Source organism: Musca domestica, unplaced genomic scaffold, assembly GCF_030504385.1.
Source record: "Musca domestica strain aabys unplaced genomic scaffold, Musca_domestica.polishedcontigs.V.1.1 3, whole genome shotgun sequence".
Taxonomy (NCBI): Eukaryota; Metazoa; Arthropoda; class Insecta; order Diptera; family Muscidae; genus Musca; species Musca domestica.
In genome coordinates, this window is record NW_026712299.1 from 29,118,029 (window position 1) to 29,233,005 (window position 114,977).

A 114,977-nucleotide genomic window follows, 5' to 3' on the forward strand; every position below is an offset into this window, starting at 1 on the left:
AGGGATGAGTATGTTTTTAAAACGAGCCATATTTTTCGACCAGTTCAAGCTGATGGATCAATTTCCCAAAATAAGACAGACTGAAATGATTGATAGAATTAATAATATTTTTTACTTAATTCTAATATATTCTTTAAATATTTATTTCTTATTTTTCTTTCATTTTACAGACCGCCATGGCCTGCGAGAACCAAAAAAAGTGGAACAGCTACAAATGAAAATCATTGGCAGTCTGCGCGATCATGTCACCTACAATGCTGAGGCTCAAAAGAAACCCCACTATTTCAGTCGGCTGTTGGGCAAGCTACCCGAACTGCGGTCGCTTAGCGTGCAAGGTCTGCAGAGAATATTCTATTTGAAGTTGGAAGATTTAGTGCCAGCACCGGCTCTCATTGAGAATATGTTTGTGGCCAGTTTACCGTTTTAAACGTACAACCAAAATCCCGCTTATTTTAATTATCTTTCTCTCGCTCCACTCCCTACCTTTCTTTCTTCCTCTTTCCTTTCTTATAAGATTATTTAATAATGATAATGATAAAATGTAAATTATTATTATATTCTTTTGATTTAGAAAAAAAAAAAAACAATTCTAATTAAACAATTTAAATATTGTATTTTTAACATAAAAAACAAACAATTATTTATAACTTCTTAAAACAAACATCATCAACAACAAACAAAAAACATAGTGTAATTATTTTCTCTTAGATGTAAGACCCTTTCTTAATATTAAGCATTAAATAAATAAGAAATGTTAATTATTTTATTTTTGTTTCTCTTGATTAATGTGTATTTTCTCTCAATTTTGTTTTGTAATTATGATTATTTTCGTTTGTTTTTTCATTTTGTTCTGTTATTTTATTATTATCTATGGAATAAATTTCCCTAGACTTTTGAAAGTTGCTCATGTTGTTTTCTTTTTTGTTTTATTTTATTTGGTTATATTCTCTTCTATGGCATACCTTCGTTCATATTTTCAGCTATTCTCTCTGTGTTCTCTTTCATTGTCTCTTAACTTTTCCAACTTACGAATTTACGAACGTTAGCAGCAATTCATTCAACTACTAAACCTGGGCCGGGCAGAGAGTTGTCCAATTATGTTCTCCCATTTTTGTTACTCTCTGATTACATTGTTTTTAAATGGCCCTGATTGTGAGTGTGAATAGAATTACGCTCAGTGAAGTCACGAGTGCCTACTGTTGTCTTGCCTATATATTGAATTGAGAGCAAAAGCCTGTTGTAATCACAGATGTGACAGTTTTGAAATTTTTAAGGGATTCAGAGTTGAGTATCAGAGTTGTACTGACAAATCTCTAAATTAAACTCAGCCTACCAATCGGAATACATAATAAGAATAATTCTGAGTAAAACAAGAGAACCAAATTTTGGAAAATAAATATTGTACATGTCGTGTCGTACATCTATCTATATGGTACTTGTATTAATGTCATTGTATTAAAATGAGGCTATACTTTGAGAATTGGTTGAATGTAAACCTTTATAGATTGGAAATCGCCATATCTGCAATTGCTTGTTTCTGCGTCCTGATACTGATAACATTTAACTAAGATGGAAATCTTAACATATGAGAAGAAAATAATTGTAGATCAGCCGAAGGGTGTTTTAAGTGAAAGAGTGTCCTTTACAAACAAGTGGAAGGGAATCCATACAGACCATCTGGAAAGAAAATCTTAATACCCTAGGATAATATAGAGGCGAGTATCTGAAGCTGTCACAGGAGTCATGGAGGACTACAAAGTTAATATTGAACTCAGAGACCACCCACTCCCATCGAAGTTGAGGAGCGAGAGCTGCTCCCACAATGCTGAGTTGTTTTGGCACAAATAAGATAAGGATGGTGCAGCCGCATCAATTCGTAGCCCGACTTGACAACAGTGTGTAGAATACCAGCACAGCATGCCCACATGATACACTGCACCTCTTTGACCACCCAGCCAAACCTATTCACCCAACTCCGGTATTGTCATAGACAGAAACTATACAGGTTGCTTCCTTCTTCAAATTTGGAATTAGAAGTAGCACCAGGTTCAAAAGAATCAGCACGAACACAGAAGTAGGAACTGCTACAACAACAACATTATCAGACGATTTATGGTACAGATTAGCGACAATGCTCTTCGAAAAATAGAACATGCTCTACTTTTCTACGCCCTGGAATGCAAAATCGCTCGAATTGAAATGGAGAGTAAAATTCGCTAATCGGGCGTATGCTTTATAGGTAAGCTGGAGAGAGTCTTAAAAGAGTCTTTATATGTGAGATGAAGGGAGGAGTTTTTTATAGACGAGCTGAAGGCAGGGGGTCTTTAGAGACGAGCGGAAGCCAGCGAGTCTTTAGAGACCAACGGAAGCCAGAGAGTCTTTAGAGACGAGCGGAAGCCAGCGAGTCTTTAGAGGCCAACGGAAGCCAGCGAGTCTTTAGAGACGAACTGAAGCCCGAGAGTATTTAGAGACGAACTGAAGCCGAAGAGTCTTTAGAGACGAACTGAAGCCAGAGAGTCTTTAGAGACGAATTGAAGCGGAGAGTCTTTAGAGACGAATTGAAGCCAGAGAGTCTTTAGATACGAACTGAAGCCAAAGAGTCTTTAGAGATAAACTAAAGCCAGAGAGTCTTTAGAGACGAACCGAAACCAGAGAGTCTTTAGAGACGAACTGAAGCCAAAGAGTCTTTAGAGATAAACTGAAGCCAGAGAGTCTTTAGAGACGAACTGAAGGGAGCTTTATAGATATAGCTGAAAATGTGGAAACAGTTTTATAGACAAGCTTGAAAGAGTTGCTACGGATGAGCTGAGAGGAAAATTTTTTATAGACAAGGTGAAGTCAAGGTGTGTGTTTATAGACTAGCTGAAGACAGGGAGTCTTTACAGACAAATTGACAGCAGGGAGTCCCTAAAGACGACCTAAAAACAACGTGTCTTTAGACGAGCCAAAGGCTTTGAATTTTTATACCCTCCACCACAGTATGGAGGGTATATTAATTTTGTCATTCCATTTGTAACACCTCAAAGTATGCGTTTTAGACCCCACAAATATATATATTCTTGATCAGCGATGTTCGTCCGTCTGTGGAAATCACTCTGGCTTCCAAACGAAACGAAGTAGGTTGATAAAATTTTACTCAAATGTATATTATGTCTGCAGGACTTTTGGTATTGAAAATGGCCCACGTTGGTCCACGTTTTGGTATAGCCCCCATATAACGGTATCTCCCGATATTCGGTATTTTGATGATTTTAGCGAAATTATTCACCGGAATTTTTTCAAATTTGGTATTTGAAGTTCATAATGGATACTACAGATGATTTTAGCGACATTATTCACCGGAATTGTTTCAAATTTGGAATTTGAAATTCGTAATAGATACTAAAGCCTACGACAGAAAATTGTTCGTGCATGTCCATATAAAGGTTTTCATTTGAGCGGTATTTTTCGTCGGATTTTTTTACATTTTCAAGTTCCGTATGGTGGAGGGTATAATAAGTTCGGCCCGGCCGAACTTAGCTGTTTTTTTTTACTTGTTTTTAGTTTATATGTTTTAAAGTATAGGTGTATTTTTTATATCAACATTTCAAAACAACCACCAGAGTCTAATGGAGTATTACGACAGGTTATATCTCTACATGCTCCCTCTCTCTCTATTTCTATCTCTCTCTTTTTCTCTGATTGTCATTTAAATCCTTTAACTGTTTTCTACATTACCTCATTAGTTTTAAACTGTTTTCAATGTTTTTTTCTTTTTTTCATGAAAAAAAAATCAATTCAAATAAGGAATTTATTACCCAAGAATAACTAACAATAAAATATATTCTCTTAACTGTAAATAACTAATAACAATTCTCTTTTGCTATATACAACTTTTCTCTTTTCATAATTTTTCTCTTCGTTTTATTTCGTAATTTTTTTAAGAGTTGTTTTTTTTCGAAATATCTGTTATATATATTTTTCCAGCAATCAATCCCACCAAATATTAGTGTGTACTTCCGATTGGGTGAAAAATTCCTTGTTTATATAAAACGTTATGTAGTTGATAAGAATTTTTCATAATTTCCTTTTTCGTATTTGAAAAAATAACTTAATACTAATAATAACTATAATCTATAAGCTAACTTTAAGTATTTAATCTTAATAACAATTTTCATGAGAGTTAAAGTACCTTATCAAACAAATAGTAGCATCAAAGAACCTACCCCAAAAAAAAAAACAAAACCGATGTAGTATCCAAAATGAACTACTATATACATCTAGATAGCAATTGAAAAAAAGAAATAGATAAGCAAAAAAGGATAGAAAAATTTATGATTTCCAACAACAAAACAAACTCTTGACATCGGCGGAGAGGACAATTTTATAATCAGTGCCACAAATGTGGAAATGTAGAAGGGGTCTTTTTATATATAGAGAAGGTTTCGTCAAGGTTCGATATTCACAATTTATGAAATGGATAATAATACAATACAATAAAATGGAAAATAATACAGGGTGAGATAAAAAACTGCAACAAAGTCAAACGCCATAATTTTTACATTTTTTTAAATTTTATTGAATGAAACCAAAACATATCGGAAATATCATCAATTCTTAAAATAAGTTTAGATTTGTTCCAATTTTTTAGTGCCAACCTTGCTTTCCAAAATACTCCAGACACAATAGTCCAACGGATTGGTATGAAGCGATGAAATGAAGCGAGGAACCTCATCGTTTTTATCTGAAATATTGCTAGATACGCTATATACCTAAAATGTATGGATTCCAAGGAGTCTAAATCCGAATATTTCTAAAAGTGTGGAAGAGGTGGGTACTAACGCCTTCAATTTAGGTTACTTTCCGATGTTAACTTTCAAAACGCCGATACACGTGTCTTCTTTTTTAGCACTACTTTCATAATCTGCTGGAGTTTCCTGAAATTATTGAATAACTGGAATTTTGTCGCACAGTGTAATATTTTTATTTCTATCAATAAAATATTAGGTATTTGAAATTTAAAATTTTTATAAATAAAATATTTTTTTCGGGAAGAGCCCTACATTGCCTCTTCAATGTTTCTAATGCTGAGCCCAATCGGGTTTAGAATTAATACGGCAACAAGATATTTAAAACCTCTGAATAAAGTGGTGCTGGATATTTTATTGTCTGCTCCGTCGATTTTGAAACCCATTTTTTTACTTCTAATAATTTTTTGTAGCTAGGTATGCTCCCCTTATTATAACAAAAAAAAAACAAAATATTAAACTTCTCATATCTAGTATAAAGTCAAAAAAATCATCACTCCAAATGCCTTTGCTCTATCTCTACATAAAAACGAACCAAAAAAAAAAAGATCATTGAAAACAAAATCTCTATAAATTTTCACATACACACACATATATTTTTGATATGCATGTTTCTAAAATTTGTATGTTCAAAAAAAATTGTCTTTAAATTTTTTTAAATAAAATGTGTTAAAATTTTATTCATTATAAAAATTAAATAATTTCTAAAAATAAAATACATATCGTTAATGTTGGAAGATAAAATGTAAAAAAAAGAAAAGCACTTGGTGTTGTGTTGAAGATTTTTTTGTCAGAAAAAATTGATTGTCTTTTTGAGTCATTTTCTAAAAAAAATAAATTAAATATAATTTGAAATATTTTCTTTAGAAATAATTTTTCAGAAATTATTTCGCATATTTTAAGTCGTTTCGAATAGTTACAAATAAATGTTTCTTTACTTTTCCAAAAAAAGTGCACATTTTCAAATTGAGTTTGTTTCTTAAGTCTTTTGTTTAACATAAAAAAAAATGTTCGTTTCTTAAGTCTTTTGGCCGAAAATGAAGTTTTTGTCTTTAGTCTTTCAATTGAAACTTAAAGTTTTCTCCCCAACGATACTTTCTTTTGAAATACAGTTCTGCTCATTAGCCTTCCATTTCTCTTAAGTGGTCCACTCTTTAATTATTTTTCTCTCTCACAAATAGCCTTTTTATTTTTATTTTCTCCCACAAATAATATTAATATAAAATTGAAAAAGAAATCATTTTTTATTCTAAAAAAAAACTACAAATGTACCTTGAAAACAAACCGAAAACCTAAAACAGACAGTTAAACTGGAACTGAAGTGAAACAAAATGAACCTGATTTTCGTAAATGGAATATTTTTTGCTTACGAATATGAAAAGTTATTAATAATAATAATAATTATGGAATTTAGAAATAAGCTATTAAACTAGATCTTAAAAGTAATATATAGGAAAGCAATGTGAAGATGAAGGTGAAAAACACAAAAATACAAAACTCAACTACATATATATTTACACGTTTTTTCTATATAAAATATAGCTATATACACGATTTACTTATTTCATTGGTATTTGTGTTAACTTTAAACTATTACACCCATACACACACACAAAACATAACACAGAATGTCTCAAATGAAAAATAATGTTTATACATTTTATAATAACAATATTTTTACATATATATTTTAGCATATAACAAAAATAGTTTCTTAAATATTTTCATACCAAAACAAAAAACATGTTTTCATTAATTTAATAAATATGAAGAAATAAAAATTAAACAAATGATGCAGAAACTTAGATAGAACATATTGAAATTATATAAATAAAAATTTAATTACAAAAGAAAAACAAAAAAGCTTAAAAAAAAAATACAATTAAATATTCAAGACAAATATCCAATTATAAAAGAAAAAATACAAAAAAAAAAAACAAATACGCATATATTTTGTTACCCAAAAAATTCCATATGAAAAATAATCCATAAATGTAATCAGTAAATATTTAAGTAAAAAAGAAAAACCTTAAATATATCCCTAAAAACCAATATCATAAACTATTAGTTTTAATGAAAAAAAATATTAAAACTCAATGGAAAAAAAATCCACATTAAGATCGTATGACAACCATAAATTGCACATAATTAATAACACATGGCATATCTGCAAACAACTACAAATAATTGTTAAAAATACAAATTAAAAACAAATCATCAAACTCCTCCTCCTCTTCCTAACACTTTAAATTCCAAGCAATATCCGTCATCAGAAATCCGAACAAAAATACATCGTTTCTTCCGGCAAAAAGGTGTGAAAGAAACACCCTACATTTATCCAAGTGACAGGGCAATTAAATGTTTGATCAAATTTATGCTGACAGCAGTTTCGATTCTTTTTCTTTTGATAAATCAATTAATTGACATATCTAATGACGCTTCTCAGTATCTCAACTTCTGGGTTATTATTAAATATTAATTTTGATTTAGTTAATGACCCCCCAAAATTACTACAATTATGTGTGCATCCATTCATTCTCACACCAAAATACCACAATTTATTTTATGACATTGCTAAATAATTGTTTCCAAGAACTTCAAAATTATATTGTTTAAATATTTTTATAATATTATATATATTAAATATTATTTAAATATTTTTCTTAAGTCTTTCAACGACAGAAAGTTTTTGATATAGTAATTACTATCCCTAGGAATTCAATATCAAAGCCCCACATTTTATTTAATCTTTATTGTATTAAAAAGTTCGTTTCTAAGACTAATTTTGAGATTTTAATTTCAAATATTTTTATAACCTCCACCTTGAAAAGTGTGACGGCAGATATCCTTCCAGTCATTTTTGCCTAGACAAATTACAAAAATACTCATTGCAGGTGAACAGTTATCACAACAAACGATCAGTGTCCACTCATCACCACCATTGGCGATGATGAGCACATGTGATGTTGTTGTGATAACCAAATTTTTGTAAACATGTCCCCGTTACTCCACAGTGGAGTCGGATATAAAAGGGCAGTCGATGGCAGAATCGTGACAGTGAGTGCAGGACCTTGAAGCAACAACATCGACCTTGGCAAGTAAAACAACATTATATCGAAGCCTCGGATATCCTTGTGCATCCTGAAAATATCCTTGCCCATCCTGAAGACGTCCTTGAAGGATCCTGTGGAAGACCTTAGACATCCTTTGTGAGTCATATCATCCTTGCATATCCTTGTAGCGTTTGAGTACTTATTAAGGTCTCTTGCAACGGTATCCTTGAATATTCTGTAGTGCTTGAGTACTTATTAAGGTATTATACGACCGAATACTTGATCCTTGTAGTGCTTGAGTACTTATTAAGGTCTCTTGCAATGGTATCCTTAAATATCCTGTAGTGATTGAGTACTTATTAAGGTCTCTTACGGCCGAATATTTGATCCTTGTAGTGCTTGAGTACTTATTAAGGTCTCTTACAACGGTATACTTGAATATACTGTAGTGATTGAGTATTTATTAAGGTCTCTAGCGACCGAATCCTTGATATTTTTAGCGCTTGAGTACTTATTAAGGTCTCTTGCAATCGTATCCTTGAATATCCTGCAGTGCTTGAGTACTTATTAAGGTCTCCTGCGACCGAATCATTTATCCTTCTAGTGCTTGAGTACTTATTAAGGTCTCTTGCAACCGTATCCTTGAATATCCTGCAGTGCTTGAGTACTTATTAAGGTCTGTTGCGACCGAATCCTTCATTCTTGTAGCGCTTGAGTACTTATTAAGGTATCTTGCAACCGTATCCTAGGTCCTTGTAGTCTGCTTGAGTACTTGTTAAGGTCTCTCGCACTGAATCCATCCCGAATCCTGAGCATCCAAATCCTGTGTCATTGTCCCGTTTCTCGAGTACTTATCCAGGTCTCGATTTGAAGAACCACATCCAGTCCCGGACCGAAGACGATTAGGATCAATTTATCAAACTCAAACCACTGTATTTCTCTTTCTGTCCCAACAAATAAAATTTCTGTACGAACCCCTGAACCCCGGCGTGCTATCCCAGCCCAAAGGGAGAAATCCTGTCGTTAATTTGACGTAGAGCTTAAAAATATGGCAGAACCATTTGCATTGTTTCTAGGATGGTTGGTATTGAAAATGAGATATATCGGTTCACGTTTTGGAATAGCCACCATAAAACGGTACCACCCGATATTCGTTATTTTGATGATTTTCGCCACATTTTTTCACGGATTTGTCTGAAAATTGGTTTTTGTAGTTCATTATTGATTCTGACTCCGATAGCGAAACATTGTATGTATAAGTCCACGTTTTGATATAGCCCCCACACAACGGTACTCCAGATATACGCCACATTTTTCCACGAATTTGTCTAAAAATTGGTATATGTAGTTCGCAATGGGTTCTATCTTCGGTGGCGGAACATAGTACAAATAGGTCCATGTTTTGGTGTAGCCCATATGTAACGGTACCTTCCGATATTCCCTATTTTGATAATTTTTCCACGGATTTGTCCAAAAATTGGTATTTGCAGTTCGTAATGGGTTCTAGCTCCGGTGGCGGAAATTAGTATGTATAGGTCCACGTTTTCTTATAACGAAAATTGTTTCAAATTTGGTATTTAAGAAGGTTTGGTAGAAGACAATCCTTAAAGCATAAAATTGTCTACAGAGGTTGCCGTTTTGGTATGGCCCCCATACAACGGCCTCACCCCTTTAAGTTTTTTTTGAAAAGTTTACCAGCATTACCCAAACGGTCGTACTAGTATTAGCAATTTAAAGTGAAACATGTTTGAAATCACATTCTATTATAATAACATGTTTTCTTTACCCAAAGGTGGAGGGTATGAAAAGTTCGGCACGGCGGAATAATAAAATAAAAATAATTTTTTTACTTGTTTTTCTGAAGAGCTATACGTCTATTATATGTTCTAGAATGTCTTCCATAAAAAAGTGTTCAACGAATTCCTTTGGGGTACGTACAGACTTCTTTACTACGCCGATATTCCGTACTATTATGCCTCATCCAGCATATCATCATTGTTTTCAATTTTTTCTTCTGTTTCCAATATTTTTCTACCGATTTCCTTCGTATATATCGTCGTTGGCATGGAAATCTTCGTTAGTCCGAATTTATATTAAGCAAGTTTTTGGGCGACAATTATTGTTTTGTAGGAGAGAGAGATAAGGGGAATGGAAATGGAAAAATGGCAAATCCATTTGTGTTTATATTTTTATAAAAAAAATATTAAAAATGGCAATGAAGTAACATCAGTAACGAAACTAATGTATCATTCAAAAAATTCAAAGTCTAATTCTAAAAACAAAAATCGCTATTGAGGTTCCGACAAAAAACCCAATATCTTTTTATTTCAATAAAATCCTTCGTCATTTGGCGTATTTGATCAGCAATTAATTTTTTTTTCGAATTTATTGTAATTTTTCATTATTATTACATTTATCATTTACGTGACAATTATCCACAAACAAGTTGAATAATTTGTAAAATTAACAGCTAATTTGTTGCCCGATTAATTCGACGATTTATACAATTTTCATACATAATAATTCATAATAAGAACAGTGTTTAAACCGAATCGATACAAAGCGTGACAGCATGAATTCACAATAAAGAAATAAAAACAACAAAACATTTAATCGCCCAGCCCACTGCTGCTAAGTGTCTCTACTAAACTCATTGATAATGCAAATTATATACAAATGGTTAAATATTCGAAACTCATGAATACCAAAAATAAAAAAAACATAAAGCCAAAAAAAAAAACCAAGAAACAAAATCAAGAGTCGCGACTAATAATTCACAAAAGAAAATCATTAGAAATTAATAAAAAAAAAAGATTCACAACAGTTTATGATGCAAAATTTTGGAAAGCAACTTTGGGAATTTCAGAACTGGAAAGCTCGAAAAACATCAAAAACTGACAGTAATTTTGCAATATCTATGAAGGACTCCAGTTTGATATTTTATAAAGAGAACATGGAACAGGAATATAGGTAGACGCATCGACACAGCTGCTGGGACAATGAACTGTCAAACTAATTTTGGAATTGAAAATGTTGAATGAAAAGTTATTTAAATTTGTAAAAATCGTTGAAAAACGCGTATAATAATAACCTCCGAATAACGTCGTATAAGAAAACATATGAAAATCTACTTATATTTGAAAATATATTTAATTTTTTTCCTGTATTCTTCTTCCATGAAAGAGAAGATCTCTAAAGGCTTATTTAAACCGACACAAAAAAAAGTACGTTTACACTTACTAAATAGAGTGGATTTCAGCTGTCAAGGCTAAAACAAATAAAAGCTTATGCTAGGAACACAATTGGAGCGAACGACGAATTTTTTCGCGGCGTATGTTCGTCGTCAAAAATAAAACACATATGTGTATATGGAAGTGCACACAATCACGGCACCGGCGAAAATTTCGTCGGTCGCCGCGAACTCAATTAGCTTTATTTCTATTTCATACGCCGGCGACCGGCGAACAAAACAGTACAAGGTGGCCATACTTGTACGAATTTTATGTGTTTTAGTAAATAAAGTTACTTTTTACATTAAAATTTGTTATGGTCACTCTACTATCTGTTACTCGTATAAAAAAACATAATTAATTTGTTTATTTATTTGTGTATTTGCGCCTGAGTGAAGATGGATATCAGTGAATTTATAATAGAGAAGATGGACATAAGTGAAATTATAATAGAGAACGTAAAGAATTATGTGTTCTTGTATAATTCATTGTAGTCAACAAATGAGCAAAAAGTAAACAACTTCATCAGCTGTTTTATAATTTCGTCAGTATTGTGTTCCATACGACGAATTTTCGCGGCTCATTTTGTCGCCGCGTAGGGCGAAATTCGTCGTTCGCTCCAATTGTGTTCCTAGCATTAAATCGTGACTTCGGTATGGAAATACAACACTGTTGCACATGTAGCTGACAACAGTGTTGTATTTTCACATTTCGTGCAGCCAAAAATTGGCAACCGTGTTTTATTTTTTCTACGCCGAAGCAATGTATTGTCCAACCGATTTTTAAATCGGAAATTTTGAATGAAAAATTATTCAAATTAGTATAAATTATTGAAAAATTTATATCATATCATCCTCCGAATTCACGATCCATTGCGTTGACGCCAAGTAAAATTCACAGATTTTAATAGCGCGTTAAGAAAAATTTTAAAATTTTTTTTCGGGACTAACCACAAAATTTTATCCGGACTAACCCACATTATCAGGATTTATTGCTTAATCTCGATTTATTTAACCATCAGTCCGATCTGTCTTATGTCTGCCGGCAGGCCAAGTTCGAAGATGGGCTATATCGGTCCACGATATCGTATAGCCCCCATATAACATATATAACCCCCGATATTCGGTATTTTGATGATTTTAGCCACATTTTTTAATGGCATTGTCTGAAATTCTACGCAAGGATTTCTCTGTGAGTGCTTTACTCCCTGAAAGAGAATGGTCTATATAGGACCACGATATCGTATAGCCCCCCATATAAGGGTACCCCAGATATTCGGTGTTTTAGCCACATTTTTTTAATGGAATTGTCTGAAATTCTACACAATGAGTTTTCTTTACCCCCTGAAAGAGAATTGTCTATATAGATCCACCATATCGTATAGCCCCCATACAATGGTGCCCCCAATATTCGGTATTTTGACGATTTAACCACATTTTTCAATGGAATTGGTTTAAAATCCATACAAGGTGTTCCTTCTGAGTCCTTTACCACCTGAAAGAAAATTGTCTATATAGGTCCTAGATAACGTATATCTTCCATAAAACTGTACCTCACGACATTCGATATTTTGATGATTTTAGCCACATTTTTCAATGGAGTAGTCTGAAAATCCACACAAGGAGTTCCCTCTGAGTACTTTACCCCCTGGAAGAGAATTCTCTATATAGGTCTAAGTTTTAGTATTGCACCCATATAACGCTACCCCGAGATATTCGGTATTTTCAGGATTTTTGCGACATTATTCACCGGAATTGCGTCAAATTTTGTATTTGATGTTCGTAATGGGTACTACAGCCTATGACCGAAAATTGTCTATGCCGGTCTTCGTCTTAGTATCGATCTCATACAACGGTACCGCCCTTTATTCGGTATTTTGATGATATTAACGACATTATTAACAGGAATTGTTTGAAGGTCAGAAGCGTTACTACAGCCTATGACAAAAAATTGTTGATCCAGCACCATGTCTTCGTATAGTAGATTTTCATTTGAGCGATATTTTTCGACTGAATTTTTTTATTGAAATTTTTCAAGTTCCTTCCGAATGGTGGAGCGTATAAAAAGTTCGGCCCGGCTTAGCTGCTTTTTTACTTGTTCTCTTTTATGTATATTCGTAAACAATGATGTTCTGTCAACTTATACCCTGTCGGAGTGTGTCTAAACACACAAGATTAACCCTCTGGATTTAAAAAACCCAGTGGGTTAATCTGCAATGGTATAAACGTGCTATATGTGTCGATTTCAGGATTTGAGCAATGTAATTGACAGTTAAAATCCACTCGGTAGGTGTGATCATACTTTAAGGCTAAAGAGAATGCATGGTAGAAGAATACAGGTAGATGCATCGACGCTTGGGATCATTGATATATCAAAATTTTTATTTTTTTTTTTTTTCAAAAAAAAAAGTAAATTTGTATAAGTTATATACGACAGAATAAGTCATATACGACACCAATCGGAGGTTGTAATGATATGCATTTTTCAACAAGTTTGACATATTTGAATAATTTTTCGCTGAAAAGTTTCAATTTTAAAATTGGTTTGACAGTTCATTGTCCCAGCAGATGTGTTTATGCGACTACCTGTATTCTTCTATAATGAAAGAAAGTCTTTTATTTTGAGTAATCTCGTTTCAAACAGTTTTGGAATTCCCAATAATAATTAAATTATACAATACAAAACATGCCATAACCCCCCCCCCCCCCTCCCAAAAAACCTCTCTCATTCTAAACTCCTCTCTCATTCTACTCCACAAATTAATAGCCACATATATCACAAGGAAATAAATTTAACAAAACAGGCAATCGTTTACATTACAAATAAAAATAAAATATACATTATGCGAAATATTTTAACAACAAATTGTAATTATTGTTTTAAACATCAACCTAACTCTCGATAGGCTTTAATGAATAAATTTTATTTACCACAGTTTTATATATATGAACATATTAATGCATAAGTTCCATTAAAAACTACCGCATTTTTTGTAAAGAAAAAATATCAAATATGTTGCACACGCATTGCTCATAAATTGTTATATTTATTAATTTTGTTGTTGTGTCTATTTTTTCTTATTTTACTCATTACAAATGCCGTTCTGACATTAGCTGTAAATAAATCTAATTGTTATATGATTACATATTTTTTATTATTTTATTACTAATATACTGTTAATAAGAAGAATATATATATATATATATAAGTGGAAGAAAAGTTTAAAAAAATAAAGAAAAACTGATTTTCTCCTCGATGTACATTTGAGTGTGTGTTGTCTTATTATCAACGATTTTGGATAAGGTCTAAAAAGGTAAGTTATTTATTATACTATGCAAGACAAAAAAATAATGGGGGGAATGCAAAGCAAATCAAGTGTAAAATAAAATAAATAACAAGTAAAAAAGCTGTAAGTTCAGCCGAGCCGAACTTTCAATACCCTCCACCACTTGGAACGAATTTGGCAATATTCAAAAAAAATCCATTAAAAATTCTGTTTAAATCTTAAAAATACCGAATGTAGCCTTTATATTAGGGTCTATACGATGACGTGGACCTGCATAGGCGAAGTTTGTCATAAGCCAAAATTATATTTAAATGCGAAACTTAAAAAAAATCCGGTGAAAAAATGTAGCTAAAATCATAAAAATACCGCATATAGGGAGGTACCGATATATGGGGGCTATACGAAGACCTTGACCTGAATAAACAATTTTCTGTCACAGGCTGTAGTTCCCATTAGGAACCTCAAATACGAAATTTAAAACAATTCCGGTGAATTTTGTACCTAAAATCGTCAAAATACCGAATATAGGGAGATACCGATATATGGGGGTTATACCTTCATAGACAATTGTCAATGTTGTCATAGGATGTGGTACCTCTTACGAACATTAAATACAAAATTCGAAACAAAACCTGCGAATAATGTCGTGAAAATCCTGAAAATATCGAATATCTCGGTGTAGCGTTATATGGGTGCTATACCAAAACGTAGCCCTATATAGACAATTCGGTTCCAGGGGGTAACGCACTTAGAGGGAACTCCTTGTGTGGATTTTCAGACTATTCCATTGAAAAATGTGGATAAAATCATCAAAATACCGAATATCGTAGACCTATATAGAAAATTCTCTTTCAATGGGTAAAGTACTAACAGAGAACTGCTTGTGTAGAATTTCTGACAATGTCATTGAAAAATGTGACTAAAATCATGAAAATACCGAAAGTCGAGAGGTTCAGTTATATGGAGGATATACGATATCGTGGACATATGTAGATAATTCTTTTCCAAAAATGAAATCAAAAAAATACCGAATAGCGAGGGGTACCGTTATATGGGGACAATACGATATCGTAGACCTATACTGACAATTCTCTTCTAGGTGATAAAATACTCAAAAGGAACTCCTTGTGTGAATTTTCACACAATGTTAGCTTTCGGGGATCAAAGGTTATGAAATCGGGCGATCTGCCTATGGAGACGACTACCAGGAGATGGTCTACCGCAAGAGAAATGACGGGTTGCTAAGCCACGTAATTTATCAGACCAGGTGACACTATGGTTAAGTCTGGCGAACTGTGAAACTCTTCTCTTATTCGGGGGGGAGGTGGCATCCTAGTTTACGGTGCAGAATGTGGAACAGTCAATCTGCTCTACCAGCGCTGATCCCCTCTGGTCATTACTTGGGGGGAATGCCACAACTAATGGTGGGCATTAAAATCTCATAGTACCAGGCGGTTATTGCCAATCAGCAATGGGCTAATATCTGGCAAATAACGCGGTTCACAGCTATTAATCGGCAGGATATAAACATTAACCACCTCTACCTCGGAAGTTCCACACTTAACTGCTACCCCATATATTCCATGTATGGGTAACTAGAGACTAGCTCATGCGAGATAGGTCTGTACTGAACAGAATGGTGTAACAGGAACGCTAATCCCCCACCTCGACTTCTGATGCGATCCTTCCTCAGCTTGGTTTCCTGCACCGCTGCGAGCTTAATATTCTTCCGAATTCCACTATTTCATCTATTTTACCTCGGAGTCCGTTGCAATTGAAATGCAAGAACGATACACAATCCGGAGTTGGAACAGCAACATGTGGCTTAAGATGTAGTAGTCTCGCAAACGCCTTAGTCCGGAAAAGTTCTTAAAGTGCAGCCATTCTCTACATTCATTACATCGCACCGAAACAGATCTGTGGTGGATGACGTTCTGACAAACCGAGCAAAACCAAGGTTCGGTGTTTTATCCCACGGCAGCGGGTTGTACGATTTACGATTTCATTGTGTAATTTATATTTTAATGTGGAATAGGTTTTAACTGTCATCAAATATTGTTGATATTTTTAACATTTTAGAATTGAGTGACGTCTTTATTTTCACTAATGCCCCGGAAACGACATAGACAAGTTCCTATCTAACTGAAGTTTCGATACTGTAGCATTCTGTGTATCCCTTGGCTTACACTTGTTCTTGATGACAACTCGCCAAAGGATTGTAGAACTTTTCTTGTTTCTTATGTTTCCTAGACATGTTAGGTTGTTTTTAGGGGGAACCACATTTCGTCAATCGTGAATCAGAGCTTCCTTCTTAATCATCCCTTCCAAATACAACCTAGAGGGATTTAGGTATATGACACTCGATCCCTTATTAAAAATAAAGTAAAAAAAAAAACTATTTTAGTTTTCTAGATATTTTATTTTGTGTTGAATTTTTATTAAATTTATTATTTATTTTCGATTCATATACGTATATATATATATATATAATTGATGTTAAAAACGATACATTTACACTTCACTATATCGTCATTTACATCGTCAAAATCGGGTTCGAGATATAAGTATTTATATATTTTTGAAGAATTGCATATTCCTTTCGAAGAAAAAAAAAGAAATGGATGACATCTATATAACTAGAAATGAATTAAATACTTTATGTGGGAAAGAAACCAAGTATTTTTTCTATTGTTGTAAACTGTATAATAAATGGGCTAAAACTTATTGCTTCAAAAATTCATTATTTTTTTGTTGTTTTTTATATAAAGTTTTATTGCTTTATTTTTCATGTTTTCATTAAAATGTATTTATTTCGTATGGGGGATTTTATTAATTATTGTTTTTGTTATTGTATATTAAAAACGTTATAATTGTGAAATGTTATTTTTGTTGTATTTAAGAGCAGAAAAATCAAATTTTTAATAATTTTCATTTTCGGTGAAATCAAAATGAACCAAAAAAGAAAACTCACAACGAAACGTTTCATTAAAAGTAAACAAAATATAAAAGGGTGGTGACCAGTTCAAAATTTCTATAAAGGAATTAAAACAAAATTAAATCATAAAAAATGTGATGAAAACGTTTTGCATTGAGTTTTGTTTTTTCTTGTTCGTATCATATTTCGTTTTTAAGAATTGTTAAAAAAATAAGGAATCATTTAGTTTGCCCTCGTGTTTTTTGGTTTCTTGCGAGTACAAATATGTTTATATTGAAATGTGAACATTTTTTCAAAATGTTAATTGCAAAAAAAAAATAAAGAAGTTACGCATATATAAATTAAGCTTTTTACAATGGCTTACACAAGAGAAAAAAAATTAAGTAAAGTAAAGATGAGAAATTAAAAAAAAGAAATCAAGAGAATTGAGTTGAGAAACGAAAGCATTGTGAGGAGATGACTTTTGAAATCTTGTAAAGATGGTATTTCAAAAGAAATTCCCAAATGCCAGTTGTTGGATGTATTTTTGGCTGAAATTAGACAAAAAACACACACATTATTGGGAAAAGAATTTGAATTCTTACCTTGATTGTAAACGATATTTGCAGTCACCACTCCAAGGTAAACCACATAGATGATTAATTGGTCCAAGGTAAACAATGTTCCCAACATAGGACAGCAATGTCAATCCAGCTATATTTACCATTTCTCGGTCATCACTAATAATACAATTGGTTGTCGTTTAAATAAGAAGTTGTAAGGAAGAAGGAAAGATTGTTTTGTTTTGTTTATGTTATCCTAATGTTGAAGAGTAAATATAGACTAGTTGTTGATTTCTGGTTGTTCTTGTTGTTGTTGTAGCTTTTGTAAAATGAAATAAACTACTCCACTCGAGAAAAATCCAAACACTCTCTCCTCTCCTATCTGGCTTGGTTGGTTGATTGGTTTTGTTGTGTACTGTCGATTCTTAGATGGATAGCGTCATAGTACACCATTAATAGAAAATATCATTTGTGGTCTTATAGTTTCCTTTTTGGCGGCAGCTTTAATATTTTTTATTAAAGTTGCGACGATTTCTGTTGAAACCACCACCACCGCCGCCACTGTTGCGTGAACGCTGGCGATTATTGTTACCACCGCCACCATAATTTTGTACTTTGGCCGAATATTTGCCGGATGGCGGTGAGTAAATTTTCTGATCACTTGCATTTTTTGTTTTCTTTTCCTCATCTTTGCCATTTTCGGTTTTACCATCGAAAGTGATGGGTGCATGGCGCTTGGAGCCAATTTTATTCTAAAAAGAAAAAATAGGAAGTAATAATTTAAATTAATAAATGTTAGCTAGAGCTAATTTCGGTGAGCATATATGATAGATAGAAATAGTGGGAAGATAGAATAGTGGGAATAGTACTTATTGTTAAAATTTTCTAGTCATATCCAACAATACTCACATTTTTTCGCTTAACCCAGGATAGTTGAATTTCATGTTTGAAACTGGGCGGTGAATGGAAAAGATCACGTATTAAAATGCTTATATTTGATGTTGTCTTCAAAGCGGTAACCTTCAATTGATTTTCTTCAGTCTTTAGTTCTTCGGCGGTTTTTCCTTTAACAGCTTCTTCCAATTTTTTAATATATCTGCAAAGGAAAGTGGAAAAACAAAAATTTTAAATAAAATTACATAACTTAGCATGGCAAACTTACCCCTGTGTTCCACGTGCCAAATACTGAAGTCTTGAACGGAAATCTTTTAATTTTTCAGCATCGGTAACAAATGTCAAACTATCCGGGTGTTTTTTACCCAATGTATGTAGAGCATAGAGCAGACATTCAGCATGTGAGAATTGAAATGAGGGTGGTGGGCTGCTGGCATCTTCTTCCTCTGAGAGTTTTGGCAAGGGCATATATTCCTATAGAAAAAATCATATTTAAGTGATCTATTCGGGAATTTAGCGAGCATTATTAAATACATACCCTCAATACTTGATAGACATTGTCAATACGTTGTGCGGCATTTTCCAATACATCTGTGTATGTGCACATTTCAGCAAATACTTTCAATAGACGTAACTGCACCTGATCCTGGGCCACAGCTGTGGCAATCATATTCCATGTACTCAATGGTAATAGTTTATCGCAAACATAAACAACAAAATCCGTTGATTTGATGGTATTCTGTGATGAAGGAAAAAAATTAATTTAAGACTTAATATTTTATTATGGAAAGTTTTATAATGAAAAACTTGGTTTGAAATGTTTTTGTTTTATAAAACCTTATGTATCTAATATCCGAATAACTTACCGAGAAATATGGCATTGCATGTGTGGCACACTGTATAAATCGTTCAACAATTTCATCTTCAACTGTAATGGCGTCAATATCAGCATTTAGTTCAGCTTGTTCTTTTGCCAAATTAACTAATTCAGCGTGTCCGGTAATGGTTGTACCCAATTTTGTGCTACCCAAAATCGTCATGCATAATTGAAATTCATCCGCGGTTACATCCTAAAAAAATACATTTGAAAGGTAAAAAAACACAGAAATATTTATGTAAAAGTTCTAACTAAATAAAACTAGATTAAAATTGTCAAATAATGTATGTGGAGAGATCGTTATAAAACTGCCATTCAATACAAAATACCTCTACCGAAGAAAGATATGGCATGGCAAAAAAAAAGAAACAACATCGAAGACTATGTATCTCAACTGGTTCTTCACCTATTCAAGAGAAGATTCGCGGCAATGCCAAACACTTCACACAATGACAAATAGACTTTGCTTAGTCTCTTTATGTTTTTGTTTTTGTTAACCTTTTTAACCTCTCTTAATTATACTAGGTGTTCACAACTTAAGACTAGAGAGATTTTTTAAAACTAATTAGCTACAACGGATCAGCTGACTATTTAAGTAGACTGCAACGTTGAGATGTATACAAAAAAGACAAAGAACAAAAGAAAAATCCAATCGTAAAACTTATCAAGAACCTAGATTGTTGTTGTATATTATCGCTAAGGCAGACGCATAACTCATACATTTTGTTGGTCACCATATTAATCAAGAAAAAGATTTGGAGCGTCAAACAGAATGTTAGAATAATTTCAAAGGAATGAAGAAAAATAGACAGCAAGAATGGGGGCAAAATCAAAACCCCGACAGATCATAGACTAATGCGGCGACAGGGCGATGTTAGGACTGTAACACTGTTATCCCATCTTGAGGTCAGATATCTGATACTGCAGTGACCAGTCAGATTGCCTAGCGCTATACTTAGATCAGACCTACTAAGAAGTAGAAGGGGGCTTGTTCTTCTTTTCGAGATTACCGTCCACATGGCTTTAAATACCCTTCAACCGGTTTCCAAGTACCATCGTCTTCCAGCTTCTTCGATGTGAGATTTTTTGAAGCACCTAACATATGTCTGGGAACCCTCTTGCTATTTCATTCGCCACCTTAATCCCCACTATATTATATTCTAAAACCCAACAAAGTTTAATGCTTTCTTGCACTCAAGAGTGGCTATCGATTTAATGGCACTTGACTTGATAGCTTTAAGGGCCTACAATGCTATTGCATAGTTATTTTACAATTTAACCTTCGTGATTGCAATAATCTCCGCCTGAAAAACGCCGCAGACATTGGGCATTCCAACAGGACTCACCAGCACCATCGCACTTAGCACGCGCCACCCAAGAATGTTTACAAAATGAGGTTCCTCGCTTCATTTCTAGCGCACAATGGCCACCAAAATCTACGGATACCAATCCGTTGGACTGTTGTGTCTGGAGTATTTTGGGAAGCAAAGTTGGCACTAAAAAATACCAAAGTATCGATCACCTCAATCAAGGCCTTCGCCGGGAATGGGCTAAAATACCGCAGAGTAACATTCGGGCTGCGTGTGACGGTTTCATTGGCCGTTTGAAGGTCATTATTCGTGTCAAAGGTGACCAATTCGAACAAATCTAAAATTTGATGCTATTTCCGACATTTTTTGCTTTCATTCAATAAAATTTTAAAAAAAATGTAAAGTTAGTAAATGTAAGACCTTCACCTAGGATATGTCTAGGATTCGTGTATGACCAACCGATGAAGAGTGCTATTCTCCCACTTTCCGTAGTTTCAGCGCACTCATTCCTGCTTGATATTGAGCTAAAATATCCAGTGGCTGGAAACTTAGCAGTGCATTCAATTCAGATTGGAAAGTGCTCTTGAGAGTTCAAGTTGCCAGTAAGGAAGCGACTCTTTGTACTGTAGTTGATTTTGACATGAATGGCCTGGACTCAATCGCAAGTGCCCCGGATTCATTAAAAAAAAAAACTGGAGTCGAAGTATAACCTACTTTCGGAAAAAATTATGTGGTTGTAATCAGAATCTCAAGGCATTCACATTGATGCCTGTATTTTCTTGGTGGGTCATAAAATTATTACAAAGATATTTTGGAAAGATTCAAAACATCGACTTTGTAAAAAACCAGGTGCAAATATTTTTTTTTCGTAGCAAACAAATTTCCGGTTTTTCTTAATGGAATTACAGGCTATAAAATTTGTTCCGTTCTATATCCTTAGGATTTTTTCTATTAATATCGTAGAATTTTTTCCATTATTTACTTTGCTTTTCTCCCGACCAGATTCTATTTAATTTTATTCCTCTACGAAATATGTCTTTTAACATTCTGTACTTTAAATTCTCATATCGGAAGAACACTATCCGCTTTAGACTGAGTGAGATAATTTTCAGAGAATTTAATTTTGTATCTAAATTGAACCAATTGTTTCAGTACTTAAAGTTTCAAAATATGCGATATTTTTTTATAAATTTTCATTTTAGAACAACGCATATAACTTACCTGTAAAATCTTTTTGATTTCATCAATAAGAAATTCTTCAATTTCCTTTGTCACCACAGTGGGTCCCATGGCAAATAGTTTGGTGGCAATGAATTTGAAGCATCGCTCACGTGTTGCCTCATCGCCGGTTGATATTTGTGTAAATACACCCGTAAGAGAACCCTTGGCATCCATCTAAAAAATGTAGGAAAAATTACAAATTAAGTTAATTGTTAACAATATAAAAATAAACAGTTTTCCCAACCTTAATGATTGTCTGTAAAGAATTATTCACTTGCTGCAACTCTAATGGATCGTCCAAAATAAGGAGTTGGGCTAAGATATCGCCAACTTTGGAAGTAATACCAACAGTGTCTTGGCATAATTTTGGTAAATCCTTAATAGCTTGTCGTCGTATCTGAAATAGAATAACAACATTAAATGCTACCAAAAAGCCAAAAAGATTATGTTCAGAATGCTTACCTGCATATCATCATCTTCACACAAATCCAACTGAGCATCTATGGCTGCATTAGATAAATCGGGAAAGTACTTAAAAAATTTACCAATAAATTGTGAGGCTAAACGCTTCTCTTTCGACGAGCCCTTGACAGCCTTCAAAATGTCTTCGTATTCTTTGACGTGCTATTAGAAAAAAAACATTTGTTTTTTTATTTTTTACCCCATATTTCCCTCTAATACATACCTCAGATACTTTATCACCAGCTTCAGACAAAATTTCATAGCATTTATACAAATGTTCAATGTTATCCATGATTAGTTTTGCTTCGTTTTCTTTTAACCTCGCTATTCTCTATGTGACGGCAATGTAGAATAAAAATAATGTGAAGCGGGCTTGTTTTTTTTCTATACTCCGCTCGTCTAATTGTTTTTTAGCTGGTTGAGTAAAAAATGGTGGACCGGTTTAAGGTTTTCGAAGTACCTTAAATTTAGTTGTCTCTTTCACTTAAAAACAATTTCAATCGGCCTATTATTTAACTATTCTTTTCAATACTATGTACTGTTCCACACTTTTGTCAATAAATTGAATTGATATTTTCTGTCAGCATCGAAAAAATTACTAGCGTGTATCTCGTTAAGAAAAAATATATGCGCCGCGTCTCGTTAAAACTAGGGGTATGTAGGTCGACTATCGATTAATCGGCTGTTCGTGTTGAAAAGTCCCTAGTAATACACACACAGTCAGTTATGAGTGTCATTTTTGTGCAAATATCGATTGCTTGCAAGTGTGGCATCTCCTTCATCAGGAAATCACACATTTTTTGTGATTACGAAGAATATATTGATTAAAAGAGTAAAAAGAAACATGTCATGATCATTCAGAGTCTATAAATGTCTGTCAGAATTAGGAAATTTGCAAGGTCCTTTTTGTCAGGAATCAATATTAGCATTAACACATGGATTTGTGCTTTATGCTAAGTTCACATTGCACGTGATTCGTTCCATTCAAATCACTTACAGAACTAAGATGAAATATATACCAACCCGAACAAATGAGAGCATTTATCGAAAATATAAATTATGACATTTAATAATCCAAAACAGAAAAAATTTTATGAAATTTTTAAAATTTTCAGGAAGACTGAAAATTATGAATGAAAGCTATAATGTTGAACGGCGTATGTGCATTCAAACGAAATTAAATTTTTTTTTTTTTTCTCTCATCCGAAGTACCCTTTTTGTGCACGAGTTGGAATTTCGACAGAAAATTGGAAACAAAAGAGGCAATACTTTCAAAATTTTTGACAATTGACTCTCCAACCGAATTTAAAAACAGAAAAATTTTATGTAAAATGTCAACATTTATACAAAAAGTTCAAAACATGAATGACCTAAATGACGGACCTAAAAGCCCAATAAGACAAAGTCTTAAATTTATGAACGAAAATTGTTAAATGAAAGATAAAATAAATCTTTAAAGGAAAACCAATAATTTATTCTATTGTTATTAATGCTGCTTTCATGTACTTTCGTACAAATTCCTATAAAAATCAACAAACAAAAAATTTGAAAAAAGGAATTATGTTACTATGAATTACAAATCGATCCGTATGAACGGTTTAATTCGTGTACCTAACTTTGAGATTGAACAACGTGATTGAAACTGCAATGAGAACATATCATAAGTCGAACAATCGACTGCAAATAGTCGAGTACTCGGTTTTAACCCAAGTCCATAGTCTAATTTGAGTTTCAGAACTTTGAGTACTAAAAGTCGATTATTAGATTAATCGGAAGTCGACTTACCTATCCCTACTCCATCAGAGAAAAAGAGGCACATTTTTAGAAATTATTCGTCGTATTCCGGAAAAAATTGTTCTGATATTTGACGTGTGGATTTAAGAAATTTTTGTTTTTTTTATAAATAGAGTTCTTGTTAATATGCCGGACGAAGTACAGCAAACATTTGTGCGTAGCTTTATCGACTACCTAAAGAAACAAATCGATTCACAAGCATTTTCTCCAGATGCCCAAGAGAGCTGTGAAGTGGCAATTCAATGTCTGCAGGCAGCCTTTGATCTGGGCGAGGAAGAAGCGGTGGCCGAAGAGCAGTCACAGACAACAACAGCGCCGGCTGGTGAAACGGGCTCTTCCGATGCATCCAGTACATCCAAAGTAAATTCCAAAGAGGTGAATCTTTACGAATTGTTCGAAATGCATTATGTTGAAAGAAATCCAGAAATTTTGAAAATGACAGAGGCAATAAAGAACGAAGGCAATCGTCTGATGAAGGATGGTAAATACAATGAAGCTTTGCTGCAATATAATCGTGCTATCACCTATGACCCCAAGAATCCGATATTTTATTGTAACCGTGCTGCAGCGTACATAAGATTAGGTGACAATGAAAAAGCTATTACAGATTGCAAGTCTGCCCTGGTCTATAATCCAAATTACGGTAAAGCCTATGGCCGTTTAGGTATTGCATATTCCAATTTAGGCAAATATGAAGAAGCCCAGAAGGCTTATGCCAAGGCAATTGATCTGGAGCCCGAAAATCAAGATTATCGCAATAATTTGGAAGTAGCACGCAATGCCTCCATGCATGCCACTGCAAATGTGATACCCAATTTACAGGAGGGTCTTAATGCAATGATTTCCAATCCTGCCATACGTAATTTGTTCAGCAGTGCCGAAATAGACTTAGAACAACTGCAATCAATGACACAAAATCCTATGGTCATGAATACCATTGGTCAATTATTTTCTGGATTGCAAGGTGGTGCTGGCGGCGGTGCCAGCGCCGGTCTTGGCGGTTTAGCCGGTGGTGCTGGTGGCGTTGGGCCCATGCCAAATGATATGTTACAATTGTTCCAAGGATTTGCTCAACAATTAGCTGCTGCTAGTCAAGGTGGTGGAAACTCGGGCAATCAGAACTCTTCATCGAACAATGATCAACCTCCTCCTCCACCACCATCGTCGAACTACTAGGTTGGCAAGAATATATGACGAATGACGAATTTGTTGGGTATTTTTTAATAGACGTCACAATATCTTACATTTTATAATTTTTTTAGATTCTGTATTATTTTTTATTCATTTAGCATTTGCACTTATAAAAAAAGAAAGTGAAATATGTATAAAGAAAAAAAATAATAATGTTCATGTTTCTTCTTAGACTTTTCGTAAATACGATGAAATCTTCGAAACAACATTAATTTTAAATATATAACAGACAAAACAAGGCTTATGTATGCAAATATATTATATAAAAATGCTTCAAATAAGCGAATATATATAAAAAGAATTAATTCGCTCGTTTTTTTATTCTTGAAAGATTTACAAATTTTTTTTTTTGTGTTCTTTTGAACAAAATGCAGGTCGCATTGGTAAGAATGGTTCTCATTTAGAAATAGCTCCCATAAAAATTCAACCGATTGCGGGATAATTGTGCACTAAATAGCCAATATCAGTCCAAATGACCTGCATTTTGGCACATCCGGCCAGTGTTTTAGTTACTCATATTCGTAAAATGCACTCCACAAGAATGATATTTAGTACCAGATATCAGGTACAGACCAGAAATACCTCTGCCAAATGTTTAAATCGGTTCAGATATAGATTTAGCTCCCATATATATTTCATCCGATTTGGTCTTTAAGTCCCTCACATTCGTAATATGCATTCGACAACAATGATATTTGGTACCAGATATTTTATGGGGCTCGGAAATACATTTGCCAATTTTTTTCGAAATCACCTAAGGTTTGAATATAGCTCCCATATATATCCCCAATCAGATTTCAGGTTTATTGTGCAAACAATGCAAATATCAGCCAAATGGAGTAAATTTCGGAACGTATGTTTCCATTTGGCGGAACACGGCTCCGATATATATATTTTTTAATATAATCCTTATCGAAATGATATCATGCACTCTATAGCAATGTTAGCTGGTATAAAAGATAAAAATATCTCCATCAAATTTAGTGAAAATCAATTAAGAATTGGATATGCCTCCCATATTTTGGTTCCGTCTGAAACCAATTCATAACTGCTCTAAAGCCAAATGTTGATAGGTGGTATGATCTACTTCAAAAAAATTCTTTGTTACTGGAGCTCTTCTAAATATACATAGTGGTGTAGGGTATCATATAGTCGACTTTTGACTTTTCCTTACTGGTTTTTATTTTAAAATCAGCTTTTTAATCATTTCAATTTGTCTTTAGTTATATGAATACTTCCAGGGTATCGATGATATCTTGACGGCATAAAGGACAGAATTTTGTCTCTCGTTCGGCCATTATATGTTCTGCACAATTGGAGCATAGACATATGTGTTTACAAGGTAGGAGGAGGATATTTTTTGCTCGCTCCATACACACAATACAGTTTATGGCGGCATCAGAATTAGCTGCCGACACAACAGAAGTGGTGCGTTTAGTGGTTAAATTCTTTCTACGGGAGATAGATCGAACAACCTGGAAAAGCAATGAAGAAAAGTAAAAATCAGCCTTTTTAAAATCTAAAGTCATTAAAAATACCCACCCGTTTGTAAATTTTAAGTGAAGTCAAAAAAAGACCATTCAGCCATGGAAATCGCTTGGACTTTTTAATTTTCCTTTCTGATGACTTACGTCGACCACCTGTTAACTACGCATAGACAATATTATTTGATTCTAATTATGCCATGATATTATATGCATTTAATTTACCCTTTTCAAAACGTTACTAAAGCTGGATACATTGTTACGTTCATTCTGGGGACTTCTCCTCTCAACAAGCTTTGGAAGTAAATAAAGATTTTGTTTACCTTTCTTGATATACAAACATACATACATACTTTTCTTAAAATTACAAATGGTCCCACCACAACCAGGGCAAAGTAACCAAAGGCAATTTTTCGTAAATCGGGATGACATAAAATCACCATAAGACCACAACAGGTCACTAATGCCTCCCAATGGTAGGTTTTCGAATGAGAATATAAATCCATTGTGAAATTGTGTTTGGTGGCTGCATAATTTGCCCGTTAATTGGGAGTGCCAAAACGCTTATCTGCGCCACAAAAGCAATTGAACGTTGACTTCTTTGTTTACATTTTTTTCTGTTTTAACATAATACGAATAACTAAAACCACGTTTAAATTAAGTCGGTTCGATAACCGTCTGCAGCAGTTTAATCGATAACTCTTATTGGCTAAACAGAATAAGTTTAACAATAACGTATTAATAAACCGATCCCGAACGAGAAATACAAATTTCACCAAAATCACCTCTCAGTTTCTCTCATAGTAGAAGAACATAGGTAGATGCATCAACCCTTGGGAACATTGATATGTCATAAATGTTTTGTCAAAAATAGATTTTTAAATATTTTCTCGTACGATGCAAGTCGGAGGTTGTAATATGCATTTTTCAACTATTTTTACAAATTTCAATAATTTTTCATTCAACATTTTTAGTTCCAAAATCAATTTCACAGTTCATTGTCCCAGCAGCTGTGTCGATGCGACTTCCTGTATTCTTCTACCATGGTTTCTCTCTTCAAGAACCTGCAAAAATATACTAGACTCTAGTAACAAGAGTTACAATTTGTAGTTCAAAATTGTACATTCTTGCATTTCTGGAACAGACTAATTGTTGAGACCACACCCAAACCAAGCTCTTGAATTTTGGGAAAAAAAAAGTTGGATATCATCTCCAGTAGTGCTCACCATGTACAGTTACGTTACTATTCGCAGCATCATTGAAGAATTTCGGACCTATGATGCCACCAGCTTATAAGCCGAACCAAACTGTGACTTTTTCTGGAGGCATTGTTAGCGTTTGGAATGCTTCTGGCTGATCTTCACTCCAAAATTGACAAATCTGCTTATTTTCGCAGCCATTGATCCAACATTGAGCTTCGTTACAAAATGGAATAAGCGCACGCAGCACAATAATTTTATTATACCCTCCGCCCTACGTATTATATTAAGTTCGTCATTCCGTTTGTAACTCATTGAAATACTAATTTTAGACCTAACAAAGTATATATATTCTGATCAGTGTGAAATTTTTAGACGATTTAGTCATGTCCTCCCGTCCGTCTGTTTTAATCACGCTAGAGTCAAAACGAATTAAGATAGCAAGCTAAAACTTTGCACAGATCAGTCTTTTGTCAGGTCAAGTTCGAAGATGGGCTATATCGGCCCCCTGGAAGATAATTGTCTATAAAGGTCCACGATATCGTGTATCCCCCATATAACTGTACCTCCCGGTATTCGGTATTTTGGTGATTTTAGCTATATTTTTCAATGGGAATGTCTCAAAATCTACACAAGGAGTTCCTTCTGAGTACTCTACCTCCTGGAAGTGAATTGTCTATATAGGTCCACGATATCGTTTATATGAATTGTCTATATATATACGATATTGTTTATCCCCCATATAACGGTACCGCCCGATATTCGGTATTTTGATGATTAAAGCCAACATTTTTAATAGAATTGTCTGAAAATCCAACAAGGAGTTTCTTCTGAGTAGTTTGCCCATGGAAAAGAATTGTATATATAGGTCAACGATATCGTATATCCTCCATATAACGGTGATCCCGATATTCGACATTTTGATGATTTTGGCCACATTTTTCAATGGAATTTTCTAAAAATTGACGAAAGGAGTTCCTTCTGAGTACTTTATCCCCACATAACGGTATTTTGATGATATTAGCAACATTATTCAACGAAATGGTTTCTCATGACAAAAAATTACTTATGCAGGTTCACGTCTTCGTATAGTTTCCTTTTAACGTTTTTCATTTAAATGGTATTTCTCGACGATTTTTTTTTTTTGAAATTTATCAAGATCCTTCAAAATGGTAGAGGGTATGCTGTTTACTTGTTTAAGTTAATTTTAAAAATTTCGAGGTATTACTTTGATTATTAATACATTGCTAGAAGTTCAAATTTAACAAGACACTTACCCATCCTGTCAGTTTGCCTAATTGGCCAGCAACGAAAAAAAAAAACGTGTCCCAACTTGAAAATATTCGACGATTGTGTATAATCTATTAGAAAAGATAAGTACTGTCATTAGTATTTTCATTTCATATTATAAATTTCACTTCTACCCTACCCAAGATATTGCTTTAATTATCGAAACTAGTGAACTGTGTATCAGTCTGAAAACCCATGCTCTGTAATGCGGAAAATATATCAAAACGAGTAATACCATGTAAGCCGCCGAAATTTCTTCATTAGTTGCATAAGTTCTTATATAGAAATGTGAATACCGGATGTTACGCGCTACAATTAGGAGGGCAGAAAACTGTAACGCACCCTGTATTCCAAGTATCACAGCACACAAATAATCCAGATATATACGGATATGAACAAATGCACTTCAGAAGTAAAAACAACATTTTAGATCGTTTTTTGCTGACATGTATATGTACATATATATATAATCGTAGATAAAATGAGATTTTATTAAAAATATATAAACTTAGAAGTAATTTGTACAAAATAACTCTTATCTGCTAATCTTATTGCATAGGATGACAATATACATTTTTATGTTGGTCAGATTGATGCAAAAACCCACCGAACATCTCGTCCCATATGGTCAGGTATACACCGACATTGAATGCACAATATTTGCCCGACAAAGTGGACAAGTGTGACGTTGAGCCGCAAAGAGGATATAATCTGCACATTCATCGCATAAGCACAAATGCTTACAGGGTAATAGAAGTACACATTTGGGACGGTCACGACACACAACACAGCGTTGATGATTATCTAGAGATTTATCCATTGACCCGGCTGCTGGTGAAACACTTTGACGTGGTAAACGAGATCGGGTGGGTGTAGAATTTTGTACAGTATGAACGGGATTTCGTCGTTGGCGTCGTAATACATGATTGTATAAAGTACGCAGGCGACGAAAACATATAATGATTATCTGCAAGAAATATTTCGGAAAAAAAATATATGAATTTGACAATGAAATATGGAAATTGATAGTTTGCTAATGTTTTACTTACACGTTTTAAATGCCGTATAGAACGAATTATGAATAACACCAGACGTCGTCTGTTGTGCCACAGTACAATTAGCAATACAACTGCGATTGTTATACGGAATATATCCTCGATCACCACAGCGACACTGTAGACAATAGCTTTACGCACAGTTGTTATTATGGTAACAATTGCATCTCCTACCGCAATAACAATCCACAGCAATATCCTTGGCACCAGTGTTACTAACCACCAAGCACAGTCGGCTATTAGCAATAGGGCATTCCGTAACAATTGGAAGAAATCACACACAAACGTTCCCAATTTGGTGGCCAGTAGTTTTGAATGTATGCGGGTATTGGAGAAAAATTTACTCAGGTGACGGCAAAAAATCACCACAGCGTCAATAAAGCTGCTGACCCCACCATTGGCCGATGTCCGTACATAGTGGGAGACCGCACTGGCACTTGCATTTAACTCACACAGGAAATTATATAGTTCTTCTCCGATGATGATTAGAGCCGCAAAGGTGTCTTTTAGAAAATGACATATTTTCAACAATATCAAAAATATTGTCCGTCCAATGTGATAGCCAATGCCCAGGATAAATACACTGACTTTGTGTATAAAGTGCATGAACTGAATGACAGGCGTTACAATATATGTAAGCATATTGGCAGTTTGTTAGTTTGTATAATTGTCAGGCATAGCCTCTTTTTAAAATAATATATAAACTAAAGAAAATATTAAATAAACAATTTGTTTTGATAAATGCCGGCTGACAGTTGTTTGTTTTGTTTTTGAATGCGTAACAGCGTTGTATTGAGACGCTAGTTGGATTGCAACCAAAATAAAATGCGATCCCTTAATGAGGTAGGAATCGCATTGCAAGAATTGTTGAATTTCATATTACTTCCATTTATAGCCAGTTCACAGTGTATTTCATTTGGTCCCTATTCGATATCGACAATTAACTAACGATAAAAAATAACAATAATAAAAGAAAAATTAAGTACGATTTTTTAGAAAGTATAAAAATCAAGAATGGAAAAAAAAAACAAATTCTGAACAAAGCAAGAGTTACAGATAAAAAACATTGTTATTAGCTATTATTTCACCTTTTATATGAAATTTTTGCGTTTGAAAGTTATGGATAGCGGCATAAGTAACATATATTATATAATTGAGTTACAACAAGGAAAGAATGTCAAGCAATTATGTTTTTATTTTAGACAGACATACAAATACGTTTTGTGAAGTTTTGGTTGAAAACATGATTTTGTCTCTGTAATGTCCTATCCTGAAATATGCAGTCATTTCATCGAAGGTAATCACCATGGTATAATTATTACAGGTAGTAGCAAATTCAAATCAGCTGGGGGATTTGACCTATATTAAATGAATCAAAAGCTTCAATTTTTTTCTGATACAAAATTTCACTGCAGAACAATGTTTCTTGCTTACTACAATTATTTTTGCCTGAACAACTTTCATATTAGTGAATATAATACGCTTACACAAAAAAATAAACTTGATATATTAAGCCAAGGAAGTAAAAAAATTAAAATCCTATAGTATCACAGCCCTACACTGATATCATAGTACCATTGTTGCATCTATTTTTCAACAGATTTTACAGGAGTCGAGCATAAATTCAGGGCTGTATTTCAAAGAAATGATGTAGTTTGTTCTAATTTAATTCAGATGTATTTTATGTCCGCAGGACTTTTGGTATTAAAAATGGGGCATATAGGTCCACATTTTGGTATAGTACCCTACATAACAGCAACGGTAGATTTAATGTCTTTTGGTTGTTAAGTCAAAATTTTAACTCGAATTTGCTGTAAATTGGAAGTTTGTGTTCCTACTACGTAGGAAACCTCCTTGAAGCATTCAGAATTTTGATGGAACACACTTTTCACCAGAATACAGGGTTGCCCAAATTCGACGGACCTTTGGGCCCATTCCAATCGAAGAGGCTTGTCCCAGGCAACATTCTTTGCGTCAATTGAATTTTGTACGGGAACAAATGCAAATCAATGCGAATAATCCGTTGTAAAGTGGACCGAGCCATGCCCAACTGCTGAGAACGGCGTTTTTGGGATGTTCTTGGGGACCTCTCAACACTGGCTCGTACGGCAGCGATATTCTCGGTCGATCGCCTTGGTCGACTTTTATATGGCCTCTTCGGATTAGAAAGAGCCTTACCAGTCGAAAATTTTTCGTATAAACGCTTAATGGTGTTCTTAGAAGGCGCACTTCTCACATTTTTTTCACAATTGACTTCTGTTGAATGTAAATTTCAACTATTTCACGCGTGGCGTGTATTGGTTCATGGTAAAAATCTGCTTGGACTGACGCTTCAAACGCGGTATGTCATTAAGCGATGTGACATCTCTTTCAAAAATTATGGCGTTGCCAGATGGGTCCATCGAATATGGGCAACCCTGTAGTTTCAAATTTGATATTTGGATTTCGTAATAGGTTCCACCTTCTCTGACACCTTCTCAGGTTTTCGTATAGCTCCATATAACTGTAATAGTACGTTTAAATACAAATGGGTTAATCCACTGGATTTGCATTAAAATTGTCATATCCATTACTAATCACTTTCGATTTATGCATGTCAGTCCGTCCATTCGTCCGTGTGTCCATGTATTCTTGTGAACAATGCAGGTCGCATTTATTTTTCGATTGAGGTGAAACTTTCCAAACAATATTAGTTTTGGCCAAGGCGAACCCTATTGAAATTGGTGAGAAACGGATCAGATTTAGATATAGTTCCCATATAACGTCAACCGTTTTCGGATTAATTGTGCACTAAATGGCCAGCATAAGTCAAAATGACCTTAATTTTTGCTACATCTGACCGAATTCACAACAAAAGTATGTACATCAAATTTGGTGAAAATCGGTTCAGATTCCGATTTGTCCCTCTGTCACATTCGTAATATGCACTCGACAACAATGATATTTGGTACCAGATATCAGATACAGCCCAGAAATACCACTGCCAAATTGTATCAAGATCGGTTCAGGTTTGGATATAGCTCCTATATATGTCTTCAACCGATTTCGGGTTAATTGTGCACCAAATGGTTAATTGTCAGTCCAAATGTCCTGAATTTTGGCACATCCGCCCGAATTCAGTCTAGAAACAAGTACATCAAATTTGGTGAAAATGAGTTCAGATATAGCTATAACTCCCATATATATGTTTCATCCGACTTGGTATTTAAGTCCCTCACATTCGTAATATGCTTTCGACAACAATGTTATTTGATACCAGATATGTTATAGAGCTCGGAAATACCTCTGTCAAATTTTATCGAGACGGGCTAAAATTTGGATATAGCTCCCATACATATCCTTAAACCGATTTCAGGTTAATTGTGCATATAATGGCTAATATCTGCCCAAATGGAGTGAATTCTGGGACGTACATTTCCATTTGGCGGAACTCTATAGCAATGTTATTTGGAATAAAAGACAAAAGTGTCTCCATCAAATTTAGTGAAAATATATTCAGAATTGGATATGCCTCCCATATATTAGTTCCCTCTGAATCCTCAAAACGTATAACTGACAAGAAATTAACATTTATTTTCGTCGAGAGGTATTGTGAAGATCTTCAAAATATTTACACAACATTTTAAACAACGAGAAAATATCCTAAAGATGAAAGATATAAAAATCTCCATTTTTAGATGTCAAAGCCCAAGAAAATATAACTGAGACAAATAATTGTTTTTACGTGACAAGAAACGTTGAAAATAATAGATTGTTAATTATTTTTTAAAATATGCCACTCGTCATACGTAAATATTTTATATATAATAATAATTTTTAAATTCGATTCAGCCAATGAGTCTGCTTCTTTTGTTTTGCCATGTATTTTTTCCTTTCCTTAATTTGCAATTTAACACGTTTTTTTAAACAAATATATGTGGCATCACTTGTTGTGACACAGGTGTGCAAGTTTTAACGGTTTTATACGCAGAAGTTTGATATACAACACTGTTTCCTGTTTAATAACCCGCCGACTCTCTGCCTTCCTCTCTCTCTCTCTTTCTCTTGCTCTTTCGCTTTAATTCAACGGAATTTATGCTGCATGAGCTTTTTTGTTTTCAAAAGTTTTTGGCTATGTTCATTTTACTGTCAGTGTTAGTTGATGGTCTGCAAGCAAAGTTGTAGCAACTCGTTGTGTGTTCGTTGATCATCGTTGTTGTGTCCACTAGTTCCACTGGACAAATTGCCATCGTTTCCCCCTATCCCGCCCCGTTTTCATATGACGTACATACAATTTTCTTTTTTACTGTGTATGAAAATTATTTAATTTTCAATAATTTCTGGTGTTAAAAGTTTCCGAGGCGTGTGTTCTTTTGTGTGTGTGCGTGTGTTTGCATGGGGATTAGTTGCCTCGTCAGCGTGCAACTAACAAAATAAAAAATAACAATCGTTTTGAATACATAAACAAATGCTTAGAGCAAAGTGACGTATAGAGAAGACGAAGAAGCCAAACCAAGAATCCACAAAACAAGACAACAAACGAATTAATAACGACAACAAACTCTATATTTCAAAGTGGTAGGGGAAGAAAAATTATGTGGCATTAAATAAATTTGGTGGCAACAGATTGTTGCGTAAATTGTGTTGTGTTGCAAGAGAATGAGAAAAATTGTATTGCTTGTGAAAATTATTAAATTTGTTGATGTTATTTCGATGTAAACAAAAAAATTCAAGTCGAAACAATAAACGTGTTTGTGTGTGACAAATTATAACAGAGGACCCCCGAGAGAGAAAGGAGAGCGGGAGAGGATATGAGGCGGTAATTCCATTCTTCAAAATAGTGGCAAAAGTTAAAATAAAAGAAATAGAAAATCTGTGCTTGTGCGTCATCTTCCAGTTTTTTTTCCAACTTCTTCGTCCTTTACGTTTCTCCATTCGTGTGCTGTGTTGCTGCTGCCACCACAGTGCCAAGATTAGGTTGTTGGCCTGTTAACCTAAACTAAAAGAAAACCACCAATCAAACTACTTGCAAATTTGCCTTTCTTTTTCTTTCGTTCGTATCCTTTCTTATTGCCAACAACATTGTGGGTCTTTCTGCTTATAACCTCCCCAAACCGAATTATCGTCGTCACTTAAAGTAAATCGCATAAACTTATAGAGATCCAAGTGATTACTCCCACTGCTCTCCCACCACCACCACCATACACACATACACACTGATACAAATAGGATTTGTTGTTTTTTTTGTGGTGTGAGCGCGTTATTGTTTTCTTGGGAGAAAGGAAGTTTTTCAATTATTCACAGTGTGTGAGTGCATTGTAACGGTTTTAAATTGTGGCGGCGCCACATTATTTCCCCATCGGTCGCCATCATTATCAACAACATCGGTCATGGTGCGTTTAACTCGTAAAGAACGGCAGGACAAAATCAATTTGTTGGCCAGCATCAATAGGGTCAATGGAGATGAATTGGATGCCACAGATAATGGTGAGTACAAAGATATTAGACTTTCTTTTTAATCCTATATTCAAATAGGGAGAAAAAAAACTAAGGAAATACAGTTGCCAAGGGTTCATTTGATTTTGAGGTTCAAGATAGGAATTTACGAGATATCACCCGTCACAAAGGCATCGAAAATAATCATGTGTAATCAGAACCAATATGGCCTTTTTGAGAAGTTATGCATAATAATGGGATCTGTGTTTGAATGCACACTGAAATCGTCAATTACCGAGCTAAAACTATGGATGGAACTGTTCCTAGAAGAGGAAATGTATTAGCCAATAAAAAATGATGTTGAGTGAGAAAGAGACTTCAGCGGAGAAGTCTGTGGTTGTGGTGTACATACTTACCCATGGGCCTTTATATCTGAGATCTTCAGACAGAAGGGGTGAGGCTATAAGTCATATTCTGAGGTGGACGAATCGGTTAAATGGCCTCCACTGAGGAAGTTTAAGAATGGAATCAACCATGTACAGGAGTCTTACAATATTTGCGATGAAGTTGGGCACAAGATTATGGAATGCAGAAAATGTTTTTCTATAACAAGAGCTTAAATGATGATCTATACTTAACCATTTGTGAATTTGCTGTTTCTGTCTATAACAAAAACATATCTGAGATTTTAAGAGAGATTGAGAGAGGCTATAAGTCTATATCCTCAGGAGGACGAACCAGTCAAATGACACCTGCTGAAAGGAAGTTCCATGCTAAAAATATGCCGTCTTTGTCTAGAATACATGTCTGGCAAGAGATTTCTCATGGTGCCAAATGTGCAATTGAATGCATCATACGCTATTGCACTAGAACGAGGTTTAAGCGTGGAAGAACGGCAATGATTTGAGTCATGAACGGACGCCGATTGAAGATGGAAATAAGAATAGAAAGAGTTTAAATGTGGCTTTATCTAAAAAAATAGCTGTCTAATAAATATTTCCCAGCGTTTAGAGAAAGCAAAACGTGAAATGCCGGAACTACGAGTAACGAACATAAAGCTTGAATGTAGCCTGAAGGTTGCAGTAGATGTCAATGTTGACGTTTAATGTTTAGGTTATTGAACATCCAGGTTTAAAGAGACTCAAAAATGAAGGATGATATAAATGAATATAAATGCCGTTATCCTACAAAATAAAGTGCAGGAACTCAAGTCCGAATTGGTGCCTGCTGAGGAGAGAGCACATGCAGTAAGAGTTCAAACTTATCTTAATGAAAAGTCTGGGTATGGAAGTCAAAATGTTTTTGGAGAGCTTGGCAGAATGCCTTGCGCAAAGAGTTAAGAGTTGGAGAATATGAAGTTGAAGTTTTTGGGGAAGAAACAACATAAAAGTCTTGAATGCAGTGAGGCTTTAGATATTTGGGTGAAGCCTTTTTTTCCATCCTTTTTATACCCTACACTACATAGTGGTTTGTGCATTTGTTTGTAACATGGAAGCGAGATAGACCCATACTTACTTTTGAGGATTTTCATAGAATCACTTTCTCAGACGATTTATGCATGTCAGTCCGTGTGTCCGTCTGTCCATGTCCGCCTAGTGAACAAAATGCAGGTCGCATTTGTTATCCAATTGAGATTAAAGGGATTTAAGCCTGATCATTTTGCAACAACAAAATACTATGGTATCCCGTACAAACAAGCCAACACTGCTCCCATATATCTTCAACCGATTTCGGGTCAATTGTGCACCAAATGGCAAATATCAGTCCAAATGACCCGAATTTTGGTACATCCAACCGAATTCGGTATAGATGCAAGTACACCAAAGCTATAGCTCACATATATATGTTTCATCCAATTTGGGTTTTAAGTCCCTCACATGCGTAATATGCACTCCACAAGAATGATATTTGGTACCAGACATCAGATTCAGCTCATAAATACCTCTGCCAAATTTTATCAAGATCGGTTTAGATTTTGATGAAGCCCCTGTATATATCTTCAACCGATATCGGGCTAATTGTGCACCAAACGGCCAATATCAGTACAAATTACCTGAATGTTGGTACATTCGACCGAATTCAGTCTAGAAGCAGATAAAGCAAATTTGGTGAAAATCGATTCAGATATAGCTATAGCTCCTTTCATCTGATTTGTTGTTTCAGACCCCCACATTCGTAATATACACCCCACAAGAATGATGATTGGTATCAAATATCAGATACAGCCCAGAAATACCTTTGCCAAATTTTATCAAGATTGGTTCAGATTTGGATATAGGTCCCATATAGATCTTCAACCGATTTCGGGTTAATTATGCACCGAATGGCCAATATCAATCCAAATTGTCTGAATTTTGGCACATATGACCGAATTAAGTCTAGAAGCAAGTACAGCAAATTTGGTGAAAATCGGTTCAGATTCATTAGTTCCCTCTGAAACTAAACTATAACTGCTCTAAAACCAAATGTTGATGGGTGGTGTGATCTTCTTCAAATAAATTCTTTTGTTACGGGAGTCCTACTAAATATGCATAGTGGTGTAGGGTATCATATAGTCCGACACGCCCGACTTTTGACTTTTCCTGTTTTGATATTAAAATAGTGTGGTTAAGTCCCTGTCAAAAAGTACACTTCTTCTCATCCATGTAAAGATAAGTCCCTCATCGTTGGAGGACATATAAAAGGTCATATAACAATATTCAGATGAATGATCAACTTTCTCAAAAATGTAAGCAGAATTAACTTAAATGGAAACGAAAATGTATTTCCTTATTTATTGTATCTTTTACAAAGATACACTGCATCAATCAGCTCAATCTCATATAGATTTGGGCACTCGACATTCGTCTGTTCGTTTGGCGGGTGTGAATATTTTTAACTTTTGATTGCTGCCATTTGTCTATTTGACGCCTTGCTGTTATGGAATATTAAATGTCTTATTTTTAGTTAAAAACAACAAAACGAATACACGAAAAACATACACTAGACAACATAAATGATGAATATGTTAAATATCAGGTGTATACTCGTAATAAATCTTCTTCTTCTTCTTCTATATCTATAAAAGAGGAAAATGTTTGTATGTTTGTTTGTTTGTAATTTATGGACTCGACAACCGCTGAACTGATTTTCCTGAAAATTTGCATGTATACTGCAACATCGCCTGAAAGTAACATAGGCTATATATATTTTTTTGAAATCTCCACTTGGAAGTGGAGATATAGCATCAGAATCGGAGGTACCTCCTAAAAATTTAGATTTTGTATGCACATAACTATTGATCAATTACAGATATAGTCTCCAAATTTGGAATATAGTCTCCAAACGGAATTTGGAACAAAAATAAATTTGCCAAATTATATTGAAATCGGTTCAGATTGGGATATAGCTCCCATATATATTTTCGGCCGATTTCAAGCATTTGATGCACCAAACACGCTATGTATCCCAAATTTCAATGAAATTTGAAACGTGTGAGAGATTTTATCTAAAAAATTGATTTCCCAAATTATATTGAAATCGGTTCAGATTTGGATATAGCTTCCATATATATTTTCGACCGATTTCGTTCATTTGATGCCTCAAACACGATGTGAATGTTCGATTCCAATGAAATTTGGAATGTTTAACGGGATTTGATCCGAAAATAAATTTATCAAATTATATTGAAATCGGTTCAGATTTGGATATAGCTCCAATATACATTTTCGGCCGATTTCATGTATTTGGTGCACCAAACACGATATGTATGTCCAATTTTAATAAAATTTAAAATAAGTAACGAAATTGGGAGCAAAAATGAATTTGTCAAATTATATTGAAATCGGTTCAGATTTGGATATAGCTCCCATATATATCTTCAACCGATTTCGTTTATTTGATGCACCATACACGATATGTATGTTCGATTCCAAAAAATTTGGAATATGTGACGGGATTTGGATTAGAAAATAAATTAGTCAAATTATATTAAAATCGGTTCAGATTTGGATATAGCTCCCATATATATTTTCCGCCGATTTCACATATTTGATGCACAAAACACGATACGTATTTTGGTACAAAAATAAATTTGACAAATTATATTCAAATTCGCTCAGATTTCATTAAAGCTCCCATATATATTCTCGGCCGATTTCACATATTTGATGACGAGAGAGACGAAATCTGGCATCAGAAAAAAATTGCCAAATTATATTGATATCGGTTGAGGTTTGGGTATAGCTAATATATATATTTCGACCGATTTCATACATGCTATGCACCAAACACGATATATATGACCGATTCCAATGAAATTCAGAATGTGTGGCGGAATTTGGTTACAATAAATAAATGTGATAAATTAATTGGAAATTAGTTAAGATTTGGATATAGCTCCCATATATACATTCACGGACGATTTCACATATTTGATGCACCAATTTCAACGAAATATGAAAGTTGTGGCGGAATTGGGTGTAAAAGTACATTTTTTAAAAATATATTTAAATCGGATCAGATTGAGATATGATTTTAATAAGAACCATTGACCCACAACGCCTTAGGCTAACACTAAAAAACAACACAACAGTTAATTTGAAATACGCTTATTACGGGGAAGTATGTTTCTACCTCGAATTCACTAACTGCAATAGAAAAGCCACTTAACTTCAAAAAATTGCAGTTTCCTGCACGCTTGGTATTTGCTATGAAATAAATAAATCCGAAGGACAAACCCTTCGAGTATGCATGTCATGTTACTGCTTATCTAATGGTTTTGTTTATTAACACATTAAAGTAGTGCAATATTTTTTTTTAATTTATTAAATTTGTTTTTTTTTTTTTTTATCCAACATATATTCGTAAAAAAAATTTTGAATGCATATAAAATCAAAAGTGGTAGCGAAGCGCACCGGGTTCAGCTAGTGTCTTATATTTTTGAATCTCAGACAACTGGATTGAGTTTGATACGAATGCTTCAACGAGACGTAAATGGCTTTCAAACTGAGTGGAAATAAACTTACAGTCTTTACTGTAAATGCGTTGCCAAAAAAGCCGAACTAATCCAAACGCAATTGATGTGAAGAAACTGATACTGGACCAAAAATTGTCAAAAAAATAGCATTTAAATAATTAAATAATTAGGAAAGAAAGTAAATGTCCCTCGGGAGTTTCGGACGAAGTCGTTGGGATAAATAATTTTCCAAATCAACTGTTTGAAAACTTTTACTTTTAAGTGTACGCTTTATATGTATGCATGCCAGCTTGAATGTTTTTTTATTTATTTAATTTTATGCCGTAATAAAGCAAGACACACTCACAAAATGTTGATGAAGATAATTAAAATATTTTTTGTATTTTGTTTTGAATTTCTTTTGCCAGATGCTTACAAAGATGGTGGTGTCGATGGGAAAGCACCGAAATTGGAACGTTCTTCAACAAATGAAATATTTCTCAAAGGTCTGTTGCTGAGCAATCCATCAACGCCGAACAAAGAACTTTTGGTAAGTTGTAAATTTTTATTTCTTTTTTTTCGTTTGGGAAAATTCTTATAATGTTATGCGACTATTTCCGCTGTCATACTTTCACTGCGGAAGTGCTCCAACGGTAGAATGTCACTCCAGCCAAAGCATAGAATTGTTGTTCCCATCCATCCACTGGTAACGGGCATTTTAATTGACCCATATTTTTCCAGAGGTATTTTGACATTCGACATTGCGTGTCTGTCTGTCTGTCTGCCCCTGCCTGCATGCTTTAATGCCATGCTCGCTTTATGCTTTTAGCCGTTTGTTTATGTTTCTTGTTTTGAGTTGTGGGCTACCCCAATTTAGGTTTGTTTACGAATGAACTTTTGAAGCAAAAGAGGTGAAAAAATAAATGTGATTTTTTTTTGATAAAGTCATTGAAACGGCAGAGATTTCGGAAGCAATTAAAACAATTTATTGGGGTAATGGAGGGAAATTAAGGCGTGCTGGAACAAATAAAAATTTTGTTTTGGGTCCACCATAAGTGGAACGGTTTTTTTTAGGATTTTCGTAGAAGCTCTGTCGTGTTAGTCTTCTATAGATGGAAATGGTTACGTCTTCCGAAGAGAAGTTCACCGTTCGAGGAAGGTTTCTATGGAATGTATGCCAGAAGACGTCATCTATGGAGAAGTTCTTCTAGAGGTCTTCTTTTGGTAAGACCTTCTTGAGGCCTTCTTTCGGAAATACCTTGTTAAGGTCTTCTATATAGAAGACCTTTTTGAAGTCTTCTTTCGGGAAAATCAAGACGACCTTTTTGAGATCTTCTATAGAGAAGGCCTTCATCAGATTTTCTATAGAGAAAATCTTCTATAGGGAAGATCTATATAGAAAATTTTCTATAGAGATGATCTTCCACTATACAAAGAAGACCTTCTTCTTCCGACCTTCTACAGAGAGAACTGCTTCTTGAGGTCTTCCATAAAGAATTTCTTGAGGTCGTCTATCGGGGGTTTTCCATCAAGAAGGTCTTCTATTGAGAAGAATCACATTTTCTACCGAGAGGGCTAATTACTGTTCCTCTGTCGAGAGCACCACCATATGGTCTTCTGTCGAGAAACCATCCTGTCTTCTATCGGAAATACCAGCTTCTGGTCCACTATCAATAAGGTCCTCTATCGAGGACCTTCTATCAAGAAGGTCTTCTATGGAGAAGACTCACATTTTCTACCGAGAAGACTTTCTTCAGAAGACCAACTACTGGTCCTCTGTCGACAGGACTGCCATCTTGTCTTCTATCGAGAAGATCAGTTTCTGGTCCACTGTCAATAGGACCACCTACCTACTGGTCCCATCGAGAAGACCTGCTTCTTCTCCTCTATCGGGGAGACCAGGTTCTGATCGTCTATAGAAAATACCGGCTTCTGGTATTTTATAGAGAAGACCGATTTCTGGTCTTCTATAAAGAAGACCGGATTCTGGTCTTCTATAGGAAAGAACGGTCTTTGGTCTTCTATCGAGAAAAGCACAAACTGGACCTCTATCTGGTCTTCTATTGAAATACCATCTCTGATCTTCAGTAGAAAAGACCCTTTTCTGGCCATGTATCGAGGGAAATACCGTCTGTTCTTCTATCGAGAAGACTTTCTTCTGGTCTTCCACTAGGAGGCCCTTTCTGGTCCTCTATCGAAAAGACCATCTTAAGGTCTTTTAAGAAAAATATTACTGTCTGGTCTCCTTTCGAGAAAACCTTTCCTTCTGCTCCTCTACCGAAAAGACTTTGCTCTAGTCGAATCTATCTTCTTCTATAGAGAAGACCTTGTTCTTCTCGCCCTCAATCGAGAAAACATTATTCTTCTGGTCTTCTATTAAGAAACACTTTTATCGAAAAGACCCCCTTCAGATCTTCATGTCGATAACCTTATTTAGGTCCCCTATCGAGTAGACGTGATATTCTCAGGTCTTCCGTTGGAAGAAGACCTTCTCCGGTCTACTATGAGATGAAGACCTTCCTCTCTCTCCCTGAGAACAAGATCTTCTTCAGGTCTTTTCTGAAAAGAAGGCCTTCTGCCGACCTTTTTCAGGACTTCTATAGGAAGAACACTTCATCAGGACTTCTATAGCAAGAACACTTCATCAGGTCTTCTATGGAAAGAAGACCTTCTTCAGTTCTTATATGATAAAAAGACTTCTTCTTGTCTCCTGCGAATATGACATTCTTTAGACATTCTCTGAGAAGAATACCTTCTTCAGGTCGTCTATGGAGAGGACGTATTTCTTCAGAATACCTTCTTCTTCACACCTTCTTAATAGAGAAGATCACCTTCTTGTCTTCCAACGAGAAGACTTTGTTTATGCCTTCTTCGGACATGGAGAGGCATTCTTCACGATTTATTCACATATTTATGGACAGAATACAGTTTTCTGTTTCAGACAGAATAAATATTTCAGATCTTTTTCTTTCTTTCACGTTAAGATTTTTATGTATAGAATTGCCTCAATTTTCTCTCGATGCTTTCTCCTCTCTCTACCACAAAATTTCCAGAGATTTTTTTCGTTATTCCACATTCTACATAAATATATCACATTATATATCATCTGACCACCATCATCATCATTACCATTAATAACAAATTGCTGGAGATTCATGAGCTCCCTACATGGCCGTCATTACTCACCACCAACATCACCACTGAGTACATAAACAAAATTCACTTAACAATGTGGTTTTCCTCAGAAATTGCAAACCTCCAGCCATCCATCACAACAAAAAAAAAAGAAAGAACAACAATTCCAAATCACGCAAATTTCAAACATGTGATGGCGTGACCTTTGACTATTTGGAAAAACTAGTGATTTTTTCGATTAGTTATACTCTGCTCTCCTCCATTTCATTCCTCTCTTTTTTCTATTTCTTTACCATCCGTCAGCAGTGAAAGTAATTAAGAGAACACTTTACATGTTTAAGCATAAAATTAACACAAATAGATTTATCAAATGATAAGATGACGACAACACACGGAGTGGGTGGTTGGATGGATGGATTGTCTGGTGGGCAGGTGGGTGGTTAGTTGCCTGGCTGACAGATTGCCTGACATGCATTCAGTGAATAATTAGTTCAAAAATTTATCGTGCCCATGGGTCAGATGACTAATTTACATATTCATTTATATTCGGGTATGATTTTGCATGTCATATTCATGTGAAAATGGATGTGAGGTGGCGAGAGGAGATTTCGAGAATAGTGGCTAAATAATTCATAGGTTTTTGTGGACATGAAATATCTATCATCAGGGAATGTGTCATATTTTGGTGACAAGAAAATTCTGGCATTGATGGAATATTTTTATTTCTTGGACAACTTTTTTCTATAACTAAAGATATCATATTAAACTTCGACTAAATATTCCAATTGGAATATAATTTTTTTGTATTAATCCTAGAACTTGCAATAATCCAAAATTCCTCTTAGAATATGTTTCAACGGTATCATATAATTGAAAATTTATCCAAAGAAAATAAATTCCTATTAAAATTGGAATTTACATTAAAAATCTCAAAGTGGCGCCCAACATAAAATTTCAACACAAGACAGGTCATGACTTCCCTAAGTTATTGGACCTTAAATTCTGTAACACTGAAATTGGCAGACCTTATTCTGAGGCTGGACACCTTTGACGAGTCTTTTTTATATAGGTGATCTTATCTATATATCGAAAACTTGTTAAAACCTTCCCTAAATGATCTCCAATAGGCGATAAGCCTCATGTTGCATTGCATTTGGTGAATAATTTTGCTCATGCCATACAAAATTGGAAGCAGATTGTAGGTATAGTAATATGTTTACAGCAAAGAAGTAAATACGCCTTTGAACATGGCGCCCAACGTCAAATGCAAACCAATCTTAAATTGATAGATGGATACTATTTGTTTATCCAATTAACAAATTCCTAATAAAATTCAGTAAAACATAGGAAAATCTTGATTTGACGCCCAACGTAAAATTCAAGCATAACACATATCCATAAAAGAAATTTGAAAGTTAACTTCGGCCAGTGAACAATGTCGCTAAAATCATCATAATATCGAATATAGGTAGGTACCGTTATATGGGGGTAATAGCTTATCTTCGAACTTAACCCGATATAGCTCATCTTCGAACTTAACCTGCCTGCAGTCAAAACACTGATCTGTGCAAAATTTTAGCTTTCTACCTTAATTAGTTTGGACTCTAGCGTGATTACAACAGACAGGCTCACGGACAGACGGAAAGGTCTATCGGGTCTAGGTCTATCATGATTATTTTGAGAAGTTATAAACGGAATAACAATGAATGGTGGAGGGGCTCCATAGAATGGTGGAGGGAATAAAAAGAAGTTAATGGTTTTCCTAGCTAATCAAAGGGATAAGCTGGGGCCAGAGAGTCTTCATAGACGATCTGGAAGGCTAGGGAGTCTTCATAGAAGAGCTAGAGTAACAGGGAGTCTTTATGGACGAGCTGGAGTAACAGGAAGTCTATTTCCATAGACGAGCTGGAGTAACAGGGAGTCGATTTCCAGAGACGAGCTGGTCGGAAGACCAGAGGGTCTATTCTCAAAGACGAGCCGGTCGGGGTGATTCGGGTAGTGGCGATGGGCCAGTAAGTCTATTTCCATAGACGAGATGTTCACGAGGGACAGAAAATCTTTTTCTTAGACGAGCTATTCGCGAGGGCCAGGGAGTATATTTCCATAGACGAGCTGATCGCGGGGGCTAGGGAGTTTATTTCATAGATGGAAGTTTGTTTAGTCTCTAGAGACTAGTTAGAGAACGAGGTCTATGAATAGAACACCTGAAGGTTCAGGGAGTTTATAAAGCGAGTTCGAGGCAGGTGGCAGCCAGGGGTCGAGAAAAACTGAGCTGAGGGCCTTAGAATCGGAAGAGGCGTGCTGTAGGTTAGTGAGTTGGTGGACGGGTTTTGAAGGTCAGATAATCAGTCTATAGAGCGAGTTTAAGGCCCAGGTGACATCAGGGGTTGAGATATGAGCTGCAAGGTCAGGGTGTCAGAATAAATGAGCTGAGGGCATTTGATTCGGAAGAGGCGTGCTGTAGGTTAGTGAGTTGGTTGAAGAGGTTTTGAAGGTCAGGCAATCTATGGAAGCGAGTTGAAGGTCGGTAAATCTTAGCAGACGAGCCGAAGCCCATGGTGATTAAGTCTTTATAGAAAAGATCAAAGGAGTCCACATAATAGCTTTTTGTACAATTCGTACCATTTTGTTATAAAGTTCCTAAACCCTTTTTGTATACCATTTTATTTATCGCAGATAACTTTTCGTATTGAAATAGCACGAATTTCAACTTTCTTCAAATTTCAAGATACTTCCTCACATCACTTCTCTTAGCCACTTCGCATAGGCTTTGATTATTTGCCAATCAATCCTTATCAGCTTCTTTTTCATATATATACTCGCACCTTTCTTCGTTCTGCCAATATCAATTGTACAATAAATGGTACCCTTTGAACGATTTTACAAAAACTCCTCCGTCTTACATATGTTTTTGAAAAAATTAGTAAAATTCCAGTTTCTAGTTTCAGCCGTCCACCCAATATCAACGACCCAATTTTTCCTAATATATTGTGCTTTCCGTAATGTCTGCTTAAATTTTTTTGTAACCCAGCCTGGTGAAAAATTTCCTTCTTCCAGCGCTTCTCATTTCATATTGGCTTTGCTATTCAATCGGTCTACATTTCAATATGTACGAGTATATATAATAAAATATTTTATGCCTCCTCATATGCAGAAGACAGGGTTAAAGATTTATGTCTGATCCTGATGTACTATTTCTATATACTCAGTAGATCCATATTGATACACCTAATATAATTGTAAAACTTTGGAGAATCTCCAATAGTCTTTAAAACAAACGTGTATTCATGTAAGTCTGTAGAGCTTGCCACTACAAACTAAAAAAGCTCAAATCATTCAATCACTTACATAAAGTTACAACAAAAGCTTTCAACATCTCGACACACACACACACGTACACACATGCACATGAACGTGTAAACAAGTTGGTCGGTCACATCTGTAAATATTTCTCAAGCCCATAACGTTATCTTGATAAACTTTAATGGAAAAGAAAAACCCAAAAACTCTGTCATAGGTAATTTTTAGACCAGAAATTGTTCAACGAAACCGGTCTGCGGAAGACCGAAGAAAAACAAAATATTTTTGATAAACAAATATAAAAATAAAATAATAAAATCTGAACCCACTACCAAACAAAATAAAACAGAAAACCAGCTCAGACTTAAAATCTCTCGTGCATTTTGTGTGCTTGTCTCTTTTCGGCGGCACAATACTCATCGATTGGCTTGGCTTTTGTGTTTTGTTTTTATATAAATACCTGTTTATTCGGAAGAAAACGTGAAAGAGTTTAACACCTATCTGCTGCATAGTCAAGTAGTGGGCATGCCGTATAACCAGTAAGTTTTTAGATAAACGAGACATATAGGTTAAGTGAATGGGTAAACTTTGTAGCTGCATAGTACAGATATTTAAATCAATGAAAACTTGTATGCATTTCAGTTAGCATGTGAAACTTGTCGATGGGTTTGTTGTTTAGATGTTCACTCTGAGCATGTGATGTACCTTTATGAGTCAGCTGATGACTCCGGCATCCACCTCACTCGAGACATTAACAAAACGGTATTAGGGTAGTAAAATGTAGAACTTTTTCCTTCAGGAAAAAAATCAAAGTTCTCCCTTTGACAATTTCAGCCAGCTTGTCTCTTAATAATCTTCTGTAGGGATGGAAATCATGTTTTCAAAATAAAAACATTTGGCAGTTGGGTTATATTTTAAAAATCTCAATATGGCGCCCAACGAAGAATTTCAACATAACACATTTTTATAAATTAAGTTATGGCATCCCCATTCAATATAAACCTTAAAATATGAAACCCTGAAATTAAATTTGACTGACACGAGTCTCCTTATAAATAATTCCTACAGACAGTCTACTCTAGATAAACTACCTTCTGTGGAATTGATTATTACCATCTGTGGAATTGATTATTAAACTATCGTAAGACGTAATCCAATTTCAAATGATAGCAATGGCAATTATTAAAAATATTATAATTTGACGATATACGGGAAAACTTGATTTGGCGTCCAATGAAAAAAAAAAAACAGTAAAGGAAGTCTTAAAGTCGGGCATGGCCGACTTTATGATACCCTACACTACTTTGCTAATTTAGTAGAGCTCCGAATAACAATTAAACGTTTTAATGGGATAATTCAACATACACGCTATAATTATAATCATAATTATAATTATATATTATAATTATAATTATAATTATAGTTGTAATTATATAATTATAATTTAAAGTTCAAAGGACTATATATGCCGAAGCATTTGTATCTTTTAAATTCGAACTTGTATTGCCCATTTGGTGCACAATAAATTTGAAATCGGATAAAGATATATATGGGAGCTATATCCAAATTGGAACCGATTTCAATAAAATATGGCAAAGATATTTCTGAGCTGTATTTGATATATTTCCCTGTATATCGTTGTTACGGAGAGCATATTACGGCTGTGGGTAACAAATATAAAAAATCGGATGAACAGTATATATGGGAGCTATAGCTATATAGCTGCACCGATCTTCACCAAATTTGACATACTAGCCTCTAGACTCAATTCGGTCGTAAGTGCCAAATTTCATCCCATTTGGGCAAATATTAGACGTGTGGTGCACAATAAAAGGTAAATCGGACGAAGTTATATATGGGAGCTATATCCAAATCTGAACCGATCTCGATAAAATTTGGCATACTTATTTTCAGGCTTAATTTGGTTGTATGTGCAAAATTCCATACTATTCGGGCTGATATTACACGTTTGGTGCTCAATAAAAGGCAAATCGGACGAAGATATATATGGGAGCTATATCTAAATTTTGACCGATTATCTCCAATTTCAATAGGGTTTGTCCTTGGGCCAAACAAATGTTGTTTGCAAAATTTCATCTCAATCGGATTATAAATGCGACCTGCATTTTGTAAACAAGAATACATGGACAGACGGACGGACGGACAGACGCACTGACATGCATAAATCAACTCAGAAAGTGATTCTATGGAGATTCTCAACAGTAACTATGGGTCTATCTCGTTTCCTTCTCAATGTTACAAACAAATGCACAAAGACATAATATCCTTACCACTATGTGGTGTAGGGTATAACAACGTAGATAGAAGCAATCTTCTACTAACTAAATGTAGGGCCATGGGTTTTAAATTTCTGGAATATTTATACCCTACACCACATAGTGGTAAGGGTATTATGTCTTTGTGCATTTGTTTGTAACATTGGGAAGGAAACGAGATGGACCCATAGTTCCTTGGAGGATTCTCACAGAATCACTTTCTGATTCGATTTATGTATGTCAGTCCCTCTGTCCGTCCGTCTGTCCATGTATTCTTGTGAACAAAATGCAGGTCGCATTTATTATCCTATTGAGATGAAATTTTGCAAATAATATTTGTTTGGCCCAAGGACGAACTCTATTGAAATTGGTGATAATCGGATCAGATTTAGACATAGCTCCCATATATCTTCAACCGATTTCGAGTTAATTGTGTACCAAATTGCCAATATCAGTCCGAATGACCTGAATTTTGGTATATCCAACCGAATCGACTCTAGAAGCAAGTACATCAAATTTAGAGGAAATCGGTTCAGATATAGCTATAGCTCATTTATATGTTTCATCCGATTTGGTGTTTAAGTTCCTCACATCCGTAATATGCAATCGACAACAGTCATATTTGGTACCAGTTATCAGATTCAGGTCAGAAATACCTCTGCCAAATTGTATCAAGATCGGTTCAGATTTGGATATAGCTCCCATATACAAGGTGAGTTGAAAAAACTGCAACCAACTTCAGACTGCTGTCATTTCCAAGCCACTCGTCCGACAGCTGCTAGAATTATTCCAGTGACAGCTCATTATATTATTTACAAGCGTACAAAAGCATTTTCGTGAGAATTTTCCGGAAAAAAGTTATTGGTGATGGAATTCAAGCGTGATAGTGTTATTTCTTTATATTTGCCTGGAAAAGCACAAGTGGCTATCGTTAGAGCACTCCAGCATTTAAATGTGAATAAATCTCTTGTGTCTCGTACCATCGCTCGTTATCGTGATTCTGGTAGTGTAGCCCGACGTCAAGGAAGTAGACGGAAAAAAATAACAACATCAGCAGAAATGGTTCGAAAATTGAAGAAGCGACTTGATCGAAACCCGCGTTGCAGTGGCCGAAAAATGGCTCGTGAACTGAATATATCGCAATATTCCATTCGGCAAATATTGAAAAATGAGTTCGGGGTGAAGCCATTGAAATTCCGAATAGTGAAAGAAAATAGACTCAAAAGAGCTAAAGAGAAAGAAAAACATTCGATGAGAAAAACATTCGTTGTCCAGCAGTTTGTAAACAAACCTAAATTATCGTGTTTACTTGCCCAAAGAGGTCAGCTGAAAATGTGCACCTTCGGTTGGCCACCAGAACTCAAGCGCCGGCCATGGTGATGATGTGGACCGCCATAACAAACGATGGTTGCTCTCCGTTCGTATTAATCGACCGTGGCATCAGAATAAATGCCGAATATTATCGCGAAAATATTCTGGAGGGTGTATTAAAGCCTTGGGCACGCAAACATGTTGGCCGCACAGCTAGGACATTCCAACAGGATTCAGCACCATCGCACTTAGCACGCGCCACCCAAGAATGGTTACAAAATGAGGTTCCTCACTTAATTTCCAGCGCACAATGGCCTGGAAAGCACTAAAAATATCAAAGTGTCGATCACCTCAAGCAAGCGCTTCGCCGGCAATGGACCAAAATATCGCAGAACAACATTCGAGCATCGTGTGACAGTTTCAAGGACCATTAATTCGTGCCAAAGGTGACCAATTCGAACAAATCTAAACTTATTTTAAAATTTGATACTATTTCCGACATTTTTTGATTTCATTCAATAAAATTTAAAAAAAAAAAAATGTAAAAATTATTGCGTTTGGCTTTGTTTTTTTATTTTACCCTGTATGCGAAAAAATATCCTGAAATATTCACGCTTATAGATGCGATAATATTTCGAAAATATTCATTAAAATATTCATTTATTGCTGTGAGAGTCCTTCAGAAATTAAATTCAAAAAATAATTCTAAAAAAATCCACATTTATAGCTCGTCCCTTGAAAAAGTGCTCCAAAAATACACGATATTAAATCGTTTTATTCCCCTCTATTTTTCCCAGTGTATTTAAATTCCCCTTTTATTTGATTTCAAACAATTCCTCCAATTAATGCCCCAAATGAGAATATGACATATTTTATAGTCACCACACCAAGAGACAATAGTTTTCGAACTACATAACTACTCATGCCATGTTGGTGTGTTTGTTGGTTGGTTGGTTTTGAGTGCTTAGCCAGTCCCAGCACTCTTGTTGGCTGGCTATGTGCCAAGCTGCCACAACGGTTGAGCAGTTAAGCTAACATAAAATTCCCCAAGTGTATCTCATAGAGTGCCGTGGCTGCGGCTGTTTTGTGAGGTTGGGGCTTGGTCGCCACAAACTATACCCACCACAAGTTAGTAACATTTCGACTGTGTTTAGGTAAGGTTTGACGTTCGACAGAGTACGCTTGTAACAACAAACGGTTTTAGCGTGGCGGTTGAAACCCATATGTGAGAGATACTCTTGGCTTAAATTGTTTGTGGGTGTGTGTGTGCGTGCAAGTTTAAACCTCTCTTTTTTGATCTTCCTCTCCCCATTCGTGAGTGTGTGTGCGTTTGTGGCTCCGTTTGAAGTGAATCCATGCTTAATTGATATTCAACAGTTCTCTCTTTCGTTCGTTCGCTCGTTCGGAGATGAAATTCTTATGGAAATCGAATGAATTTTTAAGGTGTATCCCCATTCAAAGGCATTCAGTCATCACGCATAGCTGCTTAAACTGCAAACAATTGAAAAAATAGTGTCAAAAAAAAAATTAAATAATAAAAAATTAAATATTTCGAAAATAAATAACCCAAGTGAATTGAAAATCAACATTTCAAGGTGTGTTTGTGCCTGTACCTTACATGTTCGCTCGTTTGTCCGCCGTGCTGTTGCATCTAACCAAGAAAGCTACACCAAGTGCATTGGCATGTAAAACTCTGTGTATTCCACATAGATACCTTACTACCAAGAAAAAAAAAAGTTTATGAAACAAGCCAAAAGTTACCTTGGTGACCATAGTTCTCTATAATACCAAAGAAGCAAGAAAAAAAAGTAAAATTATTTTCTGTTAAAGCCAAGCCACCACTCAGCCATCCAACCGTCCAACAATGTGTAATAACCAAAACAACCAACCAGTTATAACCACTTTTTCTTTAATTCCCACAAAACAGCCCCCACTATGCCAGGCGTCTTCTTTGTGAAATATAACGGTGGTGTGGTGGCGGTGACGGGTCGGGCACATGATGACGATGACGTATCCATATATGAATGATACTACAATGTGAAAACGAGTAAATGTGTGAGTGTGTGTGTGAAGTTGTGTTTCGTTTTTAGCCATGACTGGCTTGTGTTTTTGTTTTAAAGCGAAATGTTCCTCTCAAGATGTTTGGAACTTCCCAGCCGATACCCTACATTTCTACGTCGAAAGAGATTTTTTTACAGTTTGTTGGTAACATTTTATAAAAACCATTTCAAAAATTCTTTTGTATTGATTTGAATATGCTAAATTTTTTAGAACCGAGGATTATCAAAATGAAAAAAAAAAACAAGTAAAAAAGCAGCTAAGTTCGGCCGGGTCGAACTTTTTATACCCACCACCATTCTGAAGGAACTTGATTTTTTTTTTTTAAATTTCGTCGAAAAACACCACAACTCGCAAGGAACTTGAAAAATTAAAAAAAAAAATTCGTTGAAAAATACCGCTCAAATGAAAACCTTTATATGGGGGCTATGCGAAAAGGTGGTGTTGGTTAAGTAATTTTTTGTCATAGGCTGTAGTAACGATTTCGAACTTCATATACGAAATTCGAAACAATTCCGGAGATTAATGTCGCTAATATTATCAAAATGCCGAATAAAGGGGGCTTTACTAAGACGTGGACCCGTATAGACATTTTTCCGTCATAGGTTGTAGTAGCCATTGTGAACTTCAAATACGAAATTTGACGCAATTCCGATGAATAAATCCTGGAAATATCGAATATCTTGGGGAAGCGTTATATGGGTGCTATACTAAAACGTAGACCTACATACATAATTCCCTTCCAGGCTGTAAAGTACTTAGAGGAAACTCCTGATGTGGAGTTTTAGACTATTCCTTTGAAACATGTGGTTAAAATCATTAAAATACCGAATATCGGGGGGCACCGTTGTATGGGGGGCATGCGATATGGTGCACCTATATAGAAAAATTCTCTTTCAAATGGTAAAGTACTCATAGAGAACTCTTTGTGTAGAATTTCAGAGAATGTCATTGAAAAATGTGGCTAAAATCATCAAAATAACGAATATCGGGAGGTATAGTTATATGGGGGGATAAACGATATCGTGGACTTTTCTTTTTCAGGGGGTAAAGTAGTCACGAAGAACTCCTTGTATAGAATTTCAGACAATTCCGTTGAAAGATGTTGTTAAAATAATCAAAATACCGAAAATCGGGGTTACCGTTATATGGGGGCTATACGATATCGTGGGCCGATATAGCCCATCTTCGAAAGTGACCTGCCTGCAGGCGAAAGATAGATGGGTGCAAAATTTTAGCTTCCTATCCTTATTTGTTTTGACTCTAGCATGATTTCAGCAGAGGGACGGACGGACATGGTTACATCGACTTAGAGTTTTACGCTGATCAACAATTGGGTCTAATTTTTAATTTATTATTTCTATAAGTTACAAACGGAATGACGAACTTAGTATACCCGCCATACTATGTATGGTGGAGGGTATACAAATTAAAAGAGCCAAATTTTCGTAATACCCTCCACCACACATAGTAAGAAGGGGAAGTTTGTAATTCCGCTTGAAACTCCTCGATATAGACATTAAAGACCCACAAAGTATATAAATTGTGGTTCGGCATAAGATTCAATATCGATTTAGCCATGTCCATCCGTCTGTATGTCCGTGGAAGCCCCTCTTGCTTCCGAACGAAATGAAGAAGGTTGATTAAATGTTGTTGAGACCCATTTTAGGTCCGCAAATTTTTTGGTATTGAAAATAGGCCAAATATAGGCCCAAAATTTAATATAACCCCCATGTAACTGTACCGCCATATAACTGGGGGTTTCAGTTATATTTTTCAACAGAATTTCCTGGAAATTTACAGTTTGTGTTTTCTATATTTAAGAAATATCATTGTAAAAAGCTGTCCATATAGATCCATGATAAAATATAGTCCCCATATAACTGTACCTCCCAATATACGGTATTTTGATGATTGGTGTCAAATTTTTGACCAAATTTGCATCAAATTTGTTATTTGTAATTCGTTACGGATGCCAATGACAGAAAATTGCTTATAAGGTCCACATCCTCGTATAGCTCCCATATAACTGCACCGCTCCATATTCAGTATTTTGATGGTTTTAGATAATTTTTTTCATCGGAATTATTTGAAATTTTGTATGCTCTACTTGCCTGTGCAGATCCATGTGTAGCCACACATGTAACAGTACCACTCTTTATTCGTTATTTTTATGATGTTAGCTACTTTTTTTCAACAGAATTATCTCAAACTTTGTATTTGGAGTCCACAATAGGCACTTTTATTTCCTCCATTACCAAATTAAGTACTATTTAGAACTTTTCGCACAATTATAGTACATATTTCTAAAACTACCTTCACATTTGAATCCCAGATACCAAAAGATATTAAATTTCGGTATACCGTCCCTTCCCATAATACTCAATTTAGTACCACTTAGTACTTTTCGAACAATTTTAGTATACATTGTAGTGACATCCATATCAAATTTCGGACTCTATTCCTTCACCCAATACAAAATTTAGTATTTTTGGTACAATTATTGTACAAATTTCCAAAACCTTCCCCATATCTCAATTCCAGATACCAAGAGACACCTCAATATCAAACTTGAGAATTCCAGTCCTATCCCTTCACCCAATACCAAATTTAGTACTTTTCGTACAATTATACGAGACATTCCCAAATCTACCTCCATATCTTAATTCCGGATATCAACAGAGACCTTAATATCAAAAATGAGGATTCCAGCCCCATCACCTCACCTTATACCAAATTTAGTACCATTTAGTACTTTTCGTACAAAACGCATATCTCAATTTCAGATACCAGAAGGGACCTGAATATCAAATTTCAGGATTTCAGCCCTATCCCTTCACTCAATACCTAATTTAGTACTATTTAGTACTTTTCGTACAAATATAGGACGCATTTCCAAAACCACCTTCATGTCTTAATTCCAGTTACCAGCAGACACTTCAATATCAAATTTGAGTATTACAGCACTATCTCCTCACCCAATACCCAATCACCCAATACTAAATTTAGTACGATTAAGTATGTTTCGTACAAATATAGGACGCATTTCCAAACCCATCTCCTAATGTCAATCTCAGGTACCATAATACCAAATTTCAGAATTCAAGCACTATCTGTCCACCCAATATAAAATTGTACCAAATATAGTACTATTTAGTATTATTCGCGTAGGGCATTTCCAAAAACCCCCTCTTTCTCACTAACCGACCACCTACATTGATTCCAAATACCACCATTTCAAAATTCCAGCTTTATCCGTTCACCATAAACCCAATTGTTCTCAATTTAGTACCATCTAGGACAGTTCGTACACTTAGTACACAAACCTCCTTCATGTATCAAACTTACTTTCCAGCCAGTTTTTAGCTCTATCACATAATACTATTTTAGAAGTTTTGTACAATTTTAGAACTTTTCGGAACCTTAAACTTTGATTTTTCAAAAACCGTTTTATACATCTATCCTGCACTTGTCAGTGATTCTCATTCCAAATTCCAGCTCATATTAGAGTTCTGGTTCGTTCCGTTTGTCCACTACACATTATTAAATTTTTAGTACATTTTAGTACTTTTCGTATCCTTTTAGTACGAATTTTAAAAAACCCAACCTTATCACAGACCTACTCACCAAGACTGACCCTCGTGCAAATTTCAAAATTTCTAGCGTCAGCCGTTTCGTCTGGGCATTGATTCTCGGTTAGTCTGTCAGTTTTTCTCACCACCCTTTTATATGTATATGGATAAAAGCCTTTCTACTCACATTCATAGGTTCAATCCAAATACGAGATTACGAATAATATGCATTTATGATTCGATATTTCTTTGTCATCCAATATTTTACTATACGCTTGTAGCGTAACAAATATTCATTCCCGCCGATTCTACACATAAGACATAAGAAAACACCCAATAATCAGTTAACTAACGTGAGTTCATGTGAATATTTGTAGATATGTATGTATGTGTGTGTGAGTGTCTCACTTAAGCCCGCTGACCATTAAATGATCAGACTATAAATGGTGGAGAATTGTCTTGAATGTTAACATGGTCTTAACAACAAGAATTGTGTAATATTTATTATTTTTCGAAGTAACTATTGCAAAAGAGAGCAGAGAAGAGAGAGAGAGAGAGATCCTCTCTTTTTCTTCTTGTGGCAACTTTTCTTTGTATTCTCTCTGTCTCTTCTCAACTACCATAAGAGTACAATTCTCTGCCAGACTCACTGAATTACTATTCAAGTCGAGCTTTATTTTTTGGGAGTGGTCCTCGTTCGTTCTCTTGCGCTCCCAAATAATGTTTGTTTTTAAAATTTACAAAAGGTTTTACTTGGCCAACAATAGGCCCAAATGTTTTGGTTTGTTGGTTTTATTGCCGCTGCTGCAGCTGCGTCGTTCAATTGTTGTCATTATTATTTGACATTAAATTTTTATAAACACCTGCACAATTGACTTTTTCAAGGTGTTGAGGAAATTCCTCAACAATGTCGGTTATTCTTTCTTTTGTTAAAAATATATTATTTTGAACAAAAAATTATAAAATAAAGTGCCATGACAATGTGGATATTGTTCAATACAATTGTTTGTTTGTAATGGATGAAATATTTAGTCAACTTCCCAAAACTATTTGTCACATTCCATACAATCCCTAATTGTTGGGCTAATTGTTGAATATTTCCTCTGCCGTGGAATTAATGTAAGGGCATTTTGCCACAACAGACAAAAATAAAAGTATATTTTTCAAAGATATTTCGAAGCTATAATTGTGGATATTAACAAATATATTTTCAACACCTATCAAAGATATAATCCTATCATGGATTAAAAAATAGCCCCTATTTTTACAGAAAGCTATCTAAAAATCGTGGAATTTTTAAAAATATTCTTGAACTTATAAAAGATTTATGAATGTGGAGTTTTAAAAATATTTTAACACAAAACAGTTATAAACGTGGACTTGTTAAAATATTTTTTTTCAACTCGTAAAAGGCCTAAAAACGTTGAGTTTTTTAAAATATTTTTAACTCAAACTGTGTAAAATCGTGGAATTTTTAAAAATATTTTTTAACCCATAAAAGAGCTATACTCATGTATATTTATACCATCAGCCATATGACTACGGGGTTATACATTATTTGATACTGCCAAAACGTGCCTAATTGAAATAACGGTTTTAGACCCTAGGTGTCTTTGGGCCAAATCCGTTTCAGGACATTTGGAGTCGATCTAGGGTTCCGACCGTCCGTCTGTCTAACTGGTGCGATAACTCTCAAAGGGAGATTTGGCGATTTGGTCCAAAGTTTTTACATCGGAATATTCATATGAAACTTAGATCGAGTCCGAAGTTGGTCCACTCTTTCAGGTACCTCCCCAACGAAAGGTGAACCTTTTCGTAGAAAATATTTTACTTCATAGAAAGAAAAAGAATCATCCGATTTTGTTCAGACATTGCAAATCAAAATATTTTCATCAGAGCTGGAAATTTGTATTCAGGTCTCTGTGGGTATCTGGGATTGAGATATGGAAGCGGTTTTTTAAATGTGTACTATAATTGTTCGAAAAGTACTAAGTGGTGCTAAATTGAACATTGAGTGAATGGAAAGAGCTGGAGTCCCGAAATTTGACATTGAGTTCTCTGTTAATATCTGTAAATTATAAAGATTTATAGATTTGTTTGGCCCAAGAACGAAGCCTTTTGAAATTGGAGACAATAGTTCAAAATGCAGATATAGCTCCCATATATACACGATCCATCCGATTTGCTTTTAATTGTGCAACAAATATGTAATATTAGTGTTTAAGTCCTTCACATTCGTAATATGCACTCCACAAGAATGATATTCGGTACCAGATATCAGATATAGCCCAGAAATACATCTGCCAAATTTTATCAAGATCGGTTCAGATTTGGATATAGCTACACATATATCTTCAACCGATTTCGGGTTAGTTGTGGACCAAATAGCCAATATCAATCCAAATGATCTGAATTTTGGCACATTCGACCGAATTCAGTCTAAAATATGTATCATCCGATTTGGTCTTTAAGTCCCTCAAATTCGTAATATGCCTTCGAAAAAAATTATATTTGGTACCAGATAACTTATAGAGCTCAGAAATACCCTTTTATCGAGATCAGCTAAGATTTGGATATAGGTCCCATATATATCCTTAATCCGATTTCAGGTTTATTGTGCAAATAATGGCTAATATCAACCCAAATGGAGTGAATTTCGGGACGTACGTTTTCTTTTTGGTGAAACTCGGCTCCGATATATATTTTTTATACCCTCCACCAAAAAAAGTATGGTGGGTATATTAAGTTCGTCATTCCATTTGTAACTCATCGAAATAATCATTTTAGACCCAACAAAGTATATATATTCTTGATCAGCGTAAAATTCTAAGACGATTTGTCCGTCCGTCTGTCCGTCTGTTTAAACGAATTAAGATAGAAAGCTAAAATTTTGCACAGATCTCTCTTTTGTCTGCAGGCAGGTCAAGTTCGAAGATGGGCTATATCGGTCCACGATATCGTATAGCCCCCATATAACGGTACCCCCGATATTCGGTATTTTGATGTTTTTAGCCACATTTACCAATCGTATTGTCTGAAAATCCACACACGGAGTTCTTTGTGAGCACTTTACCCCTGAAACGGAATTGTCTATATAGGTCCACAATATCGTATATCCCCCATATAACGGTATTCCCCTATATTCCGTATTTTGACGATTTTAGCCACTTTTTCCAATGGAATTATCTGAAAATCCACACAAGGAGTTCCTTGTGAGTACTTTACACGCAGACATAGATTTGTCTTTATAGATCCACAATATCGTATATCCCCCATATCGGCACCTTCCTATATTAGATATTTTAAAGATTTTAAAAGAATTTTTAATGGATTTTATTTTTTTTTAAATTTTCTAATTCGTTCCAAATTGTGGAGGGTATTCAATGTTCGGCCCGGCCGAACTTACTGCTTTTTTACTTGTTTTAATATAATCCTTCTCGAAGTTTTATCATGCGCTCATAGTAATGTTATTTAGTATAAAAAATAAAAATGCCTACGTCGAATTTATTGAAAATCGATTAAGAATTGGATATGCCTCACATATATTAGTTCCCTCTGAAACCAAATTAAAACTGCTCTTAAGCCAAGGGTTGGTATACTTGAAATAATTTTTTTGTTACGGGAGCTCTACTAAATATGCATAGTGGTACAGGGTATCATATAGTCGACCCCGCCCGACTTTTGACTTTTTTGTAGGAAAAGCCCTGCAAAATTACGCTTTAGGTTTTATTCAAAACTTTAATCGTGGATTAAATTTAAATTTATTTTTCAAACTATCCCTATCATGGATTTTTGGAAGGAATATAATTTAAGAATTTTTTCAAGCTACCACAGCTGTAATCGTAGGTTTTTTAAAAGTACTTCGTCAAGGACTGCATTATTTATAAACGTGAGTTTTTGACCACTTTGAAAAGATATGTATTATTACGGGAGTCATAGCTATTGAATAGCTATACATTTTATGGAATGTGGTGCCACCTCAGCTTGACACATTTTCCGATTGCTAATAACAATAACATCAATAACAACAACAACTGCTGAATCAATATGAAGCCATCCATATGCCGTGCCATATGGAATTTACTCTCCACTGAAGTGGTTCGTGACAACAACCATGCCGCCGCTTCAGTCAATAACCCAGTCAGCAACAGTCCTCAATGCAACAACGGTTTGCGGTTGACTTGGTTACAAATGTCGGCTATAATGCAAGAAAAACAATAACTTGGAATGTATCGGAATAAAAAGAAATAAGGTTAAAGCCCTTTTTGCCAATCAATGCAAAACTAAAGTCTTGGAAGTGTAAAACGATTTGTCGTTGTTGTTTTTTTATGGGGCTTCCTCTTCTTCGTCTTGGGAACTGAATTAATTCTCAATTAAAAATGAAAATTTATATGAGACTCAAACGAAGAAGTGTGGGGGTGTTAATGAGAGCTTTGTTTTTGAGGGAGAGAAAAAATGTGAGAGTAAAAAAAAAAACAATAGCACTTTCTAAAGGTAACTGAGTAATTACTTTGAATACCTGTATCTGTAGTGTAGCTGTGTATGTGTGAATTACATGTGCATATGAAAGTTTGTTAGCTTGTTTTGTTTTTTTTTTATTTGAGGTTCATTGCAATTGTTAAATCCATAGGAGTATGCGATGTCATGAACATGTCATTAGTGTACAGTGAGTTTCAAAAGGGGGTATACATTTTTTTGAAAGGGGTTTTAAGCGGAAAGACATGAAGCCTATGTAAAAAGAATTTTAAACAATTAAGCAAAGACTATAGTCGTGCGGAGCCGGCCATGTGATACCCTACAACACTACAATAGGTTAGAAGCCCCCTTATGTCCAAATCCATTTTAGAAGATTTCTTCCAAAATTATGTTACGGAGCACTGCCCAGACATTACCCTTAGCATTTTGACCAGGGACATTTGCCCTATATTTACCCACTCTGCCGTGCTGTTAGTTGTTGTGGTCCATTTTACAGCAAAATATCATTCAATGGTCATCCAAAATGCTAGAATACTTCCCTGTCCTTAACTCTCTTCTCAGGCGTGTCGATTGGCTTCAATTTTGTGATTATAATTTTTTTCTGTTTTTGGTTCATTTGAACCCCTAAATATTTTGCGGTCATCTCCAAAAGCAATAGGCTTCTATTCTGGCCCTAGCCCCACATCCATTCGTGAAGATCGGGCCATAATTGCGAAATTTGAACATGGACAGACGGAAGGACATACATTGCTAGATCGACTCAGCTCGGCGAGTTAAGAAGATCCTTTGTGGGAAACCAATATTTCGAGGTGTTGCATAATTTTTGGCCCAATCAAACTTATCATACCTCTAACACATAGTGTTGTTGGGTATAAAAATGTAAATTCTATTGAATACCTGTAAAAGGTTTTCTGTTTGCAAGTTCGGTAAAAGGTAATGTATTTAAATTAGAACACTGAAAGGTCTTATATCTTGAGAATACCACTAAAAGGTATTCTCTCCGTGGAAGATCTGTGTAGGGATTTTAAGCTATAGAATACTTCCATAAGGTTTGGAAAAATTTTACCATTTATATAGGTCCTGTAAAAGTTCGAATAGAAAACCTCTAGGAGGCCTTCTATTAATTTTCTCTCATCTCTTCCTTTCCATCTCTTCCTTCCCATCTCTTTTCACCTGTGCATTCCCTAACAAACAACGTTGGCTATGTTTGCCAATTCAAATGAATTTACACTCCTCTATGCGTTGCTATGAACAACACATTGAGTGATTCATAGAAAGTAATTGCAATGGCATTCCGCCGTTCATGAAATTGTACAATTCACACACAATTCCATTACGTGTATTTTTTAATTTATTTATTTACTTTTTTTTGCAAACCGAAAGTTGGTGAACTTTGGCTTCTTGATAATGGCGATGAAGACAAAGCCAATATATCTATGTGTGCATATCTTTTTTTTTTAATTTTCGTCACACTACAGCTTAGGAGGAGGGGATACTAACATGGCTAATCAGTTTGTAACACATGAACGGAATGTGATCTTAATAAACAACAACAAAAAATAAAACCAGTAAAGAAAGTCTTAAAGTCAGGCGGGCCGGACTTTATGGTACCCTACACCACTTTGCGTATTTAGTAGAGCTTCACATAACAATTACAATTTTTTATGGGAGAATTAAATAACAAAGCTATGATTATAATTATAATTTAAAGTTCAAAGGAGTAAATATGCCTTTGTAACTTTTCGGGCTTGTATTGCCCATCTGGTGCACAAATAACTTGAAATCGGATAAAGGTACATATGGGAGCAACATCCAAATCTTAACCGATCTCGATAAAATTTTGCAAGGATGCTGTATTTGATATATTTCCCTGAATATAGTTGTTACGGAGTGCATATTACGGCTGTTAGGAACAAATATAACAAATCGGATGAACAATATATATGGGAGCTATAGCTATACCTGAACCGATCTTCATCAAATTTGACATACTAGATTCTAGACTCGATTTAGTCGTATGTGCCAAATTCCATCACATTTGGGCTAATATTATACGTTTGGTGCACAATAAAAGGCAAATCGGACGAAGATATATATGGGACCTATATCCAAATCTGCCCCGATCTCGATAAAATTTTGTAAAGCTATTTCTGAGCTGCATTTGATATATTTCCCTAAATATTATTGTTACAGAGTGCATATTACGGCTGCGGAGGACAAAAATAACAAATCGGATGAACAATATATATGGGAGCTGTAGCTATATCTGCACTGATTTCGATCAAATTTGGCATACTTATTTTCGGGCCTAATTTGGTCGTATGTGCAAAATTCCATAGAATTTGGGCTGATGTTACACCTTTGGTGCACAATAAAAATCAAATCGGACGAAGATATATATGGGAGATATATCTAAATTTCGACCGATCATATCCAATTTCAATATGGTTCGTCCTTGAGTCTTGCAAATGATTTTCGCAAAATTTCATCTGGATCGGACAATAAATGCGACCTGTACTTTGTTTACAAAAATACATGGACAGACGGACGGACATGCATAAATCGACTCAGAATGTGGTTCTATGCAGATCATCAAAAGGATCTATAGGTCTATCTCGTGCAAAAAGAGACAATAATACCCTGACCACCTTGTGGTGTAGGGTATAAATAGTAAAGTGATTGATGACTGACTGACTTAACGATTCATAAACGCCCAGATGAAACGGCCGAAGCTAGTATCATGAAATTTTAGTTGAGGGTCACACTTGATCCGAAGTGCCAGATAAGGCTGAATTTTTGGAAATTCGTACTCGAGCGATACGAAAAGTACTCAAATGTACTAAATATGGTATCCTTTGTATTCGACGAACCAATAGAGCTAGAACTCTTAGATTTTGGAAATTCGCGATATAAATGTACGAAAAGTACTACATTTGGTACTATATCGTATCATGTGAACGTTTAAAGCTAAAACCATAAAGTTTGGAAATTCACACTTATGTGTAACAAATGATACTAAATTTGGTACTATTTAAATTTTTGGAGAACCGGTAGAGTTGGAATTCTGAAATTTGGAAAGAGGATTTCTATATGAAGGCAGATTTAGAAATCTGTACTAAATTTGGTACAAATTTAAACTGTGGTGAACGGAAAGAGCTGCAATTGCGAAATTTGGAATGAGATTCACTGATGGAGTGCATCATAGATGTACCAAAGGACACTAGAAATTAAGAATGAGAATTAGAGTTGCAAAGTAAGTTTGATATTGTGCGAACTGCACTAAATGGTACTAAATTCGGAACAGTTTGGTTAGGGTAAACGGATGAAGCTGAAATTTTTTTTGTGGTGATAGGTTTGTGTAAAGAGACTGTTTTGGAAACGTGAGATGGAAATATTGTATTAGGGTGAAATCGGAAATTTTGTATTAGGGTCGCTGTTCATGTGTAACATGGACATATGGAGGAGGTCTCAAAAATCTGTACTGTAATTGTACGAAAATTGCTGAATGATACTCAATTTGATATGGATGAAGGGATAGGATTGGAACTCTCAATTGATACTGAGGTAGTTGTTGGTATCTGGAATTGATATATGTCTGGAATGTGTAAAAGTACTAAAGAGTACATAATTTGGTATTGGGTGAAGGGATAGAGATGAACATGTGTAAAACGTGAAAACGTATATTGAGATAACTGTTGGTGTCTAGAATTGCGATATGAAACGGTTTTGCAAATGAGTGCTGAAATTATATGAAAAGTACTCAATTGGATATTGGGTGAAAGGATAGAGTTGGAATCCCCAAATTTAATATTGTATCTGGAATTGAGATTTGGAGGTGGTTTTGGAAATGTGTATTATAATTGTACGAAAAGTATTAAATAGTACAAAATTTGATATCGTGTGACTGAATAGAGCTGAAATCCTAAAATTTGATATAGATGTCGCTGTTGGTATCTGTGTTTGAGATTTGGCGTAGTATAAAATTTGGTATTAAGTTTGAGATATGGAACGATTTTGCAAGTGAGTACTCATCTAGGGAGAGGGGAAAATATTATATAGCAGAAGAGCTATAACGTTGAGTCGTAGTAGTGGTAATTTTTTACACCAAATGATGACCATCAATATATGCCCTAGAATTTGGGATTCAGAATTCAGCCCTAAAATCAAGCATTTTTAAATGTTTAATTTTAATTCACTATCGTGGTACTTTTCATACAAAAAATTGATATTGTACCGTTCGGCATTTGAACTAAAATACTTCCCTAGAATCTTTAGCCTTTTGAAGCATAATTATTCTCCTTCGTGGAACTCCTAAACTGATTTTAAACAGACCTTCGAGAATTTGTACAAAGAGAGAAATTCACTCAAATTCGAGAAAGTACGCCCCTGGAAGCAGGAATAAAACGAACAAACTCGATTTTTCGATGAAGCTCGGGTTTGAGTGAGTATATTTTCCTCGTTTTTGGGTGGGAAAAAATTCGCTCAAAATCGAAAAGATTCTAATCTTTTTATTTATGTCATTTGTCGTTGTTGTATTTCTATGTATGCGTATTTTTCTGTACAAGATCACTCCCCTCCCTCGTCACCTCCTTTTTCCCCTCTTTAGTTGCATCGTGGTTTCGTACTTTACTAGTATTTTATGCAATTTTTTCCTAGAATCAGGGGTCATTTAAACCTTAATTTTATCCCCATTATTGCGGATTATTTGAATTCAAGTCCTTTGTTGGAATTGTAGAATATGGTCCTTCAAGCCCATTTCTACACTCTTCACTAAAATCGCAGGATTTTTTATATCCTCATATAGAGGGTATATATTGGTCAAAACGTGCCTCATCGAAATAACGATTTTAGACCCTAGGTCTCTTTGGATTAAATCCGTTTCAGGACATTTGGAGTCGATCTAGCGATGTGCATCCGTCTGTCTAGCTGGATGGTGCGCACGATACTCTCGAAGGGAGTATCCGATTTGGCCCAAACGTTGTACATCGTAGTATTATTATCAAACTTAGATCGAGTTCGGAGATGGGCAATATCGGTCCACTCCTACTGGTACCTCCCCCACAAAAGTTCAAAATTTTAAAAGAAGTTAATTTACTGCACAGAAAAAGAAAGGATAATCCGATTTTGCTCAAACTTTGCAAATCCTAATATTTGCATCAGTGCTAGGTCAGTCAGGTGCGAAAATAGACAGTATCGGTTAACTCCATCAAGTACCTCCCCACCAAGGGTCAAAATGTTGAATAATTATAATTCTTATAAAATGTGATGTACAGGACCGATTGTCTTCAAATTACACACATCGCAATATTTTTATTAACCCGAGGTATGGTGTGAAGATGGAATATATCAATCTACTCCTTCTTGAACCTCCCCCACAAAGGGTAAAAATTTAGAATATCCATGAAGTTTAAAAAAACTTGAAGTTAACATCCGATAACATTCAGACTTGTCACATCTCAATGTTTCTATCAGCACAGGATCTGTTATAAAGATGGTTGAGATCGCACCATTCCTTCTGGTACCTACCCCACAAAGGGTCAAAGTTTTGAATAACCAAAACGATTATAAAATCCGAAATAAGCATCCGTTTCTCTTCATATATCACACATTCCATTATTTCTACCAACACAAGATCTGCTGTGAAGATGGAATATATCAATCCACTACTTCTTATTCCTTCCCTACACATGGTCAACATTTTGAATATCCATGAATAGGGTTGAAAAACAAAATGCTCAAAGAAAGCGAAATAAGCATCCAGGTCTCGTCAAATTCACACATACAAACATTTTTGCCAACACAAGATCGGATATGAATATGCAATGAAAATGGATAAAAATAGAATACCTCGGACGACTACAGGGTTGCCCATATTCGACGGACCTTTGGGACCATTCCAATCGACGAGGCTTGTCCGCAGGCAACATTCTTTGCGTCAATTGAATTTTGTACGGGAACAACTGCAAATCAATGCGAATAATCCCTTGTAAAGTGGACCGAGCCATGCCCAACTGCTGAGAACGGCGTTTTTGGGATGTTCTTGGGGACCTCTCAACACTGGCTCGTACGGCAGCGATATTCTCGGCCGATCGCCTTGGTCGACTTTTATATGGCCTCTTCGGATTAGAAAGAGACTTACCAGTCGAAAATTTTTCGTATAAACGCTTAATGGTGTTCTTAGAAGGCGCACTTCTCATATTTTTTAGTGTTTTAAAAGCACGTTGAGTTTTCACAATTGACTTCTTGTAAATTTCAAGTATTTCAGAGCGCTAGCGTGGCGTGTATTGGTTCATGGTAAAAATCTGCTTGGACTGACGCTTCAAACGCGGTATGTCATTAAGCGATGTGACATCTCTGTCAAAAGTTATGGCGTTGCCAGATGGGTCCGTCGAATATGGACAACCCTGTATATCTGGTACATCACACACATTTTAACATTTTCTAAAAATTATCACATATCTCATATAAAGTGAATGAAGTAGTTGATATAGGCCACGACCTTGCACGTCACAATATTTATATCATATTTTTTTATGGCCGATAAGAAATGGACAATATTGGTCCATTAATTCGAAACCAACTCCATAAAGGGTCAACAATTTGAAAATTCAAAACAGAAGTCGAAATATATTTAAATAAATGTAATGCCAAAATTTGACGTTGATTCGAGGTTCGTCTAAGTCGAATTTCATCCCCAAAATCGTGGCTATTTTATTACGAAATTCTGTCGTTGAATATTGGATGCCATTATTCCAAAGTCTGTCCCATAATCTTTTATAGCAAATACTGACCTAGACGCGTGGCTCTATTGTAGCTCTCATATAATTCGTTGCTATCCAGCTCAAACCGCAATTTTTTATGCTCATACTACCATAGAAAGTAAACAATAAATTCGAACGAAACAATGAAAGAAAAGTGAATTAAAGGGGAATTAAAAAAACACACAAATGTGGATGAATGAACGACTTAATGGTTGGAAACTGTTGGAAGCCTCGTTTGCCACATGACGACGACGAGCAAAAAAAAAAAGAAGTAAAATTAATTAATGCAATTAAAGGTATGAGTCTGTGTGTGTGTGTTTGTGTTTCTAAGCAAAATTGCTGCGTGATTGAAACAGAAGAAGAAAACGAACAACAAATGGCAATGTAGTTCAAGTTTATTCCAAATGTTGACCTTCATTACAAAATCTTTGTTAATTACGCCAAGATACGTCGATTTTATGGCATCTTTTTGGGGGTCATGTGGATGGTTGGCTTTAAGCGATTCTTCTTTGAGTCAGCGGCAAATTTCTTCATCAAGTTCTAGTGGCCTGACCTAACCTCCATTGAAATTTGTTGCAACACTTTTTTTCTGTGTGACATGCCATTTGTTGGGAGGAGGAGGAAGAATTCACAACCAAGCAAAGTTCAAAAGGTTAAATAGTTCATTAAATATGTTATTATGTATGGAAAAAATTCTCAATATTGTTTTATGACTTATTATTGTGTATTTTTCTTCACAATGTTCTCTCCCCCCTTCCCAGGCAATTAAATGATAAATGGTTTGGTTGGTCAGTTTGTTGTGTGCTGATTTCTCAGCTGTTTGGCTGAGTTGGGAATGCGTGTTTGAATGGGAAATGTTATATGTAGCGTATTGTCTGTATGTGTGTTGTTTTCCGCCCAAGTCTCTCTCTTCTTGACCTACGCAACAATAACAATTAAAGCCACTTAATTAAATTATTTTCACAGACTTACTTTGTTTGTCGTTACGAACCACCCATCCATCCATCCGTCCATTTATGTGATCGAGTGGAATTCAACACATTTTCATATTTTTATCTTTTCTTCCAATCTATTCTTACAGTTGAATCCAACAGAACCACAACCAGTTCCTGCATTTTTGCCAGCTCATTTAAATAATAAGCCCATCTGTGACGACATCATCAGGAAGTTTTCACCATCGAGACGTTTGGAGTCGCGCGAGTTAGCAAAACTTTTGGCACAACCACACTTTCGGGTAAGTACAAAACATGGGTTAAATTTTGAAAGGGGAGGTGGGTGGCTGCCCCCTAGAGTGACGGGAATATGTGTGTATGACGTATATTGTAGGTAGAAGTAATATTGTATTGAGACTGTGGGGTGATAGTTTTGTATACCAAATGCAGCCCCTTAAATTATGCCCTAGAATTTGGGGTTCGGAATTCCGGCCTAAAATCAAGGATTCATCAAAATTTATCAAAGATCAAATTTTCATACTGAAATCTGGCATTGTACCGTTCGACATTTGAACTCAAAGCGAAACTCTTCTTCTTCTAAAATCTGACGTATAAATATATGTCCCCATATTAAATTTCTACCTGGAATCGTGGGTCATTGGAACCAAAATTCTTCAATTGAATTGTGATTCTTTCATTTCTAGTTTTCCTAGAATCAAGGGTCATTCAACCCCGTATTCTTCCCCATAGCAATTTGAAACCAAATCCTTCGCTAGAATCGTGGATCGTGGGCTCATCTTCCCTTATTCTTCCTCTTCCGCATCGATAATTTGATAATCTAAGGCGAATTTCTTTCCAGAATCCTGGATCATATAAATCGAACTTCTTTCCGGGAAATCTGACTCTTTTAAAGCCTGATTCTATCCTAGAGTTGTGAGTCCTCTTAACTTATATTCTTTGCTAGAATCGCGGTCCATTTAGTGCTGAAATCAGACTTGGAATCGAACGGCCTTTAAACACAAAAAATTATCCAAAATTGTAGGGGTTTTAATCCAAACTCTTCCCTAGAATCTTAGTTAATTTAAATCTGAAATCTTCCCTAGAATCGTGGATCTTTTGAAGCAAAATTCATCTCAAGAATCCTTCAAATCGCGGTTTTTTCTTCTTCCCTAAAATTGTAGGTCAAAAAAGGCATTTTTCTAGGAATCGTGGATTAATAAGCCTAAAAGACCAAATTCTTCTCTCAAATCATTCTACCCTGAATCGTAAGTCATTTCAAGCTACTTTTTTCTGGCAGCGTGGACTAGAATCGGACATTGAATCTAGAGGTCTTTCAGCCGAAATTTTTTCGGAGAATTGTGGTTATTTAACGTCGATATCTCTGAGGATCTTTTATAGTCAAGTTCTTCCCAAGAATTGTGGATTTTTTCATGTCAAATTCTTTTCAGGAATCAAGAATCCTACAAATCCACATTTCTCTTTTGAATGATTGGTTTGCTTATTCCCTAGAATTGTTGTTCACAAATTCTTCCTTCGAATCATTCTTTGCAGAATTGTCGGTAATTTCAATCAAATTTTTACCTAGAATGTTCGGACATTTAATGCTAAAGTCTAACATAGAACCAAACCCTTTCGACGAAATTTGTCCGAGAATTGTGGGACTTTTTAACCTAAACTCTTCCATAGAATCGTAGGCCTTTTAAAGCCAAAATCTTTTTAGCAATTGAGGAATCGGATCTTTCAAACCTACATTTTTCTCCAGAATTTCGGGGTTTCTTTATCCCTAGAATGGTAGCTCACATAAACACATATTTTTTCCCTGGAATCATAGGCCTAATTAAATCAATTACCTCAATCATAACAAATTCTTCCCAAAATCGTGGGTCATTTCGAGCCATTTTTTCCTAAAATCGTGGCTCTTTAATGCTTAAACTGACATAGAGTCGAGAGTGCTTTCAACTGAAAAATGTTCCGAAAATCGGCATTTTTAACCCAAACAATTCCCTTGAACCGTAGGATATTTAAAGTGCCAAGTTCTTTGCGAGGATTGCGGATTTGTGAATCCAAATTCTTCCTAGGAATCAAGGATCCTTTAAACCCATATTCTTCTTCTTCACTAGATTTTTTCCAGAATCATGGGCCGTTCAAAACTAAATTCTCCTCTCAAATCATCGACCGTTCTTCCCTGAATCGTGGGTATTTTTGTCCTATTTTTATACACTCAGCCTCAGAGAGGGTATACATCATTTAATGCCTCATCGAAATAACGGTTTTAGACCGTAGGTCTCTTTGGACTAAATCCGTTATAGGGCATTTGGAGTCGATCTAGCGATGTCCGTCGGTCCGTCTGTCTGCGTGCTTGTGCGCACAATAACTCTCGAAGGGAGTATCCGATTTGATCCAAACTTGGTACATCGTAATATCATTGTTTAAATTATATCGAGTTCGGAGATGGGCAATATCGGTCTATTCCTTCTGGTACCTCCCACATAAAATGTCAATCTTTCAAAGAAAATAATTTACTGCACAGAAAGAGAAAGGATAATCCGATTTTGCTCCAACTTTGCGAATTCTAATATTTACATTAATGCTAGGTCAGGTTCGAGAATGGACTTAACCCACAACGGGTTAAGGGTTTTGAATAAGTATAACCCTTATAAAATGTGATGTAAGAGTCTTCACACCAAGGTCTGGTGTGAAGATGATATATATCGGTTTACTCCTTCTGGTACCTCCTCCACAAGGCTCAAAATTTTGAATATTCATGAAGCTCATAAAACACGAAATTAACATCAGATTCCATTCAGACTTGGTACATTTCAATATTTCCATAAACGCAAGATCTGTTATAAAGATAGTAGAGATCGGACCATTTCTTCTGGTACCTCCCCCACATAGCCACATAGAGTTCAAGATTTTAAAAACAAAACGCTCAAAGAAAGCGAAATAAGCATCCAGCTCTCATCAAATTTCACGCATACAAACATTTTTGCCAACACATTATCTGTTGTGAAGATGATATATATAGCTGCGAACCCCCCTTCTGAAACTTCACCCACAAAGGGTCACAATTTTCAATACTTTTATCTGTCATAACTTGCGAAACAAGTCAGCGATTCTTTACAACTTGTTACATCTTAATATTTCTCTCAACCAGAAACCTGAGATGAATACGGAATTCATGATTTCGCCCTCTGTGCCCCCACACTTCCTTCCTTCTTAATACCGACATAAAAACGTGATCCCTTTTACACCAAACTCCTCCTAATTAAATTATTTTCCAATTATATTTTCTTTTTAATAACCCTTATATTTTCCTCTCGCTTTTCCTTTGCAGGCTCTCATTCGTGCCCACGATGAAATAGGCTATCTCTACGAAGCCCGTTTAAAAGCTGCCGGTGGTTCCCTAACGAAACTCGAAGAAATCTCACAACGTAAATCTGGTGGCTATCTCTTTTCGCCCGATCTGTTTGCAACGAAAATGCCAATCGAAACAATCAAAATGGTCGGATTGCGACGCAATCCAAATCAACCGCTCGGTCTTACCGTCGAAGTGGACGAACATAAACAGTTGGTGGTGGCACGTATCTTAGCTGGTGGTGTTATCGATAAACAAGGTCTTTTACATCCTGGTGATGTTATTTTGGAAGTTAACGGTACACCCGTGCACACACCCGAAGATCTGCAGGTGGAGGTGTCGCGAGCCAAGGAAAATCTAACACTGAAAATTGGTCCAAATGTTGAGGAAGAAATCAAATCGGCACGTCTCCAACGGGGCCAGGTAAAACAAAATGGTGTTGCTAAAATTGAGCCGGGCAAAAAATTGACGGTAGGTGGTGTTAGTCGAATGTTGTTTTCTTTCTTTTCAATTTTAAATTGTTAATTGTTAATTTATTTGGATTTATGTTTGTAAAAGATATATGTAGTTTTGTGTGTTTCCATTTTACTGTTAGATAAAATACTTTAATTTGTTTTGGTATTGTAGAAATATTTTCATTATTGGCTTTTGCATGAAGAAAAATACGTATTCTTCTATTAACCTACTTCTATAGCGTAGAATTTACACCGCGAGTTTTTGGGAGAGAATCCTCCTGAGTCAGCTCTCTTATAAGCCTTAAAGTCAAATTACTTTTAAACAATTCTGGCATTCAAATTAACCCATTTGCGATTGTATTTAGTTATTTCAATCGCAGTGGCATCTGAATAAACTATTCAGACTTATGATAAAACCAGTAAGGAAAAGTCAAAAGTCGGGCTGGGCCGATTATATGATACCCTACACCACTATGCATATTTAGGAGAGCTCCCGTAACCAAAAAATTAATTTGAAGTAGATCAAATCACCTATCAACATTTGGCTTTAGAGCAGTTATAGTTTGGGTTCAGAGGGAACTAATATTTAGGTGGCATATCCAATTCTGAATCGATTTTTAATATTTTATACCAAATAATATTGCTATAGAGTGCATGATATCACTTCGAGAAGGACTATATTAAACAAGTACAAAAGCTGTAAGTTCGGCCGGGCCGAAGTTTCCTCCAATGTCCTCCACCATTTGCAACGAATTTGACAATTTTCAACAAAGTAACATCCGTTAAAAAATCTATTAATATTTTAAAAATTCCGAATTTAGTCGTTATATAGTAGAGTCTATACGACGGCGTGAACCTGCATAGGCAACTTTTGTCATAAGCCATTAAAATATTAAAATGCGAAACTTCAATGGAGCTATACAAAGACGTGGACCTGCACAGACAATTTTCTACCGTTATATGGCGGCTATACAAAGACGTAGTTTTGATAACGAACATCAAATACCAAATTTGAAACATTCCGGCATATAATGTCGCTAAAATCATCAAAATATCGAAAATCGGGAGGTGACGTTATATGGGGGCTGTACGAAGACGTTGACCTCCACTGACAATTTTCTGTCATAGGATGTAGTATCCATTACGAACTTCAAATATCAAATTTGAATCAATTCCGGTGAATAATGTCGCTAAAATCATCTAAATACCGAATATCGGGAGGTACCGTTATATGGGGGCTATACGAAGTCGTAGACCTGGACAAACAATTTTCTGTCATAGGCTATAGTATCCATTACGAACTTCAAATATGAAATTTGAAACAATTCCCGTGAATAATGTTGCTAAAATCATCTAAATACTGAATATCAGGAGGTACCATTATATGGGGGCTATACGAAGTCGTGGACCTGCACAGACAATTTTCTGTCATAGGTTATAGTATCCATTACGAACTTCAAATACGTAATTTGAAACAATTCCGGTGAATAATGTCGCTAAAATCATAAAAATACCGAATATCGGGAGGTGCCGCTATATGGGGGAGGTGCCGCTATAAGGCGTAGACACTCACGGACGATTTTCTGTCATAGGCTGTAGTATCCATTACGAACTTCAAATACCAAATTTGAAACATTTCCAGTGAATAATGTCGCTTGAATCACCAAAATACCGAAAATAGGGAGATACCATTGCCTAAACGTGGACCTACATGGCCCATTTTCATGTTGATTTTGAATGACAAACATAATCCATACTACGGTAGATGGTATATATCGGAGCCGTGTTCCACAAAATGGAAACGTTCGTCCCGGAATTCACTCCATTCGTGGAGATATAATCCATTATTTGCACAATAAACCTGAAATCGGATTACGGATAAATATGAGAGCTATATCCAAATCTTACCCATTCTCGATAAAAATTGGCAATGGTATTTCCGAGCTCTATAAGATATCTGGTACCAAATTTAATTGTTGTCGAATGCATATTATGAATATGAGGGATGAAATCGGATGAAACATATATATGGGAGCTATAGCTATATCTGAACCGATTTTCTCCAAATCTGATGTACTTGCTTCTAGACTGAATTCGGTGGGATGTACAAAAATTCTGGTCATTTGGACTTATATTGGCCATTTGGTGCACAATTAACCCGAAATTGGTTGAAGATATATGGGAGCTATATCTAAATCTAATCCGATTGTCACCAATTTCAATAAGGTTCGTTCTTGGGTCAAACAAATATTGTTTGGAAAATATCATCTCAATCGGATAAAAAATGCGACCTGATTTTTGTTCTCAGAAAGACGATTCTATTTCGATCCTCAAAAGTAACTATGGGTCTATCTCGCTTCCTTCTCCATGTTACAAACAAATGCACAAAGACATAATACCCTTACCACTATGTGGTGTAGGAGATAAATATAAATGCAATTTAGCTTTTTTTTGTACAATTTTTTGCTAACTAATTTAAACATTTAATTGGTTACAAAAAAGTATATTTTTTAACAGAAATATTAAAATCCTATGCAAAGGAAAATTCAAAAAAAAAAAAAAAAAAGAAAAAATAAAAAATGCATGTCTAAAGCTATGCCCAAAATTTGACTATATTTGCAATTACATATATTTAAAAAATAAATATTGTATGAAATATTAATAACATTAATTGATATCTTTCAATTGGTACATTGGTAATCAAAGGTCAAAAACAAAGTAAAATCGTTAGAAAATAAATCAATCAATCCATTCCAGTAAGTAGAAATTAGGCCATAAGAAATCCAAAAAATATCAAAATCCAGCCATTACCCTGAGTAGGATACACATTATAAATACATTTTATTTTAAGAAATAAATTAATAAAAATTCCCCTTTACTTAGTGTTACATGCGTGCCTTATTTACATATAGTCCATCGGAGGATTCCCTACTGCCCTGCAAAGATATTGGTCTGGCCTTCAAATCGGGAGATATTTTACAGGTATATATTACAAATATTTCTCGAAGTTAAAATTTTCATAATTCCGTTTTTATTTTCGCAGATCATCAATGTCAAGGATCCCAATTGGTGGCAAGCCAAAAATGTTACTGCTCAAAGTGATCAGATCGGTTTGATACCATCTCAGGAATTGGAAGAGAGACGTAAGGCGTTTGTGGCTCCCGAAGCCGATTATGTGCACAAAATTGGTATTTGTGGTACAAGGGTAAGTTTGAGAATATCAATTGCTGTGGAAAAATTAAGTTTTCATTGAATCATAAAATATTAAGACAAAATCAGCTTAGGTAATTGTCTTCCAGTAACTAAGACGGATGTAAATGCCATACGTTTCCGCCGTATATTATGTTGTGTCGAAAATGGCATAACCAAAAATGGTTTTATTTCTCAACGGATATTGGGAATGGTCCTTTTAATGTTCAGCTTATATTTGTACTTTTATGCCTACACTCTTCCGATTATATCAAACTTCAGGTCTCTATCCATGAATTTGCTCTTTATCCCAGTTTTGCTCCCATATAAAATTGTACTCTATTCTATAAATCCAAAATTACAGTGTTTCTAATGACTGTCAATTATCCTTCTTATTATGACTTTTAAGAGCTGATTTAACAAAATGGATATTTTCTTCTAACCTGTGTGGGTTGAGCCCATAGCAAAGTTACCCATTGATGTTATCTAATTGTTACCGCAAACAAATCAATCTATTATTTTTTCAAATTTTTCTTTGGTCACTAAAAATTGGCCAATTAACATTCCAGTGTTAATTCGAGTCCAGTACGAATGAAGGTGTCTGCACCATCCTGATTTCAGTTATGGGAAACTACTCAGGTTTTTCGACGTAACTTTTGTTCTTCTGCTTCAATGGGTAACAGAGGATCTCGAAAGCCGTTATTCACTCTGCATTTTTCATTGCTTTAATGCCAAGTGAATACAATTCAGTCCTGCTGATCTAGAGGCTGTCTTTTGTATTATAATACGTCTCTTTTCAGATCGTGGTCTTTCTGAACATGAATGAGCGTAGACTTTAAACTCTTGAAGAAGTTGCAGGTGAATTTTAACACAAAAGAGGCCTAGAATATGTTATATGTTAGTGAGAGAGAGTAGGGATAGAGTTATTGGAGCTGAAATCACCTGTAAGATAGACCTTAACATTTTGAAACTAGTCCGATCAAGTGAGATCTTCGGTTGTGAATGAACGACTATGTCTCGAAAAACTTTTTCTCCTAAACCAATATTAGATGTTGGAGAATTCACAGAATTGTGGAATTCAGATGTTATGAAATTTAACTGCCTCTTTTAAATACGAATATGTCTGATAAAAATAGTAAGTAAATTAATTGACAAGCTTTCTGACGAGCTGTGGCCTTCTCCCCATAATTCGCTGGGGCAACCTGCTCAGCCGCTGCGCAAAATATGGACCAGGGGATCTATACACTCCATAGCCAATAGAATATCAATTGATTGGATCTGCATCCATTTGAACTATCACTTTTTGAAAATTCATCGATCATGTAACCATCCATTTCTTTGGAGTTTGAATTTACGTCACATGAAACAAGGAGAAAAAATGTATTAATTGATATTCACCCATTCTATATCTCTCTTTGCAGATCTCAAAACGTAAACGTAAGACTATGTATCGTTCGGTGGCAAACTGTGAATTTGACAAGGCTGAACTAATGTTGTACGAAGAAGTTACGCGCATGCCACCGTTCCGCAGAAAAACCTTGGTATTAATTGGTGTATCTGGTGTGGGACGACGAACATTGAAGAATCGTTTAGTCAACAGTGATCCAGATCGTTTTGGTTATGTTATACCTCGTAAGTATGATACAAATGAATTTTTACTTAGTATTTTGCATTGAATTGGTACGAAATTTTGAGGAGCGCCTTAAAGTATACTTTGCAATTACTAAAGGGAAATGCCATAAACACGAGCACAACAAACTTTTAATGATTTTAATGATTGATTTTCCTGCCAGATACCACACGTCCCAAGCGGGCCCTCGAGGAGAACGGTGTCAGTTATTGGTTTGTCGATCGCGAATGGATGGAACAGGAAATCAATAAAAATAACTTCTTGGAATATGGTGAACACAATGGAAATCTCTATGGCACACATATACAATCGATCAAGGATGTCATAAACAATGGACGTATGTGCGTCTTGGACTGTGCCCCGAATGCATTGAAAATTCTGCACAATAGTCAAGATTTGATGCCATTTGTTATATTCATCGGAGCACCGGGTATGGAACAATTAAAATCGATTTATGCCGAGCGACGTGCTACCGGTTCGAATAAGAATTTAACGGTGGGTAGTGGGAAACGTTATCTAAATGAAATATCTAATAATGAATTACGGTTTGTTGGTTTGTGTTTCAGTTTGATCGCCAAAGTTCCATACGTTTTAGTTCTAGACGTGCCCGTACCTTGGAATCATTGGCATCCTTATATGAGGTATGTTTTTGCGTTAATCCTTTTTGAATTCCTCACTAAAGTGTTGTATTATTTGTTGCAGGACGATGATCTAATCTCCACCGTTGAGGAGAGTGCATTTGTACAACGAAAATATGAGAAATACTTTGATATGGTCATAGTCAACGAAGATTTCGATGACACGTTCCGACAAGTAGTTGAGACACTTGATGAAATGAGTCATCAAGAACAATGGGTGCCAGTTAATTGGATATATTAAGAATGCAACCTTGCTAACCTTGACTTTTTATACATACTTCGAAATAAAATGCTTAATTATTTAGAAACAATGACGATCCGGAAAAATGATGACGACGACGAATATAATTTAACAAAACATCAGCTGTGTTGGCTGCTGCTGCTTCCTCTAAAAAGCTTTTGCTAAAATGAAAAATTTTACTTCTCGAAATGATCATTTATTTCCTCCAATACCAACAATTACTATGAATACACAACAGCAACAACAAAAACAAGATACAAAGTGTTCTTATTGTTAATTTTAGCTTTTAGTGGTCGAGTTTTAAATAAAAACAAACTTTTAACACGCCTCTATTTCTTACTTAGTAAAATCAAGTAGACTTTATGTGCGTACGTGCGTGTTTTAATTAAAAAAAAAACTCAAATGCAGTTGTTAATTTTGTTTGTTTTTTGTTAGTGAAAATAAAAGATAAACATTATATTCTTCATTTTAGTATCACGAACATGGCTTGGCAATCGTGTATGTAAAATTTGTTTCTAATATTACATTTAATTAAATAATACAAATTTGAAATCTAAATGTCCAATTATGTCCGATTATTACACCATGATTTAAAGCTTAGTTTTTATTATTTTATTTTTCCCATAAAACTAAGTGCAAAAAAATACAAATAATTTTTTTAGTTTGAATTTGTATTGAAAATGCAAACTATTTGTAACTCGAATTCGTCCATTTACAATATAATTGTTGCAATTTTTTATATATTTTATAATTTTAGATTTATATTTTTTTCAATTTTTATATAATTTTTTTACTGGCTAAGTACAAGCATGATAATGTATTTAATAGTTTTTTTTTTCATAAAACCATGTTTTATTTCATTAGTTTCTATTAATTATTTTTAAATAATTGAGAAAATCAAACAAAAACTCCACAAATAAACCACATATTTTCTGCATTTAGCAATAGTTAAAGAAATTACATATATCATCTACAAACAACAAATTATTAATGTATTACTACAATAACACAAAAATAAAAAAAATACTATATAAAATGATAAACTATACTATTCTGAATTATTCATTATATACTATGTACTATTATTACTATTATTGAGAAAGAAAATTTGTCGAAATATAATGTTAAAGCTGTTTTGTGCTTTCGAACTTACATTCATATGTATTAAGATGTGTTATACAATATAGAATGCATATTTGGCTCAAATATTGAAATGGAGTTTTATTTGGGGGGAAAGGAAAAGTGGTAACTCTCCTTCTTTGGGCATATTTTTAGAGCTATTAACTCGAAAATCTCATTTTTTTATTGGTTGGGACCCCTAAAACAGTTTTGGAAGGCGTTTGTGGATACGTCAAAAAGGAGAAACAATTTTACATGATTCGATTTAAAACAAGTAAAAAAGCTGTAAGTTTGGCCGGGCCGATCTTTGAATACCCTTCACCATTTGGAACGATTTTGGCAATTTAAAATAAAATTAAAATCCGTTAAAAATTCTGTTAAAATCTTAAACATAGAGAATGTAGCCGTTATATTAGGGTGATAAACCATTACAATGCTCAAATGCCAAACTAGAATAAAAAATTCGGTGAATAATGTAGGTAAAATCATCAAAATATCGAATATAGGGAGGTACCGTTATATTGGGGCTATACAAATACGTAGACCTGCACAGACAATTTTCTGTTATAGGCTGTTGTATCCAGTACCAACTATTCCGGTGAATAATGTCGCTAAAATCATCCAAATACCGAATATAGGGTGTACCGTTATATATGGGGCGCAATACGAAGACGTGGACCTGCACAGACAATTTTCTGTCATAGGCTGTAGAATCCATAACGAACTTCAAATACCTAATTTGAAACATTTCCGGTGAATAATGTCGCTTAAATCACAAAAATACTGAAAAAGGGAGGTACCATTATACCATTACCATTATATGGGGGCTATACCAAAACGTGAACGTTCATGACCCATTTTCAATACCAAAAGTCCTGCAGAAATAATACACATTTGACATAATTATGGCAAACTTAATATACCCTCCATACTATGGTGGAGGGTATAAAAGTTAAGAATTTTTGAGGGTCTTCCTACCATAAATATATTCCAACATGTTGCCCTCAATTATATTTACTACTAGCTGGCCCAGTCCGCGTTGCCGGCCCGAAGTTTTAGTCTTTAATGCATAGGTTTTAAAGCATAATAATTCTCACATCTGGCTCACGTAAGTGGCACCATTTTTAGTATAAATATAAACGATGACTCGTATAGTATAAATGATGACTCGATTAAATAGAAATAAATATGTCTTTTCAAAAACCTGATCCTATTTTTCAGTAAGAGGTTTTAGATTTAGAGTTAAAACCCTAAATAATATAGCATATATATTAAAAAGTATACATTAACTATTTATAATGGGCCCATGTACTATGCTATGCTACTTTTCTCTACCCCAAAAGTAGCATAAACACAGATTTTAAGTCAAATCGATTCGAAAATATAATCAAAACCCTCGAAATCGGTAAAATCAGGAGGTACTTTTATATGAGCCCTACTCCGAAACATTGACATTGAAAAATTTCCGCGAAGAGGTCTTTTACCAGAAGCTAGATGCCAAATAAGGGCAAAATCAATTGACAAATGTGACCAAGACCCTTGTAATAGCTACAATCACCGGATACCTTCACATAAGAGTTATAATGAAGAATTGCCCTATACTTAAAATTATTTGAAAGAATTTGTTTTTCTTTCTAAAATCTCAAATTACCAACATTTGAGGAATTTGAAAGAGGTTATATCACAATGTAGACCAACCTAATTCAAATTTTGCACAAATGATTCCTCATGTAACCCCTAGGACTGTATCCAATTTAAAACATTCAATATTTTTTTCTTTAAAAACCTAACTCGGGGTATGACGAACGTTTCTATAAAAAATTATGCAAATCGGTTCAGCCGTTCTCAACTGATTCCATTACCAACGAACAACAATTGATTTTTATATATATGTATATAGATGTGGAGTTATGGTTTATTATGAGCCCTATACTAAAAAGACCTAGAGTAAAATTTTATGACGAACAATTTTGTGAATTAAAAATGCATCAATTCCAAGGAATTTTAACTCGAATACTTTCAAAAATATGTTGCCTCTCGATGTAAGCTTTCAAAACGCCGATACACATGTCTTATATGTTACGCTCTAATACATAAAACGCTTTGTTGACTGCCTTAAGTCATCGGCTGGCTTCTTCGTACAGGACCAAAGGAGTTTTAGATTTTGGCCCTACGCTCCTTTGTTGTTTTATGTAAACTTCCAAAACGCAGATACACATGTCTTATATGTTACGCTCTAATACATAAAACTCTTAGTTGACTGCCTTAAGTCATCGGCTGGCTTCTGGCTAGAAAAAACGTTTAAAGTATTGTCACCTTAAGGAAAGTACAAGGGGTCTAGAAAAAAAAAAAAACAGTATGAATTCGCCCACTTGCAAATCCCATGCCAAAACTAGAGTATGACTCCAATATCTCCATAAATCAACTTAATTTATACTGTTTCAGAAAAAAAACTTCGATTTTATTAATTTTTGTGTTATTTTATTATCTTAAAATTTTAATTACAAAAACCTCTTTAAATTTTATAATTCACTGTTTCCATTGTACGTACATTTGATGTAAACTTGAATACGGAGCTTAGTAAATTCCTAAAGATTTTTCCATAACAACATGAGGTTGGCGAAGGAATTCGAAGTTCTCTGGAGCACCCAAAAAGTCGGGGAATGTAATCATCTCATCGCGGCCCAACAAGACATCTTCCATCATGCGGCTGTAAACAATATGGAAACAATTTTTTAAAATGATTGTAAAAATGTTAATAAAGCGATTTAACATTTTTTGCTTTATTTCAAATTCCCAGCCTTTTAATCTTAGAAGAACAGATTGTATTATTACTACTACAACAATTTGTATTATTACTATTACATATCCTTATTGCAAATAGGGTTAAAGTATTTATAAGAATTTTAAGTGAATCGAAACTTTTACCTGAAATGCACGTCAACTCACGAACTACATTTAAATCTGAATCGATCCAGTCAAAATTTGGCAAAGGTGTTTCTAGACTGTACATAATATCTGGCTTGGGGATTTAAAGTTTAAATAGAATGAAATGTTTAGAAAGTAGCTGTGCGAATCCTGATCTGAAACTATTATCACTGTTACAGGGTTGACCTATGGGCCAAACAGTTGGACAAAGAGCACAAGCTGTACTCTGTTCACACAAACGTATATCATGTATCTATTTTTCTCCTTTGGGAGCAAAATGAGTTTAGGGACTATTTTGAAATTATTACCGCATGCAGGTGTTTTTAACCTGATGGAGTGAACGTATTTTTTCATGGGGGGAAATTCCCGGTTATTTGACCCGAAAGTTGGGATACAACATCCGGTTTTTAACCGGTTCTATAAAATTGATATATACAAAATGGTATGTAAGCTTAAGGAAATACCTATCCAGCAAGTGGTCATATGATGGGGTTATTGCGACGGGTTCCGGAGTAATGCAAGTAAATTGGCATTTTTATACCAGTAGATATCAGCACATATGCTACTATTTTGGAAAGGCAAGAGTGTAGGCTATAATGTAGCATGTCGAATATATCACCCACGGAAAAATTACTTTGCCGTAATCAGGTTACAAAGACCTAAACGTGGTAAAAAGTTCTGGTCAATCCGAGCACAGCCCCCAACTTAAGACACAATTACCATTTCTATAAATTCTTGTGCTAACGCATATTAAATTATATGTCAAAACTTTGGCAAAACTCTTAAAATATTTCAAATCGGAATGTACTGCCTTATATGTTCTTTGCAAAAATAAGGATCGATAGCCTTGGGGCTTCTTGGGCACTAAAAGAGTCTGACTTGAATTTATGAGGATATCCACGATGAATAAGAAAATAGACAAACATTCCATTCCTTGGCAGAAGATACAAAAATTTGCTGTCTCACCTTGATTGCAAGAATGGCAAACGACCAACTTGGCGGGCAGCATGCAATTCCATTCCCATTTTCAGTGGAGCATTCAAGCCTTCGCGATTCCTCAACACCTGCATTTGCAAATTGTACTGATGTGTGTCATAGTTGGCCTCGGAATCACGCAGACGATGGATGTGGGCAACTTGCATCAGACAATTACTTTTGCCGGGGCCAGCAACTGTGGGAGCAGCATCCAAAACTGTGTTGGCTGTGGGTTGGACTTTAATAGATTGTTCCTGAAAGCAATACACAACATTAAGTGACCCAATTTAAAAATATATCTTACAAAACTTACCATTTCTCGGATTAAAATGTGAATTGTATTGAGAAAACAATAATTTTTTGCAATATAATGAATGCTTCTTCTTCGTCAACTGCTTGATGACTTTGTTTTTTTTCGTGACAATTGCCGTGCTGTCCAGGGATATGTAGGTTGGTTTTCGATTAATCAAAGTATCGTTATCGAAAATCGTATGAGGTGTTTAGTCGATTTGTAAATTGCAAGGAAATTGGATAATTTTTTTTGCTATTTGCCTGTCCTTACAGTCAATCTCTTTACAGTTGGCTTTTAAATCTATCTATAGCAACTTTTATTTTGGATTGCTTCACAGAATTATTATTGCTTGAATTTTAATTTTTGTAAAATTTATTTTTGAATTAAAATACAGCATGAAGTTATTTGAAGTTATTTCCAAGAGAACAAAGAAAGAGTTGCCAACTGTAAGTCAGTAGTAAATGGCATTGCCATCAGGGAGTTGTACAAGGTTTATGCCTGTGTTAAACACACTGATTAATAGGCACACATTTTTGCCATGTTTAGATTGGTTTTTGTAACTTGTGGTGTTATACGAATTTTACAATAAAAATCCATTGAGAGAAAATTATTGATTAGGAAAATATATATGATGGTAAAATTAAGAAGTTAATTTTTTTAGAAATAAATATGCGTTTTTATTAATAAAAATTGATACCATTTTTTAAGGTAAATATTAAGTGTACACATTTCTTTTGTTCTGAGACTCACAATGAAATTTGATCTAGAATAATCCTTGCTTTGACACTTTTCCCAAATAATTAAGAAAAAAAGAAGATTTAATATTAAATGTATTTTTCATAAAAACTATTGCATCTAGATATATCGTTTATCCTGAGATTTATAGTGAACTTGTGTGTAGAATATTTCTTCTTTGGACATCTTCCATCTACAAAGACATTTTATGAAGCTTCCAGCCGTTAAATCGGAAAAAGTCCGGGGAAATATTGATAAAAAATATATTCGTAGGTTTTCTCCGAAAATGATACATCTTCTTTCTATTTTGGAGACTTATAGTGCAAATTGATGAAGAATATATTTGTCTTCGACGTCATCCTTCTAAAATGATGATTAGTTGGAGATTTTCGCACACAGCCAATTCGAAAATGTCCAAAAGTGTGGAACTTGTCCCCTCTATTTAGGTAACTTAGAGACCTTATGGACCGGAAGATCTTAATGGGTACTACAGTCTACGAAAAACTACTATGACATATGCAGGTCGACGTCTTCGTATAGCCCCTATATAATGGTACCTCCGATATTCGGTGTTTTGATGATTTTAGCGACATTACTCAATGGAATTGTGTAAAATTTTGTATTTGAAGTTCGCAATAGGTTCCACAAGATATGACAGAAAATTGTCAATGTTCACGTCTTCGTATAGTCCCCATATAACGGTACCTCCCGATATTCGTTGTTTTGATGATTTTATCGACATTACTCAACGGAATTGTTTCAAATTTCGTATTTGAAATTCGGAATCGGTACTGCAGCCTATGAAAAAAATGCACGTGTTTGTATAGCCCCCATGGCGGTATTTTTCGACGGATTTTTTTTTTTGAAAATTTCCTTTCAAATGGTGAAGGGTATTAAAAGTTCTGCCCAGCCTATTCTAATCAATCTCATCAAATTTCATGATTTCAGTTCTATTCCTTTACCCACTATCAAATTTATTACTATTTAGTACTTTTCGTACAATTATAGTACACATTTCCAAAATCACCTCCATATCTGAATTCCAGATAGCAACAGAGACCTCAATATCAATCAATTTTGCGAATTCCAGCTCTATCCTCTCACCCAATACCAAATTGTACCAAATTTAATACATATAAGTACAAATTTCCAAAACTACCTCCATATCCCAATCCACTCCGACAGTAGCATTATTTCCAAATTTCAGGATAGGGCTGGTGTTGGTTCACCCAAATACACCCAAAGTGTACCAAATGTTGTAAAAGTTTCCATAACTACCTACATAATGCAATCCGATAGAAATCATATTTCCAATTTTGAAGATTCCAACTCTACCGGTTTTCCGATAATTTAAATTGTACCAAATATAGTACACATAAGTGCAAATTTCCGAAACTTCCTACATACCGCAATCCCAATAGTAATTTTATTTCCAAATTTCAAGATTCCAACTCTATCGGTTCTACCAAAATTCAGATTGTACTAAATTTAATACCATTTAGTACTTTTCGTGCACCGAAAACTACCTCTATTTTCCAATCCTACACTCCGCGAGTAATGGTTATTTCAATTTCAGGATTCCTCCATTCGTTCCTTCAAATTCAAATTGTGCCATATTTAGTACTTATCGTACACATGAGTACACCCTTTCAAAACTAACTTCTAACATCGGCTCTACTTCTAAACCTTGATTCCCAATCCAAATTTCAAGTTTTTAGCTATAAACGTTCATATGATACGAAATGGTCACTTTCTGGCTAAGGCTAAAACAGATTAAAGCTTAAATCGTGACTTCGTGTAGCCAAAAAAATGGCAACATTTTCACGCCGTAGTCACGATTTAATCTTTTATCTTTTTCATTCCCCCCCCCCCATAAAAGTGGGGGGGGGGGGTATATAAAGTTTGTCATTCCGTTTGTAACACCTCGAAAGACACATTTGATCATTTGACTCTATGTCGATTTAGCAATGTTCTTCGGTCCGTCTGTGGAAATAACCCAAGCTTCCTAACGAAATGAAGTAGCTAGATGACTTTTTACTCAAATGCATATGGTGTTTGTAGGACTTTTGGTATTGCAAATGGGCTATGTAAGTCCACGTCTTCGCATAGCCCCCATATAAAATTGTCTATGCAGATCCAGGTCTTCGTATAGCCCCCATATATCGGGGGATTTTTTTCCGGTTTGGAACGTTTTCGTATAGACCCTATTTCGGCTATATTCGGTATTTATACCCTACACCACAAGGTGGTCAGGGTATTATGTCTTTGTGCATTTGTTTGTAACATGGAGAAAGAAGCGAGATAGACCCATAGTTACTTTTAAGGATCTCCATAGAACCACTTTCTGAGTTGATTTATGCATGTCAGTCCGTCCGTCTGTCCATGTATTCTTGTGAACAAAATGCAGGTCGCATATATTATCCGATTGAGATGAAGTTTTTCAAACAACATTTGTTTGCCCCAGGGACGAACCCTATTGAAATTGGAGATAATCGGTTAAAATTTAGATATAGCTCCGATTTGCCTTTTATTGTGCACCAAACGTGTAATATGAGTCCGAATACTATGGAATTTTGCACATACAACCAAATTAGGCCTGAAAATAAGCATGCCAAATTTGATCGAAATCGGTTCAGATATAGCTATGGCTCCCATATATATTGTTCATCCGATTTGTCATTTTTGTCCTGCGCAGCCGTAATATGCACTCTGTAACAACAATATTTGGGGAAATATATCAAATGCAGCTCAGAAATGCCTTTGCCAAATTTTATCGAGATCGTTTCAGATTTGAATATAGCTCCCATATATAACTTCGTCCGATTTACCTTTTATTGTGCATCAACCGTCTAATATTTGCCCAAATGGGATGGAATTTGGCACATACTACCGAATTGAGTCTAGAATTTAGTATGCAAAATTTGGTGAAGATCGGTTCAGATATAGCTATAGCTCCCATATATATTGTTCATCCGATTTGTTACCCACAGCCGTAATATGCACTCCGTAACAACGATATTCAGGGAAATATATCAAATACAGCTCAGAAATATATTTGCCGAATTTTATCGAGATCGGTTCAGATTTGGATAAAGCTCCCATATATATCCAATGGGTAATACAAGTCCGAATTTAAAAGATACAAATGCTTCGGCATATTTAGTCCTTTGAACTGTAAATTATAATTATAATCATAGCGTGTATGTTTGAATTCTCCCATAAAAACTTTTAATTGTTATGCGGAGCTTTACTAAATTAGCAAAGTGGTGTACTGGTTTTATATAAACACATTTGATTCCAAATCGATAGAAATAACATTTAATGGTGGCTAAACGGTGGAAGTCAATACCTTGGCAAATTTTCGTCCATTGTTTCCAATTGCAATTGCAAATGCATTGTTGTTGTTGTTTTCGGATTTCTTACAAAACACCATAAATAATATCTTTATTGTCGGCAAAGCGTGACAAAAAATTAACCACAAATTGCAAATATTTACACCGTGACAAGTGTCGCCTGGTCTGTTTAGACGTCAGAGTGTTCATTGATAAACAAAACAAACACCTTCAATTCGATTCGAGTGAGTGAGTGACAGACACTCACTTTTAAAAGAGTGTGACAATGAAACGGAGCGACGACGACGACTAATCTTCTCTATGGGTTTCCTGCAGGGCCATAATTCAAAAACAACCGATCATCGCTACTTAAAGACAGACTAAATGCTTGGTATGTTTGCTAAAACAAAGGTTGGCTGGGCTAGCTACACAACGCAACACCCGGTGTGAGGATTATGGATGTGGACAAATTTTACAATTACCTAGATACGATTACGATGATTGTTAATATTATTATCTGTTTAAACCATAAATAACACGGGGCGATTAGTAACTGTAACTACTGTTGCAAGTAACTAACTAGCTAGCAGGTAGCTTAACTAAGTGGAAGTGATGATCTAGTTTTCCCTTTTGAGGCCAAACTCATTTAAGGCCGATGATGGCTTTGGAAATTCTGTGAGGACAGACTTGCAAGAAGCCATTCTTTAAATTGCATTTATGATGTCGGGCTGACCCCGACTGGCAACCATTGTTGTTAAGGGCATGTCGATGTTTCCCAAAACAAAAGGTGAGTTGGATTAACATAAATTATTTATGGCCCTCCCAAAACAGTGGGACACCAAACAAAAGGCCCTCGCGTGGCAATAAACATTTCACCTTAATTAAGATGTCCAGGTAAATGTGTGTGTGTGTTTTTTTTCTTCTTCCCTCGTTTTGTTAACCCTGAGAATGGGTAGCTCTTTGTTGCATATGTATGTTTTGGATGAGTGTGCGTGTGTATGCGTATCTACATATGTACGTGTTTGTGAGAAGTTGAGTAATTCTTGGACATATATTCCACGAAATGTTATTTAGATATCGTTTTTGGACACACTTAAGTTTCGGAAACTGTCTACACGCAATTTGTGTTAAAACTCGAAATAATTTATGTTTTCATTTTGGAATATGGCGACCAATTGCCGTAGACGTTGAGAAGGTGTCCTAGGAGGGGCTTAGCTCCACAAGATATGACACCTTGTATTTTTCGTTAATTTTCATTGGAAATCTGTTGTAAATTATTTCATTTAGAATATCTTTGTCAGATAGAAGATTGATTTTAGATGTCCCAAACTTAGTATTCCATAAATTAAAGACATTTAAAATGTTATTTTTATGCCCTCCACCATACTATGGAGGGTATATTAACTTTGTTTATGGATAGAACATCTTAAAGAAGAGTTGAACATCTCGCTCTACATGATTGAATTTCAGTGAATTCTACATAGTATGTTTATTTCGGAACCTGTAAAATACAACTTTTTATACCCTCCACCATACTATAGAGGCTATATTAACTTTGTCATTCCGTATGTAACTTCTCGAAATACTCATGATGATGTCCGTCTGTCTGTCTGTTGAAATCTCACTGCTCATCTTTCGAACGAATTAAGATAGAAGGCTATAATTTTGTACACATGTTTATTTTGCCAGTAGGTATTAAGTTCGTAAATTGGACCACGTTTTCATATAGCCCCATATAACGGTACCTCCCGATATTCGGTATTTTGATGATTTTAACGACATTATTCACGGGAATTGTTTCAAATTTGGTATTTGAAGTTTGTTTTGGGAACTACAGTCTGTGACAGAATATTGTCTGTGCGGGTCCAAGTCTTCGTATAGGCCCCATATATCAGTACCTCCCTATATTCGGTATTTTGACGATTTTAGGTACAATACCCACCGAAATTGTTTGAGATGTGGTATTTGAAGTTCGTAATGGATGCTACAGCCTGTGACAGAAAATTGTCTATGCTGGTCCAGGTCTTCGCACCACTCCAATTTAACGGCACCTCCTTACATTATTCACCGTTTATTTCAAGTTTCGAATTTGAATATGGTAATGGCTAATGGCAAACAATGCCTATGTATGTCCACGTCGTATAGACCCCAATATAACGGCTATATTCGGTATTTTTAAAATTTTAACAGATTTTTTTAAGGATTTTATTTTTTGAAAAGTTCCAAATTCGTTGCAAATGGTGGAGGGTATTAAAAGTTCGGCCCGGCTGAACTTACTGCTTTTTAATTTGTTTGATATAATTAAGGAAAAAAAGATTATGGTGCAAGTTCTGGAACAGAACAATATATGGAATATGAATATTATAAATGTTATATTTTGCTGGAATATTTAATTTGAATATATCTTAAGGCTAAAAATTCGAAAAGCTATGAAAAAACATTTCCTCAGTTCCAGAACTACAAGAGCGTAAAAGTTTTTGCTATGATAACCGATTTTCCTTTATAATATCGAAAAAATTGCAAAACTAGTAGATACTTGCATTTTCTGGAACAGAGCAATTATTTTAAGATAAAATATCACAAAAGCTGTGTTCCAGAACCTGCAAAAATCTACTAGTTTTGCAATTTTTTCCGATATCATAAAGGAAAATCGGATATCATAGGGTATATTTAGTTTGTTATTTCGTTTGTAATAATTCGAAATATACATTTTAGACCCCACATGGCTCATGTATTTTTGTAAACATTTATTGCCCGATCGAGATGATATTCTGCACAAATCGTTTGTTTGGCCCAAGGACGAATCCTATTGAAATTGGTGAGAATTGGATGGAATTTGGTACATATAACTAAATTGAGCCTAGAAATAAGTGCGTCAAATTTAGTGGAAATCTGTTCAGATATGCCTATAGCCTCCATATATGTTCTTCATTCGATTTGTTAAATTTCTCCTTCACAGCCGTTACAGCACTCCATAACAACTATACTCGGATAAATATGTCAAACAAATCTCAGAAATGCTTTTGCAAAATTTTATTGAGATCGGTTCAGATTTGGATATAGCTCCCATATATATCTTCACCCGACTTCATATTTATTATACCCTTCACCATAGTATGGAGGCTATATTAAGTTTGTCGATTTAGCGATGTCCGCCCGTCTATCCATCTGTCCGTCTGTGGAAATCACTCTAGCTTCCGAACGAAATAAAGTCGATTGATAAAATTTTGCCCAATGTATATTATGTCTGCAGAACTTTTGGTATTGAAAATGGGCCATGTAGGTCCACGTCTTCGTATAGCCCCCATATAACGGTACCTCCCGATATTCGGTATTTTGATGATTTTAGCGACATTATTCATCGGAATTGTTTCAAATTTGGTATTTGAAGTTCGTAATGAATACTGCAGCCTAAGGCAGAAAATTGTCTGTACAGGTTCATATTTTGATATAGCCTCCATATAATAATACTATATTGATGATTTAACTACATTATTCACCGATTTTTTTCAAGTTTCGCATTTGAATATTGTAATGACTTATGACAAAAGTTGCCTATGCAGGTCCACGTCGTCGTTTACACCCTAATATGACGGCTACGTTTAGTATTTTTAAGATTTTAACAGAATTTTTAACGGATTTTATTTTTTTGAAAATTGCCAAATCCGTTCCAAATGGTGGAGGGTATTCAAAGTTCGGCACGACCGAATTTACAGCTTTTTTACTTCTTTGTCATTCTTTTCTACAAATGTGTTTTTATACCCTCCACCTTTGAAATGTTTGTCATAGGCTTAAGTACCCATTATGAACTTCAAATAGGAAATTTGAAATAATTCCGCTAAATAATGTTGTAGAAATCATCAAAACACTGAATGTCGGGAGGTACCGTTATATGGGGGCTATACGAAGACGTGGACCTGCATACAAAAAATTTTGTCATAGGCTGTAGTACCCATTACGAACTTTAAATATTAAATTTAAAACAATTCCGCTAAATACAGCCGCTTATATCATGACAATATCGAATATCGGGAGGTACCGTTATATGGGGGCTATTCGAAAACGTGGACCGACATGGCCCATTTACGAATTTAAACTGCCTACTGGTAAACTAGGCATGTGTGCAAAATTTTAGCAATCTATCTCAATTTGTTCGAAAGATAGCGTGATTACAACAGACAGACGGACATCGCTAGATCGTCATAGAATTTTACGCTGATCCAGAATATATATACTTTGTAGGGTCTATTATAAATATTTGAAGGAGTTACAAACGGAATGACAAAGTTAATAATAGAATGGTGGAGGTTATAAAAACAAGGAAAATAATTGTGGGTATACATAAGCAGCTTGACATACTTGCCTATTAAGGTCAAAATATAAGGAACAAGTAAAAAAGCAGTAAGTTTGGCCGGGTCAAACTTTGAATACCCTCCACTATTTGGAACGAATTATAAAATCCATTAATTTTTTTTTAAATCTTTACAATATCTAATATAGGAAGGTGCCGATATATGATATTGTGGACCTATTAAGACAAATCTATGTCTGGGTGTAAAGTACTCACAAGCAACTCCTTGTGTGGGGTTTCAGATAATTCCATTGGAAAAAGTGGCTAAAATCATCAAAGTACTGAATATGTGGGGGGGGGGTACCGTTATATGGGGGATATACGATATTGTGGACCTATATAGACAATTCCCTTTCAGGGGGTAAAGTGCTCACAAAGAACTCCTTGTGTGGATTTTCAGACAGTACGATTTGAAAATGTGGCTAAAATCATCAAAATACCGAATATCGGAGGTACCGTTATATGGGTGCTATACGATATCATTAACCTATATAGAGAATTCTCTGTCGGGGGGCAAAGTGCTCACAAAAAACCTATTGTTTGCAATTTCCGTTGAAAAATGTGGCTAAAATCATCAAAATACCGAATATCGAGGGTACCGTTATATGGGGGATATACAATATCGTGGACCTATATAGATAATTCTCTGCCGAGGTATAAAGTACCCACAAGGAACTCCTTGTGTGGATTTTCGGACAATTCCGTTGAAAAATGTGGGTAAAGTCATCAAAATACCGAATATCGGGGGGTACAGTTATATGGGGAATATACGATATCGTGGACCTATATAGACAATTCTTTTTGAGGGGGTAAAATGTCTACAAGGGACTCCTTTTGTGGAATTTCAGACAATTCCATTGAAAAATGTGGCTAAAATCATCAAAATACCGAATACCGTGGGGGTACCGTTATATGGGGGCTATACGATATTGTGGACCTATATAGATAATTCTCTGCCGAGGTATAAAGTACCCAAAAGGAACTCCTTGTGTGGATTTTCAGACGATTCCATTGAAAAATGTGGCTAAAATAATAAAAATACCGAATATCGGGAGTACCGTTATATGGGGGCTATACGATATCGTGGACCGATATAGCCCATCTTCGAACTTGACCTGCCCGCAGACAAAAGAGAGACCTGTGCAAAATTTTAGCTTCCTATCTTAATTCGTTTAGACTGTAGCGTGATTACAACAGACGGACAGAAGGACGGTCAGGGCTAAATCGTCTTAGAATTTTACGCTGATCAAGAATATATATACTTTGTTGGGTCTAAAATGATTATTTTGATGAGTTACAAAATGAATGACGAACTTAATATACTCTCCATACTATGTATGGTGGAGGGTATAAAAAAAATCGGTAGATATTCTCGTGGAAAATTTGTAGATCATTTCATACTAAAACCTCTAGATATTCTTATAGAAAATCAGTAGAACTTCTCATAGAAATTCTGTAAATTTTCTATTGGTTTTCTACGCCTTACACAGTAACAAAACCTGGAATATTTCAACCCTTCACATTGACTACTGTTTAGATCTAACAACGTTCTTTATCTCCCATCATCCGCTGCTTTAAAACCTTTATCCTAACAACAACAACTACATTAGCCGTGTATTCGAACAATCGCACGCTCATTGCCAACAGGCCTTACTTAAGTCATGCAACTTTAAAAGGTTTGCAAGGACGACTTCCACAGAAGTCATTAAGAAAATGCATCCGAGGTATAGACTTGTTAACGAATGTAAACAACAAACCTACTTGCCTGCCGACAGCCTGGCAAGTCAGCCGGACGTGCTGTACACAGCACAGCGGTTCGGTACTTCAAAATGAATGCCGCATATTTTCGCCGAATTCAATTTCATTGAACATCATTGCAAGCGAATGTGAAAAGTGTGAATTGGTTGGAAATAACCCTCAAAAATTCCAAAACAACAAAAACTATAAAAACAGCAACAACATTTAAATGGAACTTAAAATTTTGCAACTGAAGAATGCATTTCAATTGTTTTCAAAAAAAAAAAACAATTTTCGTTTTGGAGTGTTAAATGGCACAATTAAAGAATTCGAAATACCTGTATTTTGCTGATGACTATTTGAAATTGTTGTGGAAGTTGTATAAACAAATATGTATATGTTTTAGAATGAACGACAATTGCCAGATGTGGTTTCCGCATTTTTATACCTTCCCCCGTATATAGTATGGAGGATATATTAAGTTTGTCATTCCGTTTGTATATATATATATATATATATATATATATATATATATATATAATATATATATATATATATATATATATATATATATAATATATATATATATATATATATATATATATATATATATATATATATATTATATATATATATATATATATATATATATATATATATATATATATATATATATATATATATATATATATATATATATATATATATATATATATATATATATATATATATATATATATATATATATATATATATATATATATATATATATATATATATATATATATATATATATATATATATATTATATATATATATATATATATATATATATATATATATATATATATATATATATATATACTTGATAAGCGTAAATTTCTACGACGATTTAGTCCTGTCCGTCCTGTCTGCTGTAATCACGCTACAGTCAAAACGAATTATAATAGGAAGCTTACATTTTGCACAGATCTGTCTTTTGTTTGCCGGCAGGTCAAATTCGACGATGGGCTACATCGATACACGATATTGATATGATATTAGCCACATTTTCAATGGAATTGTCTGGAATCCCACACAAGGAGTTCCTTGTGAGTACTTTACCCCCTGAAAGATAATTGTCTGTTTACTTCCACGATATCGTATATCCCCCACATAACGACACATTCCGATATTCGTTATTTTTTATGATTTTAGAGACCTTATTCACCGGAGTTGTTTCTAATCTCGTATTTGGAATTCGTAATGGGTACTACAGCCTATGACAGAAAATTGTCTATGTAGGTCCAGGTCTTCGTATACGCTCCATATGTCAGTACCTCCCTATATTCATTATTTTGAAGATTTTAGGTACAATATTCACAATATACAAGTTCCTAATAGGTACTACAGCCTGTGAAAGAAAATTGCCTATGCAGGTCCAGGTCTTCATTTATCCCCGATATAACGGTACCTCCCAATATTCGGTATTTTGATGATTTTAGCGACATTATTCACCGGATTTTTTTTAAAGTGTCGTATTTGAATACTGTAATGGCTTACGACAAAAGTTGCCTATGCAGGACCACGTCTTCGTATAGACCCCAATTAATGAAATACAAATTGTTACATACATACGTATGGCTAGCTCATATACAGGGTGAGATGAAAAAACTGCAAGCAACTTCAGACTGCTGTCATTTCTAAGCAACTCGTCCGACAGCTGTTAAAATTATTCCAGTGACAGCTCATTATATTGTTTACAAGCGTACAAAAGCATTTTGGTGAGAATTTTCCAGAAAAAAAGTTATTCGTGGTGGAATTCAAGCTTGATAGTGAGATTTCTTTATAGTTGGCTGGAAAGCCACAAGTGGCTATCGTTAGAGCACTCCAGCATTTAAATGCGAATAAATCTTTAGGGTCTCGTACCATCGCTCGTTACCGGGATGATGATAGCGTAGCCCGACGTCAAGGAAGTGGACGGAAGAAAACAACAACATCAGCAGAAATGGTTCGAAAAGTAAAGAAGCGATTTGATCGAAACCTGCGTTGCAGTTGCCGAAAATGGCTCGTGAGCTGAACATATCGCAATATTCCATTCGTTAAATATTGAAAAATGAGCTGGGGGAAAAGCCATTGAAATTCCAAAAAGTGCAAGAACTTACACCGCAACAGAAAGAAAATAGACTCAAAAGAGCTAAAGAGTTGGTTCGTTTGGCCGAAAGTGGTGAACTGCCGAATTTGGTTTTCTCCGATGAGGAAACATTTATTGTCCAGCAGTTTGTAAAGAAACAAAGTGATCGTGTTTATTTGCTAAAGAGGTCAGCTGAAAATGTCCACCTTCGGTTGGCTACCAGAACTCAAGCGCCGGCCATGGTGATGGTGTTTGCCGCCATAACAGCCGATGGCGCTCCCGGCTCGTATTAATCGACCGTGGCATCAGAATAAATGCCGAATATTATCGCGAAAATATTCTGGAGGGTGTATTAAAGCCTTGGGCACGCAAACATTTTGGCCGCAGACCTTGGACATTCCAACAGGACTCAGCACCATCGCACTCAGCACGAGCCACCCAAGAATGGTTACAAAATGAGGTTAACCGCTTCATTTCCAGCACACAATGGCCACCGACATCTCCGGATACCAATCGGTTGGACTATTGTGTCAGGAGTTTTGGAAAGCAAGGTTGGCAATAATAGTGTCGATCACCTCAAGCAAGCGCTTCGTCGGGAATGGGCCAAAATACCACAGAGCAACATTCGGGCAGCGTGTGACGTTTCATTGGCCGTTTGAAGGCCATAATTCGTGCCAAAGGTGATCAATTCGAACAAATCTAAACTTATTCTAAAATTTGATCCTAGTTCCGACATTTTTTGCTTTCATTCAATAAAATTATCCTGTATCCTTCATTACATCAATAGATCGTTGAAAATATTTTTTTTTTTTATAATAGTCGTTGATGTTGCACAAAGATATTAAGCATTTCGAATAATAACTAAATCTTATTCAATACCCAAAAATAGAACTCAAACATGAAATTTTATTAGACTGTTCGCGTGTCCCCAATAAAAAACTATACAAACCCATTTTGGGGAAAACAAAAATAAAGCAAAGTTTAATTTCCAACTTTCCTAGTGGTATTTTATCGTAGATTCTAATATCGAATGGAAATTAATATCTTTAATCAGTTGTTTATTTATAACTTTCTTGGGCAATCAAAGATAAAACTTAAAAAAACCAACAACAACAAAACAGCAAATATCATTCATTAAAAATGGCGTTGGGAACTTATCAAGATTTGAAGCAATCAATTCGAATAAATAATATCATAAATCAATCAATCGCACAATCGACGAAGACGGCTAGCTAGCCCGGGGTGTATAATTAGCAAGCAATTTCGTTTAAACAGGAACAACAAAAACACTAAATTTTAACTTCATTTTAGACAGGTATGAGACAATGGTGTTTATATCCCGCCAATAAATATTTAAAATCAACGATTTAAAAAACAGTTTGGTATTGTCGATGAAGTCAAGAAAAGTTTTATTTTCAAGTGGGCGTAACGGAAGCTTCAAAGGGCAACCTTAAGTTGGAGTTTTATTGCAACCACCGATAAGAAATGAATGTCAATAATTTATTTTTGAAAATCTGATTATGGGGGGATGTTATAAAAGTTTTTTTTTATAGGACTATCCAATGACATGCATATTCATGTTTCTTATGTTATAAACCGAAATGTGGATGGATATAAAAATATGTTACATTGATTTCCCCCCACCCATTCAATATTGACTTACGAACGGAATTGAAACTGTTTTATTGATGTTCGGCGATTGTCTTATATATTAGATGTGTCTGGTTACCCTAAAATTTGTAACATTTGTTACTGTTAACACAAAAGTTCTACAAAAGTTCCTCCTCCTGACAAAGCATGCAGTATTCAGTGTCGTCACCCCCATTTGGATGTCATGGCCTTTATGTTGCAGTGTCCTGTAAGTAGGCCCACCACAAGCTTCAAGTCCAGCTTCGTCATGGATATAAGTGACCTTGACCTCCTTTCGGAATTCATCTGCCAGATCTTCTTGGAGACATTACATCCCCTTCCAGTTAGTCAGTTCTGTTGAAATTTCCCAAGATAATGTTTATGCAGTACTTGGAAAAAGTGACATAAGGGTGGCTTCACTGAGCTCTCAATCTCTGGATCTACTGACTCAGTCGTAAATGTCGGAAATAGCATCAAATTTAAGAATAAGTTTAGATTTTTTCGAATTGGTCACCTTTGGCACGAATTATGGCCTTCAAACGGCCAATGAAACCGTCACACGCTGCCCCAATGTTGCTCTGCGGTATTTTGGCCATTCCCGGCGAAGCGCTTGTTTGAGGTGATCGACACTTTGGTATATTTTAGTGCCAACCTTGCTTACCAAAATACTCCAGACACAATAGTCCAACGGATTGGTATCCGGAGATTTTGGTGGCCATTGTGCGCTGGAAATGAAGCGAGAAACCTCATTTGGTAACCATTCTTGGGTGGGGCGTCCTGAGTGCGATGGTGCTGAGTTCTGTTGGAATGTCCAAGGTCTGCGGCCAAAATGTTTGCGTGCCCAAGGCTTTAATACACCCTCCAGAATATTTTCGCGATAATATTCGACATTTATTTTGATGCCACGGTCGATTAATACGAGCTGGGAGCGACCTTCGGCTGTTATGGCGGCCCACACCATCATCATGGCCGGCGCTTGAGTTCTGGTGGCCAACCGAAGGTGCACATTTTCAGCTGGCGTCTTTGGCAAGTTAACACGATAATTTTGTTTGTTTACAAACTGCTGGACAACGAATGTTTTCTCATCGAAGAAAACCAAATTCGCCAGTTCACCACTTTCGGCCCAACGAAGCAACTCTTTAGCTCTTTTGAGTCTATTTTCTTTCTGTTGCGGTGTAAGTTCTTGCACTTTTTAAAATTTCAATGGCTTTACCCCGAGATCATTTTTCAATATTTGCCGAATGGAATATTGCGATATGTTCAGCTCACGAGCCATTTTTTGGACACTGCGACGAGGGTTTCGATCAAGTCGCTTCTTTACATCACATCAGCATAAAATTCTATGTCGATTTAGCAATGTCCAACCGTCTGGGGTAATCACTCTAACTTCTGAACGAAATGAAGTAGGTTGATAAATTTTTACTCAAATATATATAATGTCTGCAGGACTTTTGGTATTGAAAATGGGCATGTAGGTCCCCATATAATGGTAAAGCCCCATATAATGGTACCTCCCTATCTTCGGTATTTTGATGATTTTAGCGAAATTATTCACCGGAATTGTTTCAAATTTGGTATTTGAAGTTCGTAATGGATACTACAACCTATGACGGAAAATTGTTATGCAGGTACACGTCTTTGTATAACTCCCATACAACGGTGCTTCCCTTTATTCGGTATTTTCATGATATTAGCGACTTTATTCACCGGAATTGTTTCAAATTGCGTATTTGCAGTTCGGAATCGTTACTACAGCCTATGATAAAAAATTACTTATGCACCACCACGCCTTCGTATAGGCCATATATAAAGGATTTAATGTGAGCGGTATTTTTCGACAGATATTTTTTTTGAAAATTTGTAAGTTCCTTCGGATGGTGGAGGGTATAAAAGGTTCTGCCTGACCGAACTAAGCTTACTTTTTACATGTTTTAAATATGAATCACTCTTTTATCTGTGACGTCTTATTTTGATAATGCGATTTTGATCGAAGTATTGCGATTTTCAAAATAAAAATGTTTTTAAATAAATCACCGGATAGTAAAAACCAGTCGATTGTCACAGAAAGAAGAATTGCTTGTGATAAATAAAGAGATTTGTTCAGCAAAAATTTGAAAACTCCCAATAAAAAGATCTTTCAAAAATCCACTTTTGCAGAACTTCTGTGGTATCAGACTTCCAGGAAAAAATTTTTAATAATTGCTATTTTTTTTTTTTTTTGGGGGGAAATTTTAAGTTCTTTACAAATTGAAATTGTTTTTATCTGTCGGTTTTAGCGACTACTATATTTTTGTGGCTAGCTTATCGAACAAATTCGTTAATTACCGAAAACAAAAATTTATGTTATCGATAATTGTTTGTAATTCCCGCACTATAGGGCCTCAATTTTTGTTCTTTCCTTTAAAAAAGCATAAAGCAAAAAATGTTAAACAAACTCGAACAAAAGGAAATATTTCCCAATACATATTTTCATAGAATAAAGGTTAGAATACATAAAACACTTTTATACCCTACACCACATAGTCGTAAGGCTGTTATGTCTTTGTCCATTTGTTTGTAACAAGGAGAAGGAAGCAAGATAGACCCATAGTTACTTTTGAGGATCTTTATGGAATCACTTTCTGAGTCGATTTATGCATGTCAGTCCGTCTGTGCGTCTGTCAGTTTATCCATTAATTTTTGTGGAAGAAATGCAGGTTGCATTTATTATCCGATTGAGGTGCAATTTTCCAAACAATATTTGTTTTGCCCAAGGACGAACTTTTTTGAAATTAATGAGAATCGGTCCAATTTTAGATATAGCTCCCATATATATCTTATACCGCTTTGGGGTAATTGTGCACCAAATGACCAATATCAGTCCAAATGACCTGAATTTTGGCACATCCAACTGAATTCAGTCTAGAAATAAGTACATCAAATTTGGTAAAGATCGGTTCAGACATAGGTATTGTTCTTACATATATGTTTCATACGATTTGGTCTTTAAGTCCCTCACATGCGTAATATGCACTCCACAACAATAATATTTGGCACCAGATATCAGACAGAGCTCAGAAATAAGTGCCTAAATTTTGTCAAGATAGGTTCAGATTTGGATATAGCTTCCACATATATCTTTATCTGATTTCAGATTTATTGTACGCCAAATGGCTAATATCACCACATCTAACCGAATTCAGTCTAGAAGCAAGTATTGCAAATTTTGTTGAAAATCGGTTCAGATATAGCTATAGCTTCCATATATATGTTTCATCCGATTTGGCGTTAAAGCCCCTCACATTCGTAATATGCACTCCACAAAAATGATATTTGATACCAGATACTGGTCGAAAATACCTCTGCCAACCCACATACGATATACATCTTCATCCGATTTTACGGTTATTGTCCGCCGCATATGAAATATCAGCCCAAATTGGAATTCATATTCAAGCGAAGTTTTCCATTTCTTGAAACTGGGTCCGGTAACTATTGCTCCGGTATATATTTTACTCCAATGAAGTACGGCTTTAACCCCAACATGTGTGACGACTTCTGACGTCGTTTAGGACCTGTAGCATAATTTTATGACAAATACTTTTATTTATCCCTTTCAAAAATGGACCGCTTGCGGGTTACAATTTTTCGCCAGAATATTCTTATCTTTTTATATGCAATATTACCGAGGATACTACATACATAGAATCAACCGATTTCAAGGGGTCTTAACCCGGAAATTTTAAAAAAGTATTTCAAAAACAAGTAAGCAAAGGCTATAGTCGTGCGGGACCGACAATGTGATACCCTTCAACACTACAATATGTTAGAAGCCCCTTTATGTCCACATCCATTTTGAAAGATTTCGCTTTTGAAATTATGTCACGGAGCACTGCCCAGATATTACCCTTAGCATTTTGACCAGGGACATTTGCCCAATATTTACGCACTCCGTCGTGCTGTTAGTTGTTGTGGTCCAGTTTACAGCTAAATATAATCCAGTGGTCATCCAAAATGCTAGAATTCTTCCCTGTCCTTAACTCTCTTCTCAGGCGTGTCGATTGGATTCAATTGTGTAATCAGGAAATTGTTTCTTTTGAATCACTAAATATTTTGCAAATGCAAAATCAGGAACATTTTTAGTTGTTGGTCCATTTCAACCACTAAATGGATTGCCCACATCTTTGAAAACAATAGGCCTAGCCCTTCTAAGCCTAACCCTACCCTTGTGAAAATTTTCGTGAGGATCGGACGATAATTGAAATCTGTATATAATAGCTCCAACCTGTGTTGTAAGGTGAAAAAATATTACAAAATATACACTTCAATATTTCAAGTCAAATTGAAAAAAATCGCATGCGATAAAAAATATGAAAAAATAAAAAAAATTGTCACAAAATACTACAAAATCTATATTAACATCATTATTGGCATCTTTTTAGGCGATTTTTGTAGATTTTATACTTTTATGCCAAGAGAGCATTCTGAATTGCCGAAATTTGTCGATATCGGTCCAGTCATTCTTGAGATATAAGGATTCTGGTTAATATCCCCTTCCTTTGTAAATATACATTGTATATATTTCGCTATACATATCCGATATATTTACTATCCGCATCTACGTAACGGTGAGAATTGACCTTTTCGTCTATTTGTGAATTCGCCGGGATTAAAAATATTCGCGGTTTAATGGAAAATTTGACTTTTATTTAACACAAATGTTATGGTCTATTTCACCTACTAAATATTACCCGATGACCATCCAGCCCAAAGCTGTAGCCCCATGCTAACTTCCGCTTCGATTGGATTATAATTGCGACCTGTAGAGCAACTGCAAAATCAGGACATTTTTCAGTTTTTGGTCCATTTCAACCCATAAATATTTTGCGATCATCTGCAAAAGCAATAGGCTTCTATTCTGGCTCTAGTTCCATCTCCATTCTAAATTTCCATCTCCATTCCCCATTTACAAATTAACATGGACAGACGGACGGATGGACACACATAGCTAGATCGACTCAGCTCGGCGAGATAGGAAGATCCATATATACTTTCCTATGTAGGAAACTAATATTTCGAGATTTTTCAAAATTTTTGGCCCAATCAACCTTGTATACCACCAACACATTGTGTTGTAGGGTATAATTACAGTGAAAATCCAGCAGATTATGAAAATAGAGTTAACAAGTAAAAAACATTAAGTTCCGCCGGGCCAAACTTTTAATACCCTCCACCTTAGGGTAAAAGAAACATAAGAAGAAATGTGGCAAAAACCATTAAAATGCCGATTATGGGGAGGTACCGTTATATGGGGGCTATACCAAAACGTGGACCTATAATTACAATGTTTCGCCACCAGAGCTGGAACCCATTATGACCCACAAATACCAATTTTTAGACAAATCAGTGAAAAAATGTGGCAAAAATCATCAAAATACCGAATATCGGGAGGTACCGTTATATGGGGGCTATATCAAATCATGGACCCATGCATGCAATGTTTCGCCACCGAAGCTGGAACCAATTATGACCAACAAATACCAATTTTCGAACAAATCCCTGAAAAAATGTGGCAAAAATCATCAAATTACCTAATATCGGGAGGTACCGTTATATGGGGGCTATACCAAAACGTGGACCTATAATTACAATGTTTCGCCACCCGAGCTGGAACCCATTTTGACCAACAAATACCGATTTTCAGACAAATCCGTGAAAAAATGTGGTAAAAAACTAAAATACTAAATATCGGGAGGTACCTTTATATGGGGGCTATATCACAACGTGGACCTATACATGCAGTGTTTTGCCACACGCTCAGGGACCCGCTATGACCTACAAATACCAATTTTAAGACAAATCCGTGAAAAAATGTGGCATAAATCATCAAAATACCGAATATCGGGAGGTACCGTTATATGGGGACTATACCAAATTATGGACCCATACATGCAATGTTCCGCCACCGGAGCTGGAAACCATTATGACCCACAAATACCAATTTTTAGACAAATCCGTGAAAAAATGTGGTAAAAAAAACTAAAATACTAAATATCGGGAGGTACCTTTATATGGGGGCTATACCACAACGTGGACCTATACATGCAATGTTTTTCCACACGCTCAGGGACCTGCTATGACCTACAAATACCAATTTTAAGACAAATCCGTGAAAAAATGTGGCATAAATCATCAAAATACCGAATATCGGGAGGTACCTTTATATGGGGACTATACCAGAATGTGGACCGATATATCTCATTTTCAATACCAACCATCCTAGACACAATGCAAATAGCTCTGCTAAATTTTGGAGCTCTACGTCAAATAATGTGGGCTGTATCGTGATTTCAACAGACAGACAGACGGACAGACAGACAGACAGACGGACATCGTTAAATCGACTTAGAATTTTATGCTGATTATGAATATATATACTTTATGGGGTGTAAAACGAATATTTAGGGATGTTACAAACGGAATGACAAAGTTAATATACCCTCCTTTCCAAGGAGGGTATAAAAATAGAATACACTTGTATTGGCATTTTGAAAGTTTATATCGAAAAGTAACCATAATGGAAAGAGCAAGTCCCATTATTTTCCATATCATTTGAAATTTTCGGATTAAGATTCCTCTGAATGCATGCATGTTTGATATATGCATCCCTCAAGCGAGTCACCCACCAAAAGGGTCTCTTTGGTCCTTGTTTTTTTTTTTCAAAATATTGTAAAAAATTTCGATTAAGTGAGATCCTACTAAGTCAAAATATTCTACAAAATTATTTTTTATTTATAAAATACCATAATTATTTTCGACAAATTTATCTCTCTTTTCGAATACTCTGAAAATTTTCTGATATTTTCACTTCCAATAGCCAGTCGCAGCTGTGAAAATTTCTAAGTGGATTTTATAGTACTTTGTTTGTACATTATAATCACGACAAAGTTTCGGGTTCTCTTTTATAACTTTGAGCATACACAAAGAGACTCCAATATTTTGAGCTTTTTTTCGCAATATTTGATAAAGACCTTTGAAATGTATAGGTAGCTTTGGATTTCTTTAAGAATTACATTTTTAACCGAAACCCCAATATATGTATATGGGTCATAATTACTACTTGCCATACCCTAATTACTGATCGGCAAAAGATCGTCAGTTTAAATGGAAATGAAAAATTTCATAAAGGAAATATTTTTCATTTTCCTAGAATCCAGCCCCATATCTAAATCTTCACCGATTTCTCAAGTTATGGTAGACCATATTTTGGTTGCTTTTTTGTATCTAACAAAATTTATATAAATTCACTTTTGTACATTTTATTTTCAAATTGACTCCTCCTTTTCCACAAAAAATAAATAAACCCCTCCCCATAAAAAAAACAACATTTTTTCCATTTGAATTACGACCGCCATTCGTTAGTTACATTTAAATATTTAATGAACAATTCCATGTCACAGGTAATATTTTATTCAAATTGCCGAGGAAAACATGGCCGCAGGTAAATAGTATACGGATCAATATCGCCATTCATTTGGAAACTAATCAACTCGGAGTCATAATAAAAATGAAAAAAAAACTAAACCAAAATTACATTAATGCGAAACACGCGATTCCCCTGTGAAATTCGGAAAATAACATGTTTTGGGAAATAGGGTACCACGAAACTAATTTCATTTAATTCGTTCATTAAACAAGAAAAATAGAAGTTGTTTGATGCTAATCTAATTTGTTGCAAATAAAAAATGTATACTTGAAAGCAATGGCGCTCTTTCTGTACCTCCAGAATGAATTGTAGTCTATAAAATTCAAATGTCGGTTATGAAGTTATATAATTATTTTTGTTTTAGTTAATTGTGATTACTCGAAGTGGGTATTGTAATTTTGGCTTGAATAAAGTAAAGACGGAGGCGGATCAAAGCTGTGAGTGGCATCCCGTGAGGTCATATTTCTGAGGGCAAATTGTTACAGGAAGTCGTCTGTTAATACAAAAGTTCTGCAAAAAATAGCGATTCGAGAGAGAAGAGAGTGATTCTTCTTCCTTTTTGAGTCCCCGGTAGGACATAATTGTAAACACAGAAATTTTCCATTTTGGCTCATTATCAGCGAAAAGTCCACCTAAAAGTTTTGAATTCATTCCAACAGTTCGTGTTAGGCCTTTTTATAGCCTCCACCATACATAGTATGGAGGGTATATTAAGTTCGTCATTTCGTTTGTAACTCATCGAAAAAAGTATATATATTCTTGATCAGCATAAAATTCTGACCGTCTGTTGTAATCACACTAGAGTCAAAACGAATAACGATAAGAAGCTAAAATTTTGCACAGATCTGTATTTTGTCTGCCGGAAGGTCAAGTTCGAAGATGGGCTATATCGGCCCACGATATCTTGTATACCGCCCATATAACGGTACCTCAAGATATTCGGTATTTTCAAGATTTTTGCGACATTATTCAGCGGAATTGTTTCAAATTTCGTATATAAAATTCGGGACAGTTACTACAGTCTATGACACAAATTACTTAGAGACCTCAATATCAAGTTTTAGGATTCCAACACTATCCTTTTCGTACAAATACCGGTTGAGATGAAAAGACTGCAACCAACTTCAGACTGCTGTCATTTCAAAGCCACTCGTCCGACAGCTGTTAAAATTATACCAGTGACATTATATTGTTTACAAGCATACAAAAGCAATTTGGTGAGAATTTCCAGAAAAAAAGTTATTCGTGATGGAATTTTTCTTTATATTTGGCTGAAAACCCACAAATGGCTATCGTCAGAGCACTCAATTATTTGAATGTGAATAAATCTTTTGTGTCTCGTACCATCGCTCGTTACCGTGATTCTGGTAGCGTAGCTCGACGTCAAGGAAGTGGACGGAAGAAAACAGCAACATCAGCAGAAATGGTTCGAAAAGTAAAGAAGCGACTTGAACGAAACCCGCGTCCCAGTGGGCGAAAAATGGCTCGTAAGCAATATTCCATTCGGAAAATATTGAAAAATGAGCTCGGGGGTAAAGCCATTGAAATTCCAAAAAGTGCAAGAACTTACACCCCAACGGAAAGAAAATAGACCCAAGGGATCTAAAAAATTGGATCGTTTGACCGAAAGTGGTGACCTGCCGAATTTGGAATTTTGGCACCAGAATTCAAACGCCGGCCATGGTGATGGTGTGTGGGCCGCCCTAACAACCGATTGTCGCTCTCCGCTCGTATTAATCGACCGTGGCATCAGAATAAATGCCGAATATTATCGCGAAAATATTCTGGAGGGTGTATTAAAGCCTTAGGCAGGCAAACATTTTGGCTGCAGACCTTGGACATTCCAACAGGACTCGGCACCATCGCACTCAGCACGCACCACCCATGAATGGTTACAAAATGAGGTTCCTCGCTTCATTTCCAACGCAAAATGGCCACCAAAATCTCCGGATACCAATCCGTTGGATTATTGTGTCTGGAGTATTTTGAAAAGCAAGGTTGGCACTAAAAAATACCAAAGTGTCGATCTCCTCAAGCAAGCGCTTTGCCGGGAATACCACAGAGCAACATTCGGGTAGCGTGTGACGGTTTCATTGGCCGTTTGAAGGCCATAAGTCGTGCCAAAAGTGACCAATTCGAACAAATCTAAACTTATTCTAAAATATGTCCTGTATACATATGTCGATTTACTTATGGCCGCCAGTCCGTCTGTCTTTCCGTCTGTGGAAATCACTCAAGCTTCCGAACAAAATGAAGTAGGTAGATGTTAAGATACATTTTAGGTCCGTATAATTGTTGGTATCGAAAATAGGCCATATATCTCCACATGCTAATATAGCCCCCATTATAACTGTACTTCAAGATTTCAGGTGTTTCGCCTGTTTTTGTCACATTTTTAACTGCATTTGTATTCTCAGAGGACTGTTTATGTAGGTCCAAGTTTTAGTACAGTCTCTATAGAATCGTACCTCCGGTATACTTATAATTTGTGTCGCCGGAATTGTTCTTGGAGTACTTGGGGTTCGTGATGGGAACTATCTCCAATGCAGACTGTTGACAGACAGTTTCCTCAAAAGTCATTGTATTGCCCATATAATTGTACCTCCTTCGTTATTTCTAGCCACAACTTTCACCGGAATTGTTTAAAATTTTGGAATTTGAAGTGCAATGGGAACTATGTACTTCCTATGTCAAAAAAATTTCTACACAGGTAAACGACTTTATATAGACCCCATATAATGGTATCTACCTCACTTCGGTATTTTGATGCTATTAGAATCTTTGTTCAACGGAATTATTATACCCTCAGCCATATGGCTAGAGAGGGTATATAATATTTGATACGGTCAAAACTTAGGTCTATTTGGACCAAATCCGTTTCAGGACATTTGGAGTGGATCCAGCAATGTCCGTTAATCTGTCTGTCGGTATGTCTTGCTGGCTGGTGCGTACGATAACTCTCGAAGGGAGTATCCGATTTGGTCCAAACTTCGTACCTCGTAATATTATTATCAAACTTAGATCGAGTTCGGAATTGGGCGATATCGGTCCACACCTTCTGGTACCTCCCACAAAAAATATCGACATTTTGTAAAAAAATATTTTACTGCACAGAAAGAGTAATGATAATCCGATTTTGCTCCAACTTTACAAATCCTAATGTATACATCAGCGCTAGTTCAGGTGCGAAAATGAACAATATCAATCCACTCCATCAATTTCCTCCCCCACAAAGGCTGAACATTTTGAATAATTGTAACTCTTAAAAAATGTAATGTGTGAGTCCGATTATCTTCAAATTTCGCACATCCCAACACAAGATCTGGAGTGAATTCGAAATATATTGGATCTCTCCTTCTGGTACCTCCCCACAAATGGACAAAACTTGTGAAATAAAAATTTCACAAATCCCAATATTTACGTCAGTGCTAGATCTGGTGTGACGACGGGATATATCGGCTAATTCTTTTCTGTAATGGAGTCAAAACAGGTAAATTTTGAATGGTCGTGGAGCTCATAAAACGCTCCTGAAATGCGAATTGATCATCGGATCGTTTAAATATTTTACGTATCCCAATATTTTTACTATAAAAAATATCTGGTATGAAGATTGAATATAAAGGACCAATCCTTCTGGTACCTCCACCATAAAGGGTTAACATTTTGAATAATTATATCTCTCATAAAATGCGAAATAAGCATCCGATTGTCTTTAAATTTCAAACATCTCAATATTTTCACTTACGCAAAATCTTGTTGCGAAGATGGTATATATCGTTTCACTCCTTCTGGTACCTCCCACACAACGGGTCAAAATTTTGAATAATTCTATCTCCTATATAATGCGAAATAAGTTGTAAAAATGGTAGATATTGGCTCATTACTTCTGGTATCTTCTCGACACATCCCGATATATTTACTAACGAATATCTGGTGTAAAGATAGGATATGTCGGCCTTATCCCTGCTGGAACCTTCTTCACAAAGAGTCCCAATTTTCAGTATTTATATCTCTCATAACTTGTGAAACAAATCAGCTATGCATTTCTATAATTATCTCCAACCAGAAATCTTCTTTCCACTTCTTCTAGTACCTCCCCCGTAAAGAGTCAACAGTTTGAACACTCACAACGCTGTGCTGAGGGTATACACCTGACGAGAGTATTAAAAGTCCGGGCCGACAGAACTTAGCTGCTTTTTTAATATCTCGCTATGAACTTCCCAGCTATATAAATCGTGAATATAAATCTAACTTTTTTAATTTTAAAATTTTCAATAATTAGGTCAAATTTTTGATTTCCAAATTTTTCAGTCCCGTCGATAGATATTTTCTCATTGTTAGTAGTTTCTTCTCCTTTGAATTCTTTTGAAAAAAAAAATAGAAAAAATGTTAATAATTAGTTACACAATATAATTATTTTTCCAATAAGAAAAAAAAATGAACCAACAACAACCAACCAAATCCCATTATGGCATGTTTGACATATGAAAGCATGAAAATAATGCGCGCATGCACACTTTTATGACCTTTAATTACATAATGCTGCACACAATAATTACCAAGCTAGCAGCGACTATAACAACAACAACAATAGGGAAGACAAAAAAAAAAAAAAAAAACAGAATAAACCAGCACGCTACGGCAAAGTGCCCACAACAATTTAAAATAATAAAAGTTAATAAATGACAACGACAAGGAAAACACAAAAAAGAATAAACAGAACAGAAGAAAAACAGGAAAATAAATGAGCAAAAAAGTCATGCAAAAGTTTGGGGAGTCGAAAAATAAACACGCTTCGTTATACGTAAAAATTGAACTCAAAATTATTTAATTAATTAGTTTTGAAATTCGTTCAGAATTAATTATTTGACTTTTGAATAATATGTTTACTTGTTATACCCTCCTGGTGGATGGTATATTAACTTTGTCATTCCGTTTGTAACTCCTCGAAATACTCATGTAATAAGGTTAAAATTTTGCAGACATGTTTATTTTGCCAGTAGGCAGGTTAAGTTCGTAAATGGGCCATGTAGGTCCACGTTTTCATATAGCCCTCATATAACGGTACCCCCCTATATTCGGCATTTGGTGATTTTAGCGACATTCTACAGCCTAAGACAGAAAATTGTCTGTGCAGGTCCACGTCTTCGTACAGCCCCCTCATAACGGTACCTCCCTATATTCGGTATTTTGATGATTTTAGCGACATTATTCGCCGGAATTGTTTCAAATTTGATATTTGAAGACGCTAAGGGATACTACAGTCTAAGACAGAAAGTTGTCTATGCAGATCCAGGTCTTCATACCTCCCTATATTCGGTATTTTGACGATTTTAGGTACAATACTCATCGAAATTGTTTGAGATGTCATATTTGAAGTTCGTAATGGATGCTACAGGCTGTAACAGAAAATTGCAAGTCCAGGTCTTCGTATAGCTCCGATGTAACGATACCTCCCTATGTACGGTATTTTTATGATTTTAGCTACATTATTCACCGTTTATTTCAAGTTTCGAATTTGAATATGGTAATGGCTTATGACTACAATGCCTATGTAGGTGCACGTCGTATAGACTCCAATATAACGGCTATATTCGGTATTTTTAAGATTTTAACAGAATTTTGACGGGTTTTATTTTTTGAAAATTTCCAAATTCGTTGAAATGATGAAGGGTATTTTAAGTGCGGCCCGGGCGAACTTACTGCTTTTTAACATGTTATGAATTATATACATTATTGTTTTGTACTTTCTTATTTATTAAGTTTTGTGAAGCATGAAGTCTCATTACAATTTTTAAAGGGCAGATTTAAGTACGGAAGAATGTATTTACTCAATTTATTAACTTATCAAATATAATATTTTGAGGTGTTAAAAATTAGGATCAAAATAAATATATGAGTTCAAAGTGACCTTGAATGATAGTTTATAGCGGTTTGGCATTTGGAAGAGAAAGATCACCTCATCAATTTTACGCTTTTCATCCCGATAATTGATCAGTGTAAGAAATTGTGACTAAACTAGTAAAAATATAAGAAAATGGGATGATTTCATAATTTTATTTTTAATTTTAGAGAAATATATTTCGATAGCTTTCTTGTTTCTGCCAGTAATTTTTTTTTATTTGATGTTCATAATGAGAGCTAGAAAACATTTAAATTTATTTCTGACCAAATATTTTGTCACGCTTTTAGAAGGTAAAAGGTCAACGTAGAATATAAAAACAAAAATCTTAGGCTTATGAAATAGTTGAATTTTGTTTCAAAGTATCATTTCGCGGCAGCTAGACAATATAGCGACTTGTTTTTCTATAACACTGACAAAAGATTGATAGTCAGAATTTTCAGTCGAATTGGCGTAAATTTAATTACAGAAAGTTGTCATCGAAACATGTCGTTTTATACAGAATGCATATAGGGTAAGTGCGCCTAAGTTCGGCATGTCCCAGTAGTCGTCAGTTTTGAAATTTAAACTTAAATAACTAAAAATAGAATTGACCAAATAATGAATAATAATTGCAAAAAAAACGTCAACAGTGTTCTCTGCTCTCTTTCTGTAAAAAACAATGAGCTCCGAGCATTTATTATGAGAGAATAACGGTTTTCGTCAGTGAGTGTCTTCCAACGCGTGCGATAGTGCTTGTTTTTAAAGAAAAAATTAGTGGTGGCGTCAACTTAATAATCGATTTAAGTAAATTAAATTTAATACTTTTGGAATCAGAAATATTTTATTAAAGTAAATAACAGTCTAAAGATCATTTTATAACTTAAAAAACATACATAATCAAGCATTTTCCTCTTATATTATTTAATGCCGACATTAGGAACAGAAAAAAGAGATTTGTCAGTAGTCGGCAGGGGGTGCCGATTACTAGAAAAATATCATTTTTGACCTATTTCACCAAAACTTGAGAAAAATATTAAAAAATAATCCAAAAACTACTCACATAAAAAAATAGTTTTGAGTCGGCAGATGCTTTTATTTGTGCTTTTTAACCAACTTTTCTCAATTAAGTTGGTTTTTTTTTTAAATCAGCTATTTGACGTTTTAGATAGCGGTGGCATTTTGAAAAAATGTTGGTTATATAAAGGAAAAAGATCAATTTACAAATTCCAAATATAAGAAAGGTACTTTTTTATTTAATCTCATTTTTATTTTAATTGAAAATCCATACTATTCTTGATTTTCTACCTATATTTGATTTGGAATGATAATTAAATAACACACTATTTAAAAACGAAATTAATTAATTAAACTGTGAATTAGTATTACAGCATTGTTTTATACTATTTGAAATAAAAAAATATACAAAATAATATTTTTTTAATGAAATAGCATATGCCGACTACTGGCAAATACACATGTCGAGCATTGGAAAATGGTGCCGACTACTGGTAAAAAAACAACTATTTTGGTAAAATTGCAAATTTTGCCAATTTAATAAAAAACAAGTTCAATTGTTGTTTATTATTTCGAAAACTAAACAAAATATAGAATCTGAACAACTTTATTTTTCTACAATTGAAAGATATCATTCAGAATGTCGAAAGATTGAAATATTAAAAAGCCTAAAAGTGCCGACTACTGGTACACTTACCCTAACAGGTATTATGAAGATTCTGCCAACATTTTTTCAGCCGGTTATTCTGGGACTTGATTCTTAAAGACTGACTTCAAGTAAAGCCAAGAACTAACAGCATCGACAACGTTTCCTTAATATGAAGGGTTTAGAATCTCTTTTTTTATAAGATTAAACTTAAGACAAGATAAATAAAATTCGTCTCTCTAAGATATGGAACATATAATTGTTTTTATGTTCCTAGGAAGCCCAAAAAAATCTATTAATTATTATTTTTGTAAAATATGCCAATCGTCATACGTAAATATTTCAGATATGAAAATAAATTTTATTTGAAAAACAAGTAAAAAAACATTAAGTTCGGCCGGGTCGAACTTTTGATACCCTCCACCATTGGGTAATGAACATACTTTTTCACAAATTCATCTGGATTCAAACGTGTTCCACTTTAAACTACAAATACCAGTAAAACCATTAAGTTGGTGAAGCCGTTGTATGGGTACCATACCAAAATGGTACCATACCGTCTGTCCATGTATTTTTGTGAACAAAATGCAGGTCACATTTATTATCCGATTAATAACATTTTTTTGGCGCAATGAAATTTGTGGGAACCGGTTCAAAATTTAAATATAGCTCCCATATATATCTTTGACCGATTTCGGATTAATTGGGCACCAAATGACCAATAGCAGTCCAAATCACCTGAATTTTGGCACATCCAAACAAATTCAGTGCAGAAAAAAATACATAAAATTTGGTAAAAATCCGTTCAGATAAAGCTATAACTCGCATATATATGTATCATCCGATTTGGCTTTTAAGTTCCTCACATGCGTAATATGCACTCTACAGAAATGATGTTTGATACCAGACATCAGATTTAGATATAGCTCCCATATATACCTTTATTTAATTTCAGATATATTGTGCACCAAATGGCTAATATCAACCCAAGTGCAGTGAATTGTGGCACTTCCGACCGAATTCAGTCTTGAAGCGGTGAAAATTTGGTGAAAATATATACAGAGTGAGATGAAAAAACTCCAACCAACTTCAGATTGCTGTCATCTAAGCCATTCGTCCGACAGCTGTTGAAATTATTCCAGTGACAGCTCATTATATTATTTACAAGCGTACATTTTTGTGAGAATTTTCCAGAAAAAAGTTATTCGTGATGCAATTCAAGCGTGATAGTGCGATTTCTTTATATTTGGCAGGAAAACCACAAGTGGCTATCGTTAGAGCACTCCAGCATTTAAATGTCAATAAATTTTGTCTCGTACCGACGTCACGGAAGTGGACGGAAGAAAACAGCAACATCAGCAGAAAAAGGTTCGAAAATTAAAGAAGCGACTTGTTTGAAGCCCGCGTCGCAGTGGCTGAAAAATGGCTCGTGAGCTGAACATATCGCAATATTCCATTCGGCAAATATTGAAAAATGAGCCATTGAAATTTTAAAAAGTGCAGGAACTTACACCGCAGCAAAAAAAAAAAATAGACTCTAAAGAGCTAAATAGTTGCTTCGCTTGGCCGAAAGTGGTAAACTGTCGCATTTGGTTTTCTCCGATGAGAAAACATTCGTTGTCCAGCAGTTTGTAAACAAACAAAGTGATCTTGTTTACAAACAAAATGATCGGTTGGTGTGGGCCGCCATGGTCTCTCTCCGCTTGTATCAATCGACTGTGGCATCAGAATAAATGCCGAATATTATCGCGAAAATATTCTGGAGGGTGTATTAAAGCCTTGGGCACGCAAACATTTTGGCCGCAGACCTTGGACATTCCAACAGGACTCAGCACCATCGCACTCAGCACGCGCCACCAAAGTATGGTAACAAAATGAGGTTCCTCGCTTCATTTCCAGCGCACAATGGCCACCAAAATCTCCGGATACTAATCCGATGGACTATTGTGTCTGGAGTATTTTGGAAAGCAAGGTTGGTACTAAAAAATACCTCAAGCAAGCGCTTCGCCGGGAATGGGCCAAAATGCCGCAGAGCAACATTTGGGCAGCGTTTGACGGTTTCATTTGCCGTTTGAAGGCCATAATTCGTGCCAAAGGTGACCAATTCGAACAAATCTAAACTTATTCTAAAATTTGATGCTATTTCCGATTTTTTAGCTTTCATTCAATAAAGTTTAATAAAAAAAAGTGTAAAAACTATGGCGTTTGACTTTGTTGCAGATTTATCAGTAATATTAGCCTAAAATGTATATATAAACTTTTTTTGTTACGGAATCTCTGTTAACTACGCATAGTGGTGTAGGGTATCATAAAGTTGGCTGCGCCCAACTTTTGACGTTTCTCTACTGGTTTCCCTTACAAATTAGTCGGTATGCCAACTATTGGAACATATCCTGCCGACAATTGGAAAGTGTTGCCGACTTTTGGCAAAAACCACAATTTTAATAAAATTGCAAATTTTACA

General features: G+C 35.2%; 7 protein-coding genes across 9 annotated transcripts in view; 3 read left to right on the top strand and 4 right to left on the bottom strand.

Moving 5' to 3' along the window:
- Nucleotides 1–724, top strand: part of LOC101898949 (probable nuclear hormone receptor HR38) — a 209,554-nt gene extending 208,830 nt beyond the window's left edge. For both annotated transcript variants that reach the window (XM_059124542.1, XM_059124543.1), the window contains one exon: nucleotides 171–724. In XM_059124542.1, the coding sequence (XP_058980525.1) occupies nucleotides 171–427 (257 nt within the window). In that variant the 3' untranslated portion in view covers nucleotides 428–724. The remainder of the gene's footprint in view (nucleotides 1–170) is intronic.
- A 16,372-nt stretch (nucleotides 725–17,096) lies between these two features.
- Nucleotides 17,097–23,264, bottom strand: LOC101898195 (apoptosis inhibitor 5 homolog). Its single transcript, XM_005182746.4, has 9 exons — nucleotides 22,821–23,264; nucleotides 22,598–22,759; nucleotides 22,380–22,532; nucleotides 22,136–22,309; nucleotides 19,594–19,797; nucleotides 19,266–19,466; nucleotides 18,996–19,201; nucleotides 18,743–18,929; nucleotides 17,097–18,585 (listed from the first exon to the last, which is right to left on the bottom strand). Exons 1-9 carry the CDS (start codon nucleotides 22,887–22,889, stop codon nucleotides 18,337–18,339), a joined length of 1,605 nt encoding a protein of 534 aa, XP_005182803.1. The 5' UTR covers nucleotides 22,890–23,264; the 3' UTR covers nucleotides 17,097–18,336.
- A 1,105-nt stretch (nucleotides 23,265–24,369) lies between these two features.
- LOC101898020 (small glutamine-rich tetratricopeptide repeat-containing protein beta) lies at nucleotides 24,370–25,887 on the top strand. Its single transcript, XM_005182745.4, has one exon. The coding sequence runs from the start codon at nucleotides 24,518–24,520 to the stop codon at nucleotides 25,565–25,567; it is 1,050 nt and encodes a 349-aa protein (XP_005182802.1). The 5' UTR covers nucleotides 24,370–24,517; the 3' UTR covers nucleotides 25,568–25,887.
- Nucleotides 25,888–26,417: 530 nt separating this feature from the next.
- On the bottom strand, nucleotides 26,418–27,697 carry LOC101897854 (uncharacterized). Its single transcript, XM_005182744.4, has 4 exons — nucleotides 27,420–27,697; nucleotides 27,292–27,360; nucleotides 27,125–27,229; nucleotides 26,418–27,057 (listed from the first exon to the last, which is right to left on the bottom strand). The coding sequence occupies exons 1-4, from the start codon at nucleotides 27,570–27,572 to the stop codon at nucleotides 26,806–26,808; spliced, it is 579 nt and encodes a 192-aa protein (XP_005182801.1). The 5' UTR covers nucleotides 27,573–27,697; the 3' UTR covers nucleotides 26,418–26,805.
- A 2,325-nt stretch (nucleotides 27,698–30,022) lies between these two features.
- Nucleotides 30,023–31,394, bottom strand: LOC105261760 (uncharacterized). Its single transcript, XM_011293903.3, has 2 exons — nucleotides 30,605–31,394; nucleotides 30,023–30,522 (listed from the first exon to the last, which is right to left on the bottom strand). The coding sequence occupies exons 1-2, from the start codon at nucleotides 31,250–31,252 to the stop codon at nucleotides 30,184–30,186; spliced, it is 987 nt and encodes a 328-aa protein (XP_011292205.1). The 5' UTR covers nucleotides 31,253–31,394; the 3' UTR covers nucleotides 30,023–30,183.
- Nucleotides 31,395–34,744: 3,350 nt separating this feature from the next.
- Nucleotides 34,745–79,501, top strand: LOC101897224 (protein PALS2). 2 transcript variants are annotated; one of them, XM_005182739.4, is made up of 10 exons: nucleotides 34,745–36,076; nucleotides 41,390–41,511; nucleotides 68,932–69,084; nucleotides 72,120–72,611; nucleotides 75,479–75,577; nucleotides 75,639–75,800; nucleotides 77,206–77,416; nucleotides 77,578–77,909; nucleotides 77,981–78,055; nucleotides 78,117–79,501. In XM_005182739.4, exons 1-10 carry the CDS (start codon nucleotides 35,980–35,982, stop codon nucleotides 78,291–78,293), a joined length of 1,920 nt encoding a protein of 639 aa, XP_005182796.1. In that variant the 5' UTR covers nucleotides 34,745–35,979; the 3' UTR covers nucleotides 78,294–79,501. The 2 variants fall into 2 exon arrangements, with proteins under 2 accessions (XP_005182796.1, XP_005182797.1); XM_005182740.4 differs by having other exon boundaries at nucleotides 72,120–72,563.
- Nucleotides 79,502–81,851: 2,350 nt separating this feature from the next.
- On the bottom strand, nucleotides 81,852–83,788 carry LOC101897047 (proteasome maturation protein). Its single transcript, XM_005182738.4, has 3 exons — nucleotides 83,629–83,788; nucleotides 83,307–83,569; nucleotides 81,852–82,122 (listed from the first exon to the last, which is right to left on the bottom strand). Exons 1-3 carry the CDS (start codon nucleotides 83,629–83,631, stop codon nucleotides 81,990–81,992), a joined length of 399 nt encoding a protein of 132 aa, XP_005182795.1. The 5' UTR covers nucleotides 83,632–83,788; the 3' UTR covers nucleotides 81,852–81,989.
- Between the last annotated feature and the right edge of the window lie 31,189 nt (nucleotides 83,789–114,977).

What these genes read in the sequence shown, in the direction of transcription:
- LOC101898195 (XM_005182746.4), bottom strand. Translation starts at nt 22,889, where the DNA reads ATGGATAACATTGAACATTTGTATAAATGCTATGAAATTTTGTCTGAA. An exon ending in GTGAAGATGATGATATGCAG is followed by an intron (nt 22,533 to 22,597) that starts GTAAGCATTCTG and finishes ATTCTATTTCAG; the next exon opens with ATACGACGACAAGCTATTAA. An exon ending in TTGGCACGTGGAACACAGGG is followed by an intron (nt 18,930 to 18,995) that starts GTAAGTTTGCCA and finishes TTTCCTTTGCAG; the next exon opens with ATATATTAAAAAATTGGAAG.
- LOC101898020 (XM_005182745.4), top strand. Translation starts at nt 24,518, where the DNA reads ATGCCGGACGAAGTACAGCAAACATTTGTGCGTAGCTTTATCGACTAC.
- LOC101897854 (XM_005182744.4), bottom strand. Translation starts at nt 27,572, where the DNA reads ATGGATTTATATTCTCATTCGAAAACCTACCATTGGGAGGCATTAGTG. An exon ending in CATTTGTAATTTTAAGAAAA is followed by an intron (nt 27,361 to 27,419) that starts GTATGTATGTAT and finishes TTACTTCCAAAG; the next exon opens with CTTGTTGAGAGGAGAAGTCC. An exon ending in TTAGTAACGTTTTGAAAAGG is followed by an intron (nt 27,230 to 27,291) that starts GTAAATTAAATG and finishes GTCTATGCGTAG; the next exon opens with TTAACAGGTGGTCGACGTAA.
- LOC105261760 (XM_011293903.3), bottom strand. Translation starts at nt 31,252, where the DNA reads ATGCTTACATATATTGTAACGCCTGTCATTCAGTTCATGCACTTTATA. An exon ending in CTATACGGCATTTAAAACGT is followed by an intron (nt 30,523 to 30,604) that starts GTAAGTAAAACA and finishes TATTTCTTGCAG; the next exon opens with ATAATCATTATATGTTTTCG.
- LOC101897224 (XM_005182739.4), top strand. Translation starts at nt 35,980, where the DNA reads ATGGTGCGTTTAACTCGTAAAGAACGGCAGGACAAAATCAATTTGTTG. An exon ending in TGGCACAACCACACTTTCGG is followed by an intron (nt 69,085 to 72,119) that starts GTAAGTACAAAA and finishes TTTCCTTTGCAG; the next exon opens with GCTCTCATTCGTGCCCACGA. An exon ending in GTTCGAATAAGAATTTAACG is followed by an intron (nt 77,910 to 77,980) that starts GTGGGTAGTGGG and finishes TTTGTGTTTCAG; the next exon opens with TTTGATCGCCAAAGTTCCAT.
- LOC101897047 (XM_005182738.4), bottom strand. An exon ending in TTGCCATTCTTGCAATCAAG is followed by an intron (nt 82,123 to 83,306) that starts GTGAGACAGCAA and finishes TATTGTTTACAG; the next exon opens with CCGCATGATGGAAGATGTCT.